The following is a 141956-nucleotide window of genomic DNA, read 5'->3' as shown; positions in this document are numbered from 1 at the left end:
TTTTCTACATGATGTGCAGGCAGCTTAGCCTGTTCTCTGAATAAGACCTCCCCAGAGAGTGGGTCACGCTCGTGACACTCTCTGCTGTGTCCATCCCCTACGCTTAGTATGAGCTCAATACATAATACCAGCAAATTGCAATCAGTGTGAAAGCAACACCTTGCTTGGTCCATGGAGTCACATCCAAGGATGCAAAGAGGTGAAAGGAATTCAGGTTTTTACTTCAGTGTCTCCAAAATGCCAAAGGGAAACAGACAACACGGAGAAGCCAGCTTTCTTTAATGTCCTTGCCTTTTCTCTGTCGTTATTCCCTTGCTCCACAACCAACTACAGCTTCCTCAGATGTCATTCTTCTCCAGATAAGCCCCTCGAAATGCTTTCTCTGCAATCTGGCCACCATTACTCCTGTCCTTCTCTTCTCCCTGCTATTCTACCAGAACTTGTAGATTCTCTTTCCAATAGACACACTATCTCTTTCAAAATCCTGACTACTTTCTCTATGCTCTGAGCTCTGAAAACACACACAGAGTAGCCAAACTGGAAAAAAGAAAGTAGTAGGTACAGCAAGAATTTTCCCACGCAGAATGGTGGGGATCACATGGTGGACTCTGACATGGAGATATTCTCTATTTTGTTTCGGGTCAGCCACCATCTCTGGGCTCTCTGCCCTGGAGACACCTGCAGAGACCTCAGCCAAAAGGAGCTGCTTTAGGGAGTTAGAGGCACCCATTATTTTATTTGTCTGTTTGCTTTGTTCTGGTTTTGTTTTGCAGAAGGGTTTGACTTGCATTTGTTGTTTCGTTCACATGAAAGATTTCTGTTTAATATTCTAATTTTGAAAGTCTTATATTTGCCTGTTGTCGTATAGCCTACACTATGAAATCTAGCTCTCTTACTGTTTGTCTTTTAAATTATCTCTTTACTGTCCTGGTTCTATCTTTATCTTTTTTATCATTGTCATGGGTTGAATTATGTCCCATCCCCCCAAATGCATATGTTGAAGTCCTAAACCCCAGTATGTCAGAATGTGATGGTATTTGGAAATGGGGTCGTTGCAGATGTAATTAGTTAAGAGGAGGTCATGCTGGAGTAGGATGGGCCTTAATCTAAAATGACTGGTGTCCTTATAAAAAGGGGACATTTTGACACAGAGATGCATGCAGGGAGAAGGCCAGGTGAACATGAAAGCTGAGATCAGGATGACATTTCTGAAAGCCAAAGAACACCAAAAGTTGCCAGCAAACCACCAGAAGCAGGGGAGAGGCCTGGGACAGATTCTCCTCAGAGCCTTAGAAGAAACCAGTCCTACTGACACCTTGATCTCAGACTTCCAGCCTCCAGAACTGAAAGACAATACATTTCTGTTGTTTAAGCCCCCAGTATGTGATACTGTGTTATGACAGCCTTAGCAAACTTATGCAATCATTTTAAAGTATTTTATAGTTTTTTTTCACTTTTTTTTCAACCCTTGCATTTAGTCTTGCCATTATTACATCCCTGTTGTTTCTTAAAGTCTGACTTTATCTATCTGAACATATGAATCTTTTATTATTTCAGACTTCATCTCTCTTGCTCTCTTTATTTTGTTTGTGTTATTATTGGGCCAGACGTTATCTTTTGCCTCTGGGCCTCTCAATAATTTGCACATTGGTTTTACTAACTTTGTCACCACCATCAACATGATTTCTTCTCACGCTGTACTTTGTATGATGTTCACGAGAACGGTGGCTATCACAGTGTGTACCCCACAAGCACCTGGCATGCTTGGTACCTTTTTCCCTTTCTCTCTGCTCCCCAGTTTCCCTTCATGAATCTTTCATCTCCTTCAATGATGATTCTCTAAAATTTTTCACCTTGTTTATCTCGAGACTCTCAAGACAAAAATTTTCTCCTAGGACCATTATGATTCTCCTTGCACAGAAGAAACATTCGGTGATTGGAACGTGTGGTTTTCAGACATCATACACCATCAAGGCCCTTTTGGAAGAGGAGCCACTTCACAGGCCCCGAGCTCAGGCAGCCCGCACCAGGTTTAATGTTCTGCTCTTGCATCTAGAACTTCCTTGTTTCTGCACTAGGCCATGCAACTTATGTAGCTAGTTTTGTTTGGAGAGGAGCCTTTTCTAAAATCCATACCCTCATATCACTGGATGCTGAGAAAATTGCACACACTTTGTGCCCTATGGCAGCAGGTCCACCAGGAAAGGACCGTCCCTGTGAGGCTTGGGCAGGATGTCGCTGAATTTCCCGCTTGGTTTTCATGGAAGGAAGCCCGGTAGAGACTCTGTGATCAGGCTGTTTAAGGCGTTCCTAGGCAGCCTGCCTTGAAAGTGGTATGTTTCCAGTAGGATTGGAATGCATCAATATGCAAAAATATGTTTTTGCAATCTCCAATGCCTGAAGGAGAAGATGGAACAAAAAAGAATCCTATAGTACGTTGAAGGGCTGTTGGATGACATTTCAGCTCTCAAAGATCACCCAGGCCCACAGAATTGGTAAACTTCAGGCCCCCAGCCCCCCAGCACCTGTGTCTCCTGTACACCCTACATCACAATGCCTCTCCCCTCACTTCTGCCCACAGACCAGTCTCAGCTTCAACCACTGGTTTACAGTCCATCTTGACTAACTTCCTGCCCTAAGTCCCTCCCAGAGTCAAGGCCCATCTTGAACCTCTGGTTAGATCACTCTCTCCCTCCTGTTCTTTCCAGACCCCTTCCCTTTGTGCCCAGGATGTAGCAGGACAGAATCCTAGAAACACAGCTCCTTTCTCTAAGTGGATTCCATGCAGAATCTCTCATTGTTCTGCTAGGACTGTCAGCAAACCTCCCCACTACCCTTCTCCCTGGATTTCTCACCGCCGAACAAAGCCAGCCTCACCAACCCATTTGGTGGGGGGGGGCGTCCCTCGCTGAACAAAGGGCTGACCGTAACACAGATTCCCAGCATGCCCCAGTAGGTGCAAAAAGCAAAGCAGAACAGTACTTGTCAATGTGGAAAATGTGTTTGTGTTGTCTCCAAAGTCTGAAAGGAAACTTTTTTTTTTTTAAATACTGTAAGAGCTATCGGATCTTTCTCTTTCATACCCAAAATTTCATAAATATTTTGTTCTTGTTCTAACAAAGAAGAAAATTGTATTTCACATGCCAGATATTGTAAAGTTCATCTGAGAAATAAATTCTTAAGACTATCTGTATCATTCTTGAAAAATAAAGATGGTGACGTGAGACATACTCTAAAGAATATTATAAAGCAAAACAATGACGACCAACAGTACAATGATGGCCCAGAAACAATTAAACAAAATGGAAATGACGAAAACACATGTTACAAATAAAGGTAACATATGATAAAGGTAAAATTGCAAATTAGTAAGGAAATGAAAGATGTTTTTCATCAAAATCATATTTGTACAATTGGCTAAGGTTTTGGGAGATATGATTAAGTCCTTACTTTTCATCTTAAACCAAAGTGAATTCCTGACAGATGAAGGATTTGTATCCTTAAAAATTTATCCAAAGCCATAAAAATAAGAGAAAAAAATACTGGTGAAAGACTTATATTACATGAACGTGAAATGGGGACTTAGAAACTCAACACCAAAAGCAGACAGGTAGGTCACCGGGATGGTTTCAACCAGGACTGCCAGACATTTATGAGGCCAGAAACACAGCGTACACGTGACGGCCTGCATATCACACGTGTAAATATCTGCAACTTATAAAACAAGTTAACACGTTGTTAAGTTAAATATGATGTATCCTTTTAACCTGACAAATATACTATCACAGCAAACAACAAAAGCAAAAAAAATTTGCATAAAGCCATGGTGTTTATATGACTGGAAGTTGGCAAAATATCAGAATCCAAACTTAACCATTATTGCATTGTGTCTGGATGTTCTATCGCCAAGCCAGCAGTATCTGGGGAAGTCATACAACAAATGTGTGTATAATTAACATGTTATATTTATTCAATAAAATTATTTTCTTGTTTTCACTTCTCAAAAATCACTATATTATTTTTTCTGCATAATTTGCACTCCATTGATACTAATGATTTAAAGGATTAAAAAGTAAAATTTAATTGCATACCAAATATACAAAATTTGAACTATTTTCTTCAAAATAGAAACTGAATGAAGATAAAACATCTAAAATTATTTTCGTGAATTTTCAAAGAATATTTTTCTTCTAAGATATTCAAGATTTTAATTAAAATTAAAAGGCAAAGTTTCTACCATATGACCCAGCAATCCCACTCCTGGGCATATACCTGGATAAAATCATAATTCAAAAAGATACATGCACCCCAATGTTCACTGGAGCACTATTTACAATAGCTAGGATGTGGAAGCAACCTAAATGTCCAGCAACAGAGGAATGGGTAAAGAAGATGTGGTACATCTATGTACACTGGTGTACATCCATTGTACACAGTGTACATCCATTGTACATTGGTACAATGGAATATTACTCAACCATAAAAGGAACGAAATTGTACCATTTTCAGAGACATGGATGGACCTAGACACTGTCATACAGAGGGAAGTAAGTCAGAAAGAGAAAAACAAATATCATATAGTATTGCTTATATGTGGAATCTAGAAAAATGATACAGATACACAGATGTAGAGAACAAACGTATGGATACCAAGGGGGTAAAAAGGGGGATGAACTGGGAGATTGGGATTGATATATATACACTACTGATACTATGTATAAAATAGATGACTAATGAGAACCTACTGTGCAGCACGGGGAACTCTACCCAATGCTCTGTGGTGACCTAAATGGGAAGGAAATCCAAAAAAGAGGGGATATATGTATACGTATAGTTGATTCACTTTGCTTACAGCAGAAACTAACACAACATTGTAAAGCAACTATACTCCAATAAAAAATTAATTAAAAAATTAAAAGGCAAAGTTTAAACTCATGGTTACAAGAATTTTAAATCACTATTATCTATGCAGAACTGAAACTTCAAATTTATTTTTATTAAATCTTACTAAATAGTTTAATAAAACAAAAGCATTTGCAAGTCCAACATTCGCTGTTCTGGTTGTGAATAGAAAGAAACGGAATCATCCTTTACACCCGTTGTATTTACACGTATGTGTGTGTATATGTGTATGATATTAATCCTTACAGAGAGCAATGTGTGTGTATATACATATATATATATATATATATATATATATGGAGACAGAGAGACTATGAATTATTCAGTATTGCAACATGTTCCTTGGCCACCATGTGCAACTGTAAATAGAAAGACCTCCAAAAAAAAAAAAAAGACCTCCAGATTCAAGAATTTGCACACACAAAGAGGCAAGAAAGTGGGCACTCAATCCAACCATTAAATTGTATTTTAATAGGCCAGACTATATTTATTTCATACTCTCCAAGAGGCAGGGTTTGACCAGTCTGTCTTTTTTCTCCCCAGAGCCCTTGTGTCACTCTGCTCTCCCCACTCGGGAGCAGCTGCTCTTCCCAACTTTAGCTGCACACAGCACACACACCATCCTAGTATGGAGACACAGTCCCCTTCGTTTTAAGGACATGAGCAAGAGGTGAGAAAGTTTTCTAGGAAGCTGAATGATGTTAGTCAAAAGAGCTGTTATTTAGAGTACGGACCCCACTGTACCAGTCCCTAAGAGGCATTGGCTTTGATAACAATGAAAAATCACCTTCTCATAAAACAAACTGGAACCCATGAATAAAGTCAAAAAAACGAACTAGCAAACTCAAATATATGTGTGTCACATACACAACAAACCAATGCTTAATATCATTACTATGTAAAAAAACAAATTGTACAAATGGTTTCACAAGTGTTCCCAATGTAAGATGTGTAAGGATAATGACACCAAACAATTTATGAAAGAAAGACTATAGAAGACAAACTATATATATAAACGCATGTATAAAATATATAAATATATTTTAAAATATATAACATATAAATAGATATATGTAATTCAAACTTAACAATAGGCCTTACCTTTCTGGCAAAAGAGCCATGGCAGAGATCCTGGGCAACCTCAAGGGTGCTATTTGCAGGTTTAGGAGAAGACCTGCCTTTTGAGAGAAGCAAGGATGGGAGCCCACAAGGAAGTGGGGCTGGGAAATCTGTAAGGGCACCAAGGATGCTATTTCAGGCAGCAGAGTGGTGGCAGTGGTCAAAGGCCACAGAGCAATCCAGAAGGGGAGGGGCTTCCTTACTTCACCTTTGGGGTCCGGAGAGGCAGGAAAAGACAGGCTGCCCCGGTGTTTGCTGTTGTCAAGGTGATGGAGAGTAACCATCACCAGCGTGGCTCCAAGGGCCCATGATGTGTGAGGAGCTGTGCCAGACACTTTCAGGGGGCACTTGTTTGATATCTGACAGCCTTTTTCTCATTTGCCCTGAGAAAAAATATAGTCCATGGCCCTCGAGAGGTCACCAGGGATTTCTAAAAGAGCGAGTCAGAAAACTGATGGCTTTGCCAAAAACAGATTTGCAAATCCGGGACCCGATGCTATTTTAAATAGCCTTGGCCTCGACTAGCACAGAAATTAAACTCACCAGCTTTTGCTTGGAGTTATTGGACTCTATATCTAAAATGTCACTTCTTCTTTCATAAAACACCTAGCCAAGAATTTTCTGCTGCCATTATTAATTTAAATGATCAATAAACATTTAACTAGAATCTTAGGACAAACAGCCAGTGAGACTAAAAATGAATTATTTTTATTTGCCACTAGCTGCTAAACAAAGGACTTTACAAGTCATTGTTAAAAAGAAATATTACAAGAGCCAAGTCTTGGAAACCACCCCCATTTTCCACTATATCATAGAATTATGTATTAAGTAATAGAGGCTCAAATAAAATCAGAACACACTTTTTTCTAAGTCATCCTTTTCATAGCCACATTCTCACTGGAATACTATGCTAAAGACAGTGGTACTAATTTTATCCTAGATTTAACTAAACTGAGATAATTACAACCCTAAATTTTAGTTTTACAAAAAAGGGCTGTTTTCCATTGATCCAGTAGATTCTTGCCCTCTGCTCCTCTCCTGGGCTCCCATACATATTGCCATCTCTACTCCATAGAGAAGTTCTCCCTGGCAATAGCATTTGATCCTGGAAATAACAGACAAATTGAAAACAAAAGGGTTAATTGCTTGCCTCCTTCAAAGGTGATCTCTAAAGCAGAATTTCTGGATTACATGTGAAATTGTTTTTGTTAAATAAGCACCAGCTAGAAAAACCAGGAAGAGTGTATGTTTATACCTTCTTGAGTCTGAAATAGCAGGACGTGGAGGGCATTTGCTCTAAAAAGTGCTCCCAAGCAACTAACTGTGGCCAAGGTCAGTTTCTTCTGCCTCCCAGAAGCTTCACTGTTAGAAGGTCAATGTCCCCTTTTAAGCCATGCAGATTCCAAGGCCTTAAAAGTCCTGCCTCTCTCTCTTTTTTTTCTTTGTGGGGGGGGGCGGATATCACTTTTATTAGTTTTGTTCACATAATACTATTTTTAAAAAATTTTATTGGAGTATAGTTGCTTTACAAATCAACAGAGGAATGGATAAAGAAGATGTGGTACATATATACAATGGAATATTACTCAGCCGTAAAAAGGAACGAAATTGGGTCATTTGTAGAGACATGGATGGACCTAGAGACTGCCATACAGAGTGAAGTAAGTCAGAAAGAGGAAAACAAATATTGTATATTAACACATGTATGTGGAATCTAAAAAAATGGTAAAGATGATCTTATTTGCAAAGCAGAAATAGAGACACAGATGTAGAGAACAAACGTACGGACACCTGCCTCTCTCTCCATTGCTCTTCTCCAGCGGCTCATCTAAGTTTTGATTACTAATATTGTTATTGTTGCTGTTGTTGTTATTTGCACTGTGCTGATCTACCATGGAGTTAGAGAGATTGAAGAATTTTTGTAAAAACAGCTGACACGGTGTAGGCATAACCAGACTTCCAATACACGTAGACAAATGCATAATTTTAATCACATGAATTTTGCTAAGATTGCAAAAAATTTCTGAGACACTGTTTCCCCATGGGTCACACCGCTGGTGTTCACGTGTGGCTGTACTTCAGCAATTGGTCTGAACTCACATCACACCCCACGCTTCTGTTTTCTAATAATAAGCCTGGTAACTGATTCACTTTGCTGTACAGCAAAAACTACCACAACATTGTAAAGCAACTCCAATAAAAATTAACAAAAAAAAAAAATGAGAAGAAGAAGCCTGGGAGTGCAGGCACATAGTAGGCACTTGTTACATATCTGTTTAATGAATGTGCACAATCTAGTTGTGAGATCTCGAACTGCTAACTCATTATGGGCAATTCTGCGGGAGAGAAGCCCTTGGCTTTGGCACTAGACTCTGCACTGGGGCAAGGCAGATGCTGGGGGATCTTACAGAGATGCTCCATCCAGTGGGAACCACCAGGTGGAAGGGATGTAAAGGTATCCAGACATGGCTCAGGAAATCTACGGCAAGATCATGGCGGGGTAGGCTTGCTGATGTGGGATGGAAAATGGTCAACATCAGGCAGGAAGTTATCACTGGTCTGTAGAGGGAGGGGACCACAGGGATGTGTTAGATTTCAGTTCCCGAGATGGGCACATCCAGCACCCACGGGACAGGGCCATAAGTGAAGTGGGACAGACACTAGACCCATCACAGGAGGGAAAATAAGGACCAAATCCAAGGTCCAGGTGGAATTACCTGGATCTGCAATGGGTCCAGTCTCTTGGGGCTCAGGAATAAAGGAGGATTCATTTATAACGGCCGTCTGGTCAGAGTGACGCTTGCTGCGAAAGGGAAACCTTGCTCAGCCTCTCAGGGTTGGTCTGGACAAGTTTAAATATCTGACCAGATAGGAAAAGGGAGGATGGAATGTCCCTATAACCCCAGCTAAAGAAAGAAGAGGAACTTGGAGTCTGGGCTATAGAAGAAGTGGGAACGGCCCTAGAAAATACGATTAAACAGAAATCATTCCTCCAAGGCTATAAAATCATTTCATTTGACCCAGTGATTGTAAAACCCCTATTGTAAAAACAGGGAGAAAGGGAAGGAGGCAATAATTAGTATTTGTTCCCAAACTCAATTGCTTTCAAAATCAGATTTCTGTTCAGTCAGTGAATAGTGCATATACCAAGAGAAGAAAATCACAAACGAACTTTGCTTAAAAACCTGTTACTGTAGACTCTCAGTTCTTAAATCACACCTATTAGTTCCTACTGTTGTTAGGGAAAATTGTAAAAGACTTTAAAGTGGGGGAAAAAATTACTGTGTGTCCCGTCTAGCACACCCTTCCAAGGCCCCTGTTCACTGTCTTTGAATTATTTTACAACTTTGTAAGTTGTAGAAAATTGACACTAATACAAATTATTTTTGCCCATAAAAATGTAAATTATTTGCACGTGGCGTAATGCAATTGATTACTGACCCGTTTGCATCTATCTGTGGGATCTTTTCTGTATCTCTGATCTGCCATTATACGTGTGGCACTTGGAATTCTCCTTTGAACAGGTCGTAACATCTCACTGGCTCCCTCATTTATTGATGAGTTAAATAGCAGGAAGTGTTTCTCCTAAATCAGTATGACTCATGTTTATATCTCTTTTGAAAGATTCTCTTTTAATACTGCAAAGCAGTTGAGAATACTCAGTCATATGGAAAGATAAAAGGTTGAAGTTACATGTACAGGAACATGAACGAATAAAGTAAAAAAACAAACAAACAAAAAACAAAAAACAGCATTTGTGACAGAAGAACTGTGAACTGGTCATTTGAAGATCTGGGCTACAGTCTCAGGGCTGGCGTTGATCGCGAGGCCCTGGGTAAGTCTGTGTAAAGGGGACTCTGGGACTCAGTTTCCCTTCGGGGGCAATGAAGGTGAACTACACTAGCTCTGATTTCTGTGATTCCACACCATTAAATTCAACTGGATTTGGCTTTGAACATGGGGCTTATAATCAATTACAAAGGTAAAATCCTAAAGCACGGATCTAAATCATCAAATATTGGGTTGAAAAAGTTTTCTCAATATAAAGTAAAAACCTCTGTTTACCCATCACTAAACAGGAGTGCGGGCTGCTGTCAGCAGGCAGGCTACAGTCTGAACACACCTGAGAAAGAGCTGCCAGGATGACCAGCTGGACTCTAGTCACTTAAAAGGGGCACATGGGGGCTTCCCTGGTGGCGCAGTGGTTGAGAGTCCCCCTGCTGATGCAGGGGACGCGGGTTCGGGCCCCGGTCCGGGAAGATCCCACGTGCCGCGGAGCGGCTGGGCCCGTGAGCCATGGCCGCTGAGCCTGCGCGTCCAGAGCCTGTGCTCCGCAACGGGAGAGGCCGCAACAGTGAGAGGCCCGCCTACCGGAAAAAAAAAAGGGGGGGGCACATGGGAAGGAGGGGCATGGCTGTGCCCACAGCCCAGGCTGCAGTGATGATGTCCAGCAGAGAGGTTTCAATGCAATTACCCTACAGTAGAAAAAGCAACCATCCTGACCTACAAATTATCATTAGTCAACCAAATAATCAACAGACATGACAGCCCTTGCAAATTTCAATTTGAAATAAAGGAATAATAAAGGTATAACTGAATTGATGAATTGAAGTACATTAGCTTTGAATATATACATTTGTATATGTGTGTGTTTACATATTCAGATATACATACTTTCATGTATATATACATATAAATATTCAAAACAGCTAACAGTGAAATGTTCCAAATATCTCTGAAAAAATTTTTTTAACATCTTTATTGGAGTATAATTGCTTTACAATGGTGTGTTACTTTCTGCTTTATAACAAAGTGGATCAGTTATACATATACATACATCTGCATATCTCCTCCCTCTTGCATCTCCCTCCCTCACACCCTCCCTATCCCACTCCTCTAGGTGGACACAAAGCACTGAGCTGATGTCCCTGGGCTATGCAGCTGCTTCCCACTAGCTATCTATTTTACATTTGGTAGTGTATATATGTCCATGCCACTCTCTCACTTCGTCCCAGCTTACCCTTCCCCCTCACCATGTCCTCAAGTCAATTCTCTGTCTCTATGTCTTTATTCCTGTCCTGCCACTAGGTTCTTCAGAACCTTTTTTTTTTTTTTTTAGATTCCATATATATGTGTTAGCATATGGTATTTGTTTTTCTCTTTCTGACTTACTTCACTCTGTATGACAGTCTCTAGGTCCAGCCACCTCACTACAAATAACTCAATTTTGTTTCATTTTATGGCGGAGAAATATTCCATTGTATATATGTGCCACATCTTCTTTATCCATTCATCTGTCGATGGACACTTAGGTTGCTTCCATGTCCTGGCTATTGTAAATAGAGTTGCAGTGAACATTGTGGTACATGACTCTTTTTGAAATATGGTTTTCTCAGGGTATATGCCCAGTACTGGGATTGCTGGGTCGTATGGTAGTTCTATTTTTAGTTTTTTAAGAAACCTCCATACTGTTCTCCATAGTGATGTATCAATTTACATTCCCACCAACAGTGCAAGAGAGTTCCCTTTTCTCCACACCCTCTCCAGCATTTATTGTTTCTAGATTTTTTGATGATGGCCATTCTGACTGGTGTGAGGTGATATCTCATTGTAGTTTTGATTTGCATTTCTCTAATGATTAGTGATGTTGAGCATCCTTTCACGTGTTTGTTAGCAATCTGTATATCTTCTCTGGATAAATGTCTATTTAGGTCTTCTGCCCATTTTGGATTGGGTTGTTTGTTTTTTTGATATTGAGCTGCGTGAGCTGCTTGTATATTTTGGACGTTAATCCTTTGTCAATTGCTTCATTTGCAAATATTTTCTCCCATTCTGAGTGTTGGCTTTTTGTCTCGTTTATGGTCTCCTTTGCTGTGCAAAAGATTTTAAGTTTAATTAGGCCCCATTTGTTTATTTTTGTTTTTATTTCCATTTCTCTGGAAGGTGAGTCAATAAGGATCTTGCTGAGGTGTATGTCATGGAGTGTTCTGCCTATGTTTTCCTCTAAGAGTTTTATAGTGTCTAGCCTTACATTTAGGTTTTTAATCCATTTTGAGTTTGTTTTTGTATATGGTGTTAGGGAGTGTTTTAATTTCATTCTTTCTATGTAGCTGTCCAGTTTTCCCAGCACCACTTACTGAAGAGGCTGTCTTTTCTCCATTGTATATTATTGCCTCCTTTATCAAAGATAAGGTGACCATATGTGCGTGGGTTTATCCCTGGGCTTTCTATCCTGTTCCATTGATCTATATCTCTGTTTTTGTGCCAGTACCATACTGTCTTGATTACTGTAGCTTTGTAGTATAGTCTGAAGTCAGGGAGCCTGATTCCTCCAGCTCCATTTTTCTTTCTCAAGATTGCTTTGGCTATTCAGGGTCTTTTGTGTTTCTATACAAATTGTGAAATTTTTTGTTCTAGTTCTATGAAAAATGCCATTGGTAGTTTGATAGGGATTGCATTGAATCTGTAGATTGCTTTGGGTAGTAGAGTCATTTTCACAATGTTGATTCTTCCAATCCAAGAACATTGTGTATCTCTCCATCTGTTTGTATCATCTTTAATTTCTTTCATCACTGTCTTACAGTTTTCTGCATACAGGTCTTTTGTCTCCTTAGGTAGGTTTATTCCTAGATATTTTATTCTTTTTTTTGCTGTGGTAAATGAGAGTGTTTCCTTAATTTCTCTTTCAGATTTTTATCATTAGTGTATAAGAATGCAAGAGATTTCTGTGCATTAATTTTGTATCCTGCTACTTTACCAAATTCATTGACTACCTCTAGTAGTTTTCTGGTAGCATCTTTAGGATTCTCTATGTGTAGTATCATGTCATCTGCAAACAGTGACAGTTTTACTCCTTCTTTTCTGATTTGGATTCTTTTTATTTCTTTTTCTTCTCTGATTGCTGTGGCTAAAGCTTCCAAAACTATGTTGAATAATAGTGGTGAGAGTGGGCAACCTTATCTTGTTCCTGATCTTAGTGGAAATGGTTTCAGTTTTTCACCACTGAGAACAATGTTGGCTGTGGGTTTGTCATATATGGCCTTTATTATGTTGAGGTAAGTTCCCTCTATGCCTACTTTCTGCAGGGTTTTTATCATAAATGGGTATTGAATTTTGTCAAAAGCTTTTTCTGCATCTAGTGAGATGATCATATGGTTTCCCTCCTTCAATTTGTTAATGTGGTGTATCACATTGATTGACTTGCGTATATTGAAGAATCCTTTCATTCCTGGGATAAACCCCACTTGATCATGGTGTATGATCCTTTTAATGTTCTGTTGGATTCTGTTTGCTAGTATTTTGTTGAGGATTTTTGCATCTATGTTCATCAGTGATATTGGCCTGTAGTTTTCTTTTTTTGTGGCATCTTTGTCTGGTTTTGGTATCAGGGTGATGGTGGCCTTGTAGAATGAATTTGGCATAGGGTGTCCGGCACTGTAGCTTGCTGATCGTTGAGTGGAGCTGGGTCTTAGCATTGAGATGGACATCTCTGGGAGAGCTTTCGCTGTTTGATATTACATGGGACCAGGAGGTGTCTGGTGGACCAATGTCCTGAACTCGGCTCTCCCACCTCAGAGGCTCAGGCCTGACACCAGCCAGAACACCAAGACCCTGTCAGCCACGCAGCTCAGAAGAAAAGGGAGGAAGAAAGAAAGAAAATAAATAAATAAAATAAAGTTTTAAAATAGAAAAAAATTATTAAAAATAAAAAAATTTTAAAGTAATTTAAAAAAAGGAGAGAAAGAAGAGAGCAACCAAACCAAAAAACAAATCCACCAATGATAAAAAGCACTAAAAACTATACTAAAAAAACCCCCACAAAAAAAAGGACAGTCAGAACCCTAGGACAAATGGCAAAAGCAAAGCTATACAGACAAAATCACACAAAGAAGTATACACATACACATTCACAAAAAGAGCAAAAAGAAAAAATATATATAAAAAAAATTTAAAAAGGAAGAGAGCAACCAAATTAATAAACAAATCTACCAATGATAATAAGCTCTAAATACTAAACTAAGATAAACATAAAACCAGAAACAAGTTAGATGCAGAAGGCAAACCCCAAGTCTACAGTTGCTCCCAAAGTCCACTGCCTCAATTTTGGGATGATTTGTTGTCTATTCATGTATTCCACAGATGCAGGTACATCAAGTTGATTGTGGAGATTTAATCCGCTGCTCCTGAGGCTGCTGGGAGAGATTTCCCTTTCTCTTCTTTGTTCACAAAGCTCCTGGGGCTCAGCTTGGATTTGGCCCCGCCTCTGCATGTAGGTCGCCGGAGGGCGTCTTTTGGGATGTCTGAGGTCTTCTGCCAGCACTCAGTAGGTGTTCTGTAGGAGTTGTTCCCTATGTAGATGTAGTTTTGATGTACCGGTGGGGAGGAAGGTGATCTCCACGTCTTACTCCTCCACCATCTTGAAGGCACCCCCTATGAAATTTTTAAAAATTATTTATTTTCAAACCTCATTGAGTACTTAGCGGTCCAGATTTAACTTGGCAGAGAAGGGGAGCAGTGGGTGTAAAGATCCTGTTACCCAGCTGGCCACCGCTTTGGGACAAGATGACTGAGTGTCTCACGGGACAGTTTTAGAGAGACTCTTTTTTTTTATTGGAGTATATTTGCTTTACAACGTTGTGTTGGTTTCTGCTGTACAACAAAATGAATCAGCTATATGTACTCTGAAGAGTGACTGCAGATCCAAACTGTCCAACCAGAGGGAGGCGTGGAGAAAAATGGATCCTCCAGCCTCCACCCCTGTTGGTCAAAACTTGTTCATCAGAGCATCACGGCCCTGAACTTTCGGGTTGGGGCACGCATGACACTGGTGGTTCCCCCATGGTCCATCCTTGGTGACAACAGGGATGCCCAGAGACAGGAGATGAGATATTGGGTGTGACAAGGGGCACTGTCCAATCCTGCCCTCAGGCCACACGAAGGATTGGAGCAACCACCTCAGTGGTCCCTAAGGTGACAGTGGCCTGGATCCCCTCATTGCCAGGGCCACTCTCATCAGAAAGCACGACAAGCACACAGACCTGCGGAGGTGTGTAACCACATCCCTAACACACAGCAAAGTTCTCAGAGTCTTTATGCATAATTCTATCTTGGCTTCATTTACTATCTTTCTTTTTTTTCCATGAGAAAAATGTCCAGTCACTTCTGTATTCATGGTTCAAATGAGCAGCCTCCCTTTTTTTATTCCTTTCCCTTTGCCTCATGAATCAACGTGAAATATACTTTCAAACAACTCTTTAAGGAGAGTCATATTTTCAGCATATTCACTAACCTAACCTAGGAAAAATCACATCTTATAGAGGAAAGTTCACTGTCATAAGTTTAAATTGTCCCTCGAGCCCCAAAATTCCTGGTCCTAGAACCTGTGTATCTTTTACGACTCGCTTCTTAACAGGCCTTAAATCTTCCATAAAGAAGGAGTCATTAAATAGGGAAATGCTAACCAGCAGATGGGTCTCATTTTCCCTTGTCTGGTGGAGTACATATTTCTACCTGGATTAACGGCAGTCCCTCTAACCCAGAGCTGTCTTTCCAAGTCCCGTTTGACATACGCCTACAGCCACATCCAGCGGAAGCCGTGAAGTCGGGGTCCTTCTCCTTTCTGCTTCTTTTGCTGTTCCTTTTGATCTCTAATTGTAGGTGTCACACTTAGAGTACTCTTCACTGATGCAAAAATGTGGTGAAGAGCAAATAAGAGCTTCTGGCACATGTCCACTGTAGTATGGCGAATGACTCAGCATCATGAATGACAAAGAGCTACACAGGTAAGGGATCCAGATAACACCACCCTGGAGAGAAGTTTCTGATCCCAATAATGATCATTCATAGAATTTGTTGTTGTTCTGGCCACTGTCTGCTATGTCAGCTCCCAGCCCACCTCACCCCCCCGTCATTGCTGGGAATCCCCCAATGGAAACGTCGGACAGACAGAGTCTGGTCTCCATGGTGATGTGCAGCTAAGTGTCCAGCCATGGATAGACAAACTCACATTCAAGTTGAGGTTCCATGGTTCCCCTTCCTGAGTAAAACTTTGCTGTCCTTTGCCAATGTTTCTTTCCTGGCCCAAGGATCCTTTTTTGCTTGGAGAGGTGGGATAAGGGGCAATCTTTGCAATGGGCTCTCAGTAGCCCTCCTGGCATCAGCTCCCAGCTTTCCTAACTCTTCAACAAGGTTTGGCTGAGCAGGCGATTCCCTTAAGAGACGTCACTGGGGCCTCGTGAGACCCCTTGCATCAGCCATGGTCTGTGCAAAAGGCAGGCTCCTTGCCACGGAGCTCAGCTCCACCCAGTTGTAAAGAACCTCAAGCGTGGAGTATCCTGAGTCACGGCTGGGTGGTCAACAGGTCGTAGGATCCCTAGCAGAGGACTGTGCCTCAGGGGACAAGAAGGTTCAGCCCATAGCCTGGATCTGCTCCCAGAGTGACCAACTGGTCCTGGTTTGCCCAGGACGTGTCCTGAGAACTGACTTAGTCTTGGGCAAATAAGAAAACTAGTCACCATACCTGCATCTTTTGTGTCCTTCTTCCCTGCTTTAGAGACCCTGGGTTCATGGTGGGAGGCCTTTCCTAGCTTTTTTTCCAAAGGCCTCAGAGTATTCCAAAGAGAAGGTATCTCCTTCATGGAACAGCCTTACCCCTCATTCAAAATCAGTATGTATGCCCCACCACCATGAGAACTCCATCCTCATCTTCTCCTGCAACCTCTATCAGGACACAGAAGTTTCCCTCTTCTGGTGGTATTGCAATAACCAAACTATAACTCTCCTTCAAGCAAGCTGCCACCTCAGGCCCTTTGCACTAGCTGCTCTTTCTGAAATAGTCTCTCTGCTTTCAAACCTTCACATGGTCTATGTTCAGACCGCCACACAAGGTTACCTCCTTAGGGTGGTCTTCCACAATCACATGTCTAAAAGCACATGTGCCCATTACTCTCCATATTCATATTCTGCTTCATTTGTCTTCATAGGTTTGTCATCACCTGTACTTTATACATCTAATTATTTGCTTAATAGATGTCTTCTCCACTAAAATGGAATCTGTACTAGGAAAGGGAGTAACTACTCTCTTCACTACTGTGACTCAAAGCCCAGAATAGTATTTGCAACATAGTAAGTGCACAATTAAAAAATACCGGCTTAATGTATAGATGTTAGTGTCCCTCCGTCTCTTGGATTCCAGATAGAGCTGCTTTAAATCACTCTCCATATATTATATGATAGTCCAATGACCCCTCCTCCCCCAAGCCTTCTCCAGGTTTTCTAGGGAGGTCTAGATATGCCATGGATACTTCTGGTTCTTACCCTCTGGGATTTCCAACAATTCAATTTTGGTCCCTTGTCTCCATGCTCCTTGGGCTGTCTCTCTTCTGATGGCATTGAACTTCAGCCTTTTAAATTGGATTCGTCCATAAAACATTTAGAAAAGGCATTTGTGTTAAGGAAGATGGAAATAGTTATGTTGTGGCAGTGCTAGCCACTTAAAAAGTGATACTGATAGAACAAATAGACAGAAAACGAGTAAAAGTATAGGAGACCTGAACAACACTGTAAACCAACATAACATAATTGACTTTGCTAGAAAAGTCCACCCCCAAAATGCAGTTCTTTACATTCTTCACAATTATTTACAAAACATTCTTTACAAATGAATACAGCATTCACAAAGAAAAACCTTGTGCTGTCCATAAAGCAAGCCTTAATAAATACAGAAGGACTGAAATCACACAGAGTGTGTTCTCTAAACATGATGGAATTAAATTAGAAATCCATCAGAAAAAGAAATCTGGAAAACTTCCAAACATGTGGAAGTTAAATAACACATTTTTAAATAACCCATTGGTTTAAGGAAAAAGAAGAGATACAAGAAAATATTTCCAAATGAATGAAAATAAAAATACAATATGTCAAAACTGCACTTATAAAGGAATTTATAGCTTAAATGCTTATATTAGAAAAGTTTAAGTCTAATAACAATTATTTAATCTTCCAACATAAGGGGAAAATTAAGAGCATTAGAACCAAAGTAAGTAGAAGAAATTAAAAAATGAGTAAAAATGAATAAAATTGCAAACAGATAAATAACAGGGAATACTGATAAAACTAAAAGCTGATTTTTGAAAAAGAATTATTAAAATGGATAAACCTTAGCTAAAGTCATTAAGAAAACAAAAACATACAAATTAATATCAGAAATAACAAAGAAGACATTGCTATAGATATTAGAGATATTAAAAGAATAATAAGGAAATATCATGAACATTTTCATGCCAATAATAACTTAGATAAATTCCTTGAAAAACACAAATAACCAAAACTGACAAAATAAAAAATATAAAATCTGAGTAGCTCTATATCTATTAAAGAGATTGAGGGCTCCCCTGGTGGCGCAGTGGTTGAGAGTCCACCTGCCGATGCAGGGGACGCGGGTTCGTGCCCCGGTCCGGAAAGATCCCACATGCCGCGGAGCGGCTGGGCCCGTGAGCCATGGCCGCTGAGCCTGCGCGTCCGGAGCCTGTGCTCCGCAACGGGAAAGGCCACAACGGTGAGAGGCCCGCGTACCGCAAAAAAGAAGAAAAAAAAAAAGAGATTGAGTTCAAAGCAAGAAAAATTATTTCCATAAAGAAAACACCAGACAAATGGCTTTATTGCTGAATGTTAGAGAAACTTTAGGAAGGAAATAAGACCAGCTCCATACATTTGTTTGGAAAATAGAAAAATAGTAAACATTCCCCAACTCACTTTGTGAGGCTTGTGTTACCCTCATACCAAAACCAAAAAAGACATTAAAAAAAGGAAAATTACAGACATATATCCTTTAGGAACATAGATACAACCATCTTTGTTAGCAAATTGAACCCAGTAACAAGGAAACTACATCATGATCAGTTGGGTTTATTCCAGGAATGAAAGGTTGATTTAACATTTTAAAATCAATCAACATAATTTATTAGCAGAATAAAATATTCTGAATACATTCAGAATAAATTGAAGAGAGGCAAAAGAAATAAAAAGAATTTAACACAATCTAATACTCATTCATGATTTTAAAAAAATACCCTCGGGCTTCCCTGGTGGCGCAGTGGTTGAGAATCTGCCTGCCAGTGAAGGGGACACGGGTTCGAGCCCAGGTCTGGGAAGACCCCACATGCCACGGGGCAACTGGGCCTGTGAGCCACAACTACTGAGCCTGCGCATCTGGAGGCTGTGCTCCACAAGAAGAGAGGCCGTGACAGTGAGAGGCCCGCGCACCGCCATGAAGAGTGGCCCCCGCTCGCCGCAACTAGAGAAAGCCCTCGCACAGACACGAAGACCCATCACAGCCAAAAATAAATAAATAAAAATAAATAAATTTATTAAAAAAAAACACATAAAAAGCACCCTCAACAAACTGAGAATAGAAGCATCCCTTCCCAAGCTGATAAAGGGCATCTATTAAAAGCTACAGCTCACACTGTACTTAATGGTGAGAAACTGGACGCTTTCCCCTTATACTGGGAACAAGGCAAGTGTTTTCACTATCACCAGTCTTGTTCCGTTTTGTCCTTGAGTTTCTAGCCAATGCAACAAGAAAATAAAATGAAATAAAAGTATAAAATTGGAAAAGAAGGGCTTCCCTGGTGGCACAGTGGTTGAGAGCCCGCCTGCTGAGGCAGGGGACACGGGTTCGTGCCCCGGACCGGGAGGATCCCACATGCTGCGGAGCGGCTGGGCCCGTGAGTCATGGCCGCTGAGCCTGCGCGTCCGGAGCCTGTGCCCCGCAACGGGAGAGGCCACAACAGTGAAAGGCCCACGTACCGCAAAAAAAAAAAAAAAAAAAAAAAATTGGAAAAGAAGAAGTAAAGCTGTTTTGTTTGCAGATCATTCATAGGGAAAGTCCAAAGGATCTGATGATAACAAAGCTATTAAAACTACTAAGTGAATTTAGCAAGATCACAGGATAAAGTAACAATACGTATATGAAAAGCAATTGAATTTCTATATACCAGCAACAAATAATTGGAAAATAAAATTTGAAACAAAAACAACACCATTTACAAGAGCATCAAAAAACTATGGAATACCGAGGGAGAAATTTAACAAACTACGTGCAAGATCTCTACGCTGGAAATTACAAAGTGCTGCTGCAAATAATTAAAAGAGACCGAAATAAATAAAGAGGTATATCAAGTTAATGAACTGGATAATCCAATACTGTTAAAATGTCAAACGTCCCCAGAGTGATCTATAGATTTAATGCAATCCCAACCAAAACCCCAGCAAGCATTTTGGGAGTTGGGATTCTACAAGCCAATTCTACAATTTATTTGGAAATGCAAAGAATCTAGAATAGCCAAAACAATATTGAAAAAAGAATGGGTTGAAGAGCTAACACTACCTGATTTCAAGACTTATTGTAAATACTTATGTATGTATATTTTTATAATATTAAATTAGTTTTTAAAAATTTAACGGCCAATGTGCCAATTCTTAGAAGTCCTCTACCTATTTTCACAACTTAGATTCTAGCATAGTTGCCTACATCACTCACCTCCCCTTAGTCCTCTCATCCATTTTTTCCTGCATATCGTTTTAAAATGAAGCAGATTAGCTAACTTTTTGTCTCTCTGTACTTTACCATCCAATACTCTCAGGGTTTTAGATTTTCAAGTGGCTTATCACACTATTTTCTTCAACAGGCAGCTATTTTCCCAAGAAAAATTCTAGTCCTAATTCTTAAGCTAGTAAAATTTACACCTTCCTACAGGTATGGAGGATGATAGATAGATAGATAGATAGATAGATAGATAGATAGATAGATAGATGATAGATAGATGGAGATGTAGACTTTCCTTAACAATAATGAATTTTCAAGATTTCAGGATAACATGATGCTAATTATTTCACTCTCTGTTAGAAGCTTCCAGTTTCTATGGTGATATAGTACCTCCAGCCATACCTGCCTGTTTGAGATCCCTTATAATTGGACTAAGATATTTGATATCAAATCCTTGACACACACACAGCTCAGTGAACAGTACATCATTTTGACCATGCATTTTACAGTGAAAGATAAATGGTTATGCATTCAGATGGTACATTAAACACATTTGTGGGATGTTAAATATTCAGAAAATAGGAATGCAGGGTTAGCACTCTTCAGGGCTCACTCAGAGTCATCCACAGTAAAACAGGGTGGTATAAACAGCCTCCATCTCAAAGTCCATTTTATCTACTATTATTATTTTTTTTTTTTTTTGGCCACGCCACGCGGCATATGGGATCTTAGTTCCCCGACCAGGGATGGAACCAGAGGCCCCTGCATTGGAAGTGTCAAGTCTTAACCACTGGACCACCTGGGAAGTCCCTCAAGTCCATTTTAGAGGGCAAATTCCTGGAAATACCAGGGGAGACATATTTAAGACTTGCTTCTCAACATAATCTCGAGTCATAAATTCTGTTACTAGAACAACAAGACTCCAATATACATCGTTTTATATTCAGTCTAATTTAGGAAACAAAGTAGGAGGAATCATGAGCATTTTGTAATTTGTTCCTGGTGTGTTTTCCATTTTTCTAGAAAATGCATTCATCTGTATGAATTTTGTCATGGGGGAATTAAAAAGAAGACAAGAAAAGTAGATCTCAAGTGTCCACAGGTGGCCTCAGGAGTTCTCCGGCTAGTCCTTCACGACCGAGCTGGGCACACTGGGAAACGTGTTCGAGTCCCATGCCAGACTGGGGCACAAAAGACACGCTCCCCATGACCTGCTGGAAAACCTGTAATTCCCAGGGAAAACTCAAGGAGCCAGCTCTTCCATCAGTGAGAGCTGCCCGGTCTGTCTGGCCTGCCCATATCAGATCCTGGATATACAGCTGGGTCAAGAGCACATCACTGGGACAAAGCATTTACAGTGAAACTCCACGGCTCACCGTTGTTCAGAGACAAAGGCAGTGAAGAAAGACAACTGAGCTGATGGTGGGCGCCCACAAGGAGCTCAGCTTTAGGGCCAAGCAATGGAGGGCAGCGGGTGGTTCTCAACCCCCCACGGGGCTGCGAGACGGAGAATCATCCAGGTTTCTCAACAACATCCTCAAAGTGGCTGAAGCTAAAAACAACATCAACCACACAGGTGCTCCATTAACACAGCGCACCCTGTGGTCCGCTCTCCAGCCCTGAGGTGATGCTTTCTGAACCCCACGTCTGGGGTGAGTCCTGTCTGTGTAAAGAGATGGTATTTAACATTCTCTGTGAACACGTGACCTTGAAAGGAGAGGAGACCTTGTGCTCTGAGAGGAGAGAAGCAAATCGAATTAAAATTGGCTGGAACTTTACCCCGTGTAGACATTGTTCTCGGCCCTTCAGAGGGTTCTGGTTACTAAAACAATCCCTAATACTGAACAGATGAAAAGAAAGCATGAGAAAAGTTGAATAATTAAAATTCTAAATAGCGGCTAAACAATTGGGTGGATACCCTATGGCAGTTGAGGAATAATTGCTAGGTGAATTTTAAAGATAAAATTGCTATTTGAAGAATACTGAATTTTAGACATACTCCTATAGACATCTAGAAGACATATTTTTCAGCAGAATGCGTAATTAGGATAAATTCATTTAGTGGTTAGTTTCACTAGATCTTGATGACATCACTCATTATTAGAGCCTTCATAAATTATTACATTTCCATTTACTTGGACACAGTGCTGGTTTCTGTTTGTCTGTTTTGTTGTTTTTAATTGAAGTATAGTTGATTTACAATGTTGTGTTAGCTTCAGGTGTACAGCAAAGTGATGCAGTTTTATATACATTATATTCTTTTGCAGATTATTTTCCATTACAGGTTATTACAAGATATTCAATATAGTCTCTGTGCCAGACAGTAGGTCTTTGTTGTTTATCAATTTCATATATAGTGGTGTGTATCTGTTACTCCCAAGCTCCTAATTTATCCCTCCCAGCCCCTCACCCCTGTCTGTTTTTAACTAACACGCAACTAAGGGAGTGCAGAGTATCCAATTCGTGGATTTCTATAATGAACATTAAGTTCTAGGTTTCCTTGTATAGCCATTTGGGACACATTTCTTGTGATTGGCTACAGCTTGCTCACCACAAGTGGGAATGCCCGTTCAGTGTAACACTGACCTAAGAAAATAGAATTGGGCAGGACAATTGGTTGGAGACACACAGAGAGGCAACCTAAAGCTAAAAATAAAGACCGTTAGGTTTTGCACCCATTTTGCATTGTCTTCTCGTTACCTCCTCCATTAGCACAAATAATTTAGTTGTATAAAGTACATCGAAACTATTATGAATCTTGTAATCAACGATTTCCTTAGCTCTGCTTAAAGGTTTCCATTTCCAATCAGACATCCAGCACCTTTCCCAGAACTGCCTCCTTCACCTCAAAGAGAAAGAAAAGAGCTGGAAGCATTTCTGGAAAACAAGTGACATAATGCAGGCGTCCTCAAGCTTGGTTCCCCCAGGTACACTGACCAGATGACGCTCACAGGCGTGAACACAGTGACACAGTCACTGACACAGTCCCGGGGTTTTGCCCGGGTGTAGGAGCAAGACCCTGCTTGCTGGCTGTCATTCCGACACTCCTCCCCTTCCAATAAAGCAAAACACATGTGAGTCAGTGAGGATTCCATCCTGGAAGTAGCATCTCTGACTTGTTGTAAAGTTAAGTCATTCACCAACATTAGTCCTTTACACGTTGCCTGTAACAAATGACTTGGAGTACACCAGGCAGGCAGGCTACCCCCGCGTGTTGCAACAGCCCAGATGAAACGAGCTGACCCAGAGTATAGAATAAAACAACCTCGTCATCTTAAGTGACACACTCCAAAAAAAAAAAAAAAAAGGCAGTTATTTTACAAGCAACTAAACACATTAAATCTAAGCCCAACGTCTCCTAGGGAGTTGGGGATAGGCACACTGAAGAATTTCTTCTCTTTTACCAAGTACAGTACTGAAAGGCACCCAGCTCTGGGAAGATCACATTTTCCAAGCCCCAGATTGGAACACATCTGCTGCAGATGGTCAAAAAACAGACTAAATATTTAAATTCAAGATGGTCCTGTAAAATCTAAGATGGGGTGAAGTCAGGGAAGCACTGAGATGCTCAGCCCAAATGGGGACAGAAGTGGACAGTTAGGGATGGAAAGAGACCCAGAGAAGAATGGAGGGAGCTGCCCGATCCACGTGAGCATGAGGTGTGCGTGGTAGGTGCGTCTTTGTGCCTGGCGAGGCAGCACGGGGCTGTGTCCACCAGCCTGCACTGCTGTGAACCAAAAATTAGAGTCCCCAGTCCTGAGTCTCACGTTTCACTCTCCTCTTTGGGACTAACAGGAGAGCCCCTCCAGAGAATCTGCGTGCATCTATTCTTGGATAAGTATTTCTAAACATTGGAACAACTGCACAAAACATGACCGCATCAGATCTACTCAGAAAATAGCAGCGAAGCCAACAGCCAAACAAACTTTCACCTCGGTTGTCAAAGTCACTCCGGTCCCGTGAACGCAGAGTTGCTCTCGCCTGTTCCGAGCACTTTTCTAAACAGAGCATTGTAAGAGGATTCCTAAGAAGTAAATATTTAGAAGGCATATTGGCCGATAAAAATATTTCATTAATAAATATTTAGGGAAGTGAAAGTGTTTCTGTAAATGGTACGAAGATGAGCAATTCTTACGTCAAGAGGAAAATCTTTAGTTGGTAATAAGCGGTGAATCTATTTTAATTCTTGATTTTGGGAATCCGAACTTACTCAACAAAGTGGAAGACATTCCAAAATCTTAGGAAACTAAAATGCCTGCAAAAGTTAAGCTTTGGGGAAGCAAAACAAAGGGATGCAGACAACTGAAGGGCAGGGGATGGGTTTTGTGGAGACAGAAGTGTTCCAGAATGATCTCTGTGAGAGAAGATGGCCAAATGGAATACACACACACACACACACACACACACACACACGCAGTTATGTTTTGTCATTTTGTACTGTTGTTTAGAAATGTATTTCAATGAGCAAATTATTTGGAAGTTGCCTTGCATGTTCTGATGCTGTTATGTAGCACAGGAAGTTTCCTGACTATAATGCCATCATTCATATATTCTCTCATCCAACCAGGACTGACTGAGCATCAGACACTGTGACAGAGGGTGGCACACAAAGGCAAACACACCCAAGCACAGGCTTTGCCCTCCTGAACTTAGAGACAAGGAAACAGAAGTAAGCCTGGAGCGAAAACAATCTGGTGAGCAACTCTGAGGAAAGTGGCAAGACGTCTCCCTTCTTGTGACATCTTGTGATGGAGGGACTCAGGCTGACCGACCATCCTAGTTTGCCTGAGACTGTCCCAGTTCAGTGCCAAAAGTCACTCAGTCCCGGGGAAACTGGAAATTGGTTGGTCACCTAACAGGTGGGAGTGGCCACTGCTGGGAAAGGGTGGTGAGCAGACAATTGTATGGAGTGGATAGGATGGATCCGGGCCTGAGGTGTAAATTAGGGGTGGTTAGCACATGACTGATAATGAACTAGGTGCAGGGAGAGAAGGTGAGTACTCTCTCATCAAAGTGAACTGACCTCCACTTTCCTGGGGATGCTTCTCACATGAAACTTGTTGACAGTTACTAACATATCTTCCCTCACTTCCTTTTTAGTTGCAGTTTACCTGATATGTGTTTGCCTCTATGTACCACTTCTTTCATCATCATATTTTAGGCCTGATTTTGTAAGGAGCATATCATGTTTTTTTTGGTTTTTTAATTCAATTGTCCTCTTTAACTTAGAGAAATAACCCATTTTTACTCAGCATCATCATTTATACTCCAACTTGCTTCAGTCTTCTTGTTTTATGCTCTTTTCTTTGTTTTCTGATTGTTTGCTTTCTAGTCTATTTTGTTTGGATAGGTTTTTGTGTTTCCTTTTTTTTCTTTTGTGATACTAAACTTCTTTGTGATCTGTAGGGCAAATAGCCTTTTAACTCCGTTAATTGTCACATCATAGATTTTTTAAATGCAGTTAAAATTCATTCTTAACCTTAAGGGAAACCAGCCACCAAAGTCAGCAGGTAGGCAGACATTGTAATATCCCTTGAGGAAGGCAGTGGGTTTGTTTAAAAATTACCTTTATTTCAGTATTTAACTCTGCTCACCCTCTGCTCTTTCCAGCCATGATTTCCTCAATTTTGAGTTCTATTTTAGGGCTGATTTTTATTTTATTCCACTATTTTTTAAATTTCTTTAATTCCATTACTTCTTTAATTATTGGTTTTGCTCCATCTCCATTCTGCACTCTCTTTCTGAAAGGCTATGATCTGTAATCTTTAGAGCTGTCCTTCATATAGTTTTTCTTTCTCTCTTAGTTTAGTCAGCTCAGGCTACTCTGACAAATACCACAGACTAGGTGACTTAAACAATAGACTTTTATGTCTCACAGTTCTGGAGGCTGGAAGTCTGAGATCATGGAATCAGCTCTGTCAGGTGAGGTGTGAACCCTCTTCCTGGTTTGCAGATGGCCACCTCCTCACTGTGTCTGCACATGGTGGAGAGCAGAGAGATGAGGAAGCCCTCTAGGGTATCTCTTATAAGGGCACTAATCCCACAATGAGGGCTCCACCCTCATGACCTAATGACCTCCCAAAGCCCCCATCTCCAAATACCATCACCTTGTGGGTTAAGGTTTCAACATATGAATTTTAGGGGGACAAAAACATACACTTACACTCCCCTTTATAAGACAATGGGCTGTGCTTCTTCTATTTGCTTCTAGCAGCACTGTCCCTGGCAGAAAATAGATATTTACAGAAGTCAATTTTGTCAGCATACCACTTAAAAGGAAATCAGGAACAGCAGAAGGGATGAAGCAGGAGGAGACTCTAATCTTGACTTGACCTCAGAGGGATGAATATTGAAGAAAGCAGAGGCAGAGCCACCATGGTCCCTCCCATCACCCACCTTTGTGACCACCATCCCAAATGCTTCCACCTCTGAAATGGTGCCCCCAGACTCCCATTCAGACTGCACCCTCTCATCTGTCTGGCTGCTGCCCTTAAAACCAACATACAGCAAGTTGAAAAAAATTGGTCACCCTCTTGTTAGTGTCCTCGTGTCCTTATTCATTCAGTCCAATTTCTTGAGAAAGTCCTGAGCACTGTCACCCGCCTTCACTTCTTGTGCCTTGCCCAATCCCCTGCAGTCTGCCCTCTTCCCCCCTGCCACTCTGCCAGGCCATCACTAAAGTGACCCATGATCTTCCCGTGGCCAAGCCAATGTTTTCCTGCATTCATCTTTTTAGTCATCTCTCTGACATTTGACACTGCCAAACCCTTTCTCTTACTAGAAATATTTTCACTATTTTCCTTGAGAGACCCTTATCTACCCTGACTTCCTTTCTATGACTTTGTCTGTCCCTTCTTAGGCTTCTCTTAACTACTCTTTGGATACTCATTCATTCACTCAACAAATATTTATGGAGCACCAACTATTGGCCGGTGGATAGAGCAGTGACAATAGTCTCTTCTCTAGTGGAACTTACAATCCGATGTGGGGGGAGGGAGGAAGAGCAAGGAGCGAGTGATGAATGAGTAAGTATGTCATCTGATGTCAAAGGGTCATAAGTTCTAGGCAGCAAAATAAATCAAGGCAAAGCTAATAGAGGGTAACAGTGGGATGGGGTCTTTCATTGGATTAAGGTGATCAGAGAAGACCTCTCCAAGGAGACACTTCCTCAGAGCTGGAATAATGGGAGCGAGTGACCAATGTGAAGACCTGGGGGACCGTGCATCTGGAAAATAGAAGAGCAAGTCCAAAGATGCTGAGGCAGGTGTCTATTAGGCATGTTCTAAGAGCAGCAGGGGGAATATGGTGGGAGAAGGAAGACGAGAGGGAAAGTGAAAGCCAAGGTGTCCAGGGGTAAATGACAAAGGGACCTGCACACCAAGGAGGAAGACCAGTGTTCTCCAGGGAGCTGCCATTAGCCTTTTTTCTCTGTATATTTTCAGAGAGGGACATCATCCAAGCCTAGAACTTCCATTACCACCTTCATCCCAGTGAAGCCAAGTCTACTCCAGCTCAAACTTCGCAGTGAAGAATCAGATCCTAGTTAAGGCAGCTCTACTCAGATGCGCCATATGCATCTCAGACTCAACATGTCCAAACCTGATTACATCATTTCCCCCCAGAATTTCTCCTCATCCAGGATTTGCCGTGCCAAGAAAGGAGTCATGGTCCACTAAGGCCACCAGGCTCAACTTGAGGCCTCTCTCCAGATCCCTCCTCCCTCATCCCCCCCACGCAACCACCAAACTGTATAGTTTCTGCTCCTTTAGATCTACCACCTCCACCTGTGCCCTCTGCCTTGTTACAATGTCACCATCCTGGTCCTAGTACTCAGCGCTTCTTGCCACAAATGTAACAATCAGTTAACTGTTCTTCTGACCTAAATCTGATCCTCTTCTGGTCCCTCCTGTATATGCCTGACAGAGGAGACATTTGAAGAACTGATTTCACTATATTCCTACCCTGCTTTCAGTCTAGAGTTTTTAGTCCAAATCACTTGGAAAGGGAATCTGTCCATTATTTGACTCTTAAGTGTACTCCTCCCCAGCACACACACACGCACACGCACACACACTCTTCCATCCCACCCCTGAGTCACCAGTGAGCCCTGGCTTTATCTCTTGCTGTTCTGTATCCCCATGCCTTCCCCCACCCGCCTCCCTTGTTCCTCTGCTTATAATGCCTGGAACCTCTTCAATTAATTTATGCCTATCATTCTTCAAAATATATCCCCAGCTGGTTAAGTAAATGCCGGCACATCCATATAAAGAAACACTATTCTCATTAAACAGAAGGAGGCAGAGCTCTGTAAACTGCTTCAGAAGCATCTGTAGGATATTCTGTTTATGCAAAAAAGCAAGCTGCAGAATGTTGTGCATGGGATGCTATCATTTGTGGGCAAAAAAAGAATATTAGAAATACAATAGCAGAAGTAAAGATAATTTGGTAAAATATTTGAAAAAGAAAATGGAGGTGATATCTTTTAAAAACAGAGCACACAAGAGGGAGGGGATATGGGGATATATGTACATGTCTAGCTGATTCACTTTGTTATACAGCAGAAACTAACACAACATTGTAAAGCAATTATACTCCAATAAAGATGTTAAAAAAAAAAGAATAAAAGCCACACACACACACAAAAAGAGAAAAAAACAGAGCAAAAGGACAAAGAGATAGAAAATAGGTGGGGGTAAAATATAAGAAAAACAGGGCATCAATCCAGGAAGTCAAACATCTGAATAATAGGAGCTCCTGAAAGAGAAAATGGAGTGACTATTTATCGGTTTATTAAAGAAGAAAATTCAGAAAAATTTCCCACAATTTAAAGATATGTGTTTCCAGATTGAAAGGGCTGTTAAATTATCCATCACAAACCAGAATAGATGAAAAACATCAAGAGAGAGCTCAAGAAATTTCACAATCTAGAAACAAAGAAGTTTCTAAGTACATTGAGAGAGAGAAAAAATATACATCCATAAGATGGGCTCTGCACATTAGATGTAAAAACCGTTGGTCTCTCTGGATGAAGTGATAAAGTTCTTGTTAATAGATAACTTACTTATGCATGGTTTCCTGGGTTTTCCCTTCTCTTTGGTTGCCAGGGAGCACAGAGTTCAATTCTAGACTCAATTGCAGGCACTCTGATCGGTCAAGTTTTGCTAGGGGAAAAACTACTTCCATCTTTAAATAATATTTCAAGACTCTTAAACATTTATTTTCCTTTTAATCGCTTTACGGTCTATGTATTATTTATCATAAACTGTCTAAATCCTTTGGGAGACACATGAGCATGAAAAATAAGCCTGAAGGAAGATCTCCCTTCTTTCCATCACACCTTTTCAGGTGTGTCCAGCCCCTGATGGGGGCTTACCTGCAGCCCAGGGCACCCCTGTTGATGGTAGCCACCCCTTGTTCTGAACTGTTCTTTCTTCCCTCTGAACCATTGATGATCTTCTTTTGCAATGGTTGACATGTTTGGGGAAAGGAGAAAGAAAAACAACCAACCTAGACTTTTTAATGTAGTTACTTATTGTTTGTTTCCTCTACCAGATTTTTAATGCTGTGAGTGCATAACCCTGGCTATATTCCCCATGGTTACAACAACCCCTGGCACATAGAAAGCTCTTCTATTAATCCGCTGGGCTGTCATGCAAAATATCAAAGACTGGGTTGCTTCAATAAGAGGTGTTTATTTTCTCACAGTTCTGGAGGTTGGAAGTCCAAGATCAAGGTGTGGAAAATGTGGTTTCTTGTGAGAGCTCTCTTCCTGGCTTGCAGACGGTCACCTTCTCACTGTGTCTTCACATGGCCTTTCCTTGGCTTGGAAAGGGAGAGCTTTCTGGTGTCTCTTCTTCTTCTTATAAGGACACCAATCCTCTTAGATTAGGGCCCCACCCTCATGACCTCATTTAACCTTAATTAACTCCCTAAAGTCTCTGTCACCAAATACAGTCAGTTAGGGCTACAACTTGGGAATATGGTGCATGGGGGACACAATTCAGCCCATACAGCTCTTCAGTATTTGTTAAGTGAATAAATGAAGCTAGAATCTTGGAGCTTGAGGGGACGTCAGAGATGGTCTGGGCCATCTGCTTATTTGACCCAAACTTAGAGAGGAAAAGTCAACCATTCATGGTCACAGAGGCCGTGGTGGCCACACCTAGGACTACAGGCCTCACTTGCTAGGAAGCAGTAGCAGGTGCAACAGTGGCTGGTGAAGAACATCTGATGTTAAGCAGACCAGGGTTCAAGTCTCCACTGTGCCACTTTCTAGCTATGTGTGATCTTGAGCACCTATTTAATCGTTTAGAATGACTTTTGTAAAAATGAAGATCATATGAGGTCAAGCATGTAGCATAACATCTGGCCTGCTAGAAGCGCTCAAGAACTGTGAGTTAAGTTTGACTCAGTGTTTCTTGGGGAAGAACTGCCTTGGAAAGCATGCTCGGGATCCTATGATGATGGAGATCATCTGTGCCTTTGACTCTTTTTGCAGCTGCCTGTGAAGCTAGACCCAGAGGTGAGGGGATCAGAGAGTCCCCAAACTCAGGCTAGGTGGTCCACCTGCACGGTGCAGAGCAGAATAAACGGCAGGAGGAGCTTCCCATGGAAACAACTGATAAAGACTTGGAATCCAAAGCTGGATTCTGAGCAAGTGTGTAAACAGAGTGCCAATCACCTGGGCCTAAGAGTCCTCATCTGAGAGATGTAGTACCAAGGACCTAGCCACAGGGTCCTAGTGCAGATGAAATAGATCAGCTCAGGGCTTCTCTGGTGGCGCCATGGTTGAGAGTCCGCCTGCCGATGCGGGGCACACGGGTTCGTGCCCCGGTCCGGGAAGATCCCACACGCCGCGGAGCGGCTGGGCCCGTGGGCCATGGCCACTGAGCCTGCGCGTCCGGAGCCTGTGCTCCGCAACGGGAGAGGCCACAACAGTGAGAGGCCCGCGTACCGCAAAACAAAAAAACAACAACAAAAAATAGATCAGCTCAGCAAAGAACTAAGAAACAACACAGGAACCAGCATCTGGCTCCCTTAAGGCCACACCCTGGCCTCTAGGAGGAAGAACCAGAAATGGGTACCAGACACCTGGGCATCTTTTTGTGTGTGCAGTATATGGTTATACACTTATAACATGTGACAGTTCTTGATCCATACTTCAAGAGCAAGTGCTTTTGCTGCTGTCTAAAAGAGTCTCTAACATATTCGACTCAGAAACAGATGGCTCCCCTCCCCCATCTCTGAAAGTTTAGATTCTTATGCTCAGAGTGGAAACAAAAAAGCCCCACGGGCCCTCTTTCCAAGTGCTTCTGGACAGAGAATCTATCCAACTGCTGTCTCGTGACGGTTCTCTCTGAACATACCTGGTTATCTGGAGAGAGGGCAGATCAACTGCCGCTTGCCCTCCGCCCTCCCCTAACCCTAATTTGGCCTTGTCTGGGGGACAGTGGCGGAAGCCCCTCAGGCTGATACGCTGAACAATCAGCTCAAAGGGAGGCACTGGAGCCCGGGTGGGGGTCACCCCAGGGCCAAGCCCAGAGCAGGCCACCTCCCAGCACCATCCTCTCCTCCTGTGTAGTGGTCCGAGGATGCTGGACTTGCTGCTGACCAGACGGAAAGTCTGCCTGACAGCTTCCAGATGCACTTCCAGGACGTTCAGATAAGCAATAAGGTCTGCTGGTGTCTGGGGAAGAATGAATCATGAAGTCAAGACTGAGGGCTTCCCTGGTGGCGCAGTGGTTGAGAGTCCGCCTGCCGATGCAGGGGACGCGGGTTCGTGTCCCGGTCCGGGAGGATCCCACGTGCCGCGGAGCGGCTGGAACCGTGACCCATGGCCGCTGAGTCTGCGCGTCCGGAGCCTGTGCTCCGCAACGGGAGAGGCTGCAACAGTGAGAGGCCCGCGAACCACAAAAACAAAAAGACTGAGACTGTTGTGGAGGCCCAATGAGCATGACCTCCGTTGATGCCAAGTGGACTGGAGAAATAGGGCCCGTGCACTCGTCAGTGGCTGGAATCCCAGATTTTAGAGTGGGGCAGACCCAGAGTCAAAGTCTATGTCTATTCTTAGTTGGAGTCATTCAAATTCTCTGAGTCTCTGTTTCTGGATTAACCATGTGGTACTTTGACACCTGGGGCCAATTCCTCGACATAGTAAACAACTTGCCCTGAAACATGCTTTTCAAATGCAGAGCAACCAGTCCAGAGTTCACACTCGACCACCTCATTTACTAGGCCCTCACATTCCAGGCTATTATCCACCTGCCCTAATTACACTAGGGCCAGATAGCAGACAGCTAGGGGCAGCTCTATGCCCCAGAACCTGCTGCAATTATTCAAAATAGCCAGTCCAAGCCTGCGTACCCTGCCGTGCCCATTCTTTCCTTGGAAAGCACAGTACAGCTTTCTTGCCCACATCCCCCTACTCCCTCTGCCTCCCACCAAAACCTGGTGCCTCTCCATATGGCCCTGTGTGCCACGTCTCCTGTTTCTAGGGAACTGTGAGTATAATAGGCTTCTTTGTCTTTGTCACTTCCGCATCTGCATGTCCTAGCATACACGATTAGGACAAATCCTGGCTACCCTGAAAACAGTTTCCATAACTTCAGAGTGGGGAGGATGAGGATTATGCCCACCTTCTAGGGCTGCTGTGGGGACTGAGCATAGTCACCCACCTAAGGTGCTGGCGCGAGGCCCCTGCCAGGACTGATACACTGTGGCAATTATTACCATCTTTATTACCTGAAAACCTCTACATCCCAGGGCCACGCTTCCAGAAAAAGTGACAGGTTTATGTCCTGTTGGCTGACTTGTTCTGTGTCCATACCTAAGATTTGGAGTGTTGTTTTTTTTTTTTAATTTATTTTATTTATTTATTTTTGGCTGTGTTGGGTCTTCGTTGCTGCACGTGGGCTTTCCCTAGTTGTGGCGAGCGGGGGCTACTCTTCGTTGTGGTGTGCAGTCTTCTCACTGTGGTGGCTTCTCTTGCTGCGGAGCACGGGCTCTAGGCGCACAGGCTTCAGTAGTTGCAGCTCACGCGCTCAGTAGTTGTGGCTCGCGGGCTTGGTCACTCTGTGGCATGTGGGATCTTCCCGGACCAGGGCTCGAACTCGTGTCCCCTGCATTGGCAGGCAGATTCTCAACCACTGCTCCACCAGGGAAGCCCCAGATTTGGAAGTTCTGATTGGCAGGGCCTGGAGCTGGGGGTGGGGTGAGCCCTACTAGAAGCACACATATGAGAGTATGATCCCTGAAAGAAACTGAGGGGGTTTAGATGGTAGATAAGATAATCCAAGCACACACTAGAAGCCAGTAGTTCAAATGGCTGTTGTTAACTTTTGAAGGGTTAAAAACCACATGATGACCAGAACTTTATCCAGTGAGAAACATTCTATTTAAATAGTCACCTCAAGTCCATTTTTCTCTCTGACCCCAAAAAAAGACTATGAAAACAAAAATGTGGCTAAGATGGGTACAATGTGAAGAAAAGCTTCTTATCACAGAAGAGAAAAAGAGAAAGGAAAGAAGAAGGAAGGAAAGGAGGGAGGGAGGGAGGGAAGGAGAAGAATGCTCTTCTTAAAATCTTATGCATAGAAAAACCCACTCCACCAGGAGACATAACAGCAAAACAGAAGAAAAACTTTGCTAAGGAATCTGTGTCCACATCAATTCTCTGTCATTAGGAAGAGAGTCTAATGCTGCTTGTGGCCGTTCACACTCTATAAAAATTGAAAAATGTATGTTGATAGTTGAGTTTTAAAGACTTGGTGGGTTTTGGACCAAGGTACTATTTTCCAGTGTAATTCTCTTTTTCGTACAAACAATGAATTCTTATAAACAATGACTTCCCCCTGGAAGGTTTTAGACACCTAGGATTCTAAGGATTCTAAGGCTTTCCTTCCCGCCATGCTGACATATTTGAAATCCACCCAAGGGTCTTTCCCAAAGGACTCCTGAACAGAAAGCAGTGGACTATGTGTTTTACTGCAAGGGCACTGCGAAAAGGAATCAGCACTCCCTACAGCAGCAGTGCAACAATTTTCACTGGTTCTGGAAAATTCTAATCCCAATTTGAACCCATATTTAAACTCATGTTGATATGACCAGTAGGAACTGATTTTTTTTGAAAAAGAAGAAACCAGCATGCCCCTGGTCACGTGGAAAGCCATGTGCACACAATAGGGACAAGTCCAGGCAAATCTCAGACCTCCAGGCAGACTTTTCTGCTCTTCGTGCTGCTTCCTAAGCACCGCTTGCAATTCCCAAACCGACCTCATCCTTAAATTCTCAAACTGACTGAATTTTGTTAAACTCTCATAGTTTGACATTGAAATATTCACTGTGGTGAGGACAGCCTTATGCAATTGGGGTTCTGTGCTGTGCAGGACACCCCAGGATTGGAGCTAGCCTGTCTGTCCAGCCACAGCGTCCCTGGGGTCACACATCCCACCTGGCACGACACCCAGTAGACAGCTTGTTTCCTTCCCAGAGCAGGTTCTGCTTGGGACTCTGCCCCTCTTCCCGGCTTCTAAGCCTAAGACACATTATACTTGCCCTTTGCAATCCAGCCCTGAGGGTGCCCACCCCGACCTGCGTCCAGGCTGGGTCAGGTGGCTGTCCTGTGTGCACCCTGACACCTAACTGACTGCTTAACACCCTACAGAGTAATTTCTTGTTCCCACGGCTGTCTGATTCTTAGATAAAAGGATCTAGGTTGTACTTATGTTCTTATCCCGGGCTCCTAGCACACCGCCTGCTATATAATAAGAATTCTAGACATATTTGTTAAATAAGTAACTGAATAAATGAGGAAGGAAATGAATATTTATTTAGAAGTATTTCTAGAAGTTTCCAGAAAGGCACAGAACTCCTTTCAGCTGACTTTTTTGGCTATCTCCCTTCTGGATTCTGCACATGCACCTGTGACATCCTAGTCATGTCCCTGTGCGTATGAATTCATTAAGGACACCCAGCAGGATGGAGGGCTCAGTGTCACAGCATTTTAGGGTGCGAAGGATAGAGGCTTCCGAGAATGGCAAATAGGTCACCCAACATTTTCTGACCAAACAGAGACACTCTTGCAGCTCGTGACTTGTTGAATTCTGAGCTGAGTCGGGGAGCAGCTGAGGATGGAGCAGCATCTGAACGCCCCTTGATTCCCCGCATCCCTGCACAGTCGCTGGGGGCCCAGCACCTGTGAACCTCTCCACTGACACCTCTCACGGTTCTCCATCTCACTCTTTCATTCCAACTGCACTGCCGTCATGGCAGTTCCAGAGGGCATGAAGCTTTTTCTCGCCTCTGTGAACTAAAATACTGCCTGTTGTATCAGTAAACAAAGGACGTTGCAGTCATCAAGCCATCACATTAACGCTGCCCTGATGGTGAGCCCCGAGGGAACTCTGAATGGAGGCAGGATGCCCCCCCCCCCCCATCGAATCATCAGGCTGCAGCCACCCATCCCACGCACGGTGCACCCGAGGAGACTCAGGATAAGAGAGCACAGGATGCTGGCCCCAGATAGCTGAGGTGCGTATCAAAGGAATGACTTCAGTACGCCCAGACTCTTGCACCTTCCCATACGTAAAAATGCGCTATGCTCCTTGACTTGAGATAGCTGGTTTTCCTTTATTAACAGTAATCTTTTGATGTTCCGACTACCTGGTCTTTGTTGCAAAAACTCCTATATATCCTGGCTCCCTCCACCGCCCTTGCCTCGTCAGAACAGTTTCTTAGCGTCATCTGAGATGCTGCGTCCTGGGCTTGAAGTCCTCGGAATGTCTGCCAAATAAAACATAACACTCAGCTTTTAGGTTGTGCATTTTTTTCCATCGACACCTCAGAGTCTTCGCATATGCTGTTCTCTCTGCCTGGCGTGCCCCTCCCTGATTTCTTTCACTTTGGGTCTGATGTCCCCTCCCCTGAGGGCCCTCTCTAGCTGTCCTACCTAAGTCAGGCGTCTCATTATCTCTTGGCTCAAGTGATGTCCTTTAGAGCATGTGCCACCCACAGGCCTGTCCCTCTCCTTCTGTCTCAAACCACCACTGGACTCTCAGCACCGAGAGAGCAGAGCTGTTGCTGTCTCGCCCAACCTCCGATTCTCAGGGCTGAGCCCAGGGCCTAGCACACAGGTGTTCAATAAATATTTCTCAAGTGCACAACTGTCACTCTTTAGGCTCGTGGCTCATGCCGGGAGCATCTTCTCCCTCAACTGAAATCCACAGAGGGTACTCAGCCAGGCTAGGGTTTTCCCAAGGACCCCCTCTTCACATTCGGAGTCAGAGACAGCAAATTTGAAATTCCATTCGGCCACGTTGATGATATAGATTCCACTGGAAAAATACCTTATGCCTCACGCTCGTCTTTTCTCCCTTAGCTGGTGTGTTTTGTATCTTTTTATTCTCTTTTCCCCATGACGTGGCCATTTGGTCATTACTGATTTCACTTCACCAAAAGAACATTATTCTTTGGATTTCCTTGTGAGAATGTCCTTGTACATAGAAAGATACTTTCACCATGAGCCCACCTGAGATTTCTGAGTAGTTACTTCCTAATGTGAAGAATATTTTTACAGGTGGCTAGAATGCTGCAACGTTAGCAAGCTTTGGTAGAGTTCAGGGCAGTATATATCCCTTAGGAGTTATTCTTGTTTGAGCTGCTATTTCTGGCTGTGCTGTATGTACTTCGGGAAGCCCCAGGAATGAATCTTTGGTGGTGATGGTTGGCCACACCACCGCTGCCTTAAATAAAAGCGCCGCCATGTTGACGGCCCAAATCCACTCCAGCCTCCTCTAACTTCACTTTCCTACACACAGGAGACTTCCTAAAACGGCATTTTCTCCGATACACTGAGTACATGCCGTAATAGAGGAGCCCACACTCCTGGAGAAATTTGGCAGGTGAAGTCATTTTGTGAAGTCTGAAGGTCACTGTCTTGGACTCTCTCATCAACACTTTTCCCTCAGGGTAATGAGGTCGGCTCCTTGGGAACTAAGGTGGCTGGCAAAAAGGTATGTCTATGTACAGCTGATAAAAAACCAGGAATGAAAGAATAACTTGTAAGTGTGTGTGTGTGAACATGATAACAATAGCTTATATTTATAAATGCTGTATGCTCTACGCTGAGCAATCTTCACAGAATATTTCATTTCATCCTTGCAAGTATTGTGCCCATCTCAAGATGAGAAAACACCCAGCCATTAAGTGGTGGGGCTGGCATTCGACCCCGGGCAGCTTGATTTCAGTACTCTATTTATTTGTGCGTATGTACACTCCTATATGTATATGTACACACACCCACATCACACACATGTATCATATATACATACACACATGCTAACATATATGTAAATGCTTAAGAAAAGTTTCTGGGTGGACACAGTACTCTGTTAACTGGGGGAAAGGGTATGAAATTGGGGGTCGATGCCTACTTGTTACCCTACCCCTCTAATCATTTGAATCCTTTGAAACAAACATGGATTATTTCTGTACTTAAAAAACCAAGTTATCGATTTTGCTGAATGTCTCCACTAGAAATGCTTACTGAGTCACTGAATGTTAAGTATGGCTCATGTTTTTTTCTTTTCTTTTGCCTTTGGAAGGGCAAGTAGGAAAAACTGGCAGGATGAGAAAGCATAAAGTTAACAGGAGCAGCATCTTGAGACCTCCTTGCCTTCCAGAACACCAAAGACAGAACAGTCCACAGACAACTTACCCCTGGCCATGGGACACTGTCTCTCCAGCTCATTCCTGCCTCAAATCCAAGATCTTCGGCAGTAAGAGAGTACAAGAGAATCTGTTCACGTCTTTTCCGCAACTCTCTTTAAACATTCTGACTTCCAGGGCTTCCCTGGTGGCGCAGTGGTTGAGAGTCTGTCTGCCGATGCAGGGGACGCGGGTTCGTGCCCCGGTCCGGGAGGATCCCACGTGCCGCGGAGCGGCTGGGCCCGTGAGCCATGGCCGCTGAGCCTGCGCGTCCGGAGCCTGTGCTCCGCAACGGGAGAGGCCACAGCGGTGAGAGGCCCGCGTACCGCAAAAAGCAAAAACAAACAAAACATTCTGACTTCCATAAATTCATCCTCTCGAAGGATGCCGGCTGGTTTGAAGATGCTCATGGCACCACAATACCAAGTGCTGGGTCGGGACAGCTGTGGACACCATGAGACTTGCTCTTTGTCCCTCAAGGTGAATGGAGCAGGTGCTTTGCTTATTTGCACTGTACCCTGCATTTGTACCGCAATTTGTTCTTTGTGAATTTTAACACCTCTTCCTCCCTCACGGATCAGTGAACTCAGCTTTTCCCAGACTGGACCTTGACTTTCTTATTTGATTGTTTTTGTGTTTTGCCCTTGCAAACTTTTCCATGTGTTGGGCCATTTGTGTGCTTCTGGGAATTGTCTTTTCATACCCTTTGTCCATTCTCTACTGGCCTGTCTTGTTCGGCGCTTTACAGGCATTTTTACACAGTAAGGCTATGAGTCGCTGGGAAAAGCAGTGGTGATGGTCGCTACAGCATAACGAATGCTCCCCTGCGCCAGGCCCTCTGCTGCGCGCTGTGCATGCTCCACTGAATTCTCATTCTCATTTCGGAACCTCAGTCACAGAGATTCAAGCCCAGCAGTCTGGCTCCCAGGTTAGTGCTCCACACGTGTTCTTATACCACTAAGGACATCCTGGGCCCTCACACGCCCTAGACACCCTTCTCCTCTCCGAGGTTTTTCTACCTGTCCTTTCAGGGTGACTGCTTCCTTTTGAAATCTGCAACATATATCTTAGGGCTAATTGTATCCATTTTCAGAAATTCAATTGTCCTAACACATAGATGACACCCAAATCAGAACACCAGTCTCCACCCTTCCAGATCCATGTCTCTATCTTCCTGTGTCTCCTTCTGAAAATTCAACACGGACTTCAAGTTGAGGTGGTAGAAAACCAGATCCCTGAGGTAAAGGGGGGTCTCCAAGACCAACGGAGCTGCAAGGGCTTGGGATCCAGAAAATACTGGGTTTAAATTTAGACTCATGCCCCAAGGGATCATGACACAGTACATAGGTCTAAAGTCACCTACAAAATGGGAATAGTAATACTCTTGGCTTTGCTAGGTAATGGTGATGAATGACTCAAGGAGTGTCTAGTTCTGGCCACGGAACAACAAATGTTGGCGTTTCTCCTGCTAAAGACCTGTGCTTCCCTCTGGTTTCTGCGTTGCAGGGGGCTTCCAGGCCTGCAGTAGGGTAGTTGGTGGTCCCCGAAGTGGTTAGAGCCCAACCTCTGGAGTGGCCTCGGGTCAAATTCTGGTTCTACCAGTTTGTTGCTGTCAAATTAATTCTCCAAGGTTCAGGCTACTCATGTGTGAAATGGACTAAGGAGGGTAGCCAAGTGTGGGATTTCTTGAGGATTAAATGTTCCAGTCCATGGAAAGTGCTTGCCACACAGTAAGTGGTGCGTTCATTCACAGAGCATTTATTGAGTACCTGCTACGTGCCAGGCATGTTCTAAGCGCTGGTGACCCAGCGGTGTACCGGCCATTGAAAGTGTAAATGGCTAGACGCTATGTATTCCATTTGCGATCTGCTTCGCAGGAAGTTCTTTGTAATTCTCGATGCGACTGCCTTTTTCTAGTTCTTACTTCTTAAACTTTGCGCTGGTCCGCCGTCTCGCACCTGCTTTTTTTCCACGGTCCTAGACAAGTGTATTGTAAGAAGGATTTTGAGAATTAGGCGCCACCGTCCGCGGCCTGGTCAACGCCAGCTTGCGGATCCAAACCTCACCCAGGGGTCTCCGCTTGGGGCTCCCAGTGAAGGAGTGGGAGGATGGAGATGCCAGGGGCTTATGAGCGCTGCCAAAATGTCGATATGCAACAGCCACTTCTAGATTTGCTCGGTATCAAGGACCACGATCCCGGGGGCGCCCGGCCGCCTGGACCTCGCTCCCTTGCCGGCGCCTAAAGGAGGAAGAGGAGGAGACGCCCAGGCCGGATCCCCGCCGGGGCTCGGGGAGACGCGGCGCCAGACCTAGCCTGCGCGCGCTACCCCGCCCGGCCTCCCCGCGCGCCCCGGCTCGGCCACGCCCCTCAGCCCTCGCCCCGCCCCCGCGGACCACACCCCACCCCCGCCAACAGGCGTCGCCGCTTGCCCCTCCCCCAGCCTCCAGGCGACAAAGGCTCGGCCCCACCCCCTGCTTTTCCACCCCTCACCCCCGCCCTCCCCTCGGCAGCTTCAGATAGGCCCCGCCCCTCCACTATAGCCTCGCCCACTAATTATTCACACCCCGCCCCGCCTTTCGGCCGCCTTCTAGACCCCGCCCCCTCTGAGCTTGCCCCTCCCCCTGCTAGTCCACACTCCGCCCCTGCCTCCCGGAGGCCCAGGCTAGGACCCGTCACCTCCTTCTCCAGGTTTTCCTCCCACCCCAGTCTCCCCAGGGGGCTCGGCTCAGACTCTGCCCCCGCCGCCCAAGGCCCAGCGCCGGCGCAGGACCACCCCTCGCCCGCGGCCCCGCCTCCGAACCCCCGCCCCCTGGACCCCGCCCGGGTCGGGAGACCACCCCTGCAGCTGGCTCCCTGGTACTGGTCTCCCGCGCCCCGCCCCCGCCCCCGCGGCCCCGCCCCGGTGCGGGGACCACCCTCCGCCCGCGGAGGCGGGGGCCAAGCGCTCGGGGCACTCTCGGCTGTCCCGGCCCTTCGCCGCCACCGCCGCCGCGCGGTGGTTCCCGCGGATCCGCGCGCGCCGCCGGCCGGGAGAGCTCTCAGACCGCGAGGCGAGCCGCAGGAACCCGTGGGACGCAATGCGAGCCAGGTAGGCAGGCTGCACCCCGGGCTGTCCCCTGCGGGCCGCTCCAGCCCCGCTCCCAGCCTCTCTCCCGCGGCGCCTGCTGGGGCTCGGCGGGTTTGCACGCCTCGCGGGCGCTGCTCGTTCCCCTGCCGCCTGAGTTCGGGGCTCCGGCGTGCCCGGGCGCGGCTGGCGCCGGACGGCTTCGGGAAGCCTCTCGCGCCCCTCGTGCTCCTGGGGGACCTAGTCACCCCGGCGCAGGCGGGCGAGCCGGGGTTCCGGACCCGGAGCGGCACTCATGGCCCCCGCGTACGCCCGGGGGATCCCTCTCTCCTGGCCCTTGCAGTTCCCGAGGCTGGCCCTGAAGGGTGGCCCGCCTCGGCGACCGGACGCGTCCTCGGGGCGCTCGGCTCGGGGGTCTTGGGCGCTCTGAGGGCTGGAGGGACCGGGGCTTCCTCTGGCGCGGCCCTGGGGAGGAGGGAAGGGCGCGCTGTCCCGGGTTAAACTTGGTGACAATGCATATTTCAACTTCTTCGGAGACCTTTCATTTTAGGATGGAAATGAAAACCCCGATTTCTGGCTTAGCCGTCCGGGGACCGAGCAGCCGCGAGGTGACAGCGCCGGCGGCGGGCGGGTGGGGACGGCCGGCAGAGACGCACGTTGCTGAGTGGTGTTTCCCGGGAAGCCCGCTCCGCGGTGCGGATTGGTGGTCTGTAGGATCCCTGCCTTGGAGTGCGGTGACTCCTAGCCCGGGGCCGGTCGTGCAGCCAGTGGGACCAGGCCGCGCTGGCCCTTCCCCGGGGTGTTGGGCGGCCGGCGGTGCCGCCAGGGGGGCGCAGCGGGACGGCGGCCGGGCTTCCTGCGTGCGGAGAGGCCGGTGGAGCCTCACCGGTCAATGAGATTTAAAAAGGGAACGCCGGGCTGGATTTTATCCGTGCTTATTCTTTCCAAGTTAGTGCAGCAGATCGGTACCGTGTGCTTTGTCAGTAGTAAGAAGTTCGCATAACTTTTGTTCCGATCACAAAAGCAATATATTCTCTGGGTAGAAATCAGAAGTATAAACAGTAAAACAAACCATCATTGATCCCACAGTTCCTACCGGCCTCAGTATTTACACTCTTTGATAGTCACATTTCACAGGCTTGCCGATCTAATCGATAAGTTTACCAGTGGAGCCTCTCTTGACTAAATGAAAGCAATCCCTTTGTGCAACTCTCCCCTTCCCACCCTTCTAAATGGGTTTGTCTCCGAGCACCAAAGTTTGGGTGTATCGGCCAGGCTCCCTTCTCAGGCTGAGTCCCCTTGCCAGTGTGTGGTGTTCTCCATGCCTTCTGTAGGCTGGAGTCGTGGAGAGAGAAGCCAGCAGTCGGCTAGACCACTGGCTCAGACTGGATCGGCTGTGGTTTTGGTTCCTTGCCTTGAAAGAATGAAGGTAATGATTCTCAGTCCGCTGCTCAGAGCACCATAAAAGTTAATGGGTGGTTTGCAAAGCGTTTTGACACCCTTGGGTGGACAGCCGCTGTACTTTGCGGGGCTGGGAGTGTCCCTTGCTTTCGTCATCAAATAAAACAGTCTATCTCCTACTTGGCCATCCTGACCAGGAAACGGGCGCCAGGAGTGACTGGTGGGGTCTGGAGAAGGTTCCTGGTTCCCTGCTCAGTACAGTCGGCCCAGGCTAAGCCCCTCAGAAAATGGGGGGCTTGGAAGGAGACAGAACTCCCCAATCCACCTTGCCTGTCTGCTTTCTGCACGTGGGCAGATGTGTAAGGGGGCTTTGACGTTCAGACGGGCCCCAGGATTCACAGGCCTGATGCCCGGCCATCCAGAATGCCGAGGCCTGCTGATCTGAGAGGGAACAGTTAGTCCTGGGAGCAGGGCTCAGGCTGCGAGCAGCCCTGGCTTCCTAGGCATTTGTTTTATGGCTCCCTTGTTTACGAAATGAACAATGACTAGCTCGGATCTGCGGTGCCTGAGAAGCTTCTGTGAGCTTTAATTTTTTTCCTGTTGTCCCAAGCCTCTGGCATCGTGCTTTACGGGGCTTTTTAAACAATTGGGAGAAACTCGTATCATTTGTTAACGTCTGATACCGAAAGCCGGAGGTGCCACACAGGTTGCCTTTTGTTCCCCTTGCAAAGCCGCCGTGAAGGAAGCTCCTCTTTCTTTAGCAGGTCTCCAGGGCTCCAGTTGTCATTTGATAGTTTCATTTTTTTTTATTGTCGCTCCCACCAGCACTCTGTTCTGCCCAATGTCTAGTAGCTGACCACAGCCCAGACACAGGGGGGACCCAGAAAATGGTCTGGGCAAGTTGCTAATAAGTGTCCTTCCGGGGCTCGTCAGCTCTTAGTACTGTGCCCCGAATTTTCTCCGCGTAGGGGGGAAAGGGGGAGTCTTCCTGGATTTTCTTCTCTGCTGCTGTTTGCTAACTGGATTTCTGGTTACCCAGCAGCCTGGAATTGTTTTCCTGCCGGCTGCTTCAACAGACCTTTTTCTTATTCTAATGGTTCTAGTGTGAGGATAAGACTTGCTAACGTCAATGGGGTTTGCACCCCGGGTTCTGGGAGGCCACTCTTGAGTTTAAATCCTGGCACTCAGGCCTGTGAAGTGTGGGAGGGTGTGTGCGCTTCCTTCTTCCCGGGGAGGAGGCCAGCTGGCTTCCCTCAGCTTCTTAAGGGGAGCCCTTGGCCCGAACAAGGTTAGGAGTTAACCGCTGTGCTGGGCCCTGGCTGACCTCACCCCATGCTCGGGGCAAACCTCCATGGTTCCGTGTTTGAGGAACCAGCCGTGTGCCTGCCCGGTACTCAACTGAGGAGAAGCCGTTGTTCAGCCAGTGGGCCTTGCTCCATCCACGTGGGTTTCCCTTAGCTTTGTTATTTTCAAATTCGACACCCGAATTGGGCCACGTTGCAGTTTTTCTTCTGAGAATTGGATTCAGGCCCCTGGGATATTTCCTAAGGCCCTGGAGATGGACACTAGGACTTCTTTGCCCTGAGGTCACTGCCTGATAACCAGGAACTAGGAAGGGTCACCGTGCAGCTAAGTAGACTTCACTGTGACTGCGTGGCCCGGAGGGGAACCCGGGGGCCATCCAGTGTTGCACTGGGCTTCCAGCGAGCTGGGTCCCCCGCCTCCCCAGCTGTTTGCACAATAGAAGTCCCATGTTCTCCCATCACACCCTGGAGAGTAACAAAAAAACAGTTCAGCCAGCCCTCACACACAAGGGAACCATCCAGCTACTTACTCAGGGTCTTCCGGGGAGCCCGAGCTTGCTTCTCCGTGGGCCCCGAGGGCATCGTGTGTTCCTGGACCACGTGTCTGATGCCATGAGTATCAGCGTCTCAGGGGAAAGGGTGTCGCGGTGTTCAGCCTTTAGAAGGCAAGAGAATGCCGAAGGTATTTTAGAAACAGGGTGTGTGATGTGTTTCTAGGAAGGGTGAAATTCCTTATCGTGCCTCACTGCTTCCCATCCACCAGGTGTAGAAAGTAGCTTCCCAAACCTTCAGTAAGAAAATATGGGCTCGTGGGAATAGAACGGTGTACTGAGTTCAACTAACTTAAGTCGAGATTCGGGCTGTTTTTTAACGGGCATAGCTTGCTGAGGGTTTGTGATAGACCAGGTCCGGTGTGCACACTTTTTTTTTTTGCGGTACGCGGGCCTTTCACTGTTGTGGCTTCTCTCGTTGCGGAGCACAGGCTCCGGACGCGCAGGCTCAGTGGCCATGGCTCACGGGCCCAGCCGCTCCGCGGCATGTGGGATCTTCCCGGACCGGGGCACGAACCCGTGTCCCCTGCATCGGCAGGCGGACTCTCAACCACTGCGCCACCAGGGAAGCCCCGGTGTGCACACTTTTATCCTTGCAAAAACAGCTAGGGGTTCCATTTTACAGGGAAGCTAGAATTGAAGTCGTTGCTCCAATCTAATCGTCCCAGTAAGTGCTTGATTTGATTCTGGACCTGCCTGGGCCCAGAGCTCTTCATCCTAACTCCCAGTGTGCCAGAACGAAAGAAACAGGTCACAACTTCGGAAGCGTGAAGACACAGGGATGGAGATAGCAGAGTGCCTGCCTCCCTTACACAATGACCAAAAAAAGGTGATGAAATCTTTAAAACCCTAGGAATCTTCGTCGTCTAAACGGAAAGTAACCCGTTTGCACCTTTGCTCCCCGGGAGCCGTGCCCTTGCGCCCGGTCTGCAAGGTAAAGTTTGATGTATTTGGAAGATTGCGATTTTGGAGGTGGGACAACTCAGACAGAATCTGCTCTGAAGTTTGTCCTTGTACCATGAAAAGAGGGTATTCTGGGCAGATGAGGTTACTAGAATAAGATTAAGGTTATGGAAAGGCTGTTGAGTAAATGTAAGCTAAGGGTCTGCCTTCCACTTTACAATCAAATAAAGGATATACTAATGAGATTATTCCTACCTGCTCCATCAAAGCTAGGTCTTTGGGGAACTCTCAGAGCTGATGCCTGGTAGCCCAACTCTTCTGAACAAATTGAAAAGAATCCTTTCCGAGAAAGGATTTTTGTGGTTCCATATTCTTACTAGATCTCCCTCCCATCTCTCTCCCCTTCCCTGTTCTCCCAGTCTGCCTCACTGAGGAAAACCCTGCCCTGTTCTTATGAAACAGGGAAGCCTCCTAAGCTCTGTAGGCCTGGAAGGAATTCACACGTTCCCTTTCGTGGCTTTTTCCACGTTGCAGGTCCCTGAGCCCGAAGTGTGCTGGGCAACCTGCTCCCCGGAAAAAAACAAAGCGTCTTGATGGTAGCATCCGTCAACTGCCCTGGTGTAAATCCTCCCACCATGGCTGATTTCAAGCTGCCAGTCGGGTCTGGCAATATTACTGAGTATTTGACAATCTGTGTAGCCAGTTAGAGTGGGCTGCAGCTTGCCTTTCATCGCACTGAGCTCAGCAGCTCAGCCCCCCTTGTAGAATGGATGGAATGGTTGCCTGGGCTTCTGCTTGGACCATGGCTGCCCAGGAGCTATACGTACTGAGAGGATTTGGATGTCATCGAGTAGCCTAGTTTGGCCAGCAAGAGTAGAGTGCTTCAGAACTCAGACTCCACGTTAAAATCACCTGGGGTATTTTAAAAGCTGCCCAGTGGAATCGGCCTTCTGTGTGTATCCAGGGTTGAACTCCACGGATGTAGGGAATTTGCGTAAGAAGAAAATTAGAGGTGTGGTTTGAGATTAGGCATGGCAGACCCTGTATTTGAGGCCAAGGAGTTGAACGTTTTCCCTGTGGGGTGAGGGAAGGTTTTCCAGCAGAAGCCTCGGAGTGGAGGAAGGGCCCACATGTTCCCAGTTGCCAGTCGCCAGTCTGACTCCGGTGGCTCCTCCGTGGTGACGGACGACATTGTTTTGCCTTGGTTGCTTCTGCTGGTCTGGAACGGAGACGGGTCTTTGCGGAGGAAGGGGGGGTTCAGGATGAAGTGAGAGAGCGCTCCTTGGGGAGATGGCTCCTTGGGTGGGTTTGGTGAGTTGACCTCGGATGTCGCAGCAGAGAGCCGGCGTCTAGAGGAGCTTCCCAGGACCGTCCAAGTGAAGAAAGGAGAAGCTCAACGGCTGAGGGCTCTTCACGCGTCTGAGCTTGGTTGCTCACGTAAGCTGATTACTTTTTCTCTGTCATAATTAGCAGACCAATTATTTAAAATGTAAGCACTTCCTTGAGAGGCAGCAGGCGCGTGGGAAGGGGAGTGTCACTGAACTTCTGAGCCAGGCTTGTGAGCAGGAAGGGGCCAGCCAGGCCCTCAGGTGCGGACTTAAGGAGGCATCACCCTTGGGTTGTACACACGCAGTGTCCGCCCTGCTGGTCAGGGGTCACCCGTGTGAGAGAGGGCTGGCTCGGGCCTCACTTCCTTAGAGCCGAACCCGTGATCGTGGAAGAGCTCACCGCAGCCTTGAGTGTGGAGTGGGCCTGGGAGCACGCTTCTCAGTCACCCCATGAAGATGGGGCGGGAAGGCCAAGGGGGCGGGGGAAAGAAGCAGCTGGAGGTGGGAGAATGTGTGCCGCGTGTCCCTGAAGCCGAGGAGAAGGTTGGGGGGTGGGGGAAGGGAGCCCCGTGCAAACAGGACGGTTCTGGTTACAAATCATCAGAGAATTAACCCCCGGAAGTCTAGGGGCCACTGGGTTTGGCTTGTTAGGGCCATGTGACTGTGGTAGTGGGGAAGCTTCTAGAAAACCAAGGACAAGGGGTATAGGCCACTGAGTTAGTGATAAAAGAAAAAGGACTGTCTTTTGAGGATATCAAGGCAGGAAGGACCCAGAGCTGAGTCAGAGGGCCTGGGATGCTCTGGGCTGCGGAGGCCTGGCTGGGGGCTGACGGGGTGTTAGGACCAGTGCGGAGCGATGGAGGGTCCAGTGAGGGGGTGTGGGCGGCCCTGGGGACTGTCAGGGATAGAGGTGGGTGTGAGTGGTTGTCATTGGGAGCAACTGGTTAGACGACTCCCTCGCCCCCGTGCCTTTTCACCAGCCTTTTTTGGGGATTGGCTGGGGGCCTCATTTGCCCCTGAGTCCCAGCTCCCTGAGGCTCCTCAAGGAAGGCTTTCCTGACTGCCCAGGCCAGGAGCTGACCGCTGCTTCCTCACCTGTCCGTTGTCCCCCTAGGCGGGGCTCTGCTAGGCATGGGGCTGCGTCTTTATCTCTGCATCCTCGCTGCACAGACAGCACATTCGGTGAGTGAAGAGGGACCAGCCAGGATGAAGACCGAGGGTGGTGCCCCACCAAGGGACCGGACAGCCGCAGCGCCAAGAGCCTTCTTAGACATCTTCACAGCTAAAAATGACGCTAAAGGATAGAAGTAATTTCTGTGAATGATGATCAGCTGACTTGTAAACGCTGTCCAGTGGCCCCCTTGTAGCTCTGCCCTTTACCGTTTCATTGAGTCCGGCTTCCCGCCTTTTTTACCCGTTCATGCTGTGGCCCTTTTGGGAAGGATTTTAATGTTTATAGCTTTCGGATACAGAGAAATACAGCTCTTCCTCAACTTAGGATGGGGTCGCGTCCCGATAAATCCATCGTACGCTGAAAATATCGTCAGTTGAAAGTGCATTTAATTACACCTAAACTACCCAACATCATAGTTTGGCCTTCTCTAACTTAAACGTTCTCCAAACGCTTAGAGTAGCTGACAGTTGGGCAGAATCATCGAACACAAAACCTGTTTGGTAATCGAGTTTTGAATATCTCATGTAATTGATTGAATATTGTACAGAAAGTGAAAAACAGAATGATTGTCGTGGTGCAGAATCATTTTAGGTGTGTCGGTTCCTGGCCCCGGTGATCACTCCCTGCCCTGCCCAGCATCATGGGAAAGCGTCAAACCCACATACGCTAGCTTCCAGAAAAGGGCAAAATTCAAAATTCGAAGTACTATTTCTACTGAATGCATATTGCTTTCACACCCTCGTAAAGTCAAGAGATGTAAGTCAGGGACCATCTGTAAATGGAGTATCTGAAAAATGCAGGTACCTTTAAGTGTTTTAAAATTACCCTGAGAAGCGTCGTTTTGACAAGTGGTGTCAAATATTTGTATATGTCCCTTACAGAAGTAGAAAATAAAGGTCCGTGTTTGAATTTAACTGGGAATAATGGTTGGAGCTGGTGTATTGACAGCACATATAAGTAGTTCATGTGAAGGGCTGGGCCAGGGCCTGTGATCCAGGGCCCCTGGGCAGCCTGTGGTGGCGGTAGTGATGGTGTAAAAGCAGTCACCTACTGTGGTCTGGTCTCACTTTTCCTCCCCATCATCCCGTCCCAAATACCCTCTTGCAGAAGTTGTGGGTTTTTCCCCCTTATGACTTCGGAAGTCAGCGTTTCCGACATTTCTAGGAGGACAGCTCTATTCTGGTTTTGTGCCGGTCGGCAGCCTTTTGGCTACCTCACTTTTATGTGCTGGATTAGGAAACCAACGTTTCAAATTTTGGTCACATTTCAGGCCCGTGTTGGAGTCTTCTGCACATGGCTCTTTCTTTTCCGTCAATCAAATATGAAGCAACATGATTTGCACAACTGAAATTCATTGTAGGTGATTCAAGAATTAAGTGACTAACCGTCCATCGTGTTCTTCTAAACACTGTTGTTTGTACCCAATGCATCGTCAGGGAACAGAAATAGCTGAAATAAGTTTTCACGGACTGGAAGGTGACAAGTGAGGAGAGGGGTGGAGTCAGCAAGTGACACCCCAGTCCGAGACCTGGGATCCAGAATGGCCCTGGCTGGTAGGCTGGGGGGACCAGCAGCCAGTGGCTGGAGGCCTCTGTGCCTCTTTGCAAGAAGGCCTTACCTGCCCTAGCTACCTTGGGGGGTGGGGGAGGGAGGTGAAGCATCTTGTGTTCAACATACGTCCTTTCTAGATATATGAATTGTATGGGAAGAGGGGAAGAGTTTGCTGTGATTTTTCATCCTTTTCTTAAAAAAACCCTGTCTGCTTAAGTCCCCCCCACCCCCCCACAGTTACTCAAGTAATCGTATGTTCATCTTAGAAACCTTAGAAAATGCAAAAGGAGAAAAAAGTTTCATCAGTGGAATTCTGCCACTCACGGTAACTGCTCTGGGCATTTTTGTGTCTTTCAGGTATTTTCACATGTAAATCTAGACTCTTCCAAACAAAACAGGATGGTGGAGTGGGAACTTGTTTTTAGTTCACTAGGTACCTGATGTGTAGTAATCCTTCAATCAATCATTCATTGTTGAATGAACATTATGCTTTTTATTGAAAATTGTTGACATATCTCCAGATCAATAAGTACAGGTTTGCATCCTGTACTTTGCGTCACATTTGTTCGGGGATGCACCCTCTTTAACAAGTCTGCATTCATGGGCAGTTTCCAGTGACTTTGAAATTATAAACAGCACTGCAGTGAACATCTTTCAATACATGCAAGCTTCTTCTTCCAATGAGTTTTGTTCTTTTATCCTTAAAATGTATAAAGAACTTGTAACTATATTAATGGTTGAGTGAACCGTATAATTGCTGCTCAGAAAAGCATGTCCAAAGGTAGTGATAGTCAGGAAAGTTCCGTCAGTGGAAGGTATTAAGTACTTTGAAGAAGACTTGGTGAACTTTGAGACCAGTCTTAGCCTTGCTGGGACTCCTTTGGGGGGAACTGATTTCTGATCATCAAGAGTGCTAATGTTCTCTGCATCGTGAGCTTCGCGGGCAGGGGTTGGAAGTGCACATCTCAATTTTAGGGAGAGCACATACATGCCACTTTCAGAAACAGTAACATATGGGGGAAACCGTGTGTCCTAAAACCTAGGAGATGTTTCTGGGGGGCGTCTTCAGGGCTCACTCCTTCCCAGAAGCGGACGAGTCCGATTTCCTTCCCAGAAGCGGACGAGTCCGATTTCCACGCGTTCAGCTTCAGGAACTGGCACTCCAAGCTCCCCAGGGTCCTGTCACTGTGGGCGTTGAGTGATTCCTGGAGCTGCGTCCCTTGATGAGCTGCAGTTTGATTTGGCATGCGGTGACGGCACAGACTTGCTTTTTGAGACCTTTGGGTTCAGTAAGAGGAGAAAGTACTTAGTACCTTCCGCTGATGGTAAGGCTGTCATTTTGATTTCTAGCTGTGGTCTGGTGTCACAGGACTTCTTCATTCTGGCAGGAGAGGGAGGCTGAGTTACGGGCGGAATGTTTGTTGGCCTGTGTCCTGCGTGTGGTTCTGCGGGGGGCCTGGCTGCCTCCTCTGTCCTGGCTCCGAGGTATCCATGAGTCATTGCTCACTGGTGGTAGATAAGGCGGCACTTTTCGGGCTGTCCTTTCGTGCTGGCTGTTTGCTCTGGGTGCCAGGTCCACCTCATGGAGTTTTGGGGGGCTTGAGAGCCAGGCCCTCTTGTAACTCTCTGGGACGTTGCCCTAGCCCCCCCCCCGCCCCCCGTTAGCTCGTGTTTGACTTGAACTCATTCATTCCCTCCCTCACTCCGAATCCAGTGTGTGCCAGATGGGCTGTGGGGGATTGGGGGGATGGAGAGACCACCAGGGACAGCCTCTGTGCAGGAAATCGGCCACCAGTGCCCCAGGAGAGGAGGTCAAGTTTCCCCGGGTGTGCTGGGGTTCGGGACTGGCTCCCCAAAGAAGCCCTACTAAGTAGGGGGACTGGAAGGAATTGGGTGGTGCCCACAGGGGGGACTTGGGGGCAGCGGGTGGTTGAGTGAGTGCCAGGAACCGATAGGGGTGCCGGCTTTCTGGGAGCACCGGGTGGGGATGTGAGAGGCAGGGGGCAGGTGGCTGGAAGGGCAGGTCCTTCTGGGCTTCAGTCAGCTTTGAACTTTTATCTCAGGCCACCAGGAAGACGATTACACGTGTGAGCCTGACTTGCAAGGGGCCCGGGAGGTGAGCTGATGACCGTGCCTTCCTCTCACAGCCCTGATGCCCCACAGCCGCCTTGGGTTCCCCTCCTGGGGCTCCCGGCGCCCCACTCTGCAACCCACACGGGGCACCTCTCCCTCCTGACCTGCTGTGAGAGTCTCACAGAATCATCCGATTGATTAAATGACCAACGTGTTCAGTTTTAAGAGTTACGCTTCTTACCCAAAATGATACTTAGAAACTGAGCCAACTGTCGGGTCGTTAAAAGAGTCCCAGCATCTTATATTCCAGAAAGGAAAAGGTACTGATGAAGGTGTGGAGATTTTCCAGATAAAACAACATCAGAGGGACCCAGTGAGACAGATGAGAGCACCTTGCCCTGGTCAATTGAGTCCCTGGCGGTCTCTGAGCGTGGCTGTCCCCCCAGGACACGGCTCTGTTGCCCTGGTCAGTTGAGTCCCTGGCGGTCTCTGAGCGTGGCTGTCCCCCCAGGACACGGCTCGGGAGCACAGGCAGGGCGAGTCCTGGTTTTCCTTGTCAGGTTGCAAACCTCACCAGGCCGGGCAGTCATTCCCCTCCTGACATCCCCCTTCTCTACCCCACTTGAGTTGGTCGCTGCAGAGTTTGCTGGCCTTGTGGAGGATTTCTGTGTCTAACCCACATTAACCTGGCTAATCCTGCGTCTACTTCTGGGGAAAAACTTCTGCTCCAGTCGGACAACCAGCTGTCCTCAGCTTGCTCGGGGTAACACCGTGACTTTATCAAGGTTAAAAGGAACAGAACTGAAAGCTGGAAAATGATGTCATAAACACCGCTTTTTCTGTCATTAGTGAAATTGTCAAGAAGTTGGCTGCTTGCTAAATTGAGGGTCATTATTGTTCTGGAAAGAAGCGGGGTTATTTTGATGAGCAGGAACATGGAAAGACTAGCAGTGATTCCCTTGGGGGTCCGGTGTTGGCAGCCTGAGAGTAACAGGTGAGTAAGGCATTCAGGACACGCCGTTACGGCTTAGCAGATGACTGTAAATTAGGCAGAAGGGGAAAACTTGAGCGTGTGTGACTTTGAATATGTCAGGTTGTTTGCGGTTGTCCTTTGCCTTCCGGTTTTAGTGCTGGGAATTTGCAGACGGGCAGCTCTGTAGAGCTTGCATACAGGGCTGGAAGGGAGTGAACAGAAATAACAGTGGTTTGGGTGTGAAAATTGGTGGGCAGGTCTGGGGCTGTCATCTCCCACCCAACCGCAAGCCCCTCCGTTGTCTTTAACAAAACAAAGTAAACTGTAAATTTAACATGCTTTGGGGAGAAAAAGGAGAAATGACGGCTAATATTTGTAAAAGACCTACAGGCAGTCAGTGTACCAGGTCCTCTCACTTACACATGAGATCCTCCCAAAACGCAGAGGGGTAGGTGGCATTGTTCACGTCTTAACCGATGATGAAACTGAAACCAAGAGGATAGTTATTGTGTCCATGGACACAGCGAGTATCAGAATATACCAGGGAGTAAACTTTTATGTGGTCTCTATGCCTGGATATTCACTGAGGGGGTTATTTACCCAAAACATGAATGCCAGGCCGTACATGCAGCCGTCCCACTGTGGATACGTGGACTATTGGAGTGGGAGGATTAAGTGCATTGAAAATGACACAGAACCAGACGTTGCCCTGGAGGGTATTCATTCACGAGCACCTGTCAGATCAGCGCTGCCACGCGCCTCCCACTTCTCGCCCCTGTGGGCCCGTCTTAGACAGCGGCATCTTGTTTTTAATGTTATATCGACTCTTTCTCACATCCTGCATTTGAGGATGCCTGTGCCTTGACTCCCTCATCTTCCTCTGAATTACAAGGATCAGAAACCTCGGAAATAGTTCTTTTCATTGATGGCAAATGGTGCCCGTATCAAACTAATGTACACATTGCCTGTCCGTGGAGAAAGCATACATGCTCTCCTTAACGAGGCTGACATTACCCTTGATAATAGGAGTAGTACAAAGATATGTAATCCCACTTTGCTAACAAACTGTGTTTTCGTATCCGCTCTCCTTTGGGTCCTTGTCTGGCGTTCTTGCGTAGCACCTTTATGCTGTGCTCATAACGATGGTAATAATTAGGACACCAGTAGCATATGCCGTATGCCAGCCAACGTCTTCAGCATTTTACCTCTAAACGATTCATCTTTCCATCCTATGATGGGAGGGACACTTAGCATGTCTGGATCACAGGGAAGCTAGGGTGCCAAAGGGGAAGGGACTTGTCTGACCCATGAGTGCAGAAGCCAGGATTTGGGTCTGAGCCATCAACTTTTACCTGTTCTGCTCCGCACCGGGGGCCAGGTCTCCCCCAGGCGGGGAAATCCTGGGGCCAACAAGGTGCTTATGGGAACCAGGCCGGGGGCGGGAGGCGGACGGGTCAGGGAACGTGAGGTCTCAGGTGAGATGAGGATGGGCAGGTAACAGCCAGGTGGCTCGTCTGACGGGGACGATTCCCGACCCCCAGCCGGAGCCAAGGCTTGAGCACAGGAGAGACCTTAATGCTGGGGGGCGGCAGGGGAGCTGGGCAGGAAGGGGGGGGTCTCAATCCACCCCCCCCACTGCACTGTCACACTCGGCACACATGTGAGCCCTCCTGCTGTGGCCCAGTCCTCTCCTGCCTCCTTCAAAGCTGTCGTTTATCAAGATCTGCACCCATCAGGCCTTGTGCCAGACATTCGGTCAAGGTGTCTTCATGACTCTGCGTGGCAAATGTTTTAGAGGTAAATCTTTGTACCTAAAGAGCTTGTACTCAAGTAACTCTGTTTTATGGTGCTTTTCTGATTAGCCATGACGTGTTCAACTAAGAATTAGTGCAGTATGGGAAGCTCCCTGCTTACCGTCATGGTGCCTCCGGTTTTCCTGCCTGCCAGCCACGGAGGAGCCGCACTGGACTTCCCTCCGTCAAGCGAGGGTGGCCGTCTGGTCCTCTGGGACCCATGCATCCACGGCTGACGGGATGAAAGGTGGGCTTTGGTCCACCAAGGGATCTGGGACCCCGGTTACCTTGGTGACCACAGTGATGACTGATGAAAGGTTCCAGATCTTGCCTCTTTGGCCGCTTGAACTCATGGGGGAATATTTGGAAGTAGCAACATCAGTAGAACCGTTGGTGGGCCGTGGGGTGGGTGGGTTTGCAGTGGTGTTTCCGTGCTATGGTACTCTGGAGAATCACCTGAGTGCCTGGTGCCAGGTGGACCCCAGTGCCGTCTTTGTTGTTTTCTAAGGCATCTCTCGTTTCTATTTTAATATCCTCTTTAACCCAAGAGTTATTTGTTTAAGTATTTATTTTTTCCTTGTCTATTTTCCCCTTTTTCCTCCCTCTTACTTTCTAGTTAACTTCTGGTTTGACTGCACTGGGGCCAGGGGCTGTCCCATACAGTTTTCTAATTTGGAGAGTTTTTCGGGTGTCAAGAATGCTTCTGAGTGTTTGCAAGTGTTCCTTGGATACTCACACGGCCTTTTGCATCTTCTCCAGGACGTGGAGGTGGGTGTGGATCATTTAAATTATGCTCGTTGATTATGTTATGTTTCACGTTGTAACCAGATGATGCTCTGTCCGCTGCGCTGTCAGAGTCGAGGGTCGGGCTCCTGTTTCCCGACGTGACTGCGGTTTTGTCAAGTTCTCTGGATCAACTCTAGCAGCTTCTCCTTCGTACGTGTTAGTTGTTCTTTCAGCATAATTGGATCTTTTGATCGCTTCACCATTTTGTCAATCAAAAAATGCTCTTGTGTGTGTATTCAGTGTTTGTGGCCTGAATTTCACCTTTTCTGATACCGCTTTACTGTCACCCCTTCTGGGTCATTTTCAGGTGTGTTTCACGCAGAGACAAATGCTTCTCCTCACTGGGTTAGAGCCCCTTCCTGGGTGATTCACGTTTGTTGTACTAACTCGTACGCTCGGTTCCATTGCTGCCCTGTTCCTTGAAGGGCTTGCTTCTCGTGTCCTCTTGCTGACTGTGGTTTGGAAGGCAGACCCGTGGCCCGTGGCTTAGTTACATTCATTGAAAAGGAGAAATTCCTGCTGTAAGTGCTTGGGGCGTGTTGAGAGCCGTGTCAGGACTCGGGTCTGCTGCTCCCCGGACAAAGTGAGCGTTTCAGCCAGGCTTCCTCCCCCAGGTCCCCTCTTCCCAGGGTCCACGGGCGCCGTTTTCCTCCTGTGACGTTGCATCGGTGATGCTGCCGAGTTCTCTGGTTCTCTAATCATTTGGGGTTTGCAGTCTTGAGTGTGCTTGGATTTTCTGTAACACTTGGATCTGGGGATGACTGAGGTGCAGTCAGAGCCTGGCCTGTAGACTTTCGGGGCCCCCTCCCCAGCGCTCGGTCCCTTCTGTGCGTCTGGGAGGTTGTGTGTTGTCACGTGGACAGGGTTTCGGTGGGACCCCGTGGTCACATGGCACTGGGTGCTGGCCTCGGTTGTGCCTGGCGTGGCTCTGTGACCTGCCTTTGCCTGGGGGGCCGACCCCCACCCCACCCCGTCCTTGCTGCTCATTCCTTGGTTCCCTCAGCAGACACGCCTGGCGGCTTCAGCGTGCTGGACACGGTTCAGCCATGACCTTTGCCCTTTGCCAAGAACTGAGAACACAAGCTGATCATGTTTCTTCCTGACCTGCACACTCCGAGGCCTTCCTGGTTTCACAGAGTAAGCCTGAGCTCTTCAGCACGGCGTTGGGTCTGGAAGGCCGGCCTTCGAGCTTTCTGTCTGGCCTGCCCGTCTCTGCAGCTGCCCGCTGGTCCCTGAGATGCCACAGTGGTCCCCAACCTGATGCGTGTGGACCCTCCTCCTCAGGCCTTCAGGCTAAATGTCACACACACACACACACAGACACACACACACTCCCTCTCTCTCTCTCTCTCTCTCTCTCACTCACTGTAACCCCTAATGTCTTCCTGTGTTAGCTCCAGCTACGTTGGTCACAACTGTCGCAGTCATTGGTATTGAGGACTGGCCTGCATGCCATCCTTCCTTTGCTCCTGAACTTAAGGGGCGGTCTTGGTGAACCTCTGTACCTCAGCTGGGCTTCTCTCGTTCTCCGCGCATCACACTCACCTGTGAGGGTTGCTCAGGTCCCTCCCTTACAGTCAGTTGGCCTTGGGAGGGGCCCCTTGCGTCCTTCATTTTAAAAGCATCCTAGGTGACTCTATGCCCAGCTTAGAGCGACCCCCATTGGAACCCATGTCTTGAATGGCACCATTCCTTAGATGATGGTTTTTCAAAATGTCACGGTGCTTATTAAATTGTTTTATCGTCAGAATAGAGTGCTTTTGTGACAATTCCAAATATTACCGACACCTGGCAAGTGAAAAGTGAGTCACTCGTCCCCACTGGAGCAGGCTGTGTCTCTGCTTTTAACCACCTTCCTAGGGCCAATTCCATTGTGTTGTGGATTCTTCTGCTGACCTGTATCGCTCAGGTTTCCGAGTCTGTATTCCCAAGCGGGGCTTAGGTATAGTTTCCTTTCTGGTTTGTTAGCTTTAGGGGTCAGGATCACTTTTTGCCTCGTAAAGCGATTGGCAAGGAGACTTTTTTTTAAACTGCTTTGGACCTGTCTTGTGGGGCCCCCAGGCCCCAGTGGAGAGGAGTTCCATGTGTGCTGCCGCGGGGCGTTGCCAGACTGAAATTCCAGAAACTACGTGAAGAAAACAAAATAGGCTACTGTATAGGACCTCCCTCTCTTTTCTTTTCTTTTTTTTTTTTTTGCGGTACGTGGGCCTCTCACTGTTGTGGCCTCTCCCGTTGCGGAGCACAGGCTCCGGACGCGCAGGCTCAGCGGCCATGGCTCATGGGCCCAGCCGCTCCGCGGCACGTGGGATCTTCCCGGATCGGGGCACGAACCCGTGTCCCCTGCATCGGCAGGCGGACTCTCAACCACTGCACCACCAGGGAAGCCCCACCCACAACTCTTTGAAAGAGAAATTCTCTGGAAATTCTCTAGCCTTAAAAGCAAAGGTTTCCTACTCCCCTCTTTTTCATTTTCTATTTTTCTGTTCCTTAAGCCCTCTTCAAAGTGGGCTTTTGTTTTGTTTTTAATTAATTAATTAGTTAATTATTTACTTACTTATTTGGTTGCACCGGGTCTTAGTTGCAGCTCGCCAGCTCCTTAGTTGCGGCATGCAAACTCTTAGTTGCGGCATGCAGGATCTAGTTCCCTGACCAGGGATCGAAGCCTGGGCCCACTGCGTTAGGAGCGCAGAGCCTTGACCACTGCACTACCAGGCAAGTCCCTGCTTATCTATTATTTTAAACCCCAGTGCTATAATGATTGATCTTCCAAATTTATATTCATGTTTTAATCATATTGATATTAGCGCATTTATCTTGCTTTTTTTTTTTTTTTTTTTTTGGGTACGCGGGCCTCTCACTGCTGTGGCCTCTCCCGTTGCGGAGCACAGGCTCCGGACGCGCAGGCTCAGCGGCCATGGCTCACGGGCCCAGCTGCTCCACGGCATGTGGGATCTTCCCGGACCGGGGCACGAACCCGTGTCCCCTGCATTGGCAGGCGGACTCTCAACCACTGTGCCACCAGGGAAGCCCCCTCCCTCTCTTTTTAAAAATTTTATTTATTTTGAATTGTGGTTTAAAAAAAAAAAACCTAGTAAAAAATTTACCATCTTAACAGTTCTTTAAAGTGTACAGTTGAGTAGTGTAAATTGTATTCACATGGTGGTACAACAGGTCTTTAAAACTTTTTCGTCTTGGAAAACTGAAACTTACCCATTAAACTTTTCCCCATTTCCCCCTCTCCCCTAGCACCACCTGCTAACTAACCACCGTTCTACTTTCTGTTTCTGTGAATTTGACTCTTACACAGCCCATGTAAGTGGAATCATATAGTATTTGTCTTTTTGTGACTGGTGTTTGTTTCACTTATAATGTCCTCAAGGTTCATCCAGGTTGTAGCACGTGACAACTGCCTTCCTTCTTAAGGCTGAAAGCTATTCTGTTATATGGAGAGACCACAGTTTGTTTATCCATCCCTCTGTTCTTGGACATTTGTTTTGTACCTCTCGGCCATTGCGAATCACGCTACTGTGAATGTGGGTGGGCGGATATCTCTTTGAGATGCTGCTTCCACTTCCTTTGGACAGATACCCCGAGGTGGGGTTATTTTATCATAGGATAGTTTTATGTTTAACTTTCTGAGGATCCTCCATACCATTTTCCACGGCGGTTGTACCAGTTTACATTCCCACCAACGCCGCACAAGGATTCCAGTTTCTCCATGCTCGTCCACACTTGTCAGTTTCCGTTTTTTGCCCGTAGCCAGCCTAAGGGGTGTGAGGTGACGGCCCATGGTTTTGATTTGCATTCTCTAAAGATTCGTGTACTGAGCATCTTTTCCTACGCTTATTGGCTTAGCCTGCCCTTTTTAAACAGTATTTAGTTAGATTTTCTTTACAGCGTTTTTGAGGCGCCTTTTTCTTTATAGGTACTTGTGGTAAAAATGAAAACTCAAGTGGATTGATGCAGAGTTTGAGGGATTCTCCCACGTACATGTGCTGGGGGAGCTTATTTCTGAGTAGACCATTTAGAAGGGGGAGTTCCTTGTGAAAAGTGGGCACACCCCCGCCCCCACCCCCCCTTCCCCGCATTCATCCCAGAAAGCCACGTTCCCCTTTGCGGGTTGTTTAAAGAGTCTATATAGTTCAAGTGTGTTGTGACGACTGTCACCCTGTAGACTTGAAATGTAAGAATTGAAGCCACCCAGTGCCTCTGAAAGAGGGGCCATCGGTTGTCTTCTCTGTTTCTTTACAAGTAATCCATGCTTATCACAGATTTGGAAAATACAGCCTGCAGGAGAAATGAAAGGTCATCTGACTGCCTGTCACCCCTCACTGTCACACGGACGTGGTGTTAGGAACGGGGTCACTCATGCCCCCTCCTGCAGCCTTTTTTCACTCGGCAGCTGTGCGGAAGAGCGTTCTCTGGCCACACCAGTGTCACCCATGCCACGTGGCTCCTTAGCCGTCCCTGGGACGAGTTGAGTGCCGTGGTCTGAGGAGGTGATGTCAGCACTTCTTCACGACCCCTGCATTGATTGAAAGCAGTAGCTCACCCACTCCTGTGCATTCCAGTTTGGACATCTCCCTCCCAGCCTCGCTGCCTAAGGTGGAATTGTAGCAGGCGTCCTCCGGCAGGAGAAGCACCTTCCCTTCGCTTCTCTGCAGGATGAGCTGCAGGTTGGTAGTTTCGGTGCTCTGTTCCGAAACGGAGCCGGCAAGGAGCTATCTCATCACTGCCTGTTCTGCGATGGCACCAGGCTGAAAGCGATTCCAGCTTCCGGAGAAGAAATGCACGTTACACACCCTCTGGGACAGGGAGGCTGCCTCGCCCCTTCAGCTGGACGCTTCCCAGAGACCCCTCCTTTTTCTGAACCCCGAATTTGGGGGCTGTAGCTCGCACTGCCCACCCGAGTGCGAGCCAATCTCGAAGTGTTTTTCTTGCGTCCACTTTGGTAGGTGTGGTTTGGAACTTTCGAGAAGGAATGTTTTCACTTGCCTCAGTGGGTCAGCTCCTCACCTGGGGGAAGGTCAGTTGGAGATTCGGGAAAGGCGTGAACTGGATCCTTTGCTGCCCCCTAAAATGTGCAGTGTCGGGGGCGGGTAGGGTGGGCGGCCCTGTGGACTCGCAGCCCTTGGCTAACAGTTAACCTGAAGTGCAACTCTGGGTTTGCCAGGCCCGCTGGGAGCCCAGAAGCTTCTGGAATCTTTAGCTCCACTTGGCCCTGAGGCTCCTGCCTTGATGGGCTGGCCCTTCAGCTGCTCCGCGAGGCTGGAGCTCTGCTCCCTCGCTGCGTGGACCAGCTTCCTTAGCTCAGAAAGAGTGAGGGGTTCGTGCCCAGCACAGCTGCTCCGGCTTCTCTGTAGCCCCCCCACCGGCTTCCCCGTTCACTGGCAGGTACTGGGTTGCTTTTGGCCGCTGGGTGGGAGGAGGGGCAGGAATGAGGTGGCTCTGAGCCAGTCTGTGTGCCCACCCCGGGGCATGCAGCTCATCCTTAGCCGCTCAGGCCTGCTGCCCGAGACACGTGGTGATTTGCGATGGGGATAATCGTAAAACTTAACCCCGATCACAGGCGCGTGTGGAGTGTGCCTGGCTCACATCTCAGCCCAGCTGGTAGCGGCCTGGCCCCCCGAGGAGACAGGGCAGGGACGTGGGTGTGTGTTGGCTGGGGGTACGGTGATTCCTTGGGACTGGCTTGGTGCACAGCTGGCCGTGCCTGCCAGTGTCCCGCAGCTCTGTTGTGGAGAGCTCTTCGGGAGAAAGGAGCTTGGTTTGGGTTGAGTTGTTTTCCCCAACAGGAATCCTTCCGGCCTGTGAGCTCTGGGGCAGCGCAGTACTGAGCCCTCTGCCCGCAGCTGCTGCCCCTTGTCACTTTCACAGTTGGAAACACTTCCCTGGGGAAGTTCAGTCACGTGCCAAGGCCACCGTGGCAGACCTGAACCCAGACGTCCTGCTGCCCCCGAGCTTGGGGCCCCTTCCATCCAGGGCCTGAGTTCCATCCTGTAACCAGCTTTTACCTTCCTTTGCCTGGAGGCTCATGCCTGGTTCTAGAATCCTACCTAGGAAGCAGGCACTGTGAGCCTCTTCATGCAGCGTTTGGGGAAACCGAGGCATCAAGAAGTTCCCCCAAACTTTGAGGGTCAAAAATCGAACAAAAGTGGTTTGACTTGGAGGCTTCTCTCTTCCCTCCCCACCCCCCAGCCACTTTGCTGCTTCTCTTCCAGAAAGGAGCTAAAAGAGGATGTGTTTCTTTCCTCCCGTCTCATCCTCGGGGCTCCTCCACCCAAAGTTTCCAGGTCGCACACAGACGCTGAGCAATTCTCTAAACTGATTGATGACTCCAGAGCACAGGGGTCTGGGGCAGAGTTCAGTGTCAGGGACAGTGTATGTCCCCATACGTGCCGGCGTCTCCTAGGGTTCGGGGCCCAGCTCTCATCCAGTGACCCCTCTGAAGGACGCCCACAGACTTGAGGGACCTCATCAGGTAATCCATCCATCCGTGCAGGGGGGCCCTCCAGGTCACCTGGCCCGGTATGTATAAAGGCCCAAACAGGACAGGTGGTATTTGGGCCCTTCTCCTAGAAATTGCTTTTTTATAAATACGGGCCTGGTTTTCACCTCTATTTATTTATCCAGGCCTCTCAGGTTGTGACTTCCTGTTGATGTTATAGTCAGCTGAAAGTTCTGAGTCGCCAGCTTAAATCCTCAGGAGAGCGGAGGGCAGGCAGTGTGTGTGTGGTTGAGAAGCCTTTTCATAGAGCTTCCTGCAGCCGTGCTAGGCTTTTGTTCTCTTGCACTTGGGCTGAGCACTTCTGTTGCTTGTTTTATAATAAATAGAAGAGCTTGTATTTTTTGCCCTTCTGGCTGGCAATGGATGTAGGGGGACTTTCAGCGGAGAAGGAGGGAGGGACCTGGAGAAGGGGGCTCGTAGAGGCCAGGCCAGGTGACCAAGGTCAACATCACCAGTATCAAGTCCTGTTGACAGTACGTGCCCTTGATACGGTGTGATGAGGGTACTTCACCTCTGCCCCCTTCGTCCCCTGAATCCACAAACCTAGTCTCACCATGAAAAAAACCATCAGACACATTCCAGCTGAGGGACACTTACAAGCTACCTGCCTGGTCCTGCTCAAAACTGTCAAGGTCGTTGAAAACAAAGAGCGTCTATGGAATTGTCACAGCCCAGAGGAGCCTCAGGAGACAGGGCTGAATGTCATGTGGCACTTGGATGGGATCCTGGAGCAGAAGAAGGACATTAGGGAGAAACTAAGGGAATCTGAACAAAGGACGGACTTTAGATCGTAATAACGTGTCATCCTCATTCGTTGGCGAACGGGCTGTCCTAGTGCACGATTTAATCATTGGGAAATTAGGTGTTGGTTGGCGTATGGGAATGCCCTGTGCTATCTTTTCTGTAAATCTAAACCTATTCTGAAAGAAAGTTTATTTTAGAAAAGAGACAAAGCAGCGGAAGGGAAGGCCAGTGGGTGGCAGGGGTTCCATGGCACGGCTCTCAGGCCAGGAATGGCCCTCTGCTCTTGCATCTGCTTTGCACAGTGACCGCAGCTGGTGTCCGGAGGGTGCCCTGCAGCGCCGACCAGTGGTACCGGCCGCCCCCTGCCAGGGAGAAGCCCAGGCCTCCACACCCGGGCTAGTAGCTGCCTTTTCTGCCAAACATGGTGCCCAGCCCCCTCGAGGTCAGGCCATGGCCTGTCTCTTCCGGCCAGCGTGTTCTTTGTTCTCTCCTGGACCAGACTTTGAACGGTGAGCTGCTCTCCCAGCCAGCGAGGCAGCCGGCTTCCAAACACAAACACGGGTCATCTCTGCCAGGTGAACTTGAGAAAGGCAGCAGAGCAGCGGGGACAATGGGCCTGTGTATAAACTGCTCTCAAATTCAGAATGTGGAGCATTAGGCTGGCGGTGGGAGTTGCAGTGGTGACCGAGGGTCCCCCTAATCCTGTTAGCGGCTCAGGGGTTGATGCATGGAAAATGGCATGAGATGGTGAGAGTGTCTCTCCTCCGAAGATGGCTGGTTAAAGCATGCACGGCTGCATCGAGGCATCTGCTCCTTTAGATATTCTCTGCTGATGCGGTGAGTCAGGGCTCAGGGAGTGAGCGCTGTTACACGCCCAGCACTGGGAAAGTCACTGAACGCACATGCACACGCATACACACGCACGCGGGCACAGGGCCCCTGCATGCCCTGGAGCTTGGAATCTTCTTAGGCCAGAAGGCTTTCCTAGAGGACCGAGCTCCAGGACGGCGTGGGGACAAATGTCCACATCTCCAGCTGGACCTGCTGTCCTCCGGCCAATCTTACGTGCCCAGGAATCGCCCGGGCGTTCCTGACCAGCTCCCGAGTGACAGGAAGGAGGTGGCCGGCGTGGGGACCGCACTCTGAGTGGCAGAGGCTCAGTCTGGGCTGGTGGGGGGTGACTTCTGCAAGGAGTGGGGTTCGTGCTTCTCCTTGGGGGCCGGGACTGCAATGTTTTCAGGTGGATACATCGGGAGGTAAGCCTGAACGTGAGAACAGGGATGAGATTCAGCTGGCAAGCGACCAGGGGCTGGCAGGTGGGAGAGCAGGAGAGATGGCAGCCGTCCTGGGCGGCCCTTGTGTGCACACGTGGTCCCTCATCGGAGAGTAAAACCGCGAGCGCCTATGTAGTGTCGACCGAGGACCCGGAGCTGTTCTAAGCGCTTCACGTGTACCATGCGCTCCCCGCAGCAGCCTGCGAGTTGGATGTCCATTTGGATGCCGTTTTTGCACCTTTTTATTTATTTATTTTAATTAATTTTTTTGCCATGCCGTGCAGCATGAGGGATCTCAGTTCCCTGATCAGGGATCGAACTCGTGCCGCCTGCAGTGGAAGCGCGGAATCCTAACCACTGGACCGCCAGGGAGGCCCCTTCTGCACCTTTTTAGAGATGAGGGCAGGTCTGCTCCTTGCTTTAGTCCCACTGGTGGGACGAGGGTGGGAGCTGCGCCTCTGGACCCCGGGCAACCCACCCAGCCCGGCACCTGCTCAGGTGGGGTTTCCCAGCCGATGTGTTTACACGGACGAGCATCAAACCGGAGCTTAGGGTCCCTGCACTGGGTGAGCTCCGGGTCCTGGGAACTTCTGGGGTCACCCTTCTCTCAGACGAGCGCTGGGTCCGGAGGCTCACGTACGTAATGGACGTAGAGCCGGGATGGCCGCTTCGGTGTTCTGACCCCACCAGGGGCCTCTTCCTTGCTGTCTGGGCTTTCCCAAGGTTCTCTCTTCACTCTTTGCTTCCCAAACTCAGGTGTGCCGATCTCATCCCCCGTTTGAGATAATACCACCACATTCCCCAGGCCTTCCTGGAAGAAACTCCTCCAGATTCCTTACACGCTTCGGGTGTGCTGTGAAAACACCTTTTCTGGGCTTTTCAGCTCTTCAGTGCAAGCAGGCTGTGCAGCTTGTGGAGGATTTTCTACAGAGAGCCTGATTTTTCGGTACTGAATGTTCCCTGTGCCTCTGCCGGCTGTGGGACAGGAGCCCCAGGAGCAGGGTGGCCGCCTTGCCGTGGTCCTCGGGCTTTGCTCTCACGGCCAAGAGCAGCTTCACCTTCCTTCCTCACTCCATCTGGAACGTGCTTTGTCACTCATTCATTCAACAAGTATTTGAGAGCCCGCTGCGTCCGGGGGTGTAGGGCGTGGGCAAAGGGCAGGGCTCCCTGCACAGTCTGCTTTCCGTCCGTGGGCAGCAGGGACCAGATACCCTTTCCCTGCACCTCACGACCCCCCAGGCCCAGCTGGCGTGCACTTACTTGGCCGTGTGTGCTCACCGAACAGGGTCACCCTGTGCGCTGACCTCTGGCTGGGCTCCTTCCCTGCTGCAGGCTGCAGTCTCGCCCATCAGCCCGCGTAGAAAGTTCTTTTGTTCCATGATATTGCCATGATTGAATCCATGCCGTAGCCAAACAGGATGTGGTCTGGGTCACTCCCAACTTCCAGCAACCAAAGGTTCTTGTTTTCTGCTGCCTGAAGAGGGACAAACCCCACAATCACAGGGCATTTCAGGGCCCTGTGGGGAGCCCTGGATTAGTGAAGAGCCCAGCTCAGCAGCGTCTAGGACCTGCGCCTTTAATTGCAGGGGAGTGAGTGGGAAGAGGTGGGGTGAATTCTGAGAGTCCTAATCCAGCCCAGGAGGACATGGCTTCCAGGTGAAGCTGGAGGCCTGTGAGTTTGGTTTGGGAGGAGGACTTCTAGGTGGGGCCCTACTTCAGGTCACAGCTGGTCTGTTTCTCTGCAGGGCGAGGCGAACGGGAAGCAGCGGCTCAATCCCCAGCCCTGCAGTGCTTTGCCCCTTCTATTCCGTGGGGTATCAGGGGCCAAGCCATGTGGTCCCTAAATCTTGAATAGATACGAATAAAACTTAAATATCTGGGATGAATAGCAAATTGCAGAAACAGTGAACACTCGTATAGACTGGTATAGCCTCTACCAAGGCCAAGAAGTGGAACTTTACCTTGACTTTGGAGTTCTGTTGCCCCTCCCCAATCCCGACACCCTCTCACCTGCCCCCTTCCGAATGTGTTTTATCTGATATGCCCTATAGGTGTTCAGAGTAGTCCCTCAGGAATTTTGTGGTTGTCATTCCCTTGCTATTTATAGTTGTACAGCATGGCTAGCATCGTCTCCTTAAGCAATATCGTTTGTTTTTCACATCTTCTCATTTATGTAAATGGAGCCACGCGCTCTCTGTCTGTGGCTGGCCATCCCTAACGTGGCCCCTGTGGTCCCCACCTGCAGGCATTCACAGCCTTGTGTCATCCTCCCCGGAATGTGGCCAGCCTAGCAACCTGCTTCTAACTGACGGAATTCGTCCAAAGTGATGGGTGTCCCTGCCCCAAACAGGCTACGTAAGATTATAACGTCCTTCTTGAGAACGGACTTTCTCTCTGGCTAGCTTTGGCGAAGCAAGCTTCCATATAGAGGGGCCCACATGGCAAGGAGCTGAGGCCCTCAGTCCAACAGCCAGCCAGGGACCGAGCGCTGCCATGAAGCATGGGAGTGTAGGAGGAGAACCTTCCCCAGTCGAGCCTTCAGTGAGACCCCAGCCCGGCCTAGGCGTTGACCGCAGCCTGAAGCCAAGGACCCAGCTAAGTCACACCTGGGTTCCTGTTTGTGGTCTTTTGTTACCCAGCAGTAGGTAACTGATGGACGCCCTTCTGAGTGTTCCCTCCTGGCTCGCGTGTTCTTGAGGTCCACAGCTGCAGTTCTCTGACATGGTTTTCCGTGTACTGGACCTCAGTTTCCTTATTCCTTCTGCTCTTGGGGATCAGAGCTCTTTTCAGCACTTTGCTGTTACAAGTCACCTTTTCAGCACAGCATCTCTGTACCCATCTATGGGACAAATCTGGCCATGGGATGGAGGGTGTCCCCTTCACGTCCCACCAACCACATTCCAGGTCATTCATGTGGTGCCACGTCCTCACCGTCCCTCCATCCCTGACGTTGTCTGACTGTTCGTTTTGGGAGGAGGCCTGACGGAGGTGAGAGGGCTTTTAATTTATGCTTTCTTCATTATCAGCCATAAACTAATATTTATTGGCCGCTCCAGTTTCTTCTGATCTGAAGATCGTTTTCATGGTTTTTCCTATTTTTCTTACCGTATCGTAGTTCTTTGAATTTTCTGGAAGATAAGCCTTTCTTGGCTGTGAGCATTGCAAACATTGCCTCCCAGTTTACTTGCCCACACGGGCTTCAGAAATCCAGCGAGGCACTTCCCGAATCCAGTCCTGGGCGATAATTTGCAGAACTGTTTTCCAGGCGTTTCCAGTTCTGGCCCATGGGTCCTCGGTCTTGGCCAAGGCGTCGCGGCTGGGAGATTAGGTCCCACTTATTGCAATTATTTGTTGCTGCCTTCGCAAGGCGTCTCTCCCTTTCTGTTCCCCTCTTGGCTCACCCTCTGGTCTGGGTTGCTTTCCTGCTCCAACTGCTTGCTTTAGTCTCTTAGTCATTTTTGGAGAAAATCTGAGTCAGCACTGGACGTCGGGCGGGCGCGGGGTGCACTTCCTCCCGGCCCTGCAGCTTTAAATCTGCATTTCACTGTGGCCCCTGGAGGTGGGTGTTTTTACTGAAGGAACGCGGGGTCTGGGGAGCCTGGGCGCAGCCTGTTTAGAACGAATGCATTCCTGGAGGAAGTTAAAATTAGAAAAAGCGGCTACACTTCCTGCCATTCAGCCACAGTTGGCTGGTGTTTGTTTGCACAAGGATTCTTCTGGTAACAATCTGGGGTCGGTTTCTGGTGGAATGCGAGGTGAAGTCATGATTTTCAGGATGGAGGTGATTCGTTTCCATGGCAATCTTTGTTGTCAGAATCACGGCTTTGTTTGTGGTTTCTTGTAGAATTATGCCAGCATGAAAAAATATGCTTGAAACAACTCCTTTTTGTAGCTAGCAAGAAAGGTTTTCTTTTTTGAGAAAGCTCTTTAATGGGAAGTTGATACCGTGGAGTGCATCTCTTTGTCAGTGAACTCTGGAAGGAGAGGACCTGGACCCATGGGGGCTTGGCTCACCCTGCCCCCTTCCAGGGTGGCCACCTCCCACCTCTCCTCCCCTTGAGGTTGGACTTCTTGGGGGGCCCCCTCTGATTGGCACAGCCTGGGGGCCCACCCTCACACCCCCCTTCCTCCAGGTTTAGCAAGTAAAAATGTACTACATCCCAGTATGTTTGACTCTTTGGGACATACTTAGAGTAATAAAATTATTTGTTGTGTATCTGAAATTCAAATTTAACTGGGCGTCCTGGATTTTATCTGGAGGCCCTAACACCTCCCCCACCTCACCCCCGGTGATACCTTGTGGTTCTCGGGCTTGGTCTCTCTTGGTCTCTCCCAGATGAGGAGGGATGTCGCCTGCTCTTGGCTGGCTGGTGGCACCTGTGGCTTTTCCAGGGTTGTCCCTTTTGTGTTTGGACACTTATTCGTGCCAGCGCTGGGCCGGTCGCTCTCACCTGCTGGGGTAAAGCTTGCGGTCAGGCGGTCGTGGATCGCGCTGTGCCCATTTTATGGACGGAGGGCGTGCCGGACGGCTCGAGTAGCTCAGAAACGTCAGAGTCCTCCTGCTTTGTCACTCGAAGCCCAGAAGCTGGAGGGCACAGGAGAAACGGAGCGTCATCTTCCCTGGAGAACAGAAGTGCTCATCAGAGGCTCACACCCAGGGAACCAGAGGCATCACAAGCTCACCTGCACCGGACTGCCCGGAAGTGCCGTCCCTTAACGGGGGGGTGGGGGGGGTGGCATGCGTGTCACCAAGACCTGGAATGACAGGTCTCTTTGTGGGAGCCCTGGCTAGCCACTGGGCCTTGAAGGAGGGGGTGGGATGTGTGTGTAGGAGTTTTCTGGTGGGCGGCTGATCTGGCCGGAGTGAAGGGAATTGGCCGTGGGTGCTAAGGAGGTTGGTGGGATGGGGCCAAGCTGGGGAGAGCTTAAGCCGGGGCAGAGAAGCCTGGCCCCCAGGTGGGGTGGTGGCAGGAGGCAGAAGGGCACTTTGTGTTCATGGGTAGGGGAATAATCGCTGAAGGTGAGGGAGCCGGAGTATGGATGGTGTAGGTGCGGCTGGGACCATCCGGGAGATAGCTGATCATTTGCTCCAAAACTGGGGTGCAGATCACAGGTACCTGGGGGGACTTTTCTTTTATGTTCAGGCAGCAGGGACTCAGAGCATCTTACCTCGTGCTCCGTGCAGCGGCTGGGATGCAACACTGAGTCAGGAGGGTGGATTCCTGCCCATGGACCCTACAGATGAGCTCGTGAAAGATACAGATGCTGATTCCTCGAGAGGATTCTGTAGCAATTTGCTGAGTGCCTGCTGTGTTCCAGGTGGTTCCGGATGTACAGCATGGAGTCCTTGCCTTCAAGGAGCATTTTCTCTGGTGGAGGAGAAAGGAAATAAACAGATGATAAACAAAGAATGTTGGAAGTGATCCCTGAAGCCAGGTGGAGGCATGGGCGGAAAAGCTGTGTTGTTTTGAGAGGGTGTGTAGTAGGCTGAATAATGGCCCCCCAGGGATAGTCACATGCTAATTCCCAGAACCTGTGCATGTGACTTTAGATGGCAAAAAGGACTTGGCAGGTGTGATAATTTAAGGATCTTGAGACGAGAGATTACCCCGTATATCCGGAGGGGCCCTGAATGTAACGTAATGACCGTTGTCATTTTATGAGAGAGGCAGAGGGAGATGTGATTACGGAGCAGAAGGCCATGTGATGAGACAGAGACAGAGTGATGGGCTTTGAAGATGGAGGAAGGGGCCACCCGCCGGGAATCCAGGTGGCCGCTAGGATGCCAGCAGGGAAACGGCTTCTCCCTTTAGAGCCTCCACAAAGCACCAGACCCAGCAATACCTTGACTTTCGCCCAGTGAAACTGGTTTCAGATTTCTGGCCTCCAGACGGTAAGAATAAATTGTTCTTAAGTCACCAAGTTTGTGGCAGTTCGTAACAGTAGCCTAGGAAAGTAACACAGAAGCCTGGGGGTTTGAGGAGGTGACATTCGAGCAGAGCCCTAGGTGTGGGTGACCGAAGGTCCTCACTCATGATGCTTTCAGAAGGTGGGGGTGGGCTTCCCTGCTGACCTGTGCGCTGGGACCACGGGGCCTGAACCGGGATACAGGCCCAGCTTAGAGTCAGAAGTTCCTTGGGAACCATGAACTCCGATGGCCTCCAGCCTGGACCTGCGTGAGCCGCAGTGCCTTTATACGTTTTTAATGTAAAAATGTCAGTCGGGATATAAATACCCTTTGCTTTTCTCCAGTTTTAGCTGAGTGTAAGTGTATCTTATTAATGGAACCAAATATTTCCTTGGCTTTCTAAATCGGGAATTTCTAACAGTGAGAAATAGCCCACCGGCTTTGACCAGAAATGACCAGGGATGTGCACACGCATCGCTCAGCTGGGCTTGTGTCTTGACCAGAAGGCCCCCAGTGGCCTAGTGCGAGCTTGACGTTGGCCATCTGTTCTCGTTTGGGACCCTCGAATGCAGAGCCTGAGGCGAGGACTTGGGGATTGGTATTCTGGGGAGAGGTGGTCCCCAGAAGCAGGAATGGGATGCAGGAGGGCGACATAAGGAAGTTGGGGAAGCAAGTGCAGGGTGAGTTACTGCTGAGCTCGTGGTCCCCGTGACTGCTGGGGACGCTCCCGAGGAACCTTAGCGTCATCCCTCTGGAGGACAGGGGCTGTCCTGGGGAGCGTGTCCCTGCAGGCTGAGTGAGGGCTGTGGGCCTGGCTGCTGTGGAGGGGTTGTAGCCGCCCATTTGGAGGGCATCTTGACAGCACAGCAAGGGGGTAACTGATTGCACACAAGTCCAGTACGGTGTGGCCTCCACGAAATCCAGGCTTGACTGTTCCCTGTGGGTCGTGAGAAAGGCAGGTATTTCAGCCCCGCCCAGCGAGAGCTGAGGCAGCCTCCAAGGTCTGTCCTCACGACTGTCAGTCACCAGCAAAGCAAAGGGTGTTCAGAAGATCATCGGAGAAATTTCGGGTGTGTGTGGGGAGTGATGGGGACCCAGAGGTACCGGGCACCTCACCCGCAGAAGGACTTTTGACCCCTGTGCGTAGCATCCTCTCGATACCTGTTTGGAGCCCAGTCGGCCCAGATGGTACCCCCTCCATGTCCCAGGAACCCCTTCTCCACCCAGGGGTTCTCTCTCCATCTAGTTCTGTACTCACACCAGCAGCTTTACGTCCTGGCATCTTCTGTTTTCAGCCTTAGGTACCTGCTTTCTCTTAAACTTCCATTCTAGAGCGCAGGACCCACGTGTTGTATTTATGTTGTCCATCCCTCTGTAGCTTGCAAGGAACAGAGCCGGAGTGAGGATTTGGGAGACGGCGGAGGGATCTGTTGACACTCTAACCTCATGTCCCTCAAAACCAAACGAGCACCAGCCAGGAGAGCTTGAACTGTGTTTAAAGTGGTGTTATCCTTTTACACCTAACTGGTGGTTGCTTGTGACGAAGGTAAGGATAAGTAGGTATGCAGAGCAGTCAGTGGGAGGAGAGACTCATCATAGAGCTTCAGATGGCTCTGGCGGGGAGTGAGGGATGGTAAACACGACCCACCTCTCATGTCGCATAATAACTACCTGGGCTGGAGGGTTCTGACCAGGACCTGATTCCACACTTGCGCACGCGTTCTAGCCTGTAGTTAGGAGCTGGGGGATCGGAGAGATATGACCCCATGGAGCTGCGCCCTTTGCCCAGCCTTGCTGGTGGTGGGGAAGTGTGGTCCCCCAGCCCTGTGTCCACTAATGCAAGCATCTACCCAAATGCCCACCACTCCAGTGGAGAGCCGGCCATTGAAATGGCTTCTTCAAGTTGTTTTGTTTTTTTTTTTTTTAAACTTTTTTGGGGAAGATTGCATTTTTTTAAAAAGTCTCGTTCAAAAAGTAGGATATTCCGAGGTTGGGGACTGCCTTGCATTTCTGCGTAACATTGTGCTTATCTCAAAGAAGTGATTAAGAAGCTGAGGATTCACTTTGGGGGAAAAAAATAAAAATACAGAATGGTCCTCTTATAACCAGAATCAGGTCTCGGGCTTCCGAAAATGTTTGTTGCAGTGATTCTGTTTCTGACCCAGTTTCTACCTGTCTTTGAGAGCAGGACTTGTTATCTAAAAGTAGGGGGTGGTCTGTGATATTGCAATACATAGCGGATTAACGAATGACCAATCACTCGATGCTCTTATAAAGCAGGTATTCCGCCCTTTCTCCACCGCTTCGACTAGGCTTATGGAACTGAAATTAGCCCTCTTTGCAAAGCTCAGCGGGGAAGGGGCCTCTCGGGGGCCTTATTCTGGGTGAGTCGGGCGTGGAGGGGAATTTGGGTCGGCTGGAAAGGCCCGCTAGGGAGGCTCCAGCTGCAATTCCCCCCTCCTGCCTCTTTCACAGTTGCTAAGGTGAGAGGTTGCCTGGGTGAAGGTCCCCAGGAAGAAGAATCCAATAGGTCAGAGGGTGGGTGGTCCTCATCATGACAGCTCTGCCCAGCTCTGCCCGAGGTCAGGAGGGGTGAGCCAGCAGGAGGGCAGCTTTGAGGAAGGAGGTAGCTGTTGGGATTCTGGCAGAAAGGGACCAGCGCTGGACACCACGTGTGCAGGGGCGGAGGCTGCCACACAGGCCGGGTAATTCCCCGCCCCACCCGGCACCGAGGAACAAGGGTGCACGTCCCGGGGTCACACGTTCAGGGGCCGAGCTGGGATCTGAGGCCCTGTTCCAACAGAGGCTGAGCTTCCACCACCGACTTGTCCCAGGATTTTCAGCCTCTTCTGCGTGTGTCGGGAGGCTCTCTCTGTGCCATCTCCCGGGACTGGCACAGAAACTCCCTTCCTGTGGCTCATATCAGGCAGGATACTGCACTTCTTCCTACTTTAGTAGACTTGGGAAGGGGGCGTGTGGTTCTAATTGCTGTCTTGGAAGAAGGAAAGAAGGAAGGCGTTCAGTGTTGGAACCCAGGCCGGCATGTTATACCCTCACGTGGAGACATCTGCTCTGACTGCAGCCTGCTTTGTCTTTTTCTTTTTTAATATTTTCTTTTTGTATTTTTTGGCCAAGCCACGTGACATGTGGGACCCTAGTTCCCTGGTCAGGGATCGAACCCGCGCCTCCTACATGGAAAGCGCAGAGTCTTAACCGCTGGACTGCCAGGGAAGTCCCTGCAGTCTCCTTTTTCTGCCTTTGTTTTCTCTGCACTGGACTGTTAGTCTGTTCCTCAAGGTCATGGGGGCTGCTTTGCACCGGGGGTTATGATCCCAGCTTCCCACTTCTTGACCTCGATCAGTCATTGAAACCCTTGTTGAACCTCAGTTCCCTCGTCTGCGGAAAAGGACACGGTGATGCCGGCCTTGCCCACCTCCAACCACCAGGAGGCCAGATGGAGAAGCACCTTGTCAGCTACCGTGCATGATATCAGTGGTTTTCACAGTGTGGTCGAGGGACCAGCTGCACCAGCAGCACCTGGGTGCAAGTTAGAAATGTATATTCTCAGGCCCGGCTCAGGCCTCGGCGGGTGGAGACCGGCAGTCTGGGTCTGAACAAACCCTCTAGGTGAGTCTGATACGTGCCCGTGTTTGAGAACCACTGCTTTGTTCACGTGTAAGAAGTTAAGTTCTCAGCCATTTATGCCATAAGCATTTCGTGAGTTTTCCGCTGTGTATTTGGCTTAAATCTCTGGACTTTTATGTTTCAAGGAAGAGAAAGGCAGGGTCCCTGCCCTCGAGGTGGTCCATAGGCTAGTAGAAGAGAAGGAAAGAGTATACTCTCATGTGATACGGAGAAAAAAGATGATAAAGTAGGAAAAAAGAGAGAAAAGAGTAATCTCTCACGTGATATGAGAGCCCTTTTACACTTGAGGAAGCCAAGGCCCAGAGTCAACTTAGGTCATGGAGCAAAGGTCATCAGGCCAGTGAAGGGCGGCGCTGACCTGTGAGCCCACAGGTCTGACTGGGGACCATCTCAGAAGCCTCCGTTTCCAGGCTGCCTTTCTTCAGGTGGAAGCTCCCACACCCAGCCCCGGGCTGGCGCCGGCTCCCCGATTATTCAAAGGAGGAGGTTACGGTCAGCATCAAACACATATATATGGAATCTAAGAAAAAAAAAATGTCACGAAGAACCTAGGGGCAAGACGGTAATAAAGACGCAGACCTACTAGAAAATGGACTTGAGGCTATGGGGAGGGGGAAGGGTAAGCTGTGACAAAGTGAGAGAGTGACATGGACACATATGCACCACCAGACGTAAGGTAGATAGCTAGTGGGAAGCAGCCGCATAGCACAGGGAGATCAGCTCGGTGCTTTGTGACCGCCTAGAGGGGTGGGATAGGGAGGGTGGGAGGGAGGGAGACGCAAGAGGGAAGAGATATGGGAACATATGTATATGTACAACTGATTCACTTTGTTATAAGGCAGAAACTAACACACTATTGTAAAGCAATTATACTCCAATAAAGATGTAAAAAACAAACAAAAAAAACCCCTAGAACTTACCCCGGCAGCATTTTTTTTGCCGTACGAGAGCCTCTCACTGCTGTGGCCTCTCCCGTTGCAGAGGCTCTGGACGTGCAGGCTCAGCGGCCATGGCTCACGGGCCCAGCCGCTCCGCGGCATGTGGGATCTTCCCGGACCGGGGCACGAACCCGTGTCCCCTGCATCGGCAGGAGGACTCTCAACCACTGCGCCACCAGGGAAGCCCCCTCATCAGCTTTTAAGTGGTGATCATCAAGACATTGGATTTAAGCCTCCAGCCCAGCTGGGAGCCCAGAACTGTGACCCGGGTCAGATTGTAGAAGTCCCTAAGTCATTGGTCAGTGAGTAGAAGAAGTTAGTCTAAGCCTGGAAGAAATAGAATTTTTTTTTTTTTAATGGAAAAAGCCAGTGTATGTGGATCTTCCGGTCTTCCTATATGGGGTGAAGGTCTTTCTCCGAGTGTGCGTTTCATGGCTGTGTCTGGCATGGACCACAACCTAGTACATCCTCTTGATTCCCCATTTAAAGTTAAGTGACAACACAAAGGCTGGCAAAGCTGTCTGAGTCCAGAGTTCTTCTGGAGTTTTATTGTTTTTTCCTTAAATGTTTAACGTGGTCTAGTTTACCAGCCTGTTTTTAAGCGATTCCCCATTATCGAGTCTTTTACAAAATATTCCACCTGATGAGTCCTGGAAACTGCTCATCTCACATAATTATTTATGTGATAATTAAATCCATTAAAATGTCCGTAACAAGGCCCACCAGCTCCATCCAGTGGGAGCAGAAGCCTAAAGGAGGAGGAGACTGCAGCCTTCTGGCCACAGGTGTGGGCGTCCACATACCTGAGAGACCTCTTCCCCGCCCTGCCAGGGAGGAAGGATGCTCAGAAACGCCGGCCGCGCACAATGAACTAAACCACCCACTTGATACCATGTCAGGCACCAGGTGGGAACCCACAGATGTACAGGGTGAAACCACTGTGGGCGTCTGGTTGATGTGTGTCTCAGTAATACCCCCTTTGTGCTTCATATTCAATATTGGTTTCATACACGAGAGAGGAAAGGGTATTCCTTACCGCACCATCTATACCATTTGAAATGTGGTGAAATTTTAGGAGAGGTAGGTGAACCAGTTCCGTATTCTGTGTAAGAAGATTCTGCCCCGTAGATCAGGCACGATTTCACTCGGCCGCATCACCCACCACGTACCTAAATACCGTTTCAGTGAACAGTTTTACTAGTGTTTATTTTGTTAGCATTAAATACAAAGGTCAGTCTGCAGAAGCGTGATTTTTCTCAGTTTTGTCAGTTGGTGGCCTTGTAGTTTCTTCCATAAACAATGAAAAACCGAGGGTGAAGTCCACGGCCAGGCCCCAGGACCCCGACGTGCCTTGAGCATCCCATAGTGCTACAGTGGTGCTAACCTGCGCTCAGGGCTGGGGCCCGGGAGCCCTCCTCACTGGAGGTTGGAGCCAGCTCCAGTAAACAGTTTCCAGTGGATGAGTTTACCTTTGGGCCATTCCCGTTTCCGCTACCTGGCCAGCCCTCGGCCATTCGGCTATGCACCCGCCGCGGGTGCCGCCCACTTCTCTGTGGCTTGCGCCTACCCCGGCCTGGCCCTCTGCCCCGTGGCCTGTGTAGGGCTGGTGTAGAGCAGGGGCCGGCACACTTCTACTGTAAAAGGCCAGGCGGTAAGTGTTTCGGTCATTGACACACAAAAGAACCACAGGCAAACCGTAAAGGAATGACGGGTGTGCCTGTGTTCAATAATATTATATTTCTGGACCCTGTGACCTGAATTTCATATAGTTTTTATGTCATGAAATAGTCTTGATTTTCTCCTCCAGCTGTTGAAAACTGTTCTTCATTCACGGGCAGAGACGTGTGTCGCGCTGGGTTTGGCTTCTGCTTTGTGCTTTAGCGCTGCTACTTTGGTGTTTCCAGGTGTGGTGGGTCGGGGTGGGCGAGAACCGAGCCCTGCCGCGGAGAGATCCTAGTCTAGCTATTGTCAGATGCGGGATGGAAAGGATGCTTTGGTTGGTGGATCCGTCTGTCTCCATCGTGACGGTTGGAAACCTAAGGAAAACGCTTCCTGGTTTTCCAGTCTCCCCAAAACCCCCCTGGAAACGCTTCCCCTCCAGCTTTGAAGAACTGTGTTGGGCGTCTGCGTGGATATAGGGCCACTGAGCGCATACTGGGATCGTAGGAACAAAGCACACAGGTGTGGGTGTTCACTGACATCAAAGGACCACGTAGGTCCTGCCCCGAGAGCCTTGGTCCTGCAGCACGGACGGCTCTCGTGGGGTTAACACAGGCCAAGCTGTCGGTCCAGGTGGATCCGGGGTTATGGAGCATTTTTGAATCCGTCACTTTCAGCTCTGAAGACAGGCAGCATGGTGAGAATTCCTAATCCCGTTTTGCAGATAGGTTGTATTAGTTTGCCAGGGTGCTGTAACAAATGACCACAGCGGGGGTGCTTAAACACCAGAAATGTATTGTCTCCCAGTTCTGGAGGCTGGAACTCTAAGACTGAGTGTCCGCGGGGTTGGTTCCTTCTGAAGCTGTCCCAGGCCTCTCTCCGGCTTCTGGTGGTTTGCTGGCAACCCTTGGCATCACCCTGACCCCTGCCTTCATGTGGAGTTTTCCCTGTGTGTGTGTATCTGCCTCCAAATTTACCCCTTTGTAAAGACACCTGTCATATTGGGTTTAGAGTCACCCTAACGACCTCATTATAACTTGATGACCTCTATAAAGACCCTTTCTCCAAATATGGTCACATTCTGAGGGTCTGGGGGTTAGGGCTTCAACATAGGCATGGGCTGGGGGGCATAATTTGATTCATGACACAGGGCAAGTGGAGAGAATGGCTGAGTGTCTTGTTGGGGCCTGTCCTGGGGTGAGAATTGAAGACAGGGCCGTCATCTCTGTCTTTGTTGGAATAGAGTCTACTGTCTACGTTTCTTGAACCTCTAAGTTTACCTACGGAGCTTTCCAGACTTCCTCAGGTAGGATTAACTCTGTAGGTACATCGTCAGCCGAGATTGTAAGCTGTGGCTAAAACAGCTGCTAAGTGATGCGTGAGGGTGCCCTCAGTGCTGTTCTCACTGGACCGTACTCCTGCTTGGAGGCTCTGGAAGACAACGGAGTCTTCTCAGCATTGCTTTTTACAGCTCTTTGGTTCTCGGAGATTTCCCCCAAACTTCGGCTAATAAAAGCACTGATGTGTCTGGAAACAAACGAGAAAAATCGGGGAATTAGGCATGTTCTACACTCCAGAGCTTTGGGCTAACTTGGTCCACATACACTAAGTCCCGTGTTTTCTTTTGGGGGCCGTGGGGACTGATGGGCCCCCTGGTGACTGGCGGCTCCCTCTTTGGGCGAAGGACCACACCCCTCTCCTGTCAGGAAAGCTGGTCTTTGTGCAGAAGCCTGGGGCTTCCAGAGAGGTAGAGCCTGGAGCTGGGGAGGTGGAAAGGGGCCAGCTGGTCCTGTTCACCTAATCCCCCCGACCCTGGACCTCATCGGCATGACTGTTCACGGCCAGAGTTGTGAACACCGAGAGGGTAGAGCGCTCCAGGTGTGCACTCGTACCTGCCCATGGCCCATCCAGGAACCTGCCAGGGTCCATTTGAGGGAATAGAGCTCAGCTTCAGGGCCGTTGGGCTGTAAACAGAAGCTCTGTACCCAGGAGCCTGCTGGAGTAGACAAGAGAAAAGCCCAGTGGCTCCCTAGGGCCTTGCCCCAGGTGCTGAGCGGCCCGGCGCCTAAAGCCGCAGTGAATGAGGATGCTGCAAGAGGACTGAGAGGGGAAACATACTTTTCTCTTCAGAAAGACCTGGTGGCGGTCTGCTCTGGTTCCGCAGAGTGTACGGTCACGCTCTGTGTCTGGGAGATGGGCTTTAGCGTGAGCAGTAACGTGGATGCCAGAGGCCGAGGCCGTTAGCTGCACAGAGATGCTCTTTGCAGGGAGACCCCGTGGCCTCGCCAGCCCCCAGCCACTTCTCGCCCTTCCTGAAGGGCCTGCAGATGGACCCGTGCAGGGGTCAGAGGCCCAGCAGTGTGGGCCCCTGGTCGGGATGTAGGGTAGATAGAAAGTCCCATCCCCCAGCCTAGATACGGGGGCTTTGGGGTTTATAAAGGAAAGGAGACATCCAAGCTTTTAGGCTGGTATAGTGACTTGAAAACAAAAAAGAATACAATAGATGCATACTATTCCCACCATAGAACAAAGTGGAAAGCTTAGAGAAGTCAGAAAAAGCAGACAAAAACCGTGAACCCACTTCCGAGAGGCTACCTCTGCAATGTTTCACCTGCCCCGGGCCTTTTCAGTGCCTCCGCCCCCTTAATACAACGAGGTTCCCACCTGCTCTGTCTTGACAGTCTTTGGGGTACCGCGAGTCATCTGATGATACCCCGCGGTCCTTGGACCCGAGAGCAGTGTGGCGGACGCATCCAAAATCCACGCGATGGGTGGACAGCGGCCTCTGAGTCCTGAACATTCTCCCTCATTCCCGCATTTTCTCATCTTCTCAGGATCTAAACCTCTTGTCACATTTCAATATATTTCCTCGGTCGTTGCTGCCTTTTTCGTGGCGTTCATCGATTTCACTGGAGTTTTTGCTTTTGCCTTTGTGGTTTCGTACATTGCTTGTGCGCTTAGGTCGGTCTCTACTTCGAGAGTTAACTGTACACCTGCCGGATTTTCTCTTTGCTTCTGGTTGGTTTCCTTCCGTGCCTCCCTCTCCCTCCCTCTGGGCTTTCAGTACATCCGGAATTCATTGAACCGTGGAAGTCCCAAGGGGAAACAATGTTCTGAGGACGGGCCAGCGGCCCCGGCATCGCAGGGGGTAATTCTTGCCCTCTGGTGATGCTCCTTGTAATTGCATGTTAATCATTTATGCAGCCGAGGGTCTGTTCTGGGCTGTCTGTTCTGGCAAGGACAGTGATTTAGGGAAGGTATCCAGGATGAAATTTCCTCCTGTTTCACAGTCTGGCCAGGTGCAGGGTTCCTGTAAAGCTCGGAGCAGCTCTGTTACTGCCGTCCAGAACATTGGGGTGGCGGGGGGCTGCCATGCGCTGCTGGTACCTTCAGTTCCACCATCCATCAGCATCCTTGTTTAAGGAATCTGTCACAGACGTGGCCTCCATGGTTACTTGTTAGTAACCGCCTCCTAAATGACCAGCAAGTGGGGAGGAAACCCCACTGCTGGGAAGGCACCAGGAATACATCTTTTGGGTTCAGCTGATAAGATTATTCTGTTGAGCCAACACTGCCCGTCTCTGCAGCAGAAGTAACAGCAGGTGAGGGAAGACGGTGCAGCATCGGGGAGACACAAGCAAAAAAAAGCCCTTGTGGCAGACTGGGCTCCCAGAAGCCAACGGTGACACAGGTCACCATGCAGGTTTACTGTGACGCCCTCTTGGGGTCGGCCCCCTTGGAAGAGACTGGGGGTTGGGGGCAGAGGGAAGCCCTTGGAGACCCCACAGACACTCCGGCCCTGGGACTGCACTTCCCACTCGTCCGGGTTGGGAGAGGGGTGGCGGGCATCCTTTCACCCCTTCGTAGCCGCCCCAGGGCGGGGCCATGATCTGGGGGGAGGAGTGCCTCTTTCCAGGAGGCAGTTCTGGGAAGCCGGCCACACTCCCAGCAGCCGGGGTGCAAAGGGGTCCCGGTGCCCCATCCCAGCCATCCACTGCCGTCCTCACCTTCCCGATAAATGCAGTTTAGAACATAATCTACTCTTGGTGTGGAAGAGTCTTGGAGGGAAGAGGTGGAAATGAGTTCTTCAGCTGAACGAGACTCTAAATCTTAGTCATGTTTCCCCCTTTTGTCTGGTAGCATCTTCCTCCTCTGGACAGAAGGCCAGGCCCTGGGACTGGTCCTCTGACGTCGCTGGGCCCGGTTGCAAGGCGTCTGATGAGCAGCCGGACCGGGGCCTGCCGCATGGAGGTGGCTGTGTCGTGACCGAGAGGCACAGACCCGTGTTGGGAGACGGGCCCCGTGTGCCCGCAGAGCTTCGGGAGGGAGAGGTCCCTTCCCCATGACCCTTCTCAGCCCTTCCCGGCTCTGCAGCCCTGTCTTCACATCCTCGTCAGCTGTCCGTGTCCCCACGTGGGAAGGTCAGATGTCGCCGGTGTGCCTGCCACCGGCGATTTCCCAGAACAGCCCCTGGTTTCTGTTTACCTCCGCGACGTTCCTCTCTGTGGCCACCGGTGGAACGTTCTCGCTCTCCCCAGAAACCAGCCGGGCAGCTTGTCCTCCTCCCGGAACAGCCTGGGGACGGAGGAGCCCAGGTTGGCTGTCCTGTGTGTTTACACAAAGGAGTTATTCTTAAAACCTAAGAGGTTCTGAGTTTCCCGAACAATGGCCACCAGTGACGAGGTGCGCGCGTTTGGCTGTGTCGGTCTGGGAGAGGTTAGTCCTGGGAAGGAGTGCGATGGCAGAAAATGTTAACAGGAAGCATTAGCCCGTGTTCAGGAGTAAGAATGGGAGGCATCCGGCAACTCCCAGCAGAAGGGAGCGTAAAGGGTGGCCGGGTAGAATGTTCGGGGATACGTTCTCAGCCGTTTTTGATCTTTATTCCTGCGGCTGGCAATACGAGTAGGAAAAGCCATCTTTTGTAAAATCAGTTGAGTAAGATCATCTACATAATACAGTGCAGACTTCATGTGTTTAAAAAAAATGAGACTTTCCTCTCCAGGTGAAAGGAGTGGGTATAAATTAAAGGGGTCATTTGCAGACCCGGGGTGAAGAGGGGAGTTGAGACGGAACAGCTCAGAGGCTGCTTCCTTTCAGGGTCAGGTTTGAATGATAAAAGCCGTTCCAAATAAAGTGCTTGAATTAGTAAAGGTTATTCTTTACGTCCTGGGCGCCTTCTGTTCACCTGGGGGAAGATGATTGGCTTTGGTTCAACTTTCTTCCCTCCCCACCTTTTATATCACATGTCTTTGTTTTCCGGTATCAGCCTGTGTTTTAGGACCGAAAGAATGTTTGGGGACATTTGCAGGTTGTGACCCGGGGACTTTTAATGGTGAGTGAGGAATTCAAAGGTGTTCTTGTCCCAGGGCTAATCCTCACCCCGCTGAGGTCTTAGAGACTTAAAATATTTCTGCCCAGGAAGCAGCCCTGGAGGCTGTGGTCTGTTTGGGTTGCAGTGAAACCCAGTTAAGGCATCCACATTCCTCACATTCTTTTGGACTGGCATGGGCCTGAACGCTGGGGTTTCTGAAGTCCAGCAAAGCAAGTATGCAGCTGGGTTCTTTTCTGTAGATAAACGTGATAGATGCCAGCGGTGGTGCGGCAGGGCTCCCTGCCTGACCCCCACAGGATCCCACCTCTGCATTTGCATTGGGGGTCTGGTGCAGACCCCCTCCTGAGCAAAGCAGAAAAGGAGGTCAGTGGGGCCCCACCTGGGACCCCTCTCTGGCTCTGGCACTCCCCTGGGTGTCATTTATGTGGTTTGCTTTTTCCGGCACTGAGCCAGGATACCCGGGGCAGCAGGACCTCTGGGAAGAGGAAACAGGAGGTTGAGGTGGACAGCCTTCCATCTCAAGATGAGCTGGAGCAGTGCCCGCTGTTCTCCTCTTGTCCTTAAGGGGTTCCTGGGAGTCTGGCGGATCACCTCTGCTTGCCTTGGAGATGACAGATGGGCCCTGTGCGGAATTTAGGGGAGTGGGCATGTGTCTCCCAGCATTTAAAGAGACCACCCACTGGCTGTGACCAAAATGGGATCTTGACATCTGGCCGATTTGTGTGGCTTTTTTTCCTCCAGAAACATAAATGCAGTGTTTCCTCTGCTTCTTAACATTCAAGATCTGATTTATCTCAAGTTCATTGTGAGGCAGAGCTTCCCAGGGTTTTGCTGGTGCCTAATTTTGTGATTTGAATATAATTCCCCCTCTGTTATCACTGTCAGGAGTAGTTTATTGAAGGGCCGGTGGAAGCTGCTATTCAAGGTGATGGACCAGGTGAGGGAGCAGGAAAGATGCCTGGCTCCAGTTCCCGTCACTTTAAGACCCCTGTGAAGGACCAGTGTAACCGGCAAGTAACAACTTGGCCCGACCGCTCCTTGGGGGGGTGTGCCAGCCAAGGAGGAGCTCTGTGGGGAGACGGAGGTCAAGGCTGGTTCCCGTGATCCTGCCAGTGGCCGTGGAAGCGGGAGCTCCAGCCTCCGCTCACCCTCCTGTGTCGTATCTCCTCCAGCCCAGGAACACTCCATATGTCCTGCCCATTTTACAGACAAGAAGTGAGGCTCAGAGAGTGCCTCATTCAAGTTCAAGTTCCGAGAATTATTAATAAGCCTGTGTGTGTGCCCCAAGTCATCCTTCCTTGTTGGGAGGACACATGAGCTACGTGGGCCAGTATCCCCGAGTCCCACTCCGGCCGGTAGCTGTCAACTGTGAGTCAGAAACGTGAGCCACGTAGGTAATTTTTAGAGTCAAAATAAACAGATGGAATTAAAGTTTTTCTCTTAGAACGGTACATTTCCTTCGAACAGGATACAGTTAGGAAGTAAGCTGGCTGATCTCAAAGGCTGGTGCTGTCCAGCTGCCTGGACTTGTCCACGCTTCCTGTCAGGGGACTCTGGCCGGGCACCGTCTGGACCACATGTACAGTCACTGACAAATTCTTGCTCTGCAGGGGTTACTTTTCAGACCCGGGATCTCCGCAGTTTCTGATTGTGTGAGTTTGTCTTGTTTTTTGATCTGAAATTCACACAGCATTCAACTGACCATTTAAAAGGGTACAGATTGGTTGTCATGTAGCGCGCACATTCACAGTGTTGTGTGACCACCACCTGTCTCTGGTCTCAAAACATTTTCATCACCCCAGAAGAAGACCGCCCGCCCCGTTAAGTAACTACTACCATTGCCCCCTGTCCCCATGCCCTGGCCACCACTAACTGGTTTACTTTTGAGGTTTGAATCGGGGGCCGGTCTGTATGTAAGGGAGATCCTGGCTTTCAGGTGTCCTCAGGACAGAGCAACCAAGGCTGGCCTCCCAGGCCTGCAGGGCCCCTCTGGAGGTGAGGTCTGACATCACAGTGGTCGGCAGGTGATCCACTGGGGGGATGGGGACCCGGCCACGCATTGCCTGAATGTAGGGCAGCGCTCAGCCTCTTTCAAAACCTCTGTATGAATAAGCCTCACGTAAGTGCTGCCTCATTAAATAAAGGCTGCAGTTGACTGTGAGGTCAGGTGCCACGGAGTGAAGCCTGGAGAATGCGGGTGGGTGAGAAACCCACGCGCTCCCCCAGAAACGGCGTCTGCATCCTTACAGGTCTTGTGTTTTAATCTCATCGCCGGCCTGCCTCTTCACCCTTCTTAAAAGCAGGCGTGTCATTAGGACTGCTGAGACATTTTTAACATACTTGAGGCTCTGGAGATAAAAGAGGTGAGTCAAAGAAAGATTCCACTGTTGTTTATTCCCAGAGCCTTCCAGTCTCTCGATGAAACCTGCTTAGACTACAAAGAACTTCCCAATCTAATCAGAAAACCGCAGTTTCCCTATCTCTGGCTGGAGTTTTCCCCTTTTGTTCATTATTTAAAGTTGACTGGGCTGGCTGCAATTTAGGAAGGACTGAGTGACTGTATTTCATTCTTGGGTCAGAAAAATGTCTATGCAGAGAGCTTATCGCATTGGTCTTTTCCAAGCAGAGACAGATTTCAATTAGGAGCACATAAGCATTCTGCATAAATTAATTTCCTTGTCCTCGGTTTCCTCATCTGTAAAGATGGAGCCAGTCTCAGAAGGTTCTCAGAGATAAAAAGGAATCGAATATGCACTCGAAACTTGCTCAAGAGAAAAAGTGGGAGGATTGTTGGAAAGATCCAGAGATCAAGCCCCCAGATCACAGAAGACCTGGGAGCCGGGATTTGAGAAGTGAAACTGCTCTTCAAGAATTGAATTGCACGTTCCCCTGTCACCCGGCCTCTGCTGCTCAGCCAGTGCGCACCTGGCCTAGGAACGCCCACCAGCCAGCACGTCCCGTGCAGGACGTGCCCCTGGGCCACTTCTGACTTTCTCAGCTCCCTGCTCTTAGAAGTGGGTCGGGCCCCACTGACCTTTTTGAGCTGGTCCTCAGTTGCTGCGTCGGCAGGCAGACAGTGGGTTGGTTCACCTATACGTGGTATCTGCTGCTGACCCATCGGAGGGGACGGGGCCATGGGGTGTCCAGGCTGGGGGTGTGCCTGGACCGGGCAGTGAAACTCCCGGGAGAGTGAGGAGGTGGCTCGAGGGCTCAGTAGTGGCAGCACGCGCGGGCTCAGTTGCCCCTGTTGACCTCCCGCACAGCATCTCCGATTTTCAGGTATGAATCAGAGCAAACCCAGGTCAGCTACAGTCCAAAGGTGATTTTCATAAGCCAGGTCCTCCCCATTCTGTAAAGGAGCAAATATCATTGGGACTGAACAAAAAGCAACAGAAATAATAACCAGATAAAGGAAAGAAGAGTTTCATCTGGGCTTGGGCTGAACACTCTTGGTCAAGGGCAGACCTCCAGGCCCTCAGTCAGACCCAACACGGGCTTATCTCCCGGTCACCTTATCTCCAAGCCGGTCTTAGGCCTTCCTCCAAGTCAGGGGTTTCGAGGGCAAAAATCATTTGAGGACTCTGATAAGGGCTATGGGCTTTCCCTTTAGAAAATCAGCTATACCTGTAAAGTTGTACCTATCATTTTGGGGTCTTGAGGACCCTCTAAATGGACTGACAGCTAGAGGTCCATAAACCCCACGGGGACACGCCTGTTACTGATGAAGACTGTGTTCAATGGCCAAGGCCCAGACCATCGGGCTCCATCAGAGGACACCCCAGGGATCTCTGGATTCCCAGTGGACCTAATGTAACTTGAGAACCAGGCCTCCATCTGCTTGGGCGTAAATATTTGTCACGAGGCAGGTTTGCATATGTCGCTAGGAAGTAGTTTGCTCTCCTTGGGATGCTAAGTTTTGGTAGACATTCTTCAGGGTACCACTCAAGAGTGGGCCTCACAGTGAATCTCACTAAGCTCCGGTTGATGGGGTCCTGGCCACAGGGTGTGGCCTGGACTCTGAAACAAGCCCGTCCGCATGCAGATCTCAGTCACTAAAGCTGTGTGGCTCTGCCCACCGGCCCTCAGTGGTGCCTCAGTTTGCTCTTCTGCAGAATGGGGATGGGGGCTGCAGTTAGGGGAGGGCGGTGCCTTCACAGTTCGCTCCCACATCGTGGTGGAGCAGTGGATCTGGTGTCATGAAGGTGAACCCACAGGGGTGAGGACGAGGGCCTGCAGGCTGGGAGGCCTGAGTCTCTGCATCCAGGTGCCTCCAGGCCCCCATCCCGTCCTCCCACAGCTGGCTTTGACTGCCCCAGTCTGTTCCCATCTTTGCTGAGCGCGTTTGAGTTGCGTGTTCAGAGTCCTCAACCCACCCCGCCGCCCCCCCGCCACCCCCGATTCCCCGCACCTGTCCCTACTGGGGATGCCTTGCACCAGTGGGACCACACTGCCTGGGGGCTCTGGGTCGGCACCCTTGACCAGCGGCTGCCTCCTGGCCGTAACTGGGGTGCAGTTCGCCTTGGTTCCTCCTGTTATGGCTTCTTCCCTTTGCTGGGCCAGCCTCCCTCCTGACCACATGTAGGGTTTTTTCCTCCATCCCTTAGTAGTTTACCCCGCTTATAACAAAGCTATATCTCAACGTATACAATGTTTTAAGTAAAGGTATCTTTGCAGACTATTTTCCGTGCACACACACACTTTAGCCCGAATTGGGTTTCTGGTGGGCACGTTTTCAGGTGTCCCGATGTGGTGGTACTTAGTGTATTCACGAAGTTGCACCACCACCACCTCTAGTTCCAAAGCCTTTTACCAACCCAACAGGAGACCTGGGAACAGCCACGGGGCATCCCTCCCATCGCTGCTGGCAGCCACTGACCTGCTTTCTGTCTCTCTTGATTTACCTCTTCCGGGTATTTCTTATAAGCGGGACCGTACAATACGTGACTTTTTGTGACTGTCTTCTTCCATTTAGCGTAGTGTGTTCAAGGTTCACCCACATTGCGGCATGTGTCAGAACGTCCTTCCTTTTCGCACTGAGTGATATTCACCGTATGGAGGGACCCCGCTGTGTGGGTCTGTTCATCTGTCACCGGATGCTCGCGTTGTTTCTGCCTTTGGGCTGTTGTGAATAGCGCTGCTAGGATCCATCGCCCTGTGATGTTCTGACTTAATTTTAAGAGCCATCTTCTCTCATTTCCAAGTTCTTGTCGAGACCCTAGTTTTAGACTCCGGCTCCCTGCCCCCACCAGCCCTGTGCCTCCACCTGCACGCCTGTCCCTGGCATCTTATGGGTCTCCAAGAGCCAGGGCTTGCCCTGGACTTGAAGTCGCCCTTGGCATGGACTGGCTTGGGTCACTGTCATGCGGTGGCAGGTCCTGTGGATTCACCCATCTGTGAGCTAACACGGCAGTGCCGGGAAGGGCTGCTTTACTGAGTGAGGGGCATCAGGCCAGGCGTCTCTCCAGATGTGGCCCCTCGGTCGCCTGCATCAGGACCGCAGGGAGACTTGTTGCGAGAAAGCAGCCTCCTGGGCCTCGCATGCGGTGACTGCCTTGGGGCTGCCCCTCGTGCTCTTTCCACACCTGCGGGGGAGTGGGGGTGTTGGCCCGGGGGGTTCATCTGAAATCAGTGCATCAGGTGGGCTCCCTTGCCTCCAGTAGAAAGGCGGGCGGGGGGTGGGGAGGTTGGAGCAGCCCTTCCCTGTCTCCCCAGATTCCAGTACCTTCCTCCCCCTCCACCACCCCCCTGCTGCCACTACCCTAGGGCATTCCTGCAACCTCCCACCTTGCTGTCATTGTCCCTTTACTAAACTCAACTCAAATGGTGCTAATCTGAGTGACAGCTCAGCCTGTTTGTCCCTACCCAGTGAGAACCTCAAGGTGGGCCCAGGAGCCTGTATCCTGCGAGGGAGGGGTTTTGACCTCCGGGTGGATGGGTGGGGAGTGGGTAGAGTCCCTGCCGCTGTCCGGCTCCAGCCCTCTGGCTCTGACCCTAATCCTGTCCTGGGCTGGCCGAGCGGGGGCACCCGAGAAAGCTGCCCTCTCTGTACTGGGAAGCTGTGCTGGGAGCCTGCTCTCTAACTGCGGGGGGCGCGAAACAGAGAAAGGACGGCATGTGGGGGGGGCTCAGGCTCGCCCCCGCCCCCATCTCTTCCTGCTTTCTTCCCATAGGGAGCTGCTGCTTCGTTTCTTTTCTTGTTTCTTTTCCTTTGGGCCTGGGCACGTTCAGAAAACCTCATAAGGACGACTTGCTGCTTCGGGAGTACTGTACCTGACATTCCTAGGTTTTGATAAAGAAGAGATCAACCAGAAACCTCTGGCTTAGCATTTTTATGGGAAACAAAGTATATTCTTTTTCATTTTTAATGATTTTTAAGTGTAATACAAACCTCCCAGAAAGGAAACCAGCTGGACAGAGGTAGCCAGGACCACCGGTTGCTGAGAACCATGGGTCTCACTCTGAGATGCTGCCCGCGGCTGCCGGCCTGGATATCTGCTGGGCCCGTGTCCCCAGGAGGGCATGAGCCCATCCGTCCAAGGATGCGAGTGTTGGTCTGTGCTGCCGCGGGCCTCCAGCGCCACCCCTCGGTCCCGTGGCCCTGCCTGTGGACCCAGAGGGGCTGAGACAGGAGATGGGGGAGGAGGGCACCGTGGGGGGGCAGTGTCGGGCAGTGACAGCAGCGAATTGTCCACGTGGGATCCAGGTAGGATGAAGGTGTGGGGTCCACGCGGTATCTGTGTGTCCTGGGACAAGTTAGTTCTCCACATCTGCTTCGTTATCTCTACTCACCGGATCCGCTTTGGAGATTTAAATTAGTTGATAAAGCCTGTGGCACAGGGCCTGGCCCACGATAAAGGGTGTTACCTTCCTAGTTAGGATTCAAACGATTTCTGTTTTTATAGGGTCAGGGTGGGCTCGTACCTGAGTAATTGAGTAGGGGGTCCAGGTGGCAGGCAACTTGAAGGACGTGGGTGTCCAGGTGAGGCATGGGTAGTGCCCCAAAGAAGGCACGGAGGGGATGGGAGCCGGCCAGAGAGCAGGTGACGCCCGGAGTAGGGGCCAGTGGCTTGTGGCCTCAGGACCAAATCCTGCACGCACCCTGCTTTTGTCAGTAAGGTTTGATCGGGACCCAGCCATGCGCACTCACCGTCTTGGCCGTCTTTGCCTTTCAGGGGCAGAGCTGAGTGGCTGGAGTTGAGGCCAAGTGGCCCACGAAGCCCACGATCTTCCCTGTCTGGCCCTTTGCAGCAGTGGTGTCCCCACGGGACATTGGCAGCGTCTGGAGACATTTTTGCTTGTCACAGCTGAGGCTGGGGGCAGCTCCTGGCATCTGGGAGGTGGAGGCAGGTGTGCTGCTGGCCACGTGCCGTGCACAGGACGGGTCCCACAGCAAAACATGATCCGGCCCCAAATGTCAGTAGTGCCAAGGTTGAGAAACGATGCTTTCCAGAAAAAAGAATTCCTGTTTCAACTAGAGAACGGACTGGTTCGGGGGAGGTGGGCGGTGCTTTTGTTGGAATGGGGATGCGGGAAATGGGGCAGGCTCGGGTGGGGGAAGATGAGACAGGCATGCTGGCCCTGAGGTCGCCATCCTGAGGGCATGTGGGAGGTGCTGCAGAGACAGGGCTGCCAGGCAGACCAGGCTTTGGGCATCAGCAGAGACTAGGTGGTCCCATCCCCGCCCTGTTCCCTGGGGTGGCTCGGCCCCCTAAGGAGAATGCTGCAAGCGACAAGAGCAGAAGGACAAGGACATTGAACACTTGAAGGCAGACAGAGGAGGGGAAATCTCGGAAGGAAGGGGGAAGGACCAGCCATGCAGGTGCTGGGGAGACACCTGCAAGACAAGCCTCAAAGGCCAGCTCAGAGAGGAAGGAGAGGGCCGTCACCCTGGGAGGCCATGGAGAGGTCAGTGGTTAGAAAGCGGCCCGGTGAGACGCACGTAGGAAAATGCCCTCAGGACCTGGGGCTCTGGTGGCCTCGTCACCAACCCCAATGGGAGCAGTGTGTCCAAGGCTTGGGGCAGGAGCCGCCTCGGGGGAGGTGAGGGGAGGAGAGCAGCAGCTCAGGGGCCATGCAGAAATGAGCCCTGGGCTCGAGCCAGCTGCCGGTGCCGCCCGGGGCTCTGATCCCAGCCGAGGCTCTGGGTGACAGAGGGCACAGCCTTCCTGCGGACCAGGAAGAGGAGGAAGGATGGGGGAGGGGTGGCAGCAGGGAGAAGATGCCGCTAGATGGCTGGGTATGAATGGTGACAAAACAAAGCAGAGGACGGAACGGTTGAGGAGAAGCCCCTTTCTACTGTGGGTCATTTCTTTCTTCCCCTGATCCTTTTTCTTACCCTCTGTATAAAATAATCATCCCCGGGCACTTTTTAGTTGGAGGCAAAAGGAAAGCTTCTCCGACTGCCCTCTGGAACCAGGTCACACTTTCTCCCTGGCCAAGCGCCTCTCCTGTGTCATCCTCAGAACTGGAAGGAAATTAGCTGATTATCAAAAGGCCAGGGACCTGGATTCCAGGGCCTCTGGTGAACTCACCCTCCCCGCAGGAAACCTGTCAGGTCGGTTGGATTCCATTTCATCTCTGCCTGGTACAGACTTGTAGCAGAGGCTCTGCAGAAAAACAGGGAGTGATTTCACGCCAGGTTTGTTAATTTATGCATTGATGACAAAAACAGAACAAAACCACAGAGCAGACACTTAGACTATCCTGCTAGCTCTGCCCAGCAGCCCAGCTTGGGGGTCCTGCTCTGGTCTCCAGGAGCCGGGCTGCTGTTGGCCCAGCGGACAGGGGAGGAGCAGCTGGTGGTCTCAGAATGGTCTAGAAAGGAGCTGCTCCAACCCTGCCATCTTTGTGCTGGGCTCACACCAGCCTCGGGCTCACGCAGCAGGCCCTGCGGCCACCCAGCTGGGAAACGTTGGACCAGTGACCTAGCTTCTCTGCACCTCGGTTTTCTCGACTGTGGTTGGAGGGAATGATCAACGGTCTGTGTCATGGGGTGGCTGTGACATGTAAATCAGTGCCTGATTCTAAGAAGCACTTAGAATAGTGCCTGACACACGACCAACAAACGCTGTGGGGGTAGGGCGGGGCGACAGGCACACCTCGTTTTATTGCACTTCGCAGATACTTTTTTTTTAACAAATTGAATGTTTGTGACGACCGCACATCGAGCAAGTCTGTTGGCGTCCTTTTTCCAGCGAAAGTTCCTCACTCTGTGTCTCTGAGTCACGTGTCAGTAATTCTTCAACTATTTCAAACTTTTTGTTACTTTTTAAAATAAATATTTATTTAACTATTTCACATAATAACTATTATATTTGTGCTGGGGAGCCATGATCAGGGATCTTTGATGTGACTGTGGCAAAAACACGATTCACTGAAGGCTCAGATGATGGTTAACATTTTTTAGCAATAAAGTATTTTTTTGATAAAGGCCTGCACATTTTTTCATTTATTTTTATTTTTTAATACACGTACTTATTCTATTTATTTTATTTTTGGCTGCGTTGGGTCTTCGTGGCTGCACACGGGCTTTCTCTCGTGGCGAGCAGGGGCTGCTCTTCGTTGCGGTGCGCAGGCTTCTCATTGCGTTGGCTTTTCTTGGAGCGGAACATGGGCTCTAGGCACACGGGCTTCAGTCGTTGTGCCGCGTGGGCTCTAGAGCGCAGGCTCAGTAGTTGTGGCTCACGGGCTTAGTTGCTCCGCGGCATGTGGGTCTTCCCGAACCAGGGCTTGAACCCATGTCCCCTGCATTGGCAGGCGGATTCCTAACCGCTGCGCCACCAGGGAAGCCCCTGCACATTTTTTAGGCAATGCTGTTACACAGTCAGTAGACTACAGTACAGGTGTAGAGTAACTCTTCTGTGCACCAGGAAACCAAAAATTCATGTGACTCGCTTTATCTTGATATGTGCTTTATTGCAGTGGTCTGGAACCGGACCTGTGTTATCTCGGAGGTCTACCTGTAGTTTCCCAGGGCTGCATAACAAATGACCATAAACTGCATGGCTTCGAACAACAGAAATGGATCCTCTCCAATCTGGAGGCTGCAAGTCTGAAGTCAAGATGTCTGCAGGTTCCCCCTGAGGGCTCAAGGAGGACTCCTCCTGGCCTCCTTCCAGCTCTGGTCGCTTACGCATCATCTTGACGCCCTCTGGCTTGAGCTGCATCACTTCCGTCTCTGTCTCCATCGTCACGTGGCCATCTTCTCTCTGTGTGTCTGTGTCTCTGTATCCCAGTGTCTTATAGGGACACCAGTGATTGATCTAGGGCCTGTCTGTGATTTAGGATTCGAGCATATCTTTTTTGGGGGGACACCATTCAGCTGACAGCAGTGGATGGGGTTGGCTGTTTTACCTGTATTATGGTTTCTGTTGTAGTTCGCGTCTGTGTCTTCATCATTTCCGCGAGCCTGCTAAGAGCAGGGTGGTCTTGCTTTTCTTTGTGTTCTTGTAGCAGCTAACAAGGTGCATGACAAGTGCTTGGCACCCCTGTAGTTAGTGACTTAAAGAGGACTCCACTGGGCTTCCCTGGTGGCACAGTGGTTGAAAGTCCGCCTGCCGATGCAGGGGACACGGGTTCGTGCCCTGGTCCGGGAAGATCCCACATGCCGCGGAGCGGCTGGGCCCGTGAGCCATGGCCACTGAGCCTGCGCGTCCGGAGCCTGTGCTCCGCAACGGGAGAGGCCCGCGTACCGCAAAAAAAAAAAAAAAAAAGGACTCCACTTCTGATAACCTTCAGGTTTTCAGGACACACGTGAAGAAGGCTATGAACATAAGAAATCTTGCTTTGGAGAAGCCACCCCGTTCATATACTGTGAGATTGGAGCAACCTGTAAGCCCTTGGTTGGTGTAAGTGCTACTCATTGAGAGGTTGTTGCTGTGTGCCAGGGATGCTGGAGGTCCTTGCTGATCTCGAGCTCACGGCCTGGCTGGAGAGACACACAACTAAATGAGCAGTTAGAGTCACGCGATTAGGTCCTGTTGTAGGGGAGGGCTGGTGACCACAGATGTGGTGTTGGCAGAGGGCAGCCTATTGCTTTAAGGACTTGGGACGTCCCTCAGACTCTGGCAGGCTCCCCGTTTGCCCTAGCATGGGCACACAGGGGACGGGAACGTCCCTGCACCTGCCCACGGGTCCCGCGGGCCCCCGCGGTACGGCAAAGTTTAGTGACTGACGCAGCGACTGACCCAGCATCTTCGCCAGACAGTCTGTCATCGGAGTAGGCTCTGTTTGCCCCGGTGAGAAGCGTAACAGTTAAGAACGTGCTCCTTGAAGTTCTTTTAACTGGAGCTGAGGGTGAAACCCAAGTTACCTGCCAAGTTTTCACCCGTATTGTTACTGGATTCCCTTATGTGCATGTCTTAGGTAAAGAAGGCCCCGAAGGGGTTGACACCTCTGCGTCTAACTGGGCATGTGACCACTTCACTAGACAAGAGGGACGTTCCCTTAACTCCCAGCCAGCGTCCCACAAAGTCCCAGGCCACTCTCACAAGGGCTCAGGTCTCACCTGCCCGGCCGGCTGGGCCGAAGTCCCCGCGGGGCTGCTCTGGGCAGGAACCAGCCCGCCGCCCGCCTCTTGCCTGGCCTTCCCCCGACCTGCCTTCCCTTGTTACTCGATGTCCAAGTACTATCGTGTCCCCGGAAGGTCACGTCTACTGGCACCTCGGAATGTGACCTTTTGTGGAAATAGGGCCTTTGCAGATGTAACTGGCTTAGTCAAAGTGAGTGGACCCTAATCCCATGACTGGTGTCCTCAGAAGACAGCCACGTGGAGACACAGGGCAGAAGGCCACGTGAGATGGAGGCAGATTTGGGGGCACCTGCAAGCCAAGGAAAGACAAGGCTTGCCTGTGACGCCACGAGCCAGGAGAGAGGCCTGGATCCCATTCTTCCCGAGCCTTTGGGCGCAGGGCCCTGCAGAGACCTTGACTGCAGACCTCCAGCATCCAGAGGTGGGAGAGAACGGTTTCTTTGTTTTAAGCCAGCAAATTTGGGGTGACTTGTTACAGCAGCTTGGGAACCAGCCCGTCCGAGGCCTCGCTGACCCCAGGGCACCTTGGCGAGGTGTTAGCCAGCACAGCACATCCCGGGGGCCCCTGGGGACTCAGAGCGGCCACGTGGGGAGGGGGAGGGAGGGGGAGGGGCGGTCAGGTAGGCCTTTGTCTGTGTGGATGGGAAACAGGTCATCGAAGACCCTGGTGCGTGTAGGCACGTGGGGGCCAGGCTTGGGGCTTCGGCCGCAGGTGATGCCAGACAATTCCGTCCGGCGCAGTGAAACCCTCCAGTCCGTGGAGGCTCCCCGGAGGCCTGGTTCTCAGCCCAGCTCTGTGATTAGCTCCCGAACTGCAGGCAGAAACCCCACGTTTCTGCTTCGGTTGCTTCTTTATACTTCTTTATACTCTGAAAGGCGTGTCATGTCATCGTTGCACTTCCGTACGTCATACATCCTTGAGGTTTGACGCCTGCGTCACCCACACTCCTTCAAGCTGCGTTCCCATCACCCAGTGGCTCCCTGTGCCCCTCCCCCTCTGGCCCCGCCTCCTCCTGCCATCCACTCTTGCTGACGTCTGAGGGTCCACCTGCCTGTTCTCATACATCCTATAAGACGCGTGCTCCTGGGTTTGGCTTCCGTGTTCACCTTCATGGCTGTGGGCCACCTTGGTGTGGCGTGGACATGTATTTCCTATCAGTGGTGCCGTATGAATGTGCCGCCGTTGGTTTATTTTATCCTATTGCTGGACGTCACTGTTGTTTCCAGTTTGGGGCCATTATGAAAAATGAATCCAGTCCAAACATCTGTACGCGAGCCCTTCTGTGGACATCCACTTCCTTTTCCCTTGAGTGCGTGTGCCTGGGGTGGAATGGCTATGTCTGGTGCATATAAAGTGTTCATGCTGCCCTTCGTGCAGGTGGATGGTCAGTGAATGATTCCTCCATCTGGGGTAGGAAGTGATGGGGCTGGGCAGGCAGCAGGTGGGCTAGCGGGTGGACCCGTCTCCTCCCCAGACCTGTTCTCACGCCTCCCCTTTCCGCCCTTCTGACAGAGCTGCTTCGTATTTACCTAGTTCTGGCTCAAGGTTTCTGCAAAGATTTTCTTTGAAGAATGTGTCCTGCTTCTAAAAATAAAACCTCGATGCTCCCGGGGCCCTTCTGATGCGGGGAGTTCTCCCAGGTGCTTGGTATTCCTGTCATCTGCTTCAGTTCAGACTCGACGCCCAGCGAAGTGCGGTTGGATCTGTTCTGGAGGCAGCAACACTGACACCACGAATTGGGGTTGAAGGCCATGAAGAGGTCCTGGCATTCCTGAGGCCACATCAGGCTGCTCCGTACTGGGCCCTCTGTCTGGCCTCCAGCCGTCACTTACCTGTGAAAACACATGTGGAGGGCTTCCCTGGTGGTGCAGTGGTTGAGAATCTGCCTGCCAGTGCAGGGGACATGGGTTCGAGCCCAGGTCTGGGAATGTCCCCAGGGCCCTTCTGATGCGGGGAGTTCTCCCAGGTGCTTGGTATTCCTGTCATCTGCTTCAGTTCAGACTCGACGCCCAGCGAAGTGCGGTTAGATCTGTTCTGGAGGCAGCAACACTGACACCACGAATTGGGGTTGAAGGCCATGAAGAGGTCCTGGCATTCCTGAGGCCACATCAGGCTGCTCCGTACTGGGCCCTCTGTCTGGCCTCCAGCCGTCACTTACCTGTGAAAACACATGTGGAGGGCTTCCCTGGTGGTGCAGTGGTTGAGAATCTGCCTGCCAGTGCAGGGGACACGGGTTCGAGCCCAGGTCTGGGAATGTCCCACATGCCGCGGAGCAACTAGGCCCGTGAGCCACAACTACTGAGCCTGCGCGTCTGGAGCCTGTGCTCCGCAGCAGGAGAGGCCACCGCAGTGAGAGGCCCGCACACCGCCATGAGGAGTGGCCCCCGCTTGCCGCAACTAGAGAAAGCCCTCGCGCGGAAACGAAGACCCAACACAGCCAAAAATAAATTAATTAATTAATTTTTAAAAATAAAAACACATGTTGATCCCTTCAAGGTCAAATGTTTTCTAGGGCACAGTGGCCCATGGATTCGCAGAGCTTACATCACCCGCATTGCGGGCTTGTGCCCTGTGGGGATGAGTCATCCCTCTGGAGCGTCCCTGTGTCTGTGCCTCGTGTATGTCTGCAGAACTTGCCTCCAGGACTTTAGTTCCCTGGGTGTGTTGACCCAGGACCTTGTGTGTAAGACCCAGAAACTGCCCTTGGGTGGTTTTGTGATGGGTGGAGGTGTGGGATCAGTGACAGCAGAGCCGTCCGGGAAGGATTTGTTGAAGGGTAGATGGGTTTGGCCAGGGTTAGAGGAGCCAGAGGGAACCTTCCAGGTAAGGTGAGTAGCATGCCGAGCTGAGTGTGCCGAATTTGGGGAGGGGACCTGTTAGCTGGCCTTCGGGACCCTTGTAGCTGGGGGTTGGGTGGGAATGAAGCAGGGGGTTGAACAAGTGGGCTTTTTTCCACGAGGTCGGGGGGCACCTCGGACCACCATTTGAAGTTGAGGCAATGGGGCCTGGGTTCTAAGTGAAAGGACTGTTGTAGGTTCTTTGGTGGCTGGTGAGTGAGTCCGGGCTGCACAGTGATTCTCTGCCCTGTGTGTGCATTAGAATTCCGGAAGAGCTTTTTAAAAATACTGCTGAATCTCCAGGGTGGGACCGTGTTATTCAAAAGCCTCTCCAGGTGGTTGGCATTGGCATCCAGGGTGGGGAAACTGTTAAGAGGAGCCCTTTGGGGTGCAGGGGTGCCGGGTGTGACCATGGGGTGGAGCGTGGGAGGTGGAGATTGGAAATGGAAGGGAGCCAGAGAGAAGAGGTGTCAACACACCAGCGGGGCTCAGACTTAAAGGTAAAGGAAGAGGATAAATAACATTAATAACAATAGCCCTCACTGAGGACAGTGGTTATCAGAGGGGCGGTATTGGGGGACACTTGGCAGTGCCTGGAGACATTTGGGTTGTCTGGGGGTGGGGATGCCCCCAGCTTCTGGCGGGTGGAGGCCAGGGGTGCTGCCAGGCATCCTGCAGTGGGCAGGGCGGTCCCCCGCAGAGCACGGTCCCACCCAGAGTGTTTCTGGCACCAAGAGCAGGAAACCCTGCCTTGGGGAGAGCTGTGTGCCGGCTCTTCCCTAAGCACGCGGCATGAACCAGCAGATTTTATCCACACGCTCTGAACAGGTCAAGAGTGTAATTTTCCCCAAGTTATAGACAAGGAAGTGGAGGCCCCAGGAAGTTAAGTTACGCCCATCTGAGGGGTTCCACCAGGGATGAAGGGGAGGTCATCGAAGGTGAGCGGGTGGTGACCTGGGTTTTGAGTAAATGCCAACGCCTCCAAGTGAAAATGCAGAGACTTTGTGGTGTGCAGGAGACTTTGTAAGTTGGTTCGAGTCCCTGGTACATCCCTCTTTGGGGACATCAGTGCTGGGCCGGCCGGCGTTCATTTCCAGGCACGATGACGAGGAATGGTCCTTACTGAGCGCCTCCTATGCGCTCACCTGGTGAGCCAGATTTTACTCTCTTCCTGCTGCAGGTGATACAGATAGACGCTCAGAGAGGTTAAGTCACTTGTCCAAGAGCACACAGCTGGAGCTGCTGGTCACACTCTGATCTGGCCCCAAAACCCTGTGTTTCTTCCTTCTTTGGAGGATGCTGTCAGCCTTAATTTAGTCCCGCCTACAGGGGAGGAGTCGGAGGAGGAAGACTCTGGTGATAAAGGATCAGGTGAGGAACGCTAGAAGGCCAAGCAGGGCCTCAGGGAACAGAGCTGGGCCTTTCCACATCCAGGCTGGAGGCAAGGTGCTGAGCGTGCAAACCTGCATTGTCTCCCCTTTGTGGTGCCGGATGAAAGGAACTGCTTATCTCCTAGGCTGTAGAGACGGTTGGCCTGGGGGGAGAGGATGAGCTTGTATCCGCTCACAACAAACGTTTCCAAAGCAGCCTTTTCCTCCCTGGTGTTTTCCCAGTATTCTTGTAAGTCGAGGAATGAGGGAAGGTGGGATCCGGCTTGTGCCAGAAGACATATTAACGCCCTAAATGCCCGTCAGCAGGCTGTCTGGCCTGCAGGCCTCTGCCCTCCCCGCCGGCCTGTCTCTCCCTCAGCCGGCCTTTCTCCTTCCGGACAGCGGGTCCCATCGAATCTCTGTTGTAGCCGGAGCTGTGCTCTCCTGCCCGCTCCGTCTCCGTGTCCCTGGGGAGCCCGAGTGCCCCCTGCAGCCTTATCTGTCGCCCTCAGCTGCTTTCCCACTCGGCTTGTAAGCAGCTGGAAATTTCTGTCAGGCTTGTGCCTCTTCACTGTCACTACGTTGGGTGTCCTTCCGTGTTACTAAATGTTTGTTCCTTTGGCGCATGTCCTGCTGCAGACCGGTTGGGCCCCCTCAGAAGGAACCTGATCTCGTGGCCTCGGAGCCCCTGCGGTGGAGCCCGGGGCAGGGGGCTGTCCCCGGTTCTCCCCGCAGCTTAGGGGGCACTGGCCTCCTATTTTCTAATGGTTCTAGTGTGTTCTCAGTGAGTCGAAATGTTCGGAGAGCTCCGGAATCTTGGTGAGAGTAGCTTGTTGCACACCCCGTCTTACTTGGTTGCCACCGCGAAATGCCTCTGCGGGGCGCTTGCGGTGACTTAGCAAGATTTCCCACAGTAGCACTCGGGATATAGAGGTCCGATTGCCCCCGGCATCAGACTCAGCTGTCAGGAATGTGAGGTGAGTGGCGGTTGGGCGATGGCCAGGTAGTTTGGGATCGTAGGAGAGAGTCTTCCGGAAGTGTGGAGGCAAGATCACACTTTGCAGAGGCCGGGACTCTGTTTTGGGGTCTTGGCTTTCATTTGCTTCATGGAGTTCCATTTGTTAGATGTGACAGAAAGAGAGGAAGCCGGGGAGAAGTTCGCTGGGGGCCACGCCGGCCAAGGAGAGTGAAGGAAGGTCTGAGAAGCCGAATCTGTGTCCACACCCCTAGGAGGGTGTGTGACTTTCCTGAGACCGCCAGCACAAACTGCTACAAACTGGGTCACTCAACACAACCGAAATTCATTCCCTCCTGGCTCTGGAGGCCTGAAGTCCGGGATTGAGGTGTCGTTAGGGCTGGTTCCTTCTGAGGCCGCGAGGGAGAGGCTGTCCCGGGCCTCCCTCCTTGGCTTGCAGACGGCCGCCTTCTCCTGTCTCCGTGTCATCTTCACCCTGTGCCCACATTTCCCCATTTTGTGAGGACACCTGTCATATTGGAGGAGGGCCCACCTGTAGCACTTTATCTGAACGTGGTCATCCGCAAAGACCCTGTTTCCAAACAAGGTTGTATTTGCAGGTATGGAAGTTAGGACTTCAGCAGCCTTTGCGGGGGACACAGTTCAACTCATAACAAGAGGGTATTAGAAAAACGTGACCATATGTGACTTCTCAGTGCCGTCCTCTCCCCAACCTGGTGGCTTTTAGGTTTTAGCCAAAAGATGCTTGCTTAAGTGCTTGACCTGAACCCCGTGGTCAGGCCTTAAGTAGCTCAAGCAAATGGAAATAAGGTACAGTGATACTGAACTTTCACGACCCACAACCCACAGTTGTTGTAACTAGCAATGGAGATAGAATTTATGGAGTGATTAGTGGTTTATAAAGAAACTATACTACCTCATTTAGTAAAGCACCTATGAGCCAAGGAAGTTTAGTTCTTTGCTGCAGTGAAACTCATAGCATTCCAGACCACGGTGGTGTGTAAAAAAACAGGTGTGTCTCGAACTTGGTGAAAAGTACAGGGCTAATGCGTGAACTGGGTCAGTGTAAACAGCATGACCACAAACTCTGTGGGGGTGTGTACCGTGCCTGGGGGCCCCCGTGCCCTGTGTGTGCACACGTGATTCCCACGTGCAAGCTCTCTCTCTGGTCCTCTTGCACTTGGGAACAGTGAGGCACAAAGGTCAGGCTGAGCATGGCTACGTTGGTGAGTGGTCAGGTGGGTTTCTTCTGAACTGTGACCTTGACCTGAGTCAACCTGAGTGGCAAGAGTTGTCAGCAAGTGAAGTTTGCAGGACAGAGCTTGCCAGCCAGAGGGAACTGCCGGTGCAAGGGTCCTGGGACAGAAATGAGTTAAATTCAGAAACTGAGTGTGCTAGAAGGAAACGGGGCCGTGGAAGAGCAAGTGGGGCCATAGTCACGTAGTCCCAATAAGGAGGTTCGAGACTGCAGGGAAATGCCCCTGGAGAGACTTACTTTGCTGAGGGGCCCAGCTGCTCTAAGGAGAATGGTTTCGTGGTGTGTTTTGGGGGTCGGAGGAGCAGGGAGACCAGGTGGGAGGCTGCTGAGGTGAGTCCAGAGAGAGATGAGGTGCTCAGCTGGGAGCAGAGAGCAGAGAGCAGAAGTCAGATCCACATACTTCGGAGGTGGAATCGCTTGGACTTGTGGAACTGCCTGGATTTTTGAGGGGTTTTGACAGAGTCCGTATGGTTCCCAGAGCGTAATTTACACTCTGCCCCTTTACAGGAAGAGTGTGCCAGTCCCTATACACTGTCCTGGCACTCATTTTTTCTTTTTTATTAATTTATTTATTTTGGGCTGTGTTGGGTCTTCATTTCTGTGCAAGGGCTTTATCTAGTTGTGGCAAGCGGGAGCCACTCTTCATCGCGGTGCGCGGGCCTCTCACTATCGCGGCCTCTCTGTTGCGGAGCACAGGCTCCAGACGCGCAGGCTCAGTAGTTGTGGCTCACGGGCCTAGTTACTCCGCGGCATGTGGGATCCTCCCAGACCTGGGCTCGAACCCACATCCCCTGCACTAGCAGGCAGACTCCCAACCACCGCGCCACCAGGGAAGCCCCCTGGCACTCATTTTTAAATAAACAGAGACCCACCATATTTCTGGAAGAAAAGATACAATAGTATAAAGATGTCAGTTCTTACCATTGCTGTGCCAACAGAAACAAAAACCCAGTGGGGTAACTTTTTTGAAGGAATGAAGAGGTGGGAAGACATATTACTTAATTACTCCCAGGTTCATTTGGAGGGAAAAAAAAACAGGTTCAAATAACTGATAGGAGACTTTGAAATAGAATGGTTCTTGGGGGCTGGTCCTTCCAGATGGCCAAACTTGGTAAAGCTCCCGGAGTTACATAAGGGCTGGTGTTGTTATAAAAATAGGCAGACTCATGACATGGAATTGGCCAGATTCAAACCCTGGTGTCTCTATACACATTTAAAAAGCATTAAGATGACATCACGGAGGGGACAGATTGTTCGGGAACCGATAAAGGAGTAATCGCTTAGCTGTTTGCTAATTAATTTTGTAAAGCTCCTTGCTGAGCAGCAAAATAAATTCTTTGTACATTGATGTCAGTCCACACACCATTTTCTTTTTAAATAGAGGAAAATAGATGTGAAATGTTTATCAAATTTTTCATTAGTGGAGCCTTTTCTGTGCTTCAGGGTGAAATTACAAAGGAAGGATTGATAGGGTCAGAGAACTGAGACTTTACCTAGAGTTAGCAAATGGATGGGTGTGCGTGAGCAACAGTGGGGAAGATACTTGAAACTGATATGAAATTTCAGACTCTAATCAAGCATAGGATGCAAAATGATAGTCACGAAGCAGGAAATAAGACGTCGTCCATATTTGAAAGTTTCTGACCGATGGTCAAAGGAATGTGAATTTAAACTTGGTATTTCGTTGCCCAGTTGTCATATTAGGGAAGGTTTTCTCAAATGGCTGGCAGAAGGGTGAAAAGGGACCCCCGGTGCTGTTGCGAGGATAAATGTCTGCAGCTTTCCAGGAAAGCATTTGGCAATGCTTTGTCCCCTACTAGAAAGTCATCTTAAGAAAAGAATCCACAATTCAGAGGAAGATTAAGGATAAAGATGGCCGCCAACCACCCTGCCGTTTATAGTGGTGGAAAGTTAGGAGCCTTCTGTGAGCAGCAGGTCAGGGTGCCCCCCCTCCTCAGACCTGAAAACGAGCCCCGCTGGTCGGAGCTTTAGTGATGACTTTCCATCAGGAATGATTCTGTTCTTGAATCAGGTCCCGCTGCTCGCCGCATACGAAATCAGTGCTCACAAGTGTTGGTAGAAAGCAAAGATGCCCTTAATCGGAGTGCTGGCAGTCTGGGGGGATGGTGGACTCAGCGTCCCCCCAAAACCACCTCCAGAGATTCTGCTTAGCCATGAAAGCTTTTGAAGGGAAACAGGGAAGTCACCTCTGTTAGTCACTGAGGTAGGGGGGTCAGCGCTGTGGCCATCCCCCACTGTGTGCAGGCTTGCATGCAGGCTTGTGTACAGGCTTGTCAGCTCCTCGTGGTCTATCTTTAGATACTATTTTGTTCACAGTTTGTTGGCGAAATTACTGAAGGGGGAGCTAGGGAAGAGATCTCGTCTTCCGTTAATTACTTATTCTTCATTTCTACTTCTTCCATCTACGGAAGGAACCAACAGGTTAGGCAGAGTATTTCGTGATCAAAAGATTTGAAAGGTGTGCTAGGGCCAGAGGTGAGTAGTGCACGGGGGCACCTGGTTTAAGGTTAGTGACAGGACGGAGGGGCCTCCTGCAGAGAGCTCTTTCCTGCAAAGGGCTTTCTCCTGCCAAAAACGACTGCCAGTTCTCAGACACTGGCTGTCCAGCCGGTCAGCTCAATTCGGACACTCTCTACCTGGAGATGAAGTCTGGTCCCACAGGTTGAGGGCTCAGTCCCACAAGACTGCCCCCTACCTCCCCGCTTCAGACGCCCATGACAAGTCCAGGTTGTCACCTGTGCTTCTGACCAACTGGCTATAGATTGGGGCTTGCCGTGACCCTCCCTCCTTGGGTTTGATTAATTTGCCAGAGCAGCTCACAGAAGTCAAACATTTTACTAATTAGATTACAGGTTTAGTATAACAGGATATAACTCTGGAACAGCCAGATGGGAGAGACACGGAAGGCAAGGCATGGAGAAAGAGTGGGGAGCTTCCACGCCCTCTCCTAGCAACCCCGCCCCAAATCTCCGTGTGTTCACCAGCCCAGAGGCGTTCAGAACTCCAGCCTTGGGACTTTACCGGGGGCTCATTATACAGACATGATTGATTAAATCATTGGCCGCCTGTAATCTATGCAGCTGTGCAGCCTCTCTCCCCTCCGCAGAAGCCAGAGGGCAGGACTGAAAGCCCCCATCCTTAGGTTACCTGGGGGCGGCCCCAAAGTCACCTCATTAACATAACAAAAGATACCTTTACTGCTCTATTTGCTTAAGAAATCCCCCAGGGTTTTGGGAGCTCTGTGCCAGAAATAGAACACAGACATATATATATATATATAATATAATATATATATTTATTTATTTACTATATATATTATATACTATAAATCACAATATCACAGTCAGGTATCCTCTGTTTCCTAGTTAGTAGAATCATGAGGCCAGGAGGAATAGGAGTGCATTTTTTTCAGTTATTGGGAAAATGACTTTCCCCAAGTCATGGAGCTGGAATTGGGAAGGCTGGATTTAGATCCACTGGGATTAATACATCGTTCTAGGCGCTCAGTCAAGTGTTGGAAAGTGTTCGGAATTAACCCCACAGATGGCATACTGTTATACATGCTCAGAAAATGGCCTTTCAAGGCTGGAAAGAACCTGCTGGACACATGGTGTTTGGGAAGGAGACTGGAAGTTGATTTTATAAAATGTGTGTTTTTTTTTTTTAATTACAAAAAGTAGAAGACTTAGGAAAAATAGAGAACAAAATGAGCCATATGACTGGCATACCTGGGCGTGGTTGCTGTCAGCATGTGGTGTGAACATTACTCTTCTTTTTTCTAGTAAATATACATTTCTGAGAACAAAGTGGAATGAGTTTTATTGTGAAGTTTGTGGATTTCATTTTTCTCAGCGTTCTGTCGTGTGCGTTTTCCATTCTGTTGAGTATTAGAAAACAAATTTTAACAACTGCGTAACCCGTCCTGGAGGTAGAACCCCTCCTGGATCACTGTAAACAGTGCTGTACGTAAGTCACTTCACCTACGTCTTTAATTTCCCAAGGACAGATCGTTTGAGGGGTATTGGGATGGGAGACAAGAAGAATCCTGTCCTCTCTCCTTCCCTTAATAAATATTGATGAAGTATATAGATCAGTGATTGGTTTATTACCCTGGATATCTCAGTTCGTAGTTCATGGACACCATAGAACTTCTGTCAAGAAATTCGTTCATTCCATGAGTTTCTTTGGTTGCTTGCTGGGCTAGATGCCAGATCCTCGATAAATGGGTGGATAAAACTGGAACAGTTCTTCCATCCAGGGGAGGGTGTGGCTGAGAGGCAGCAGTGAACAAGTCAGCTGAGCACTGACCTCGCCTCGGTCCTCAGGAGCTGGGCCGCACGTAGCCGTCTCTCTCCCAGCTCTGGGGGCCCATCGACAGGCTCTCACTGTATTTGCTGGTTGTTTCCAGTGGTACCGTCTGGTGGGCGTGGCTCTGGTCTCTGCCTGGGGAGTGTTCTCACCCTGCTCATCACCCGCCCCCCACCCCCCTACCACTTTGGTCTCTGCAACTCCTGCCTCCTCCCCCGTCTTCACTTAAACTTGAGCCTCAGATGTGGCACATGTATCACTAATGAGAACCATCAATAGATTTGGGGGCATCATGAAGCCTTAGGAGCTGCCTCCCCAGGCAAGCTAGCTTGTCTGAACCCGGCATTTTCATCTGAGTCTCAGAAATGAACCCCGGGGAAAACCTCTTTCAATAAAAACCGTCAGTTTCCTCACCTGTAAAATGAGTGGCACCAGCTACTTTGTGTTCCCCAGAATGGTAGCTAAGATGAACTTTAAAAAAATGTTTTAAGTTAATATATACTAGAAAAGATTTATCAGTATATCTAAGGAAGACCTTTCTTTTTAGAGGATAGAAGCTTCCTTTTTAAAGATATAGAAAGCTGCCTTTAAAATAACTTTCTTGAATAAACTTACATTGTTAAAGTAGGTTGGTTTAAAGAGAAGTATTAAATAATTTGATTTTTTAAAACATTTATTTATTTATCTATTTATCTATCTATCTATCTGTTTATTTAGCTAGCTAGCTAGCTGCTCCGGGTCTTAGTTCTGGCATGTGGGATCTAGTTCCCTGACCAGGGATCGAACCCGGGCCCCCTGAATTGGGAGCACGGAGTCTTAACCACTGGACCACCAGGGAAACCCAGTAATTTGATTTTTTTTTGAAGGAAGACAGTAGATCAATGGTTAATGTTTGGAAACCACAAGTCCTTCCAGTGCTTGTGTTTTGCAGTTTTGTTGAACTCATCAAACGGGGGTCAGGAATCTGAGTCTACCCCCAACCAGCCCATCAAGTGAATGGGCCTCTCTTCTCATGTCTTTTGTAACATCTGCAGAGATAATCGTGCTTTTTCTTTCTGGTCGCTGGCTGGGGACCAGAGTGGGGAAGTTTTTCTAGTCCGGGCTGATCACAAGATTTTACTTCCCAGCCTGTCTGCTGCAGCTCTTCCCATGTGACTCGGGGAGGCTGACCCCACCCCACCAGACCTCCTAAACCCCATGCTTGGGGAGCACTTGACATGCACGTGTCGGGTCATCTTTGAACTCCTTGCCATTGTTTGTCAGCAGCAGGGTGATGGGACAGGAGGACATGTGGGTGGAAGGCATCCACATAGCACACACGGTGTGTTGGGCAAACCAAGGTGTCTGGGCTTCCAGCCCCATGCAGGCCCAGAAGGTCCCGAGCAGGCCCGGAAGGTGTGGTGGAGGCATCACCCCTCCCCCTCCTCTTGGGGTCAGTTTCACACACATTGTCATCCCAACTAAATGATCAGCAGTTGAGGGAGAAGACCAGGTCTCCATCCACTTGTGTCTTTGGTGGTCCCCGCTGCACGGTGATGCTGAATCAATGTTTGGGTGGAGCATTTGTCCTTTAACAGACGACACCACACACCAGCTTGGGCCGGGCACTGTGCTTGCTGCTGGAGGATGACAGAGGAGCCAGGTATCCAGTTGGCTTTCGAGGAAACGAGGGTAGTTGTCAGGGAACTAAGAAATCACGTGCAGAATCACAGCTGTGATGCCCAGATTGCAAGCAGTTAAGTGTCCAGAGAAGATGACGGATGAGTCCCCAGAGAGCTCAGAGAAGAGGTAGGATTCCATCTGCAAAGGCACTGTTTGACGGGGGTCTCTCTCAAATGGGTAGGTTCTAACGTAGCAGAAACTGGGGGCACTGTTGGGTCTTCAGGTCAGTGGGGTGCGGAGAGAGATGGAGGCTTAAGGTCGGGGGATGGTGGGGGTGTTTGGACCAGAGTGAAAGAAACAGTCGCTGTGCTTGGCGAGCTCAGGGCATCCAAACGAGAGTGTGACGCGGACATGGAGGGTGAGTTAGTGCAAGGAGGGTCTGGAAAGACGAGCCAGGTTTGGATTGACGTCTGCAGACTGTAGGAGCCTCTGAAGAGGCTGAGATTGTTGTTGTTTTGTTTTTTTAATTAATTTATTTTTTATTTTATTTTATTTTTGGCTGCTTTGGGTCTTCGTTGCTGTGCGCGGGCTTTCTCTAGTTGCGGCGAGCAGGGGCCACTCTTTGTTGCAGTGCACGGGCTTCTCATTGCAGTGGCTTCTCTTGTTGCGGAGCACGGGCTCTAGGCGTGTGAGCTTCAGTAGTTGTGGCACGTGGGCTCAGTAGTTGTGGCTCGCGGGCTTATTTGCTCCGTGGCATGTGAGAGCTTCCCAGACCAGGGATCGAACTGTGTCCCCTGAATTGGCAGGCGGATTCTTAACCACTGTGCCACCAGGGAAGTCTGAGTTTGTTGTTTTTACCCAAGAAAATGATGGGGTTGGTCCAGCCCACCCTGAAGCACAGTCTCGCCACTGGGCATCAAGTAGGCTGGAGACAAGAAGCCAGGGCGTAAGAGGCGCAGGCCCCGCAGAGGCGGTGGAGAGGAGCTTGGCCACCCCTTCCCCTCCCTGACCCTTACCCACAACCCGTGATTCTCCAGGCTGATTTTCTTACTTTGTCACTGGCTGGTGAAAACACCCCGAGTTATTGGGCCAGCTCTCTCCAACGATCACACTTTACACCATAAAAGCAGCAAGTGAGAAGGGGGCACCCACAAGTGCGGGGTCCCCTCCCACGCACCCCGTAGAGCCTGAGGGGGTGTTGAGCTTGAGTCACCAGCTTTGCGTGGACAGAGAAGGCCTTGAACATGTGCATGTTGCCAGCCCAGCGCCTGCACACAAGAGCCTGTTCCTAGAAGTAGGTGCAGCTCTCGTGGGCTGCTCACCCAGGCAATGTGGTCCCCTGCTCGGGAGGCGCCCGGGGACCAGGACACACGATTCTGCCCGCGAACCTCATCACTCTGCCCAGATGGCCGGCTGGAGGCCTCCAATAGCTGCTGCTCATCAATTGAGGTCACAGTTGAACCAAAGTGAAATACATCCCAAACACTGGAACGGCCAGCTGATTCCCTGTGGTCCCCTCTCTCCGATGGGGCCATGCGCTTTCCCCCCAAAGGAGGCAGCCCTCCTCCAGGCCACCGGGCAGTGCTTTCGGCTCTGCTCCAGGTGGATACAGAAGGGTTCTGGAGATCAGGCTCCTGTAGGTGGGAGGAAGTGTCCCGCCACCGCAATGGGAAGGTTCGAATTTCGCTGTGTAGGACCGTGCTCTCGAAACCGGAGCCTGTGCCTTCCCTGCCAAGAGAGGAGAGCCTGGAAAGGGGACACCAGTCACGTTTTGCCTTTCCACTTGGGCCGTTGCCCAGACCGGTCGGGTCAAAGATCAGGAGGCGGGGGGAGCTGGGGTGCTGTTTGGAGTCTGTGGGATGGGCCTCCCTCCAGGGCAGTTTGCTTTGGAGGGAAAAAGATGTCGTAGATGTCCACAGGCGCGCAGATAGGCTCACTGTCACCCCACTGGGTCACCACCAGCTCACCTTCCTCGCGGGCTCTTCCTCAACGTGGGGGGGTGTGAAACCAGATGTCCCTGGTCCATCCCTGCAGCCTGACCGGGCATGTCGGCTTCTCCGTGGCAGCCCGTTGGGTTGGGAGCCCAGGGCGTTGGGTTTCGGGCAGTTGCTCACAGGAAGCAGATCAGCTTGGGAGGGAGGGTATCTCTGGATTACTTTCATCCTTGGGAACATGTTCTTTCTTGGGGAGAGAGTGAGGTGGGGACAGATGGGATGGAGTGCCTGTCCACAGAGCCTGGTGACTGACATCCCCCGGAGCGGGTAGAAACTCATGCTTTCTTTTTAACCCGGAGGAAAGCTGATGAAATCAACATGAAACTCCTACTCCAGAAATTAAAGTCAAATGTGGAGAATGAGTCATCTTAAACAAGGCACGAACAGAATTCTCCAGGGAGTAGCCGAAGGCAGTCTCGATGCGCGATGCCCTCCTGCGGGAGGGGTCCAGGCCCAGCGCCTTCCTTCTGCACCTTCCTGGGTCTGGGCCACCCGGAGGACCTGGCGCTTGGCTGTGCACACGCTGGGGTCCTGACCAGGGTGTTCTCCATCCTGCAGATGCTCGTGTCCCGTTATTTTTCTTGGTTGGTTTGTTTTTAAATTGTTCCTCGGGCAGAACGTTGGCATACAGGCCCCCACAAGAATATTCTGGGATTCTAGGATCTGGGGAGCGGCAGATCCACAGGGGTAGCTGAGGGGCTGTGTGCGGGGTCGCGAGTTTGCCACCGGAATCTGTAAGTAAGTCTGTCCTTGTACAACGGTGTTGTCTGTTCAGAGGCCAGCCTCATAGTTACCAGGGAGGAGCTGGCAGCAGGCTCTTTTCTCTCTTAAGTGAATTGGCCTTTATACTAAAGATAAGAAAAGCTCATTAGTTGTGACTCAGACATTAGTAAGCTTTAGCGTCCCGACTTCTTAGACCCGACTCCTACCACGTGGAGGTGAAGGGGGGAGTGGAGGCTTCCCAAGTCGAGGCGTGGCTTCGGGGATGGGGGATGCAGGGGCTTCCACAGCCTACCCTTCTGAGCTGTCCTGAGGTCCAGTGCCGGCCGCCCTGGCCGAGAGTGCATGCAGCTGCGGGCTGTCCCGGAGAGGTGGTGGCTCCTGGGGCCCGTGGGTGAAGTCCAGACCCTAGTGGAGGGTGGCCAAACTTGTAGGCCAAGCTGCCCAGGTACATCCCAGGTGCCCACGCAGCTAACCCGCCAGTGTTTCAGAAATGTATAACTTGGATTTCCAAGAGAGGGTAAGATTCCTAAATTTAGCCTGCTGAGTATAGTTAAGTCACATCAGCCATCTGGGGGGACATTTGACACTTTGGGGGATCTGGGCTCTTTCAAGGAGATTATCCCAGGGATACCTACCAGATAGCTCCAAAGCTGTATTCTTTATTTAAATGGAGTTCATTCGCTCATTCACGTTTGAGAGCCTGCTCTGTACAGGCCTGTCACAACCCAGGGAGCGAGGAAACAGGCTGAGTCCCGTGGCCTCGGGGAGCTTACGTTCTCTTGGAGAAATCAGGCTAGAAAGCGAAGAGCACAGGGTATATCTAGTGTTAAAAAGGAAAGTAGGGGAAGAGGGTGGGCTGAGGGGTGTTGCTGTTGCAGACGCTTGAACGCAGTGAGGGATCCAGTCTGGCGAATAATAGGCAGGGGCCTCCCAGGATGCAGGAACAGCATGTGCAAAGGCCCTGCAGTGGGAGGGAGAGAACTTCAAGAAACGGGACCAAAGAGCCAGCAGGACCCAGGATGCTGGCCTCGAGGGCACTGTAAGCACAAAGACTAAGGAGCTTTGGAGGGTTTTGAACAGAGTCCCGACTGGCTTTTTTTAAAGTCCGGACTGCTAATGGAGGGGTGGACTGTGGGAAGGCAGAGCTGGACACGTGAGACCTGGTGGAAGGGAGCTGATTGATGAGTTGAGCGGTGACAGTGGCGTGGAGGTGCTGAGGGGAGCTCAGCCGGAGCTGCCCGTGGTGGCGTGCACACACGCAGTGCACACCCTCCACAGAGAGAGGGTAAGGGAGGGGCCGCTGGGGAGGGACATGGGCTTTGGGGCCGGCTGAGTGAGCCCTTCACCTGTGGGCTGAGATGGTGAAGTTGGGGAGGAGGTTTGGGGCAAACCCCAAGTTGGGTTTGGACCTGGGAGGTGCTGGATGTCCATCAGTCCTAAAGGGGAGCCCTCGGTGATTGAATCTGGCGTTCAAGGGTCACTTGTCGGTAAGTGGGAGCCCAGCCACGGCCACCTGTGCTGTGAGGGGGCTCAGGCCGCCTGGGCATTTGGGTTTAGGGCTCCGTAGAGTTTTTCCCAGTCAATAGAAGACACACAGACACACACACACCTTCGTTCCTGACGCGTCCCTCGTGGAAAGGCAGGTGATGAAGTTTTCCTGGTATTACTTTCCTAATTTAAAAATGTTTTGTTGTGAACATTTTGAAATATGTACATAAATAAGAAAATGGTAAAAATAATTAATAATGAAAGTAATAATAATAAAAATTAAATAAGAAAATAGAGAAATGGTTAAAAAATAGAAAAAACAGCATAGCGTATAGCAATATATACTAGTAGTATAACATGCAGTAAAATGCAGTGTTAGTGAACCTTTGTGAGCTCATTGTAGAGCAGATCAGAGCATCAGGTCGTCTACCCCCACGTTCTTTTCTTTTCTTTTTTTAACATCTCTATTGGAGTATAACTGCTTTACAATGGTGTGTTAGTTGCTGCTGTATAACAAAGCGAGTCAGCTATACATATACATATATCCCCATATCTCCTCCCTCTTGGGTCTCCCTCCCACCCTCCCTATCCCACCCCTCTAGGTGGTCACAAAACACCGAGCTGATCTCTCTGTGCTATGCGGCTGCTTCCCACTAGCTATCTATTTTACATTTGGTAGTGTGTATATGTCCATGCCACTCTCTCACTTCATCCCAGCTTCCCCTTCCCCCTCCCCGTGTCCTCAAGTCCATTCTCTACGTCTGCGTCTTTATTCCTGCCCTGCCCCTAGGTTCTTCAGAACCATTTTTTTTTTAGATTCCATATATATGTGTTAGCACATGATACTTGTTTTTCTCTTTCTGACTTACTTCACTCTGTATGACAGACTCTGGGTCCATCCACCTCACTACAAATAACTCAGTTTCCCACATTATTTTCTAATGAAGCAGGGATTAATTCAAGTGGCGTGGCCTTGAACTTGGGCCACTTGAATTTGAGGCTGCAGGATACTGGCTACAGAGCTGAGGTCAGCACATTGAGTCAACCTGGAGCTTGCAGGGCTGCGGGGAGGAGGGCGGAGCAGAAAGAGGGTGGGGAGAGAGAAGGCGCTTTTCCTGGTGCCACAGGTGAGGGCAGCGAGCTCCGGAAGGTGAAACACATATGCTTGAGAAGTGTGTCCCTGGTTCACATGGGGGTGGAGGTAAGTGATAAACCTGGGTGCCCAGGTGAGCCTAGCAGTGGAGGGCTCTGAGTGCCAGGGCGGGATGTCCACCTTTAAAAGCAAGTCACACCTGGAGGGTTTTGAGCTGCAGGAGGGACCTTTGAGAAAATTAAGGTCACATATGGATTGCACCAGGGAGGGAGTATTCAGGGATCTGACTGCCACAGGCAGCCGCAAAGGTGTGGTGAGCTCTGTGAAGCAGGGCGGGAAGCTGACAGCATCTTGTAGCTGCGCCTCCGTTGGGGTCTGGAGGAGGCGGAGACAGAGAGCCTCAGCCCTGAGCCCTCACCCTGAGGGTGTCAGCTCACGGAGGTGCCAGGAGGGGCGAGCCCCCAGGCGTGGCCCAGCCAGGCTGCCTGCCTGTCTTTCTCTGCTATAAAATAACATGCCCGAGGCGAAGGTTGGTGTCTGCACTCTCTGCAAATGTATTGGTGGATGTCAGGACTGGCTCCAAGGACGGTCTCCCCCTGCCCCTGGGAAAAGTTGCCATTCTGGGCAGCCCACGGGGCATTGAGCATCACGGGACAAAAGGGTCCTGGTCCCGAGGAAGAGAGAGTGAATGGGCGCATTGAAGCTCCTGTGAACGAGGCTCCTGGTGGTCCGGGAATCAGACTCAGACTTCAGTCGCCGGCTGGTAAGTGGCGACGTTGTCAGGGCCGTGCAGTTAGTGGCTTCCACCTTCCTTGAATGGCAAGCTCAGGGCGTGTATCTGTGTTTTAAAAGGACTGCACATCTCTTTATGTAGCTGCTAACACACAGCGGCTCAGGGTAATCACTGTGTCCCCCATCAGTGACAAAACAGAAACAAGGATCTGTCTCACAGAGTCCCAGTGGTGGTCTGTGCTCTGTTCTCCCTGCCCAGCCCTGAGGCCCTGCTTTCCGCGGCCCTCCCCCGCCTCGCCCCCAGCCCTCCTGCCTTGTTGGCAGGGGCGGCAGGAATCTGATCGCTCTTAAATGTTAATTTCCGTTTTCCTTGGCCGCCCTTGGCAAGCGGTCCCAGTGTCCTGTAGGGGCCTCAGCTGAGTTCTCGGCTATCACTCTCCCAGCCCTGGGTCAAATCCACCCCATCCGGACTTCAGCCAGCTCCTCTGTTGAGGACGTGGCCGTCTGTGTGGGGCTTTGAGGCGGGCTGGAGCTCGTCTGGATGGCCCTTCTCCGTTGGCATGTCCACCTGTGTCTCTCCCCTCCACCAGCTCTCTCAGCAGCTTCTCCTAAACTGTGTCAGTAGTTTTCAAAGACAGAACGGCATTGCTGCTTCCATTTATGTCATCAGAAGCCTCCTGGGGCTTCCCGGAGCGTCCAGGGCCGAGGCCAGACCCTTGGCCGTCATGATCTGGCCCCTGCCCTCCAGCTTCTGCTGTGCTCGGCCCGCCGTGTCCTCCAGGCCTGCGTGCCCTGCGCTGCCTGGCTATGCCCCCCGCCCACCCCGCTTAGAACCCAGGCGCACCTCACCTCCTCTGGGCAGCCGGCCCGGTTCTGCGGAGCCTCGCTGCTACAGCAGGCCTTGGGGTCCTCGGGAGCAGGGCTGTGCAGTAAGGCCTCGAGACTGCGCCCGTCTGGGCTTCTTCTAAAACCCTCCACTAGGTGCTCCGCACCCCCATGTTGAGTGGGACTCGGTAACACTCCCAAGGGCGGTGGGGGCCAGGACCGGGGCCTCGTTCTCTCCATCTCTCGAAGCGTGGTCAGGATGCGCTGCCCTGGGAGAGCCCTGGCGTCCTTTGTCCTGACACGCCCCGCTGCTGGGGTTCCCGTGTCCTGAGCAGGAGCCTGTGGGGTGGGGGGCCTGGAGGACGTGCAGCAGGAAGGGTGGTCCCCTCTCTGGGCGTGCCTCTCAGTCCCAGTCCCGGGAGCAGCCTGGCCTGGGCGGGGACCGTCAGATCCCGCAGCTAACCGCATCCCCTGGCCGTAACCCGCATCCCCTGGCCGTAACCCACAGCTCCTTCCCCTGTGTCCGGCTGCCGCCTCCCAAGAGGCCCGGTCAGACCCAGAATCTCAGGTAGGAATTGTCATTAATGTGACAGCCCACCCGTCACACACAGGCTGCGGGCTCAAAACCATCATAAAGCTCTCCTCCCCGCCCGCCCACCCACGAATCCCATTTTATCCTCTGCGTTGATTCCCGCTGGGAAACGAGGCTTCATCTTTTGGATCCGAAGTATTTTCACGTTCTCTCGTCTCAGTAAACAGCTCCACACGTGGCCACAGGCTGCCTGGTCGGGGCAGAGCCATGACAGCCCGGTGACCAGGTATCTGGTCTGGCTCCGACACAGCCTGTGCGGACAGAGCCGTGCGGCCACCGCGGCTGATGGGTGGGGGCCGGTGTCCCCGGCTAGAGGGTGGACCCTGCATGCGGAGGAGCCATGCAACTGCGTGGGGACCGGGAGACAACGCCGGGCAGCACTTCCTGGCCACAGCTGCCTCTGCCTCCAGCTGGGTCAGTGCTGTGCTCTCCTGGAGGCCCAGCTCCGTGCATGGTTCTGTGAGGGAAAGGGAGTCCGAGCGCGTGGTCACGTCCGTTGTAACGGCACAGGGCAGGCATGGAAGTAATCTGGGATCCCACTCAGCTGGGGAAACCATCCAGGTGCTTCACCCCTTCCTTCAAATAACTGGCATGTTTGTGAGTGCTGATCCGTGAGTCACAAATAGAAGTGTGTGTGTGTGTGTGTGTGTGTGTGTGTGTGTGTGTGTGTGTGTGTCTGTGTGTGTCTGTGTCTGTGTGTGTCTGTGTATCTGTGTGTGTGTGTATCTGTGTGTCTGTGTGTGTCTGTGTGTATCTGTGTGTGTCTGTGTGTATCTGTGTGTGTGTGTCTGTGTGTGTGTGTATCTGTGTGTGTGTGTCTGTGTCTGTGTGTATCTGTGTGTATCTGTGTGTGTGTGTGTGTGTGTGTGTGTGTGTGTGTGTGTGTGTATTTTGCGGGGGGTGTTCCGGATGGACTGGAGAACTCCAGGATGGGATGTGGGTGGGAGGAACGGCGGTCTGGGTGCAGGTTGGGCATGTATTTAAGGGACGTGTCACCCCCGGGCCCACCTTTGCTCCCTCCCCAGAGAGGCAGCCACTGCTGTCCCGCCTCCTGTGCATGTGTGTCTAGGCCCCCTGGCCCTGAGGATGACAGGGCCCTTGCTCTCCCCTTCTGCCCTCCGCACACGCAGCATGAGTCAGCTAGGGCTGCTGTAACAAAATGCCGTAGGATGGGGGGCTTACACAATGGAAATTTATTTCCTCACATTTCTGGAGTTTGCGAAGCCCAGGACCAAGGTGCTGATTTAGATCTTGGGTGAGGGCCCGATTCCTGGCTTGCAGACGGCTGCCTTCTTGCTGTGTCCTCACCTGGCAAACAGCAGAGAGAGAAGCGAGCTCTCTGGTGCCTCCTCCTGTAAGAGCCCTGATTCCACCCACCTCATCTAACCTCATCCCTCCCCGCCCCCCGGCAAAGACCTCTCCTCCAAATATAACCACACTGGGTGTTAGAACTTTAACAAATGAATTTGGAGGGGGACGCGCTCAGCCCATAACCCAGGTCTTCTCTCCAGGGTGTTCAGGTGCAGGAATGCGGCCTCTGTGGCCTCGGGATGACATGGAATCCACCTTGGAGCCACTGCCAGCGGGCCCCTCAGAGCCAGGACTGGGGCTGCTGATGCGCGCCTGCGTTGGCCGAGGCGGTGGGGGGGTTCCCGTAGTCACTGAGCCCTGCCCCTTGTTCTCAGCGCCTTGCCTGGGTTCTCTTTTTCTCCTTCACGCAAATCAAATCAGAACAGTGCTGTTACTATCCCATGTTACAAAGATGAAAGTGAATCTTGTGTAAGCTGTTTACCTCAGGGTCATCCCCGGGAGACACAGAGCGTGGATGCAAACTCCGTCTGCTTGCTGCATGGTTACTGCACGCAGAGCCTGGGGCCGGGCTGTGTCATCCCCGCTGCAGAAGCTGCAGAGGGTGGCGCTGGGCCCCCAGGTCCCTCGCATGAGGAGGGCCACCCACCTGTGTCAGAAGACGAATTTCCAGCTGCCTGTGGACAGCAGTCAAAGAACAAGGGACCTGAGGACAGGTTACGTGAACCCAGCCATACTGGGGTGAAATTCACCTGCCCTTGGGTACCCCCCTGCTCCGAGTGCTGTGGCCAGCTGGAGCGTTGCCTGCCCAGGTCCGCTCTGGGAGAGCATGTGAAGTTCCCTGCTCTGAAATTGGCTCCTGGCAGGTCCTTTCCTGTCCGTTGGCCCTGGTGAGAGGTCTGCTTGGAGCCAGTCACCTTGTTCACCTCCAGAACCCGCCACATGCCCGGGTGCCCGTTTCCCAGAGAAACCGAGGCCTAAGGAGAGAATCTGTGTTCTTTCCCACAAACATTTCCTTTGCTGGCTTGGTAACAGCACAGTGATCCAGTGAATATACCACGTTTCGTCTGCAGAAGTCACACAAGAATACCTTATATCCACAAGTGGCCACGTGTGTCTTATTTGTGTTTGTTTATTTGGGGTCCAGGGAGGATTTAGGGAGCCGTCCCCTCAAACCCACTGCAGCGATGCCAAGTGCTGCTTGCCAGCGGTGGCTGTTCCTACGATGGGACCAGCCACTTTCTGGGCAGAAGGAGATTTAGTTCCCCTTCCCTGAACCCTGGAACTCGCGGTGTGGACAGATCCTGTTTTGTCCTCCTCTTTGACTAATGAATGGGCCGGCCAGGCGCTCAAGCAGATCTCACAAGCCTCATTGTGCCCCAGGAAGAGGGAGTGCAAACAGCAGGATAGGGAACACTGCCGGGGCTGTGTGCAGCGACAGAACAGATGAGACGGGCATAAAGTGGGCATAGAATCCGGGGAGTGAGCCCTGCTCTGCTCCCTCGGGCCAGGAAAAGTGACACGGCCTCTGCAAGAAAGAGGATTCCCACTTGCCATCAGTTTACTCTTTAACCGTGTTTCACTTGCTCAAGGGAAATTCCTTTCTTCTTCCCCTGCTCACAGGAAGAAGCACGTTGCAGAGCTGATGCCGTAGCGCAGCATGGTTGCCTGAGACAGAAGCTTCAGCAATTGCTGGAATAACTGGAGGGGAAATATGAAACCTTAGCCGTTCACCCGGCAAGAGAGTTTCAAGATGGCAGCTCAGCGCATCCGAGCTGCCAACTCCAGCGGCCTCCCGCGGTGCAAGTCCGAGGGGACCTTGATTGACCTGAATGAAGGGTTTTCAGAAACAAGCTTTAATGATGTCAAAGGTGAGCTCCTGGGGATAGCACTGGCTGGGGTTTGCAAGAGCTCTAAGACCCAAGGACTCCTCTACTTACAGGCTGCCAAGTTCACGTTCAGAGAATTAAATCTTAGCTCTCTAAACTTCATCACGTTATGAATTCAGCCCTGGAACAATACCCACTTGTTTTGTTTTGATGGGTTGGGAGGTTGTTTTGAATTTTCCTCTTTGTAATGAAACTTCTTGTTAATGCAGACTTTGTTTCTCTTTCCATGAGTTTTGGTGACATTAAGGTAAGAGCTTGGTGGCGTACAAAAGTAGGGGGAAGGAGAGCGTACTAAGTCGATGAGGTCCTGAGAGCCACTGCAGAATAAAAGGGGGTCCGGGGACAGGGGTCAGCACGCTTTCTCTGCAGAAGGTCAGAGAGTGAATACTTGAATCTGTGTAGGCCCTACGGCCTCTGTCACAGCTATTTAACTCCGAGATTGTAACGAGAAAGCAGTCACGGGCATGGCTGTGTTCCTGCAGAACTTTACAGAAACGGCCAGCTGAATTTGGCCCAGGGGCCACAGTTTGCCAAGCCCTGGTTTAGAGGTGGCCCCGGGGTTTCCCTAACAGCCGCGTAAAACTGGGCTGGTGATAAAGCCTATCTTTTGGACACCGAGGTGGATGCCAGCGGGTCATTTTCCTTCTAGAGTCCATCCTGCCCTCACTGGCCACGGTCAGTGTCTCCCCTGAGCTTCCTGGCATCTTGTACTTCATCGCCCTCATCACCATCACCACCGTCAGTTGACTTTCCCACCGCGTTCACCGAATTCTGTTGAAATGATCCATTGCGCTGCCCACAGACAGCTCAACGGCAAGAGCTTTCGCTTTACCTTTGTATCGTTAGCCCCTGGCACAAAATCGGTGCTAAATAAATATTTCCGGAGCTAATCTGCTGCCTCCCAGATAAAATCATGATGCACGACCCCAATGTACTACATTCATACCGTGCCTGTTTCTGCCTTTCTTCTTCTCTCTTCCCGTTATCCTCAACTTCCCCTTCTTTCCTGTCTGTCCTTTAGGCTTGTGGCCCTGAGCATCGCTTAAAATGTTCTTTTAAACAAAAGCCTAGCAAGGGAATCATGAGGTTTTATTAATAAGAGCAGCGGACCTGCTGGGTGTTGCTGTGAATAATCGCGCCGTTTGTTTTTCGTAGTCTGGTGATGGGCATTGTTTTCTTACTTGTAACCCAGCTAGTCATGGTTGAAGTGGGAAACTGGGAGCTCAAGTCATGCCGTTTGGGCTGGGATTTTGAAACGAGGGGCAGAGAGCTGAATTTTAAAAGATGATGATGTTGATCTAGGAGGAGCTGTTATTCCTCAAAGAACACTGCAGCTGGGGGAGGAAGGCTGAGGAGGGGCTGGTTAGCTTGCGGGGGGGTCGGGGGGGGGAGACCCCCTGACTCCACTGCCGAGGGGCAGGCTGTGGCCCAGGCAGCATTTCGGCCCAGCTGCTCCCCACACGTGCCGACGGTAAAAACGGCTTCAAGGCGGGAATCTATTCCAACCAGAATATCTGCTGCAGAATCTTCTGCCCTAATGAGTGTTTTTCCTGCATAAGACCCGAGGCAGAGGGTAGGAAATGTATTATTCAGCGAACTGAACCTCCTGACACCCAGGCATATTTTTCTTGTATTAAAATCAAGGTACCTGGGAATCTGGCAACACTCTCAGAATTCATTAAGATGGAATTCGATACGGATTTTCCTGCATTTGATTGGCCGGAAGCCCCAGCCTTGTGTACACCCCAGGTGTCTGTGTGGCCCTTGTCTGACAGAGGGCTGGTCTTGGAAGGGAGCTCACGCCGCGGTCCACTCCCACGGGGGGCACAACAGGAAGGGGCGCCGTCTCCCATCAGACAAGCCTCATCCTTGAGTGACATATCTATTACTGCTCCTCTCCTAAGGAGAGTGCTTGCAATTTTGAGTAAAACCAGTTTTATTCTCCGGTCTGGTAAGAAGACTAAAGTGATCATTGGCACTGATACGTTTTCTCAGGTTATGTACACAGCCTGCCTAATAGCTTTGGTTTTTAATTTAAAAAATATTACTGTAAGGGAACTATTCTGGAGGAACACAATAGGGATATAACTTTTGAGGAATTCTAACAAGATTTTAGTAGCTGGCCAGCTTTCTTTGACTTTCATTTGGTTTTAATTTTGACGTGACATTTTCATGAGATGTGTCCAGGAAACTGGAGCCTGTGACTGGAAAACAAAGTGGGGGCGGAAATCTTATATTATCCCCTGACCCCAGCTGACCCATCTGCCTTCTGCCACCTCCCCTCGAAGCCATTATCTCTGACTTGGCTCTTTTTAGTCACTGCCCCCCTTCAGGGTCAAGTGTGATTTTATAGCAGAAGGGCACAGCCCAGGGGGATTCTAACTTAGCCTTTGGACAACACCTTGTCCCAGGAACACGGATATGGCGTCTCTGTTGTAAGCGCACAGGATGAGCATTCATTCCACGGGTGTTTATTGGGCACCTGGTACGTGACACAGGCCCTGTTCCAAGGACACCACTGCGAGCAAAACATACCCGAACAGAGCTTACCCCCTAGTGGGGCAATGGCGCCCTCCCCGGCAAAACCAACGCAGATGTGTATGGTACATTTTATATTGGTTCATGACCAATGCTGTGGAGAAAAATTAAATTAGGAGGGGGCCGGAGATGTCTCTTTAAACATAACATTGTGTGAGTCTTTACCTTGTACTAAGCATCGCTGTGCTAATCACGTCATCACCATCGTCTTGCTTAATCCTTGCCAGAGCCCGTCGAGGGAAGGTGGTTGGTTCATCCACCGTGAAGAATGTCAGGCTCCAGAGATCACACCGCTGCTAAGGGTGTGGATTCAAATCCCAGGTCTGGTGATCCCAGTACCAGCTTCTCCCCTACACCCCAGACAGGGTGGTAGGTGACAACCTTCGAGGCCCAGGTTCACACCCTGCTAAGAAGCATATCTCTGTAATTTAGTTCGTGTAAATAAATAGAAGCTTCCTACTCTATTGCCTGAGACTTTGCTGAGGACGTGCAATTTAATCTTCATTATTTCCTTTTATTGAATTTTAAAGATCTTTTTTTAATGTGGACCTTTTTTATTTTTTTAAGTGTTTCTTGAATTTGTTACAATATTGCTTCTGTTTTATGTTTTGGGTTTTGTGTGTGTATGTGTGGGATCTTAGCCCCCCCACCAGGGATCAAACGCACCACCCCTGCATTAGAAGGTGAAGTCTTAACCACTGGACCACCAGGGAAGTCCCCTCACTGTTTCCTTTTAAAGGAAAAGGAAACTGGCAAATGATTTTGGGGGGGGGAGGAGGACCAATTGGGTAGAATAGGATGTCTGTTGACTTAATCATATATTAGACAAGATGTAGGTGTAGTTCCACTAAAAATGTAGTCCTTTCTTTGCTTGTTTACATAAGCAATTGAAAAAAGTTTACTTTCATTTGTTTGTTACAGGAAGGCAGCAAACACCGTAAAACAAGGGACAGTTGGGATGGGGCGGTTGGAGAGAAATATATGGGCTTATTTCCATCAGAAAGAAGTTTCTTCATCCTCTGAGTATATGTACTTTGTTATGTATGGGAGGGAGAGAAAACACTTAGGCTTCTAATTATCTGTTATTTTTCAAAACACACCCTACTTGTTTAGATGACTTTTTTTTTTTTTTTTTTTTGCTGTTCCAATTGCTGTCTACCTTGGTAACACGCAGTTGAACGCCAAGACCCATAAATTAGCTTGAGTCGCTGTTTAAAGTGTTGGCATTTTTCAGATTGCTTAAAGAGTTGTTCAAAAAGAATGTGAATTACAACCAGACCTAAACCTTTGATTTTCAAGGGGTAACAGAGAGACCATTTCCATGTTGTTCTGAATGATCGTTTAAAAGAGGTTGAAAGAGGGCTTCCCTGGTGGCGCAGCGGTTGAGAGTCCGCCTGCCGATGCAGGGGACACGGGTTCGTGCCCCCGTCCGGGAAGATCCCACGTGCCGCGGAGCGGCTGGGCCCGTGAGCCATGGCCGCTGAGCCTGCGCGTCCGGAGCCTGTGCTCCGCAACGGGAGAGGCCACAACAGTGAGGAGCCCTCGTACCACAAAAAAAAAAAAAAAAAAAAAAAAAGAGGTTGAAAGAGACCAACCTCAAAAATCTTATTTCATATAAACAGTTTGATGAAGAATGGGTTCAACTTGGAAACTAGGAAACGGGCCTGATAGTCAAGGGAACCTTCCCCTTGGTTTATGTATTTTATGCTGAAGGCAGGACATGGAATCAGCTCTTAGACATCGAGAGATTCTGTTGCAGGTCTTTTCCAGTCCCTGGTTACATGCAGTGGGTCACTTAACGCAGCATCACTGTGTTTTCTAAGTAAATCACATTCAGCTTCTCTTTCGACCTAGCAGCAGTCCCGGTAAGTTAGTAACAGTAAAGAAAATTTGGGTCAAAATGAGATGGTTAAAACCTGGGACATATTGATAATCCCATTATGCTGATTCACGTTTCTGTGGATGGTGGAGAGACTCTCTGTGGCCTTTCCACCTGACTCAGACCGTGCGTTGGGATGTGATAGAATCTGGGGAGACAACGCTCGATTTAGGCTGTCTGTCAGGTGAATCGCCCACCAGATTTTACTTTGGTTTGTTTCTGTCGTTTACTTGCCGGACACGTTGTCTCCCTGTCGGGGGTGATGGTTTTCCAGACCTCTCTTCTCCCTGGTTTTGACGATGCTCTGCCTCGCCCTGAGGGCCCACCCTCACCTCCTGTTCTTTGTGTTTCACGCAGTGCCTTCTCCCAGTGCCTTGCTAGTAGACAATCCCACGCCCTTTGGAAATGCAAAGGAAGTGATCGCCATCAAGGACTACTGCCCAACCAACTTCACCACCCTCAAGTTCTCCAAGGGCGACCACCTCTACGTCCTGGATACGTCAGGCGGGGAGTGGTGGTACGCACACAACACCACGGAGATGGGCTACATCCCTTCCTCTTACGTGCAGCCCTTAAACTACCGGAACTCCACCTTAAGTGACAGTGGGATGATCGACAATCTTCCAGACAGCCCGGACGAAGTAGCCAAGGAGTTAGATTTGCTCGGAGGATGGACAGATGACAGGAGGGAGTCGAGCAAAACCTACAGTAATAATCCTTTCTGGAACGGTGTCCAGACAAACCCGTTTCTCAATGGGAATGTGCCAGCGCTGCCCAGCGTGGACCTACCGACTCCCCAAAGCACCGTGGACTTGCTCCTCTTTGATATGGGCACATCTTCGTTCACTGAGTCCAGCTCAGCGACGACCAACATCTTCGACGAGCTGCCGGCCACCAGCCGCCTTCACGCGGAGCCGACGGTCAGGCGGGACAACCCTTTCTTCCGGAGCAAGCGTTCCTACAGCCTCTCGGAACTCTCCGTCCTCCAAGCCAAGTCCGACACTCCCGCATCCTCGGGGTTTTTCACGGGCTTGAAATCGCCGGCCCCCGAGCAGTTCCAGAGCCGGGAGGACTTCCGGGCTGCCTGGCTGAGCCACCGGAAGCTGGCCCGGTCTTGCCACGACCTGGACTTGCTGGGCCAAAGTCCCGGCTGGGGCCAGACCCAAGCGGTGGAGACGAACATCGTGTGCAAGCTGGAGAGCTCGGGGGGCGCCGTGCAGCTTCCCGACACCAGCATCAGCATCCACGTGCCCGAAGGCCACGTGGCTCCAGGGGAGACGCAGCAGATCTCCATGAAGGCTCTGCTGGACCCCCCGCTGGAGCTCAACAGCGACAGGTGCAGTTGCATCAGCCCGGTGCTGGAGGTGAAGCTGAGCACCCTGGAGGTGAAAACCCACATCCTCTTGGAGATGAAGGTTTCAGCTGAGGTGAAAAGTGACATTTTCAGCAAAAGCACAGTGGGCCTCCAGTGCCTGAGGAGCGACTCAAAGGAGGGGCCCTATGTCCCCATCCCACACACCTACAGCTATGGGGACACGGTCCAGGCCCAGCTGGACGACCTGGAGCCCTGTATGTACCTGGCCATCGTTGCCCACGGCCCGAACATCCTCTACCCTTCCACGGTCTGGGACTTCATCAATAAGAAAGTCACCGTGGGTCTCTATGGCCCCAAACACATCCACCCATCCTTCAAGACGGTGGTGACCATTTTCGGGCATGATTGTGCCCCCAAGACCCTACTGGTCAGCGAGGTCACCCGCCAGGCCCCGAGCCCGGCCCCAGTGGCACTGCAGCTCTGGGGCAAGCATCAGTTCGTCTTGTCCAGGCCCCAGGATCTCCGAGTCTGCATGTTTTCCAACATGACCAACTACGAGGTCAAAGCCAGCGAGCAGGCCAAGGCCGTGAGAGGCTTCCAGGTGAAGCTGGGCAAGGTAAGCCGCCTCATCTTCTCCATCAGCTGCCACAACGCCAGCGAGCTCTCCGACTTCACCTTGCGGGTCCAGGTGAAAGACGACCAGGAGGCCATCCTGACCCAGTTTTGCGTCCAGACCCCACAGCCACCCCCGAAAAGTGTCGTCAAGCCATCCGGGCAGAGACGGTTCCTCAAGAAGAACGAGGTCGGGAAGATCATCCTGTCCCCGTTTGCTGCCACCACCAAGTACCCGACTTTTCAGGACCGCCCTGTGTCCAGCCTCAAGTTCGGCAAGTTACTCAAGACGGTGGTGCGGCAGAGCAAGAACCACTACCTGCTGGAGTACAAGAAGGGGGACGCCATCGCCCTGCTCAGCGAGGAGAAGATCCGGCTGAAGGGGCAGCTGTGGACCAAGGAGTGGTACATCGGCTACCACCAGGGCAGGGTCGGCCTCGTGCACGCCAAGAACGTGCTGGTGGTGGGCAAGGCGCGGCCCAGCCTCCTCTCCGGGCCCGAGCTGAGCACGTCGCTGCTGCTGGAACAGATCCTGCGCCCGTGCAAGTTCCTCACCTACATCTACGCCTCCGTCCGCACGCTGCTCATGGAGAACATCAGCAGCTGGCGCTCCTTCGCCGACGCCCTGGGCTACGGGAACCTGCCGCTCACCTTCTTCTGCCGGGCCGAGCTGGACAGCGAGCCCGAGCGGGTGGCGTCCGTCCTGGAGAAGCTGAAGGAGGACTGCAACAGCACGGAGAACAAAGACCGGAAATCCTTCCAGAAGGAGCTCATGATGGTAAGTGCCCGGTGGGGCTTGGGTTCCTAGAGGATGGGGCTCGGTCCAGCCTCAGCCTTGCCCTTGCGCGTGTGCGAACGGGTGTGGTGTCGGGAGTCAGTGGGCCGGGGTCTGGGCCCCCGTTCTGCTCCCTGAAACTCACACACGCCTGGGGATAGGCATTGACGTGGGACCGGTAGGGGCCCCCAAACAGCTCGGAGCCACTGCGGCGAGGGTCGTCCAGGTCTCCTCCTGCTGGATTTGTGAGCTCCTCTGGAGGTCCGGCATGCATCTCTGCCTGCCCGGTCGGGGACGCAAGGGGGGACCCTGTGCGCCACCTGCCCCTGTTTAGATCTCTTGGGACAAGATCCATCCTTTCATCAGATTCCCAGCGGGACCTGTGACTCGCCCCAAAGTCTGACTTTATCTTGTTGTGAGATTTTCTCTCCAGGCCTTACTTGAAGTTTCTCCCCTCTCTCTGTGTCATTTCCTCTTCCTCCTTCTTGCGTGTGTTGGAGTTGGGGTGAGGACGGCCGCTGTTTTGCCAGCACAACTGGGAACTTGGACCCTAAGAAGTAAAGAGGGGGGAGTCCCACTGCTGGGCACAGCCGGCCCGCAAGCCAAATGGGAAGCTTTCTGGACCCGATCACGGCCTCCAACAGGCTTGGGCTCTGCGCCAGTCATGACGCCCTCAGGTAGTCCACTCTTAACTGTTCACCACAGTTCGGCTGTGGTGGCCTTGGAGGAGTTATACCTGGGAGAAGCCTAATGTGCTCTGGGCATCCCTAGTCAGATCTGTGCCGGACATTCTCTGTCGACTTCTTTCTGTGATAGAAGCCGACTCGGGTCTCTCCCTGGTCCTCGTGATGTGGACACGCCCCTAGTTTTTGTTCCCACGGGAAACCCCCAGGCCTCGGTCACAGGCTCTTCTCTCATGTTCCTCCGACCCCACACAGTCCTTTTCGCCTCCTTATCTCTGTGAGGTGTGACTCCCAGCGCCCCTGAACTTCTGCCGCTTCAACTCCCCTCCTTCCCCCCAGCACTTGCCATCCTGAGTGAATGCCTGTTGGAACGGATGGGCCAGGCGTGTCTGCGTGAGTGAGGATGCACGCGTGGACAGAGGCGTACAGCCGAGGGTCATCACTGCATGCACGTCCTGGGCTGCCCCGTGGGGCTGGGGGGACAGAAGGGAATACGGTCCACGGTGGCATGGCCCCTGCCGCAGGGAGTATGCATTGCAGTCCGGCAAGGGATCGGGACATGAAGAAAGACCCCTTGTCGGTGGCCCCAAGATACTAGAAAGTGCCGGATGCGTGGAGCAAGGCGAGAACCTGACGTTGCCCGGACGAGGGAGACGGGAACTGGAGGTGGCATCCAGGGGGTCGTTGGGGGCATCCATCGCTGACGGGTCGCCGATGACAGCTTCAGTTGGGGGAGGTGGGGAGGAAGCCGGCTGTCATGGCAATGGGGAGGGGTGAGGCGGGGGTGGGGATGGGCAGCAGAGGAAGCTACCCCTGCGCTGGATGGGGCTCCCGCACAGCTGGGCCCCAGGACCCTCCCCCTCAGGGGCTCGCCTCGCCGGCCCACCTGTGAGATCGATTCCCAGAGCTTGCTTGCAGCCCGAGCTGCCCGGTGCCCTCGCGATGGACCTCGCACAGCGGGCCGGGGTGAGCGTCCAGCCGGGATCCTCCGTGGACCGTGGAATGATGTGCATTCATGGAACATAAAGGGTATCGACCGTTCCTTCGTCACAGCTAGAAGATGCTCACCTGCAACCGGCAGAGGTGCAGGATGCATCAACCTGGGCGGCACAGAGGCGGCTCTCACTTCCATTTCCTGCTCATTTCTTTCCATCTTGTTTTATTCAACTTGGAGAACTTTCCCTGAGAGCAGGTTTTTCAGGTGGCTTCCTTGGGTTACTGTGTGTGAGGACGGGGGTCTGTGTGCGTCCAAGACCATCTCCCTGCCCCCCTCCCCCCACCCCCACCCCCCGCCAGGCCCACAGCCACCAGGACTCCCAGAGAGGAGGAAATGAACCTTGACCTTGGCAGGAACGTGGCCCTGAGACAGGTTAGATTTGCGGTACAGAAGTGAAACCGGTTTTGCAGCATTCCCCCCCCACCCCCCACCCCACCACCCCCTCTCCTATCTCTTCATCTTGTGGGCTGGCAGATTTGAATGGTTGGCCAGACTTCTAGAAACCACAGGCTGATTTATCCCAGCGTGTCTCAGGAGTCACTGGAAACCAGGTGTTTTTTTTCCAGGGACGTAACAAACCACTGAGCACTCGGGCTTCCTGGGGCCTCAGCCACTGATCTAACCTGCCCCCGCTCCGGCCGTGTCGCAGCCAGACCACCTCTTCCCCACCGCTCTCGTTCTGAAGGTAGTTTTCTGTTTAGTATGGCTCCTTGGTTTGGAAGCAGTGATTGAACGAATTAGAAGTGGTGAAGGTTTTGGATGGTAAATTTGCAGGGAGATGGGAAGGAAGAAAGAATCAAGAACTGAGTTGTCCCTCCCTCCACTGCTCTCAGCACAAGGTCCAGCCCCTTCCTCCGCCCCACAGGCCCTGTCAGACCCAGCCCCGCCTATCACAGCCCGGGGGCCCCTGCCTGCCCCTGCACACCGGCCACTCTGGCCTTTTCTCTGTATCTTGGACACACCCAGCTGCCCTGCCCCAGGCCTTTGCACGTGCTGTTCCCTCTGCCTGGAATTATCTTCCCCCAGTTTCACGTCGTGGCTTTTTATCGTCCTTCAGATTCCAGCTCAAATGTCCTCTTGTCAGACCTTTCCTGCAACCCTGGATAAAGCAACCTTGTGTCTCTGGGTCACTGACCGTCTGTGTTACTGTAGCATTGTCTTCACGGTGCTTTCTCGAATCCGAAATGGTCTTGTTTACTTGTATTCATGGTTCTTGTCATTACCCTAACTGGATATGAACTCCACGAGGGAAGGGATGCTGGCCCATAGGAAACAACCAGATGGTTGATGAGTGAATGAATGAGTGAATGAATGAACGGATGCAGGCTAAGAATCTGATCTGGACGCAGTCTCGTGAGGTCAGACACGTTTCTGTTCTCTGGTTCCGTCCCCTCTCTCTGTTGTTCTAGTGCATGTTTTCAATCTCAGAGCTGGTCCAGAGGCATCTTATGTACCCGTATGACCTCCTGCTGTGCCTCTGCTGCGTTGCTCACGCGCATGGTGCGACCACCGTGGAAAATGCCCCTCTGTCCCCGGTCCGCCCAGCTCTCCAGTAGAAGCCATGCATGTCTGTGACAGAGGATGGCCACCCAACACCGATGATGCCCCCCCGACTATAATGAAAATGGGGGGAGGCATGATGCTGGGCTGACCCCAAAGAGAGTGACCAGGGTGGACAGAGCTCCCAGAGTCCCCAGGCATTAGAGGTCATTGATCCCTGGGGATCTCTTAGCTGGGGGGACTTGTGGGTTGGAATGGGCACAGCGAGAACGGGTGGCGGGTATACGGCTGCAGCTTCTGACGGAGCTCGGAAGAGCCGTCGCCGCCAGCCAGGCAGGTGTCTGCGCCCCAAACTCATTCAGCACTTCTTGGGTGCCTACTGCGTGCTCAGTGCGGGTGCTGGGTACTGGGCCTTCCCCTGAGGGAGATGCCGAGTGAACAACCACAGGAGTGCAAGACAGACTCGTAATGGGCCCCGAAGAAAAGATCCCCTTGGCATGGGTGGACCAGGGAAAGGCAAACATCCCCCCTGACTGAGGGAGGGATGTGCAGAATCCCATCCAACAGGGAGGGGCTGTCGGGTTGAAAGTACAGTATGGGCAAGGGCCAAGGGTGCAGAGGAACGGGATGGGGTAGAACCAGAGGCTGGGAGAGGCCGGAGGCTGGGTTGAATCAAGATGATGATACATGGGGGGATGGGAGGGAGGCACGCAGCCACCTGGGCTGGATAATGCTTGTGCTTTATTCTGTGGGCATTGGGGAGGGGGGTGTTAAGTGTTTAGGGGACGTGAAGGGGAGCCAGGTGGATCCAGGTGTGTCCCTGCGCCTTGGGGATCCAGGTGTGTCCCTGCGCCTTGGGGATCCAGGTGTGTCCCTGCCCCTTGGGGATCCAGGTACGTCCTGCTCCTTGGGGATCCAGGTGTGTCCCTGCTCCTTGGGGATCCAGGTGTGTCCCTGCCCCTTGGGGATCCGGGTGTGTCCTGCTCCTTGGAGATCCAGGTGTGTCCCTGCTCCTTGGGGATCCAGGTGTGTCCCTGCTCCTTGGGGATCCGGGTGTGTCCTTCTCCTTGGGGATCCAGGTGTGTCCCTGCCCCTTGGGGATCCAGGTGTGTCCTGCTCCTTGGAGATCCAGGTGTGTCCCTGCTCCTTGGGGATCCAGGTGTGTCCCTGCTCCTTGGGGATCCGGGTGTGTCCTTCTCCTTGGGGATCCAGGTGTGTCCCTGCCCCTTGGGGATCCAGGTGTGTCCCTGCTCCTTGGGGATCCAGGTGTGTCCCTGCTCCTTGGGGATCCGGGTGTGTGCTGCTCCTTGGGGATCCAGGTGTGTCCCTGCTCCTTGGGGATCCAGGTGTGTCCCTGCTCCTTGGGGATCTACCCAGGTGTGTTGCTCCTTGCTGCCTTCTAGTCTCAGAGCCACTCAGGTGACAGCCAGTCTCCCCCTCCCCCCCACACACCCTCTGAGTGTCATTCTTTCAGAATACCGGGACACCTGGCAGTGGAGGATCTAATTTTCACACACACCCCTGGATTCTCCTCTTGTTAAGGCAATGAGTGGGCGGGTCATTTTTAGCAGAGGTCAGAGATGGAAAGTACAGGTCAAACGGAAGTGCTGCGAGGCAGGGAGCCCCTCACACGCTTGTGCCTGGATCCCTTGGCTTTTACCCACATCTGCCTTCAGACCTGGCCGACCTTAGCAAGAGGGCGCCCTGTGCCATAGCCCGGGGTGTTCTTGCATCCTGCCCTGGCGGGTGGGGATTGGATGGCCGACGGCCCTGGGTCTGGGTTGCGGCAGTTCCCAGGCCACGTGCACGCGTACTGACCGTCAGAACCCCTGGGGTCCTGGGGTCGGCCCCGCTGCCGTGGCTCACCCCGGGTTTTGCTTTTTTCCGGAATGAAGATCATCCTCATTGACTTTTCTGTTTGTGAAAACAGCAGATGCTGCTTTCTGCGGTGCTGTTTGCCTGTCCTGAGGGCCAGCAGCAGAAGTGCCCGGCCCGTCTCCCAGAGGCGGCCCGTGTTAGTGGTCTGCAGTGTAGACACTGCCGATATTCCTCAGTCCCCGGAGTTTGCCCTGCGCTGTCCATATTCTGCATCCTGTACACGCCCGGAGAGCATGTACAAGCGGCTCTGTGTCTGCGTGGAGCCTGCGCGCCCCGCAGCCGGGCAGGTGCTCTGGTCCTCGGTCTCCGGTAGGGCAGCGGTGCCTGGTCTCACCATTACCAGCTCTGCTCCAAGCCGGGTCCCGGCCCCGTGGCTCTGCACGCTTGTCCCTGTCCGTTCCGTGACAACATTCTGCGAGCTGTAGGAGCCCTCCCGAGACAGGAGGAGCCAGCGTTGGCGCGTGGCAGTGGGTGTCACTTCGGGGCGTGCAAGGCCTGAGAATGACAGGGGATGCCTTAACAGCCCTGCTGGTGTCAAGAGCTATCACTGCAGCGACCAGACTGAATAGCCCTGCTGGTGTGTGTATAACTCTCCTCCCCTCTCTGAGCCTTGGGTTTCGATGTCGGTTTTTGTTTTGTTTCATGAAGGCAAGAAACGACAGAGTACGTTCCTCTGTTTTTAGGGCATTAATGTTGCTTCTCATACACTTTGTGGGTTTGGGGAAGGGTTTTCTGAGCGTGGTCGAAAGCCCAAGCAGAAGACGTTGCTATGTGTTTGTACCAGGACTTAATGACAACACTCAGCACTGAGGAGAGAGGAGGATTTGGCTCGTGCTGTAGAGCTGCGTGGATTTGGGTGATGGCCATCTCGTGTGTGTGTGTGTGTGTGCGTGTGTGTGTGTGGAGGGTGGCAGACAGAACCCTGAGGAACCCAGCTGTCCTTGAACTGGAAGTATTTTTGTTCAACAACACGCTTTCAGTGTAAGATTATTCCCAACTTTGGGGATTACGAGAGGCACAGTGTCTGTCCTCCTGGCCGGGAGGGAGGGAGGGAGGGAAGGAAGGAAAGAAGGAAGGAAGGAAGGAAGGAAGGAAGGATGGATGGATGCTCTGGGCTCTCAGAGAAGTTTCTCTGAAAAAGGGAAAGTTACTGTAGGATATAAGTCAAGGTGGGTGGTTGCTTTAGGGGTGAGGTGCGGGGTGAAATCAACACTGAGAACCTTGAAAACTAATGGAAATAAGGGGGGATTGAGATCGGGGAGAGCTAGGGCTGGAGAGGACAGTGTGGAGGGATTCTCTGAATCAGGAGCAAAATCTCTTTATCCTTCAGAAGAGGACACAGTTAACTACCTGCTGTGCACTTAGGGGGGTTCCTGGGGACTTCCTGCCAGGTGGTCCCACAGCCCAAGGCTGCTACTACAGGGAGGAGCAGGGTTGCCATGGTGACTGCCCTTCTGGTGTTTCAGCATCTCAGGAATGGGAGCACGACTGGGGTGAAGTGAACATACAGCAAAGTGATGTTTTGTTGTATTTTCCTAAGAATGTCTCTTCAAACAGGGATTGACACACTGGCCCGCGGGCCACCTGCTTTTGTAAATGAAATTCTACTGGAACGCAGCCCTGCCCACTCGTTCAAGTGTTGTCGTGCTGTTCTCACGCCCTACGGGCAGAGTCGAGGGGCTGAGGCAGAGACGCCATGCCCGCAAAGCCAAAAATAGGTCCTGTCTTGCCCTTGGAACAGACTTGGCCACCCTGACTTAAGTCATGGGTCACTCCAGCTCGCGAGAGTCCAGCTGGAACCAGCCTTGTGCTTTATTTCTGGTATCACCTGTGTATACCGGTGTGTGTGCAGAAATCAAAGAGGATGCTACAGGGAAAAGGTTCCAGCACCGTATCCCTGCCCCTGAGAAATTCTCTATTGCTGAGACTTGGTGGGCACCCAGAATGTGCCGTTCAGACCAAAAAAATGCATGAACTACCCCTTGGCGGTGGTGTGGGCAGCGCTCTGCCCCAGCTGTGACCGCTCGGGGCCAGAGAGAGGGTTTGAGTTTCTCAGGACCTTTGTGCCTGCACCCGGTGTCCTGGGAGAGAGCAGCTTTGATCGCCCCCGCCAGGGATACCCGAATCAGAAGCCGGTGACTCTGAAGTGTTCTGTTACCTAGAAAACAAGGCCACCTGCGGAGCCTGGTAACTGAGCACACAGACACTGCTGGGACACTGTGAGGAAGCCTGGGTGGGACCATTGTCACGGGAGGTTGGCCAGACGCCTTCTCAGGACACCAGGCGTGGCTGGAGGGCACCCTGCCTCTCCTGTGTGTCTGGGCTCAAACCACACCACGCCAAAAGAATTTAAAAAAATTTTTTTTTTTAATTTATTTAAGTAGAGTTGAGTTACATTGTTGTGTTAATTTCTGCTGTACAGCAAAGGGGCTCGGTTATGCATATATGTACATTGCTTTCATATCCTTTTCTGTTGTGGTTTATCACAGGATATTGAATGTAGTTCCCTGTGCTATAAGTAGGACCTTGTTGTTGTTTTTTATTCAGGCAAAAGAATTTCAATCCAGAATTCTACCAGTTTATCACACGTCTCCCCCATACCACACACACACCCCTGGATACTCTTCACATCTTCTGCAGCACAAATCTAGTAAACATTTAAGTTCTTTCAAACAATTTCACTTGAAGATACCAAAGTTCAGAGACCATTTTCTGAAGTCTGTAAATCGTTGAGATGACGCCTCGTGCTCGGTTCCTGATGTCACGCGGTGCCCACACAGTTGGAAAGGCCATTGGCCTGAGCACCGGGAGGTCTGGGCCTGCCTCCACTTCTGTGCCCTCGAGCTGTGGGACCCTGGACAAGCCACTCAGCCTCTTCGGGGTCTATAAAACAGACACCGTGCAACCCACATGGTGGGTAGCAGCTGGGGACAGGCTGCCTGGAGCCCCTCACCAGGTATGGGAGCCCCTCCCTTTCCCTCCGATTTTACCTGCAAATTGGGGTGAGCTTGGCTTCCCTTCATGGGGGTTCTGAGAGGTAGATGCGCCCTGCACCCGGCTCACTGGAAATACTCAATGAAGGTAGTTTATTTAAAATCAAAAACAAAAATCAGAAAAGGACCATGTGGTCCTCAAGCTCCCTTCTGCCTTCCCACCTTTATGGCCCCCTCGGACCCAGGACGGCCTCAGATTGATCCTATGTTTTAAAGGCAAAGATTGAGATGCTGGGGCATCAGCCTCTGCATTCAGGGACTCCCCCAAAAGTCACCATTTCTTCATTTGTTAAGTTCCCCCCAAATAAACATAAAACGCAGGTGAGAATACTCAGAAATAGCGGCGTTCTTTCAAGTAGCAGCCCCGCAGACTGATGCTGTGCAGACGCCAGGCCGCCTGCGTCCTCACGGGATGTTGGAGGGAGCGCGTGAGCCGTACGTTTGGCTCAGCTGGGGAGGGCCTTGCTGCTTGGTCAGTTGCTGTTTTTAACACTTTCTCTTCGGAGCCTTGAAGTGACGTCAGGTGCTTGGACAGAGCATAGAGGGACAGAAAGAAGGCCGGGCCCGGTGACTGGTAGCAGCATCTCTTTGGTTGCATCCTCGACGTCCGCTTCTGCAGGTGTCAGGCTGTAGCCCGAGGATGTGCTGGACGGCAGAGGCTCTGCAGATGAGGGTCTGGTTCTCACCGCGCCTTCTCCCCCTGCCTGGGGCTCCATCCTGGCCGCCCAAAGCTGCACACTCACTGTACCGGCTCTCACCGGACCCGCAGCCCAACACGCAGCAGCCGTCCGTGCAGCTCGTAGCTTGGGGTGATGCGTGCGGACAGGAGGGCTGCGGGTCTGTGCTGCTTATGTGGCTTTGTTTCCTTGAGCCAGAAATGCTAATGTGACACAGCCTCCAGCCTGGGGCCACTCAGAACCCGCAGGACGTCGAGCGCTGTGCTGGAAGCCCACCTGACTGACCAGCCCCTTTCCTGGATGGGGGATCGAGTCCAAGGTGGCCCTGTGCTGCTCGGGCCGTGCCGGGACTTGGGCAAGGCTCTGGCCGTTGCCTCCTTCCTGGCTGACGGGCGTTTGTTTCCCTCCTGAGCCCCTGTCCCTCCATAGTTAGTGATCCCCATCCTAGAGACACTAGAAGCCTCTCGCAGCTTTGCCGAGGGAACAGTCCCATCAATCCTGGAGACTTTCTTGATGGTCCTGTTAACTTCCCCCCCACGCGAGGCCTTCGTGTGTCTCGAGAACGTGAGAGGCCTGGGTCTGAGCCCTCACCTGCACCTCTCCTGCCCGTTGGGGCTCCCCACCTGCAGACGTCAGCTTGTCCTGCCCTGAGCCCCAGGCCATGGCGAGCTGGCTGTCTGGGCAAAGGGCATCACCTCTCCAGGTGCCCCAGTCGGGGAGGGAACAGATGAACAGCTGTCATCCCACTCACCCTGCCTGTCAGCGTCCCGGGGCTGCTGCGACCAAGTACCGCAAGCTGGGAGGCTCTGAGCCGCAGAGGTTTATCCTGTGACAGGTCTGGAGGTGTCGGCAGGGCTGGCTCCTCCTGGAGGCTCTGAGGGGGTCTGGCCCGTGCCCCTCTCCCAGCTCCTGGTGGCTCCCGTGACGTGGCTGCATCACCCCATGTCTCCCTCCATCTTTACGTGGACTACTTCTCTCTGTCTCTGCATGTCTGTTTCTCTCTTTATGAGGACACCAGTCATTGGACGAGGGACCCACCCTAGTCCAATGGGGCCTCATGTTAGCTAATTACATCTGCAAAGATCCCTACTTTGACATTCGGTCACGTTGGGAGGTTCCAGGAGGACGAGAATTTGTGGGCGGGGGACCCAGTACCTCCCACAGATGGTGGTTTTTCCTGCACCTGGGAGTCCCGGCAGTGCTGGCGCTCAGGCCTTGCAGTGTTGAGGGTGCTGGCTCGTGGTCTCTGCGGTGCAGGCTTCCCGTGAAACCAGAGCCTGCCCTGTGTCTTGCCTCATGCCTGCTCCTTCCTCCTTAGGCCTTACTGAAGATGGACTGCCAGGGCCTGGTGGTCAGACTCATCCAGGACTTCGTGCTTCTGACCACGGCGGTCGAGGTGGCCCAGCGCTGGAGGGAGCTGGCCGAGAAGCTCGCCAAGGTGTCCAAGCAGCAGATGGACGCATACGAGTCTCCCCACCGGGACAGGAATGGGGTGGTGGACAGCGAGGTGAGTGGGGCTGCCCTTCCCTCCACCTGTAAAATGCAGTGAGGACCATGTCTACTGTACAGCGTTTTTACGAGGACAACATAGGTAAAACGTAAAGGCAGGTGCTGGGCACATAGCAGGCTCTCGCCGAGCGGGAGCAAGTCTCATCCTTCCCGGGATCCTTAGTTGTGAGCCCGGTCCCTGGCGGCGGCAAGGCCACTCTCCCGTCAAGTGGGGCATTGGAACAGCATCCTCGGAGCTGCCCATCCGTCCCTGGTCCTGATCTTAAATTACCTTCCGCCCGATGGTGCTTGACGGAGCCCTTCGTGATCAGTTCTGGTTGGGGCTCCACCCCACACGGTGTGAAATGCATACCTGGGATGCTGTCAGCTTCGGCCAAGGCTGGTTGGGTTCCTGCTCAGGGAGTCTTTGTTTTCTCACTTGTCTAGTGGTGGTCACTTTAAGTTTCTGGAAAGACGGTCAGGCTTGCAGGACCTCGGAAGCTGGAGTCCCAAGAATAAGGGCATCCTTGATGGATGTGAGGAGTTTCTAAATAAACGGAAAGTGCTGCGGGAGGTTGGAAGGAGAGAGAAACCTTTCTATCTGTGCGGTCACTGCTTGGTACTAAACACCTGCTCTCACACAAGGCGTGTGGTTCTTCCCTCTGAAATGTGCTGGCCCGGGACGGAGGCGGCTTCTTTGGGTTCATTTCACTCTTTAAAAAGTAGCATCAGGGGGCTTCCCTGGTGGCGCAGTGGTTGAGGGTCCGCCTGCCAATGCAGGGGACGCGGGTTCGTGCCCACGTCCGGCAGGATCCCACATGCCGCAGAGCAGCTGGGCCCGTGAGCCATGGCCGCTGAACCTGCACGTCCGGAGCCTGTGCTCCGCAGCGGGAGAGGCCACAGCAGTGAGAGGCCCGCGTATCGCAAAACAAAAATAAATAAAATAAAATAAATAAACTTTTAAAAAGTAGCATCAGTGGGGCTTCCCTGGTGGCGCAGTGGTTGAGAGTCCGCCTGCCAACGCAGGGGATGCGGGTTCGTGCCCCGGTCCGGGAGGATCCCACATGCCGCAGAGCGGCTGGGCCCGTGAGCCATGGCCGCTGAGCCTGCGCGTCCGGAGCCTGTGCTCCGCAACGGGAGAGGCCACAACAGTGAGAGGCCCACATACTGGAAAAAAAAAAGTTGTGTCAGTGATGAACAGAGACACTGGTACTAGGAGAGGTTCTAGGACCCAGTCTCTCAGTGTCCCCTAATCTTTTCTCTCTCTTTTGGTTTTGGACAACTCCACTACCCAGGCCATGTGGAAGCCTGCGTACGACTTTCTACTCACCTGGAGCCACCAGGTCGGGGACAGCTACCGGGATGTCATCCAGGAGCTGCACACTGGCCTGGATAAGATGAAAAACCCCATCACCAAGCGCTGGAAACACCTCACAGGGACCCTGATCATGGTCAACTCCCTGGACATCCTGCGAGCGGCCGCTTTCAGTCCCGTGGACCACGACGACCTCGTGATTTGAACGGGTCTGCGACCTTCTGACGCCCTCCCAGAGGGCTGCCCCGGGGTGCGTGCCCTCTGTCTGCCCCGGATGCCCAGGCGGGCACTTAGAACTGGGGAGGGAGGGAAGGTCAGCTCAGACAGACCCAGGGTCCCTCCTGGCTGGACCCACACCCAGGACCGAGCACACGCGATGTTCCACCCGCCTCCTCTGTCACGGGAGAGACCTGGAGGGAATTTCTACTGCAGGTTGTTGCCAATCAAATAGCTTTCTATTTGTTAAGTATAAATTTAAATAACTTTTTTTTAAAGTATGGGGGGGACGTACGAGAAAGGTGGTATCTAATTTTTTAATGGACCATAAAGGTAAAAAAAAAAAAAGAAAAAGAAAATACTTCATAGGGGCAGATACTGTTGAGGTTTTTATGTTCTATAAAGACCTTTTTAAATTATGTTACAGATGTATATATGTATTTAAGGGTCATGGGGGCATTTCTGATTGCCGGATTCTCTTTGCATTTCAACACTTAGCACGGAAAGACACTCGTTCAGACGTTGGACCTTTTTGCCTCTGTACTTGTAAAAAAGAAAAGAAATCAAATAGGAAACGTGGTGTTTCAGTCAATGAGTATGGTCCGTGCGCCTTCTCCCTGAGGCTGTCCTAGGCCTGCGATTCCCTGTGATTTTTATTACCTTCTGTACCGTGGCCTCGTGTTGCAGTAGAGGAACGGCCACAGCACAGGGGAAGCGTTTTTGAGCTTTAGCAGGAGGAGTGAAATCCAGCAGGAGCGATTGGGTGCGCTTGAGATGAGAAGGCGGCGGGCAGGTGGCATTCTCTACGGCCCCTGCCTGTGTGCCCTTAATCCAAAAAAAGAGCTACGCCACGTAGAGAGAGGCGGCCCCTGCAGCTCTGAGAGGTCCTGCTTCTCCCCGGGGACAGGGGAGTGCTCGCTGCAGAGCTCGAAGCCTCTCCTCTGGGCACGAAGAAAACGTCACCACAAGCACACCCTACGCTGACGTCCAGAGGTTCCTGCTGCCATTTGCCAAACTCTCTACTTCATTCCACCTAACACGTAACCCCTCTCCCCTCCTGGTGTGCCCGTCTCTCTTTGGAAATAAATAGCATAGAGGAATCTCTTTTTTTTAAACAATATGAAGATTATCTGTGCAGGATGAATGTCGTCTGAAAATGTTTCCCACATAAAATCTGGGACTTGGCGGACTGTTGCATTGATAACCTTGATGGTCGGAGATCAACTTGCGCTGAATTCTACAGTTGTGTTGTGCGTGCATCTCGGAAGGGAGTGAGGGACAGGGAGGAAGAAATACTGGCAGATCAATAGAGCTGATCCCCAGGAAGGGGCCAGGATATGCGCTGTGCTTACGTGAGTGATACTGGGCCATCTGGGGTTCTGGCATCTCATTCTCTAAATCTGCTTTCTGGAAACATGCTAATTACTTAGTATATATAATCAATGTAAATCCCTTACTGGGCTAAAACATTCTTATATATCTATTGATTCAAATACGGAAGGCCAGCTGACTAGAAAACAACAACAACAATAAAAAAACATTCTTATATATCTATTGATTCAAATACGGAAGGACAACTGACTAGAAAACAACAACAACAATAAAAAAAAACATTCTTATATATCTATTGATTCAAATACGGAAGGCCAGCTGACTAGAAAAGAACAACAACAATAAAAAAAAAACATTCTTATATATCTATTGATTCAAATACGGAAGGCCAACTGACTAGAAAAGAACAACAACAATAAAAAAAAAAACATTCTTATATATCTATTGATTCAAATACGGAAGGCCAACTGACTAGAAAACAACAACAAAAAAAAACACTACACGTTTTATGCTGCAAGAACCAAGATACACAATTCCCCCAAATCATCACACGAAATCACCTTACGTACTGGTTCTTCACTCTCCGCCTTCAGTCTTCCCAGAGAGCGTCTCTCACTCTTCCCCAAAGAAGAAACAAAACCAATCGCACCTTAAATACTGAGATTATTTTCCTCAGGGGCTTTAAATAGTTTCCTATGCAACATGTCTTGTAGCACAAATTCAATTCTACGAAAGTTGCAGTAAATTTTCTTTGGATATTTTAACATAAGTGTGTGTGTGTTTTTTCCGTACGCACCCAGACTTTTAATAAAACACAAAACCTAGCGTAAGTATCTGCATAGAACCATGGCTCCGTCCCAACCCAGTCTCCCCTAGGTGACAGTGTGACAGTTGGTTTAGTGGGTATCTGTTTTCTTGCTATTGATTTAATTGTTCTTGAAATATAGGGATCTCAGTCATCAACTAACTAATGGGAATCAGTGTTGCCTAGAGCACCCAAAGGGTTCAAGTGGGTGGCTTTCCTTTTTCTTGGTCCTGTGTACCTGGAATTGGCCAATCCCAAACCCACAATCCACAGCTGAGGGCCGGGCAGGGCCGGGCATCTTCATCAGGTTACAACAGGCCGGACTCCCACGGGCCCTGCGCTCACCAAGCCCAGGGAGAGAACAGGATGAGGGTAGGGGGGCAACTGATGGAGACCAGCCCCACCTGCAGGTGGCAGGGAGGAGTGGGGCTAAGGAGAGCCCCCTTGAGAAGTAACTTGAACCCAAGGCCAAAGGCTGAGTAGGCACCAGTGAGCCCAAGGCCAGGCAGACCTGGGGAACAGGGTGTCTGCAGCACCGAGAGAGAGTACAGGGACCACAAAAGGCTCACCTCCTCCCCACCACGGGCCTGGGGCGTGTTGTACAAGCAAGAACCTCGGGGTGCACCTGTACCCTCCGTGCTTCTCAGTTCCAGCCCCGCCAGCCGTATCCTGACACCCATTTTGCAGTTGACTGACTTGCACGGCCAGTGGCAGAAGTGGAGGTTTTAATCCAGAGCTGCTGTCTCAAAGTGCCACATACCGGGTGGCGTAAAATAACAAATGTATTTTCTTGAGGTTCCGATGGCCAGAAATCCAAGATCGAGGCATCGCTTGGCCGTCTGCCCTGTGTCTGCATCCAAACCTCTCTTTTCTTAAGGACCCCAGTCATGGACGAGGGCCCACCTGAATTGAGTGTGACCTCATCTTAACTTGATTACTTCTACAAAGACATTATTTCCAAATAAGGTCACATTCACAGGTTGGGGGGATGGGACCTCCAACAGATCTTGTAGGACAGAGTTCAACTCACAGCCCCGCCTCCTTCTCCAAGGCCTTTGCATGTGGCTTGCTTGGGGGAAGGTAGGGAAGGAATCCAGCTGGAAGTATCTGGAGGTCTCTGCCCAGGTTAATGCAAAAGTCAGAGGGGCAGAGGAAGGTAAATCTTTAAAAGGGGAAACTACTTGGGATGGGACTGGCTAGGTCACCAAACCTACTTTCTTCCTGAGCAAACAGCTCAAGTGTTTTCCAACTTCCCTTGTAAGTAAGTGTGGCCGAGTGACTCAGCGAGTGGCACATGAGTGTTGGTGATACAGGCGCCATCAGGCCGGTCCCATAGAACCTTCCGGGCAGCCCTCCACTGTCCCAATTGAACAGAAGGAATTCCAGGGACCTAAAGGTGAGGAAGAGTCAGGCAGCAAAGCCCAGGTCCCCGAATGACCCCTTTGAAGGCTTTCCTTGCAGCAACCAGAGTTTACCTCCAGGCCCTGGAGGCTGTGGCGTTATGGCGGCCAGCATCCCTTTAATCTCAGGTCCCGGTATTCCCAGATTACTGCTGTAAACGGGAAAGCTGGAGGGGTGACGGGTTTGCTCTTAAAAGGGCGACATCCCGCTCACACCTGGATGATGTCAGGTAAAGATGAAGAGAACTTAGTCACACTAGCTTTCCTTGGCTTGCGCACGTCCGGAATTGGCCACTACTAGTCTGAACGTGAATGACTTTTCTACTTGTACTGAATATTCTCTAGGCTACTCCAAGAAGCTTGGTTAAAATTTCCAGTCCTTTACTGATGTTGATTTTGACATTGATAATGGTAATAATTGGCATATACAGTTATGGTATTTGTAGGTGTTTTTGAGGACCACATATTCAGAAGAAAGGCTTCGTTGAAAAAAGCTGTGCTCTGGTTTCCCAGGAAAAGGGCCACTTTGCGCATGGTCAGTTCCTGCCTTGGCCTTCGCCTGACTGTCGAGCAGTCACCTCAGACGGGGCGTGCACCAGATCGTTTGCTTTGTGGTCACCAAGACCTCACCCCTCAGGTAGTCTCCGGTCACCTGGCCACAGCTGCCAAGCCGCGTTTTAGTCCTGGGACCCTCCCCTCCAGGGGTCTGGTCTACAGATCCCCGCAGCCCGTAGTTGGTCCTCCAACCATCCCTACTGCCATGCCTGGACTTCACGACCTCTGCCTGGTGTCTCTGCTCTCATTCCTTTTTATGGCCAAGCTACTCCAGCACCCTCTCACCTAAGTCCACCTGCCCAGGCTCCTCCCCACTCCATGGGACACAAAGGAAGACCCAGAGACACTCCTAGTGCCCGTTGTGCAGTCAGCTCTGGGTTTCCCCACCCCCAGTTGCAGAGGTCCCTTGACTATCTCCCCTTCTCAGAGCTCCCTGCTTTTGCCTGGGCTCTTTTTGAGGTGAAACACCTGTCCTTCCTTCATCAGCCACACTGAGCTCCTTGGGGCAGTGACCGTGTCTAAACTCGTCTCTGAGTCCCCAGAGCTTTGTGCAATAAATGAGTGTTGCATGAGGGAACTACCCGTATCTCTGCCATAAGAATGCGTCTCAGAATGTGGATGACTTTGGCTACTGGAGTGCGTAGAATGGGCTTAGTGCTGGGTTTACAACCAGTGTTAGCAATAAGTGGAACTTGTCCAGCAGTGAAGGCATCAAACCCAGCTCATATTTTAAAAAGAGTTCAGGGACTTCCCTGGTGGTCCAGTGGTTAAGACTCCGCGTTCCCAATGCAGGGGACACGGGTTCGTGCCCCGGTCCGGGAAGATCCCACATGCCGCGGAGCGGCTGGGCCCGTGAGCCATGGCCGCTGAGCCTGCGTGTCCGGAGCCTGTGCTCCGCAACGGGAGAGGCCACAGCAGGGAGAGGCCCGCGTACCGCAAAATAAATAAATAAATAAAAAGAGTTCAAAGGGAAAAGCATGGCAGGGATGGAACTCAATGGAGTGCACGCCAGCAACAATGACACGCCCTGGTGATTCATTTCCTGGCACAAGGGCAACGTATATTTGGACCTTGGTTTTTGCTGTAATAAAAATTGAGTTTTACATAGAATAGAGTGAAATGACCTCATCCTAAATAGTCAAGTAACCTGAATGTTGGGGCAAAAGGGAATGCCAAGTGCCCAGGCTTTGCTTAGCGCCAGTGCTCTATGAAGGGTTGGTTCTCTTTAACCCCCCGGACCACCTTGGTTTCACAAATGGGAACCCTGAGACTCAGGGAAAGCGAACAGGCCCAGCTGGCCCAGTGGCCAACGCCCAGCTCTGTCCACCCCCAGCCGTGCCACATCAGAAGCAGGAAACGGCGTAAAGGCCATTGCTTGAGAAGCAAATGCCCAAAGCCAGAGCCGGGGCAGTTTCACTGACAGCCTGGCTGTGGGTCAGGGTTAGACGGGTGTCTCCACTCTGCCCTCACAGATCTCTGGCGGGATGTGTGTGCACGCTGGGCATCACTATTTTGTGGCCGTTTCCCTAAAATCAGGAGTATTTAAAATATTTGCACTTAGCCAAAGTTTTCCCTTTTGGGTTTGTTTTTGGAATTTTAGCTTTATTGAGGTACAGTGAACATACAGACAAAGTTTTCCTTTTTTAAGACCCAGTCGTTTCCACCCGAGAGCTCATCCTTGGTGGGTTACACAGCAATATGCGTGTGCTTGACGCTGCTGAACTGGGGGAACCACTTAAAAATCAGGAAGATGGTAAATTTATGTTCATTTCACCACAATTTTTTTTGTTTTTGTTTTTGCGGTACGCGGGCCTCTCACCGCTGTGGCCTCTCCCGTTGCGGAGCACTGGCTCCGGACGCGCAGGCTCAGCACCCATGGCCCACGGGCCCAGCCGCTCCGCGGCACGCGGGATCCTCCCAGACCGGGGCTCGAACCCGCGTCCCCTGCATCGGCAGGCGGACCCTCAACCACTGCGCCACCAGGGAAGCCCTACCACAATTTTTTTAATGTGAAAGAAAAAAGTTATAGCTCCAGTTCCCTGCACCCCCAGGGTCTGGTTATGAAAACTAGGGAGTGAGATTCAGGGCTCTCAACTCTTTTTGTGCCATGACCCCCTTGACAGTTTGTTGAAGTCTGTAGACACCTCAGAATCACATAAATGCATCAAGTGATGTGCATTCGTGACCTGGGATCACAAATGAAAGCAATTATTCTTACACACAGTTACCCAAAGATTTTTTAAAATTGTGATGTGCCTTATGTACCAAATAGCGCTGTCTAGTAGCAGGTCTCGTATCCCCCATAAGCTCCAGGTAGTGATGAGTATTTCAATAGCTGCAAAAACATTAATGGGCATAAAAATATCTGAGATTTAGCAGTTGTTTACAAAATCACAGGAATTTCTAATATTACAGAGGTTCGTTGCTTCCATGCATACTTGAAGGAAATGCTAATGTTCAGTTAAAAGTTCATGAAAATAAAGATGCAATTTTTTCCCTTATTTAAAAAAAAAAAAAAACTCCTACTAAGGAAAGTGAATCACCAAGATTTGCTATACCTGTTGTTTGAATTGCTTGTATTAATATTTTCTGCTCCAGGTTGGCAAGAATAGTCTTTTTAAAGCTTTGCTTCTCTGAGCCAATAGCGTACCTAACAGGGGAGAAGAAAAACTGGAAGAAATTAGCTGGTTGTGTCTGTGACTTTTTTAATATCTCAAGTCATTTTTCTCAACTTTCTATTTCAATTGGTTTACTTTTTATCAATACAAGAATATCTATGTTCATGTCATATGTATATGGTACAATTTTCAAGGCAGTTTCCAGTTCGGGGACAGCAAAAGAACCACCAAAACTGAGGGAGCAGCATGGACCCCAGCGGGATACAGGCAGCTTGGCAAAAGGGCCAGCAGGCTGCTCGTCGGTATATGTGGTCTGGGTGCCGTCATGGGCACGCAGAGGCTCAAGGGCGACCCATCAAGGGAGAGGAGTCAGTTCCTGGGCTTCCAGGAGTTTGTAACCCAGAGCAGGGGCAAATATTCAACACTCAAGGGAGACTGAGGCACTGTCATGAGAGTGGACCAAGAAAGAATTCCAGGGAGCGGGGAGCCTGTTGGGTGACGGGGCTTTGAATGAGAGTGTGGCTGTATATTTGGGGGTTCTGAGAAGAAACCCCAAGGTGGAGGGGAAATCCTGAAAAGATTCTGGAAGGGCAGGGGAAGGGGGTTACTAAGAGATGCTGATTGAGTACCTTCTGTTTGCCCGGCACTGTT

The 141956-nt window shown here is 50.5% G+C and overlaps 1 protein-coding gene and 2 long non-coding RNA genes across 5 annotated transcripts; 1 reads left to right on the top strand and 2 right to left on the bottom strand.

The window, feature by feature from the left end:
• Positions 1-40971: 40971 nt before the first annotated feature.
• SH3BP4 (SH3 domain binding protein 4) lies at positions 40972-136700 on the top strand. Of its 3 annotated transcripts, XM_073807082.1 has the most exons (6): positions 40972-41361; positions 91104-91254; positions 115464-115711; positions 120504-122851; positions 132895-133083; positions 134360-136700. In XM_073807082.1, exons 3-6 carry the CDS (start codon positions 115594-115596, stop codon positions 134582-134584), a joined length of 2880 nt encoding a protein of 959 aa, XP_073663183.1. In that variant the 5' UTR covers positions 40972-41361; positions 91104-91254; positions 115464-115593; the 3' UTR covers positions 134585-136700. The 3 variants fall into 3 exon arrangements, with proteins under 3 accessions (XP_073663183.1, XP_033715378.1, XP_033715379.1); XM_033859487.2 differs by lacking the exon at positions 91104-91254; XM_033859488.2 differs by lacking the exons at positions 40972-41361; positions 91104-91254 and adding an exon at positions 111156-114556.
• Positions 101489-103650, bottom strand: LOC141279126 (uncharacterized). The gene is made up of 2 exons (XR_012332912.1): positions 102904-103650; positions 101489-101577 (listed from the first exon to the last, which is right to left on the bottom strand). It is a non-coding gene; the product is annotated as an uncharacterized lncRNA (long non-coding RNA).
• On the bottom strand, positions 108157-112099 carry LOC141279125 (uncharacterized). The gene is made up of 3 exons (XR_012332911.1): positions 111965-112099; positions 109412-109473; positions 108157-108595 (listed from the first exon to the last, which is right to left on the bottom strand). It is a non-coding gene; the product is annotated as an uncharacterized lncRNA (long non-coding RNA).
• Positions 136701-141956: the final 5256 nt, after the last annotated feature.

The sequence above is a fragment of the Tursiops truncatus genome, chromosome 7 (assembly GCF_011762595.2).
Source record: "Tursiops truncatus isolate mTurTru1 chromosome 7, mTurTru1.mat.Y, whole genome shotgun sequence".
Lineage (NCBI taxonomy): Eukaryota > Metazoa > Chordata > Mammalia > Artiodactyla > Delphinidae > Tursiops > Tursiops truncatus.
This window is presented reverse-complemented; position numbering and strand designations above follow the sequence as displayed.

What these genes read in the sequence shown, in the direction of transcription:
- SH3BP4 (XM_033859487.2), top strand. Translation starts at nt 115,594, where the DNA reads ATGGCAGCTCAGCGCATCCGAGCTGCCAACTCCAGCGGCCTCCCGCGG. An exon ending in AAGCTTTAATGATGTCAAAG is followed by an intron (nt 115,712 to 120,503) that starts GTGAGCTCCTGG and finishes TGTTTCACGCAG; the next exon opens with TGCCTTCTCCCAGTGCCTTG. An exon ending in TCCAGAAGGAGCTCATGATG is followed by an intron (nt 122,852 to 132,894) that starts GTAAGTGCCCGG and finishes CTTCCTCCTTAG; the next exon opens with GCCTTACTGAAGATGGACTG.